Here is a 143,362-nt window from a genome sequence, read left to right on the forward strand (position 1 = left end):
CAACTCCTTACGGACTCAATATAATATATATTATAATATAAACAATATAAGGAGCGTGCCTACCGTGCTGTCCTAATGTTTCCCTCTTACTAGTATCATGTATATAAACATTGTTATATCTTTGTATTTATTTTATTTATTTATTTTGTCCAAAATACAATGAAGGATATACTCGTAGTAGAATATATCTATGAAAGAATAGAAGAAGATACATAGGAATAGAAGAAAAGATATAGGAGAGACTAGGACAGGAGACTACCAATACGTACTTGACTGACTAAAATAAAAGGACTGATATCTTAAAAGCATGAGAGAACGAGAGAGGCTGCGCCACAGAACGCCACGTGCATAAAGCTCGTGCTTTGTAACCGAGGAGCTTTTCTGAACTTTACGGTAAGGGGCTCCTTGGCCCCTCCCCGCTTGGCCACTGAACTGCTAGGCCAATGTGGCGGTGCGCGCCGCCAATTCCCTCCTTTGGGCCCGGCGCTTCGGGCGGCGAGCGACCGAGCGGCTTGAAAATGTCAAAGCTGGATCCAATTTGCCAGCGCGGAAGCGAGAGGCTGAAGGGGCCGTCTCTTCGCCGGGGCTGAGGCAGCCTTGCCTGCCTGCCTGCCGGACGATGAGGCTCTCTTGCAAAGTGGTGGCCCTGGCGCTCTGCCTGGCGGTCGTGCTGCTCCTCTACCTCTTGGTGGGCAACGCCGACGAGCCGCCTTTGCGAGCGGCGGGGGAAAGTCCCTCGAGACCCGTGGCCGCCGGGAACGACGTCGCTCCGCCGCTCCAGACTCGCCTGAGACCCGTCCAGCCGGCGGAGCCAGAGAAGGAAAAGGCAGCTCCCATGCGGGACACACGTACACACCGAAAAGCAGGCAAACGCAGCGCGAGTCGAGCCAGAGGAAAGTCAACGAGCTTTCGGTAAAAACCCTTTGGAGTCGATCCCTTTCTGGCGGGCTGAGCCTCGGTGGATCTTGTCTTGAAACAAAATGGGTGGGTCGGTCGGTCGGTCGGTCGGTAGGGATTTGGGAAAGATGGGGCCTTCTATCATCCTCCAATCGACTCTTAGGATGGGGGACCGAGTTTTTCCGAGAGATACGCCCTGAGCCACGCTGGTAAACTCCGTAGGTTTTGCTTTGTAAAGCGGGGGAGTCATTGAAACTTTATCCGATTGCGATTGGAATTCTTAATTTGAGGGATTTTACTCCAAAAAACATGCCTTCCGTATATTCTCAAACATTATGAAAGATGCATGGCACGAGTATATTCGCACGGATATTAAGCCAGCATGCAATTTGCATTTAGTAGGGTAGAGTCCAACAACCATGTTTAATGTGTCATTTAATAGTCAGGTGGTGGTGGTGGTGAGGAATGTGTATTTTTATGCATAATTTGTAAAACTGCTGATTGTATATGTTAGAACTACTTCCTATTTTGATGTATTTAAATGGCCAGACGCCAATTACAAATGTTTTACATACTTTCATAATAGCCTTTCTGGAAAAAAACTTGTGGAGAAGATATCACCCATTAAAAATAAATAAATAAATTTGTTTATTTGTTTGTTTGCCATGTCTTCTCTGTGACTTTTTTCTAGTCTCCCTTCATTTTCATTATCAGCAAAAATATGTTTATATATACACACACACCCCTACATACACACACATACAGGTGTGTGTGTGTATGTATGAATTTATGTATATGTATGGAGTGAAGGGGCACACCTTCTCTCTTTTTATGGAGGAAAGATTGCTCTCCTCCAGAAAAAGGAGAGCAATCTTCTCATAAATGTAGTGTTTTGTGACATGGACTCACAGCTGTATGCAGGATGTTAAGCAGCCTTTGGAGATCCATTCAATCCCAATATAGTTTTAAATCGATTAGTTAGTAGGTGGAAAAAATAATCAGTTGCCCAAACTGATTTCCTGAAAATGTTTCTGTATCAGGAACAGGAGTCCTCTATCCTTAATCCTTTGTTTCTGGAATGTTTATACTCTTCTCTGCTTACTATTGTTTCACTCTTAATGGTTTTCCTCTATAGAGATTAAAAAGTTTTGAATTACTTGGAAAAGATCTCATGCATTGGCTTCCTGTCCTGCATATCTGTTCCAATTAAATGCTTATATAGTAATGTTCATAACTGCTAGTTTACATGTTGCTGAAAGCTATCTGGGAATTTGTCAGCAGTTCCACATTGGAGTTTTCTTATGTCTTAACACAATATACAAACTAATGATTAAGGCACCAGGGTAGAAACTAGGAGACTGAGTTTTAGTCCTTAGACATGAAAGCTAATAGGGTGACATTGGTTCAGTCACTTAGCTCAGCTCACATCACTGAGTTGTTTTTGTTGTGGAGAAAGAAGAGGAAGGAGGAACAATCTTATTATTTATTAGATTTATATGCTGCCCCTCTCCGGCATACCATTAGGTATGTTCACTGTCTTTAGTTATTCATAAAAAATAATAAAGGCGGTATATAAATAAAATTAATAATGTCCCTATCCCAGGTCCTTGGGAAGGACTTCATAGGTGGGTAAAAATGCTAAATCCAGTTTAAACATCTGGGTGACTGCAACAAATTATAATATTAAAAATTAATGCTTAATTCCTCAGAGAGGGGCAGCATATAAGTCCAATAAATAAATAAGTTCTAAATTTTATTACATGCAAGGAAAAACGGGAGAGAAGAGCAATAGAGATGATAAGACACTTGGATGTTAAATCTTCAGGATAGGGTTATTTGGGCTGATATCACTTTACGTGATTGTAAGAGGCCTTGTTGGGGCATCCCCCCACCACTTCTGTATTGTAATTGCTGATTGCTGTTTGTTTGAGGTCTGACTAAAGTACATGTATGTATATGTTCTTTGTAGATAAAACCACCAAATACAAACCTCTATTTACTGTATTTGCTTCTGGATTGTTTCATATAATCACACTGTGCGTACTATTGACAGGTTGGTTAGGCATTTCTCCAGGATGATGTGAGGATTCCTGTAATGGGTGGACCCAACCACCATGGTCCCTCCCAACAATGATTTGAATCACGATATTGGTGCCAAAGCAATTTTTATTTTATTTTATTTTTAATTTTTATTTAGTTATTATATTTGTATGCTACCCATCTCATTATCAAGTGACTCTGGGCAGCTTCGAGTACTATAAATAACAAAATAAAACAATTACAAGGGCAATATGGGGGATTAAAAGTTAAACTAATACTAAAGTAAACAAAAAGAAGCAATGCATATTTGGGTAAAAGTTGGACCTTCTGTCAATCTACTAGCCACCTCTAAAATGGGAACTCCCCCATCAGGGTCCCAAGCCAGATTTTCTGGCTCTTTTGGAAGATCACGAGGGTAGGGGCAGATCTCACCTTGAGAGTCATGATATTCCAAACGACAGGAGCCACAGCAAAGAAGGCTCTTCTCCTGGTCGCTTGTCAACCACAATTCTTTGGCCAATGGGATCTAAAGTATACTCCTTCTCCCAGAGTGAATGGGATGGGCCAATCCTTTGGGTTGAGATGATTCCTTGAGTGACCTGGGCCCAGGTAATAACCAACACCTTGAATTAAACCTGGAAGCAAACTGTGTAAAGCAATAACTTATTTTCCCCATGGAAATAATGCTAACCAAAAAAAAATGCCATTACTTTATCCAACTTAAAAATCTAATTTTTTTTCATCCAGACATGGAGCGAGCCTTTTACAGTATTAAAGATCAGTTTTTAAAAACAGCTCTTGCTTTGTTCATTCTAAATGGTAGCACTGATTACCAAATGTCTCGACAGGTGTATGGTTTTACTGATGCTTGTATGATAATATGAGGTTGAATAATTAACCAAACAGTCAACATGCCTTTAATTTAGACATTAATTACAGCTTTTTATATAATAGCAATTAGAAAGATATACTGCAATTTATGCCTGTTTTGCTACTTAAGAAAAATAGGGTGAGAATGAAATTGCTAGAAAATAATAGGCTTTTAATTTGGTAAAGTACAAATAATAGCTGCGTGCTTTCTCTAGGTTGAAATAAATTGCTCTCTCACCCCCTTTCTAAATCAGGGTGACCTCATCTATCAAACAAAACCAGTCTGCCTTTGATTCATTGGTTGCACAGAAATATTCTAAATGAAAGAATGCCCCATTTTCTGAGATCTTATTCTTTATCCTATTAATGCTCCAGGTTCCTAGCTAGCTTTGTATCTGATTGAGAAAAAAGAATGTTTACTGTGACCATTAGTGAATCATGGATGGAATTCAAATGGCTGTATTAAAGCAGGATCATTTTCTGTTAGCTGCTGTGCCTCCTGAAGTCATTTTTCTTCAGAGCATATCTTAGATAATCAAGAACATTTCACCCAGTAGCAAATGAATAACATTACTGTGGGGAGGGGAAAAAAACACCACTGGTGAAAAGGACAAGTAAGGATCCCACCTTACACTATAGTTAAGTTGACTTGAGGGTGGTGGAAGAACAGGATATAGTGCAGCAATAGCGAACCTATGGCACGAGTGCTACAGGTGGCACGCGGAGCCATATCTGCTGGCACACGAGCCATTGTCCTAGTTCAGCTCCAGTGTGCATGTGTGTGCCAGCCAGCTGATTTTTGGCTCCCACAGAGGCTCTGGGAGGGTGTTTTTGGCTACCAGAGAGCCTCTGGGGGGAATGTGGGAGGACGTTTTTACCCTCCTCCGGCTCCAGGAAAACCTTTGGAGCTTGGGGAGTACATGACCCTACTGGGCCCACCAGAAGTTGGGAAACAGGTTATTTCTGGCCTCCAGGGGGCTTCTGTTGGGTGGGGAGAGCTGTTTTTTCTCTCCCCAGGCATTGAATTATGGGTGTGGGTACTCGTGCACAATAGCGTGCACTCACGCACTTTTGGCACCCAAGGAAAAAAAGGTTCACCATCACTGATGTAGTGGAAGCTCTTTACATGTGAAAAAAATAAAGGCTCTGCTTCAGCTAAGATGCTGGAGACTTGGACAAGTTTTCTTGAAAGAAGTTAGAAATGGTTTCCCTTCCCTTCTTTCCAGTCACTGAACTTTCCTACTGTGCTCCCATCCAGCACTCATCAGTTCTGGTCCTGCTCAAGGTTTTTGATCTGAGCCCAAATAAACTAGTTGCTCTCATATTTTATTTATTTATTATTTGGATTACCAGGTGGGAACAAAACAAAAAAGACGTGAGAAATCCAAGATTAAAAATAATCTAAAATTTATTTCAAACCCCAATTATTAAAAAACTCATTCACTTTCATTCCGTTTACTCTCATATATATATGAGTATATACAGTGATACCTTGTCTTACGAACCCCTCGTCATACGAACTTTTCAAGATACGAACCCGGGGTTTAAGATTTCTTTGCCTCGTCTTAAAAACCCTTTCCGTTTTACGAACCTGAGCCCGGGTCTGTGGGCTCTCTTACTGTGCCTGCGCTCTCCTACTGCGCATGAGCTATCTGACTGCGGAAGGGATTCCCCTGCCTTGTGAATGTCACCGCCGGGATTTCCCATTTGCTTTGCCGGAGCTGCCCCATTTCCCTGCCACTTTCCCCTCTAGCACTCCGCTTCCTCTGCTCCCCGCAACCGCCCCATCCTGCTGCCAAAATCCCCCCTAGCCTGCCGCTTCCTTCACCCCATCTCTCCAAAAATCGCTCGCCCAAGAGCTTCCTACGCCACCCCAAATCACTTCCAAAGTCTTCCAAACTCACCTCTCCGTTCAAAATGCCTTGTTTCTCCTTGCTGCCTTTCTTCACTCCATCTGCGTTCGTTAGGACCTCGATTTGGCTGGCATAGGAAGCTTTTGTGGGTGCAATTTTTGGAAAGATTTGGGGCAAGATAGGAAGCTTTTGGGAGAGCGATTTTTGGACAGATTTGGGGCAAGATACGAAGCTTTTGGGGAAGCTTTTAGGATAATTTTCTGCCTTACAAGGCAAAGGTTGCAGGTTCAAGTCCCAGTGGGTATGGCTAGCTGATGAGGCCAAAATAAGGCCGAAATAGATCTAACCTAGCCTCCCTTAATTTTCAAATTCAGCAAAAAAACATGTATTATAATGGGTTTTTACAATTGTTTTTAATATTAGATTTGTGCTTTGTATTTTATTGTGAGCCGCTCTGAGTCTCCGGAGAAGGGCAGCATACAAGTCTAATAAATAATAATAATAATAATAATAATAATAATAATAATAATAATTATTATTATTATTATTATTATTATTATTATTATTATTATATGGCCGGAGCAGAATACCAGTGTTCAACAGCACCAAGCCTACCGGAAGAGATGAGTTTTTAAAGACTTATGAAAGGTCAGGAGGGTAGGGGCGGTACGAATCTTTGGAGGGAGTTGATTCCAAAGGATTCCAAAGGGCCCGAGCTGCCACAGAGAAGGTTCTAGCCGGCCTTGCTTAGCTGACGGGACTGGGGAAGGCCAACTCTGTGGGACCTGACCGATTGCTGGGATTCATGAGTCAGAAGATGTTCCTGTAAGTAACCTGGTCCTAAGCCATGTAGGGCTTTATAGGTCATGACCAACACTTTAATTGTGTCTGGAGACCTAATCGGTAGCCAATGCAGCTCACGGAATGGGTTTACCTTGAAAGTCCCATGATGGCTTGCACGGCTGCATTTTGCACTAACTGCAGTCTCCGAAAGTTCTTTAAAGGTAGCCCCATGTAGAGGGCATTGCAGTAATCGAGCCTCAAGGTAATGAGGGCATGAGTGACTGTGAGAAGCAACTCCCTGTCCAGGACTGCCTGAACCCAGACAGAACTCTTTACCTTACATGAACAGAATGTTAACTATGCCGCTGTTATCAGAAAGATATTGGGGAAAAAATGGTAGGGATTCAGCAGTATATCTGTGCTGGTCGAGCAGTTAGAGCAAAGACCAAGTCTGAATAGAAGGACACTACCTTTTGCTTGCTGAACATAGCATAACTGGGGGTGTGGTGTCTGTCACAGAATTGGTGTGAGAGAAAGCCTCCCATTTAGCTGAATAGAAAAGAAAAAGCAATGTAATTAAGAATCACTGCTTTCAGTAGAAGGCATTCCATGTGCCATGATGGAATGTAACCTATGATGCAAATCAGCACTGGATTTTAGCAATTCCAACTCAAAAAGTTTACAAGCCATGGAAAGATTTGATAGATTATGGTTGAATTACTTTTTTTTTTGCTTAATCTCTGAATCATTTCTTTGAAAGTTTTTGTGCTTTAAATTGGACTCTACATTTTGTTGCATAATCATCTTGGGAGATACCTAACATTTCACTCCAATCTAGTTGAATTTTAGTTCTTCAGGCTGAGAATATTTAGAGTTCTGTGCAACCTCTCCTTTAAATCCTTCTCCATTGAAGCTACTAGGTAATTGCAATGTCCTGCTTACTTGCCAGAAACCCTACTATGCAAATTATCTCAGCATATTAGTAGTTAGGGCTTCTGAAGAAGAAATGCTTGCATTTGATAGTTGTATTGTATAACTCTTGTACTAAGATTTGTAATAACCTGATACTTTACTTAAAAGTCTAAAAGTTTTATATTAGAAGAAATCATTTAGGGAAATAAAAGTTTTGATAACGATATAAAAATAATTGCTTGGCTATTAAGTTGCTGCTTAATATTAGGTGTACCTGCTCTACATCTCAGCTTTTCCACAATCTGTGAATGAGAAAGCATTCTTTGTGTGACTCAGTCTTAGACCTAGACCCACCCCATTAAGATGGGGTGTTTCTGTCTCATAAACATCCTGGGGTTTGGTGTGGCAGCAGCCACAAGCTCAGATGGTGCAGGTGAGATGTTTGCTGCAATACCTGATGCCCTTTAGAAGTTGGAAGATATCTGTGTGGAGGCCAGAAACAGGTATGAGGACTGCTCCTGTTATATCTTCTTCCAGTGCAGAATAGCAACCTTTGAGAGTGTTTGATCTCCCTACAATAATGGGAATTAGAGGCATGGTGGTTTAATGACTTAATTGATCCTGGAGGTCTCAATTTTGGTGGTTTGAGCCCAAGCACTGCGTGGCAGAGTGAACTTTTGTCATCTGCTTAACAGTTCAAAAGCATGTTCTATGTAAGTACACCTTTGGTCGGGAGATGAGCTGGTGCTCTGTGCAGATAGTCAGATTTCTGATGTCTCCGAACCTTCCCAATTGTGGTGCCCAATTGTGAAACAGCTCCAGAATGGAGGGTCCTTGGGTGATGCTACAGGACGAACTACATGTATTTCTCTTTGATGTGAAGCCAGTTTGACCTTCTGTAGCACACCTTGGAAAACATGCCTAAAACATTTCCTATAGCAGGGATGGTACCTTGATATGTCAAACTACTACTCTGCAATAGGATTGTAGTCTCCTGGCTACTGTAACAATGCCATACGCTAATAATAATGATAGTAGTAGTAATAATAATAATAATAATAATAATAATAATAATAATAATAATAATAATAATAGAGTGCCACAGATTCATGCCGTTATACTTCTGTCAGCCACTCCTGTTGTTGAGCTTATAAAGCGACTTGGAAATTTATCCCCATTGTAACAACCATGAGTTTGTCCCATGCCATCATGGTCACAATGCATATGGGTAGTCACACATTAAGCCAGTGATGGCGAACCTAAGGCACACATGCCACAGGTGGCACACAGAGTCATATATCAGGGCACGCAAAATGTTGCCCGCTCAAGCAGTCGTGTAGGCTAGGCAACTGTTTTTGGCTGTTTTCGCTCTCCAGAGGCTCCAGGAAAGCCTCCTGAAGCCTGGGGACAGCAAAAAACGGTCCAACAGGTCAGCCAGCAGTTCGTTTCTGAACTTCCTGTCAGACCATTTTTTGCTCTCCCCAGGTTTTCTGAACCCTGGGGACAGTGAAAAAAGGCTCAGTGGGGGCCTACCAGAAGTCTGGAGGCTTCAGAGGCCTTAACGCATCCACAGGGGGCAGTGCGGGGATGCGCACATGTGTGTGTGTGGGAGGGTATTGCATTATGGGTATGAGCATGTGCGCTCATGCTGTTGCTCACACACGCACACTTTCCACAAAAAGGGTTCACCATCACTGCATTAGGCCTTGTTTTTGTTTCAGAACAGATGACACCCTTTGTTTGGAGGATGGTGGAAGTTAACACCTGCCTTTTGTCATGGGCAGATGTTCTTTGACTGTTGCTGGGATGAGTAGGGCTATGGATCTCTACAGGAAAAATATACCTATTTGTCTGCTAAGGGGAATACAGTGATCCCCCGCTTGTTGCGAGGGTTCCGTTCCAGGACCCCCCGCAACGAGCGGGTTTTCGCGAAGTAGCGCTGCGGAAGTAAAAACACCATCTGCGCATGTGCAGATGGTGTTTTAAACTTCCGCAGCACTAGCGAGGAGCCGAAGATTGGGGGGCGGCGCGGCTCTTTTAAAACATCGCCACCGACATGGGGGGCTCGCTAGCACCCCCCCGAACCCCCAACCCGGGTTTGGGGGGGTGCTAGCAAGCCCCCCATGTCGGCGGCGATGTTTTAAAAGAGCCGCGCCGCCCCCCAATCTTCGGCTCCTCAGCGGCGAGCGAAGCCAAGCCGGCAGCAATGTCGCCGCCGCTGCAGCCAATGCGCGCTACGATCTTCCGGGCCAGCCAGGCTCAGTCACGGAAGGCAGCCGCTTGGCCCGGGATGCTGGGCCGAGAGGAGCCGGGCTTGATCCGCTGAGCCTGGCTGGCCCGGAAGATCGTAGCGCGCGTTGGCTGCAGCGGCGAGCGAAGCCAAGCCGGCAGCAATGTCGCCGCCGCTGCAGCCAACGCGCGCTACGATCTTCCGGGCCAGCCAGGCTCAGCGGATCAAGCCCGGCTCCTCTCGGCCCAGCATCCCGGGCCAAGCGGCTGCCTTCCGTGACTGAGCCTGGCTGGCCCGGAAGATCGTAGCGCGCGTTGGCTGCAGCGGCGAGCGAAGCCAAGCCGGCAGCAATGTCGCCGCCGCTGCAGCCAACGCGCGCTACGATCTTCCGGGCCAGCCAGGCTCAGCGGATCAAGCCCGGCTCCTCTCGGCCCAGCATCCCGGGCCAAGCGGCTGCCTTCCGTGACTGAGCCTGGCTGGCCCGGAAGATCGTAGCGCGCGTTGGCTGCAGCGGCGGCGACATTGCTGCCGGCTTGGCTTCGCTCGCCGCTGCAGCCAACGCGCGCTACGATCTTCCGGGCCAGCCAGGCTCAGTCACGGAAGGCAGCTGCTTGGCCCGGGATGCTGGGCAGAAAGGAGCCGGGCTTGAAGATCGCAGCGCGCGTTGGCTGCGGTGGCGAGGGCTTGCGATGGAGGGTGGAGGAAGCGGCCCTGGGAGGGCGAGCTGCCTCAGGGAGGAGGATCAGGCGGGACCAGGTGGGGGCTGGAATTTCTCCGCTGGGAAGAAGCAGCCAGGGCGAAGGGCGGGCGAGCGGCGAAGGGCGGGCGAGCGGGTGCTGGGGAGGGCTTCTCGCCCTCCCGCCAGCAAGAGGGGGAGCGAACGGCGTGGGCAGGCGAAGGGCGGGCGAGCGGCAGCGAGGAGTTTGCGTGGGCGGTGGGGAAACTCCTCGCTGATGCCAGCAAGAGGGGGAAGACCCAGGGAAGCCGCCCAGCAGCTGATCTCCCGGTTGCCATCTACGCATGCGTGCCCATAGAAAAAAAGGGCACGCATGCGTAGATGGTATTTTGACTTCCGGGTTGAAAAATCGCAAATTACCCTGTTCGCAATGGTCGGGGACGCAATAACCGGGGGATCACTGTATAAGCCTGTTGGACTGGCATATAAGTGTCAGTATTGAAAGGAATAAAACAAATGCATTTAAATGAGAGATGTAGAAATATTTCATAGTTCAGTTTTCTTGTATTTTCAAAGATAAAAAATGGAGACCCTTAGGGAATAAAAAAAGGTTTTCTCTTGATTTTTTTTTTCAGGCTCTTTCTCTCCCTACCTCCTCCCCTTCCCATCCCAGGAGAGTAGTTTCTTCTGAGTGAACATAAATTGAATTTTGTTATGCCTATGCTTAGGATTGTAGTTTCAATTACGTGAAACAAAAACATTGCAAAATTGCAAATATATTTTCATGCTGCGATTGGCATTGGTTTCAAAATAAGCATGATTAACATAGACTAGAAGATATCTGCGGCTGCTTTTAGCAGATAAATGCTGCTTTGTCAGGCTTCGAAGTGATTGAAACTTGATAGGAATCAAGCTGAGGATGACTGATATTCTTCTAAGCTTCCGGAAAAGGAAAACTATTAAGTTAAAGTTGATCTTTTGCCAGAGAGTCCATAAGAGATCCTGACAGCAGCGCAGGAATGGTTACCTCCTGGTTTGGACTGGTTCTCCTGAACCAGTAGCTGCCTGCTGGTGATGTCACAATGACGTCATAGGATCAGTCGGTGCTGGTCTGTGAGTGCCGCCATTTTTTTTGAAATTTTTAAACTTTTTTAAAAAAAATCCTTCTGAGCATGCGCAGAAGCCAAGTTCCGGCACTGTACATGCAGTTGCCATCTGTTTTTTGGCTTTGTTTTTTTTTGCCATGCAGCACAGGAGGAAGTGAATCAGCAGCGAGGTAAGTTAGAACCTACCCCTGCCCCACCCCCCATCGTGTCCCTTTTGGCTCCCAAGGGGCCGTAGGGAGCTTGCATGGCCCAAAAGGTATGCTGAGCCGGCCTTCAAGGGAGAAAAAAAGAAAGAATCCCTCACTGTTTGGGGATCTCCATTTGCATGGAGTTTGAGTTGAGAGTTTATTGTAAGTGGCTGCTAAGCTATCCTCACACTAAGGTAATCGACAGTGGACCTCTAAGAATGCCAGATGATCAATGGGCATGTTCTCAGTTTCAAAACCTCTGGCTTTTCTTCCTGCTACCAAAGATCTTCTGGGGTCTCTATACTGCTCAAAAAAAAAACAAAGGGAACACTTAAACAACAGATATAACTCCAAATAAATCAAACTTCTGTGAAATCAAACAGTCCACTTAGGAAGCAACACTGACAATTTCATTTTGTTGTCAGCACATTCAACTTTGTACAGAAACAAAGCATTCAATGAGAATATTTCATTCATTCAGATCTAGGATGTGTTACTATATTTGAGTGTTCCCTTTATTTTTTTGAGCAGTGTATTTTTCTACTTATCTGAATATATTCCCTCTACTATCTTCAAAGACTGAGGTGGGTAACAAGAACACTCAAACGTACATTTGAAATACTTCATGAATTCAGTTTAGAAGTTGAATTTAAAAATCTAAAACCACATCTGATCTGACTTTCCAAGTGTATCAATACTTTATGCTGCAATTTATAATTGTTAGGAGCCTTTATAACATTGAAATTATATTAAATTACTATTAAACAAACCACTAACTATGTTGGAAAATGTGGACAAATTTAAAAAAAAAAAAAAGTCTTTGCTTGGAATGAAGAATGATCTAAAAGAGTTATTCTGGAATAAAGGCCCAGAAACAAGGTGGTACAAAGAAAGTCCTCTCCCTGATATTCAGATAGCTGAATTTGCAAGATCTTATGGCTTGGTGACTGGACTTGGGAATCTGGGAGTGTAGCAGAGTCTGTGCAATGGTTACATTGCATTGATGGGGTTTTTGTTTTATTTTATTCATTTATTTAATTTTGACTTCTATGCCGCACAATCCCGAAGGACTCAGGGCGTACACAGTTTTGTTTTTGTTAATTACACATATATTATTGTTTTACTATCATATTTTTAATATGGTGTTTTTTACTGTTGATAGCTGCCCAGACTCTTGAATGGGAAGCTACTGTATATTCATTAAACTAAATACTTCCAGAGTTACACAGATAAAATGTGGACAATTGGGAAAGCTAAGTTTTTGTTCTGTTTTGAATAACTGGACTGAGCAGTAATTGAGCTGGTGAGCTGGTGGCAATTTTTAACGTTATATTCATTCATTGATTGATTCATTCAATTTCTATAGGTGGCCATTCTGAGTGACTTATAATTCTAAAATTATAAACCAGTTAAAATACATTTAGACCTCTTCTTACAACCATTCTGTTAGTGACCATTCAAAGTTATAGTGGTGCTAAAAAAATGACTTATGACTGCTTTTCATACATTGCCATAGTAGCAATAGCAATAACACTTAGACTTATACACTACTTTACAGCTCTCTTTAAGCGGTCTACAGTCAGCATATTGCCCCCAATATCTGGGTCCTCATTTTACCAACTTCGGAAGGATAGAAGGCTGACACACCCTTGAGCAAGTCAGAATCGAGCTGCCGAATTGCTGGTAGCCTGGAGTCAGCAGAAGTAGACTGCAGTACTGCATTCTAACCACTGCGCCAGCATGGCTCTTTGTAACTTTCCAAGCTGGTTTCCAACAAGCAAATTAAAGGGTGAAAGACAGATTTGCTTAACAATCGCATGATTGAGTTAATTGCAGTGATTCACTTAACAACAGTGGCAGAAAAGGTTGTAAAGCGGGACCAAACTTAATGCATCCTGATTTAGCAACAGAAATTTTGAGCTCAATTATGGTCATAAGTTGAGGCTCATCTTCTTCGTAGCTTTCTTTCTCTCTCTTTGGCAGGGTCCATTTGTTGGCAAAGCTATCTCCACTTGGCTCGATTCAGAGCATCTTCAGGGGTGAGCTCCCCCTACATTTCATGTCTTCCTTGATGCAATCTATCCACCATGTGGATTGGGTCTGCTGTGGGACCACCAACCTTCAGGGTCCAGATGCATGGCCATGAGTTGAGGACTACTTATAATTAATAAAGCAGTACAAACGTCCAAGAAATACAGCCAAAATAATTTAAAGTAACAGTAAAGCCAATTTCCGTATATTTAAGATTAGTGTAACCGAGCTTCTGTTCTTCTGCTACTGTTCATCACTTAGGATTGGGTCACATCCAAGACACCCTGATGTTTCCAAGAATCCAAGACTAGGCGCCATCTTCCGCATAAAATTAATATTCCTGGTTAAAGGGTCATTGGTACACTACACTTTTAGGGGTTTTCATACTTTAACGGGAATGCAACAGCCACCTCAGTGTTGCATTTTTGGTATAGAGCTTGATTTACTGACACAATTAAGAAGCCTAAAAGAGGTGGGCAAAAGACATAATAGTCAGAAGGGGGAAAGAAAGAGCACACAAACTAGAAGCAACCAATTATACACTTTAATAATTCAGTAGGCTTTTCACTAATTGGGTGGAAAGTAAATACTATTTGCATAAATGCTTGTACCATTATTTATCCATTGCAAAAATAGAGGTTTAATTAAGACAAAAGCCTATGGACTTTTAAGCAATTAATTAAATATATTGCATTGCTGAACTAATGAGGTGCTGAAATCTAATGTCCCTTAAGGCACTAGTAGATTTATGCTGCAATATGGAACAGCAGTTATTACTAGACATTTTAGTTTCTTGGTGAAAAAATATGGGCATTTTTTACAGATGAAATAATCTCAAGACCATTGGCATTTTACACCCCAGGAGCCAGGATTCTGTGCTGAGAGCGATGTTTTCAGATTAATAACATTATTCTAATAAACCATTTCTATCTGCATGTCAATTCTGGGTATTTAAGAACACCACTGAATTTGTGGTCAACATGGTGTTAAACAGGGAGCTACAGTTAATGCTAAGTGGTTATATCAGTAATTCAGGCTTATAAGAAAAAGTAGAATGATTAAAAGCTTAAATAAATAAATAAAATTATTTAACTAACTGCCTGTAGAACAGTGAGACTTTTGATATGTTTGCAAATGTATCTCCATAATCAGCAAGGTTACTGGTCTGATACTACAGCCATTTTTATGTCTCACTTGTGATTGTTTTCTGAAAACAGCTGAAAGTACCCAGTTTTACTTGATAACAGTAAATACATTTTTGTTGCCTCTGTGGAATTCCATCTATATAAAAACACCCAAAGTTAATTTTGATAGAAAGCAATTGAGGAAGATGTTATCTTAACCACATGTTGGTTCAGTAACCTAATGAAAATAAGCTGTGGCAATGTCTTCTAATATGTATTTCTTTAATCATGGTACCTCTAAAATGTTGATTATGATCCATGTACATTTTTAAACAATTACTTTTAGGAGACCAAAGGACCAAAAGCACCCTGCAGCCCAGCTTTCTTCAGTGCAATGGATGCATCTTGCGGTTGTAGCATGTGGTGACCGGCTGCTAGAAACTCTCAACATGTTGAAATCAGCAGTTCTGTTTAGCAACAAGAAGCTCAAATTTCATATTTTTGCTGAGGATTCCCTGAAGCCACAGTTTGAGAAGAAAGTGAGTCTCTTTCAGTGATTTCTTTGTTTAAAAACAACCGCTAAGCCTCAGATTTGTTTAAAAGGCTAGATTCACTTAAAAAGCTCCGTCAGCCGTGAGTTAATGGTGGCTGAACTTCTGCTCCTAAGCTCTCAGTAAAGCTCAGCCTTAGTTAGTACATGGCTTGAAGATGTTTGAATAGCATTTCTGCTCCCCTAAAGGCATCCACCCTATAATGCTAATTCTCCCTTTCTTTCTTGTGCTTTGCAGTTAGAGGAATGGCCTACCTCTTTCTCAAAGAAGTTTGAATACAATGTCTACCCAATCTCCTTCTCAGTTGGAAATGCTGAAGAGTGGAGAAAATTATTCAAGCCGTGTGCTGCCCAACGCCTCTTTCTTCCGGTAAGGTACTCAAAATGTCATACGTGAAGCTCAAAAGACGTAAGACGCTTTGTTGGTCTTAAAAGTTAGAAACCTGGATGCAAAATTGTATTATGGTCCTTTTGCCCACAGTTCTTTTATTGCCCTGTTGTATCTTTTCAGAACAAGGAAACCAAGATCATTGTTCCATATCTTTGTTCAACTGAATACAGTACAGTAACAAAGAGATGTAACACATAACATCTAATTTGTGTCAGCCAACAAGAAAAAGATGGGGATTGATTGGTTTCATGCTTCATTGGTTTTATTTCAAGATTTGCATTATGATATAGGTCAGAAGGGTATCAAGCAGATTAAAATGTCATTTACTGACTTAGTGGCTGATTGCAGACTAAATTGCCTGGTTTGGTAACCACATAATTCTTGACAAATGTATCTTTTTCTTTTATGCACGCTGAGAGCATATGCACCAAGACAAATTCCTTATATGTCCAATCACACTTGGCCAATAAAATTCTATTCTATTATTCTATTCTATTCTATTCTATTCTATTCTGAAGATCCAATGTTTTCTGGATATAGGTCCCCAGTGTCCATCATTCTCATGCCTTCTGGGAAAGAGGGACTAACACATATTGTGATTATTGGGAATATTAACTATATGTATTCCGCTCCCATACATAGCTAACAAATCTTGTAACCAAGATACAAGATCCAGGGATAGCAATAGAATGCAAAAGAAGCTAATAGAGTGTGGACAGCAGTGTTCCCTCTAATTTTTTTGGGGGGTGGGCGGAAAAGTATAGTGTCTGAGCGGCAGTCCCTTCGGGACTGGGCGGCACAGAAATAATTAATTAAGAAATAAATAAATAAATAAACAAACAAACAAACAAACAAATAAAAAACCCACCCTGTTTTGCCTTAGAGAATTTCAAAATAAAATACTGTACTGTGTGTCTATAACAGTGAGCTCATAATAGGGCAACTCTATCAATATCAAAATGCCACTTAAATAGTTGAGCTAGTTTCAAACTAGATTTTGATTTTCTTTCTCTCTTCCTTACTCCCATTCTTTTTCTTTCTCTTTTCCTTCCTCTCTTTTTTCTATCTGTTTCTCTCTCTTCCTCTCTCTCTCCTTCCCTCTCACTCTTTCCCTCTCGGCTTCTGGGCAGGTTTGGAAAACTGAGTTGATGATGATTTTTAAGTGAGCGATTGCTCACTGCTCAGCTTAGAGGGAACTATGGTGGACAGTACATGTGTATTGAACTGGTTCTCATTCTGGTTCAAATTACTTATGATTAATTATGGCTGAAAGATTGTACTGTAAGTAGCACCCAATTAGAGAAGGGATTTGGTAGTACAGTGATCCCCCGCTCGTTGCGAGGGTTCCGTTCCAGGACCCCCCGCAACGAGCGGGTTTTCGCGAAGTAGCGCTGCGGAAGTAAAAACACCATCTGCGCATGCGCGCCCTTTTTTCATGGCCGCACATGTGTAGATGGTGTTTTTTACTTCCACACCTGGGAAGACCGCCGCCCAACAGCTGAGGAGCCGCCTGCCCGCCCGCCTGCCCGCCGCTCGTGCCGCCGCCGCTCGTGCCGCCGCTGCTGGTGCGGCCGAGCTTCCCTCGGCCCCCTTTGGCCCCGTCGCTCGTGCCGCCGCTGCTGGTGCGGCCGCCGCTCGTCCGGCCGCCGCTCGTGCCGCCGCTGCTGGTGCGGCCGCCGCTCGTCCGGCCGCCGCTCGTGCCGCTGCCGCTCGTGCCGCCGCTGCTGGTGCGGCCTCCGCTCGTCCGGCCGCCGCTCATGCTTTCGGAGCTCCTCCGGCGTCACCCGGCTTCTGGTAGAAGCCTTCTCTCTTTTTTTTCTTGCGGCGAGCCCAAGCCGTTCCTCTCTCGACCGCAGCCGAGCTTCCCTTCGCCTCCTCCCCGCCTGCTTTTCCTCGCCAAGCGCACGAAAAAAAAGAGAGAAGGCTTCTGCCAGAAGCCGGGTGACAGCGGAGGAGCTCCGAAAGCCGGAGAAGAGTCTCGCAGGTGGGGAGGAGGCGACGGGGCCAAAGGGGGCCGAGGGAAACTCGGCTGCGGTCGAGAGAGGAACGGCTCGGGCTCGCCGCAAGAAAAAAAAGAGAGAAGGCGCGTCTCCTGAGGGGAAGCCAGCGCTGCCCGCCCTTCGCCCGCCCACGCCGTTGCTCGCGCCACTCAGCTGGGAAGCGGGGCTGGGGTTTCCCCGCCGCCCACGCAAAGGGGAAACCCCGGCAAGAGGGGAAGACCCAGGGAAGCCGCCCAGCAGCTGATCTGCCCGGCAAACTCCACCATCTACGCATGCGTGGCCATAGAAAGAAAAAGGGCGCGCATGCGCAGATGGTGTTGTTTACTTCCGGGTTGAAAAATCGCAAATTACCCTGTTCGCAATGGTCGGGGACGCAATAACCGGGGGATCATTGTATTTGGGATTGTGGTAAGGAGAAATTTAGCTTACTCCTCCATAGATTCACATCTGAAGACAATCCATTCTCTGCAGATGCTGCTGCTTCTTGAGCAAATTCTCCAGAGATGCTAGGGGGGAGATTTCCTTTCTATATATATCAAGCTGCAAGAAGGGTTTTTCCATCAAGTCTCAGCAGGAAGAAATTAATTCACCTTTGTGCTTTCTGCTATTTTGGTAATCCATTGAAATTATGAGCATTTATAATAGATGAAGGCACATAGTGTCTTCTTTGGGGTATTCTTTGGCTTTTTCAGTTATCCAGTGTGCATCAGAAATAATTATTTATATTTCTTGGCTTTTTCTAAACACAGCTTGAACATCTGGTGTCTCTTTTTCCATGCAGAGCTCTAATCTGCATTGGATGATCCCAAGTATTATTTAGCTAGCGTGTGAGATTAAGGCTATTGTATGGTAGTTTAGTTCAGAGGTCGGTTCCTCCAGGTTCGCCTGAACCAGTAGTGAGTTGCTGGTGATGTCACAATGACATTACAGAACCGTTTTTGTTTGTGCTGGTTTGTGGACGTCACCATTATTTTTTTTTGGAATTATTTTATTTTATTTTACTTAATTTTTCTTCTGAGCATGCGCGTCAGGAAGCGAATGGGCAGCGAGCTACGTTAGAAGCCACCCCTGATTTAGTTACACAATCTGTCAAGTCAATCTTAGTCTCTCTCTCTCTCCCTCCCTCCCCTCTCCCCTCCATCTGATTGACCTCTTTCAGTCTCTCAGCACCACTGTGTCATTCTCCAAATTGTGTGGATTTAATTACATCTTCTGTACTAGAGGTTCTCATATGTAGAAAATATCATCCAAATTACTGTTGTACAGTATTTCAGTATATTCCTCCCATTTTGGTTTATTCTCCATTTAATCACTATTTGCAGGGTGTCCAGCAAACCTGGAAAACAGGGAAATCAGGGAATTATCAGGGAAATCGGCTGTTCGGGAAATATCAGGGATTCGTGAAAAAAAAAAGGAATAAATCAGGGGGGGGAAACAAACTGTATTAAAATGTTTAAAAGTCAGGGAAAAATCATGTTTAAAAATCCCGGATCGTGTTGCATGGCAGAGTCAAGCAAAAATGAGCATAACTGTGGCAACAACTTGCTTCCTCAGATATCCATATTTCTCCACAGCTTAGTCATTTGGTATTATGTCATCTATGACCGCCTTAACTAGATCGCAAGTTACAGGGAAATGTCAGGGAAATATCAGGGAATTTCAAAATACTTTCCCCCTGGATACCCTGTTTCTGTCATTTGGTCTCTTTTGATGTATCATTTCCAAGGTTCGAAGCTGCTTCTGGATTCACAGATTTTTAAACATTTTTTCCTTCTTTTTCCATGTCTGCTTCCACCTTAAATGTATTTACTGATGTTGTTGTAATACTGTTTCTTGTCTTTTCTAACAGCTCCCCTTGTTAACATTCTCAAATGTTTAATTTTCTTGGCTTTGACTACTCTTCTTAGCAATTTCAATGGTTTGTTCTGATGTTTACTCTACTTTATGTTTCCCAATTTTGGGCAATTCATATTCATCTTTGACAACTTTTTTTTAAAAGTTTTTATTATACAAACATTAAAAAGCAGATATATAAGGCAGTACATAATCTATCATTTTAAAATATGGTTATTGTTTGTTTAAATATTGTACTTACATTCTAAAATATAAACTACAAGACTGCCAGTATATCCCCCTCCCTCCCAGTTGAACTGTTAATCACACAGTTCTTTCTTTTTTTTTTATTTCATTATACGGTCTATGACATCAGTGGTTACCAAATGTTTGTTCTGTAACTCAATTAATCTAAAGTCAGATTAGTTTGATCTTAATTTTATCTATCCTTCTGGTTTCTCTTCAGATCGTATAAATCTTTCACCTTTTGACAACTTTTTTAAGTTCACTCCATACTTCCTCTGGTTCTGTTAAGGGCAAGCCACTTCTGAAAAAAGTTGCCATAAAAACTGCAGGGATTTGTCCAGGCAGTTTCCAAGAACTGGACAATTGCAGAACAGGCCAAAGTATCACACTAAATAATGTTTATTCCTATTAGGTAGAACATTGCTCACATTCAAAATAGTGTGGCTCTTAGGGTTCCATGGCCCAAACATTTTCATCTGTTTTGTACAATAGAATATATATGTTTATGAAATTGTCCACTTTAAGAATGAATTTGTTTCCTTTAGTTACATCAGTCTGTTAGTCTCATATGCCTATTTCAAGGCAAACTAAGATTGAATAAGATGGAACACTCAGCTTCATATTACAGCTATTTTCACTGTTGCATCCAGAATCAAAACCAGAATAAAGCTGGAAAGGACGTTGGAGATCTTCTAGTCCAGTCCCCTGCTCAAGCAGGAGACTTTATACAGTGTCTGTCCAGTCTTTTCTTAAAAATCTCCAGTGATAAAGAGATCTGTCCTGTCCACATTTACCCCTCTGATAATTTTTTTCAGTACAGTGATACCTCGTCTTACGAATCCCTCGTCATACAAACGTTTCGAGATACGAACCCAGGATTTAAAAAAATTTTGCCTCTTCTTCTGAACTATTTTCAACTTACGAACCCGCCGCCGCCGTTGGGATGCCCCACCTCTGGACTTCCGTTGCCAGCCGAAGCGCTCGTTTTTGCACTGGTGGGATTCCCCTGAGGCTCCCCTCCATGGGAAAACCCACCTCCAGATTTTGCAATTGGAATCCCACCAGCGTGAAAACGGGCGCTTCGGCTGGCAACGGAAGTCTAGAGGTGGGGTTTTTAAACATTTGCGATGCTGCAATTTTGCTGAGGCTTCTCTCGCTGGGAAACCCCACCTTCGGACTTCCGTTGCCAGCCGAAGTACCCATTTTCGCGCTGGTGGGATTCCCCTACTAGGATTCCCCTGCAGCATTGCAAAATCCGGAGGTGGGGTTTTCCCATGGAGGGGAGCCTCAGGGGAATCCCACCAGTGTGAAAACGGGGCAAAAGGGGCTTGCACGCATTAATCGCTTTTCCATTGTTTCGTCTTACGAACTTTTCACCTTACGAACCTCGTCCTGGAACCAATTAAGTTCGCAAGACACGGTATCACTGTATTTTTACTTTTAGAAAAAGAACACAGACCAAACCTACTTTTATAGACATGTGTATTCTGTGTCAAGTTTACTCATCTTTCCTAACTTTTCAGATATAATACTTCGGTGAAATTGCACTAGCTCTTCCTAGAGTTATCTTGAGAGAATAATAGAAGTGTTTATGCAATAAGATTAGAAAGTGACAACTGTCATTCTCAGCAGGAGATATATTCTCCAAGAATTGTAGCATCCAGTTGCTGTTTCATTTTTTTTGTCATTATACTGTTTAGGGGTTTGCCACTTTTTATTTCAGTGTACTGCTCCTTTTCAGTTAATAAGACTCACAGTTCATGCTGTCACCCCTGTATAGACTCTAATAAAGTGCTGTTCATATTCTGACACAGATAATATGTTAGTTTCTTGCTGACTTGCAACACAATCTGCTTTTTGTTTTGGAACTCTTCAGCACTTCTGCTTATTTATTAGTGGCAGTTTTATAATGTACTTTAGCCAAAAAATGCTGCTAGAGTGACTAATGTATAATCACTAATACAAGACTGTCTGTATCTTGGTTTCATTCCCATCTCCCTTTTTAATTTCTTTGTAATGTGAAATAGAAAGAAAAGGAGGATGGGAGAGAAACAAAATTAATGTATGTTTCATGTTATGGGGCAGACAAGCTTTGGTGACCACATTTCAGAGAAAAGGTGTGTGGGATGGGGGCTTTTGATTTGGATTTTGCCTTAGATTTTTAAGGCAAAATAGGAATTTGAAGTTCAATAGAGGCTTCACATACTTTCTAGAAAGAATGGAAAAAACTCAATATGGGTAGTCCTCGACTTACAACAGTTCATTTAGTGACCACTCAGAGTTATAAGGACCATGAAAAAAGTGATTACCGTTACAGCATTACTATGGTCATGTGATCAAAACGCAGATGCTGGACAACTGACTTACATTTATGATGGTTGCAGTGTCCTGGGATCATGTGATCACCTTTTGCAACCTTCTGAAAAGCAAAGTCAGTGGGGAAACCAGATTCATTTAACAACCACATTACTAATTTAACAACTGTGGTGATTCACTTAATAACTGTTGCAAGAAAGTCGTAAAATGAGACAAAATATATTTAACAAGTGTTTCACTTAACAACAAAAATTTTGGGCTCAGTTATGGTCATAAATTGAGGATTATCTGTAGATGGCACATTAAGCTAGTGAATACTTATGTTAAAGACATAAAAGGTTTACATTTTGATTAAGTGAGAGAAATCTGAAGAAGTCCTGGAATTATTTATTTATTTATTTATTTAGTTGTTTTGTCACGTACATAATGGTGTTACACAAAGATACAGTATAATATTTATATACATGACATTAGTAAAAGAGAAACATTAGGACAGGGGATGGAAGGCACTCTGATGCACTTATGCACACCCCTTACTGACCTCTTAGGAATCGGGAGAGGTCAACAGTGGATAATCTAAGGTAACATTTTGGGGGTTAGGTGATGATACTCTTGTAAACATCTTGTGTAAATTAATCGCTTTATGCAAACCAGTTCAGTTTACTTTGATTATTTAAGCCTGAAATTTGATTATTTAACCCTGAAATTTGTTATTAAGAGTATACTCACGTAACTACTCAAGAAAGCAAATGTATTTTTAAAAATGGGATGTTGATACTTCAAGGCTTATGCAAAGGATGTTTGTTTGTTTATTTGTTCAATTTCTGTGGATGCCCATCTTTGTCTCTGACTCTGAAAGCAGAGGTGCTATTCTGCCAGTTCGTACCAAGTTGGGCAAACCGATAGTAGTGACCTAGCTCTATGCTGTCCTATTTCTGAATGTTTTGAAGCTGCGCACATGCATGTAAGCCACCCGTTCTAGCAAAGTGCATGTATGGAAGGTCACCCGCATGAGCAAAGCATGTGCACACGCTCACATTTGCAAACCATTAGGGAAGCTAAGTGAATACCACCTGCGCCTGAGAGGCTTACAATTCAGTTGATTCAGGCTTAGTTTTTAGGAGTTTTCTTTATTGCCTATATTCCATGTCATTCAGTCAGAGTTGGGCAGTTTCTAAATTAGATAACTAAAACAGATAAATAAAATGTATTTTAAAAAACAGGGCAGCTAAGCTTTTACATCTGAATGCATTCCATTATTGCTAGCCTGGTTATGTGTTATATTTTAGCTTATTCATGCTACAAAAACAAAACAGAACATAGATGGGGTTCTACCCCCAACCTTCTATTGGCAAGTTAGAATAGCAATATTTAGGAGGTTTTTCCAAACATGGGTTCGCAAAGGTGGAACTTCACTATGGTGGTCCATTCATGGTATAGTGTCAGCAAATTTAATCAGATATAATTTTGGGGGAATGAAGACAATTAAAAGGAGTTTTTAAAATAAAATTAGAGGAGAGATAAACTAAGGAAGAGACACTACGCAAAGCCTCAAATCTACTCTGCTATGTTGTGTAAAATTATTGAAATTAGGGATAGATTTATAAAGAACATGATGGCCACAAGAGGGCATATGGCAAACAAAAATTAACAGCCTTATTATCATCCATGCATTTGATACACTGTTATCAATGGTGAGCCAGTGTTTTCCATGATAATTCTTTCCAGCAGTTCAAACTGGCCAAGAGCTACAGCTCAATCACAGAATACCATACATGCATGCTGAAAGTTTGGAATTCAGTTCCTGACCTCTCATTTGTTATAGGAAGATATCTGCAACAACATCATATTCTAATAAATCCACTTTCCCCAACCTGATGCCTTCAGGTGGGCCAAACATGAGCTATCACCATCTCCAGATGATGTAATTCATCAGGCCTGGAGAGCACTAGGTTGGTGAAAGTTATGATTTAGCAACATACGGATAAGGGAGTTTAATAGTTAAATGTGGTCATTGTAGGATATCAAAAGGAAAAAAAAATTGAGAAAGACAGAAATTGAGTCCAGATATACAATGGTCCATCTACTGAAGAACTTAATTCGTCCCATGACCAGGTTCTTAAGTAGAAACGTTCTTATGTAGAAGCAATTTTTCCCATAGGAATCAATGTAAAAGCAAATAATGCGTGCAAACCCATTAGGAAAGAAATAAAAGCTCGGAATTTGGGTGGGAGGAGGAGGAGGAAGAGGAGGAGGAGGAGGAAAGTCGCTGCCGAAGGAAGAAGGTGAGAGGAGGGGAATCAAAAAAATTAAAAACTTTAAGGCTTAAAAAGAAAAAGAGGGACTCTGAGGCGGCGAGGAGGAGCATGCGCTTCCCATACACCCGGCGTGAGGTTGCCTCCCATACATTGCCTCCCATACATTGGCTGCTGCTGCTACCTGCTGCCTCTTCCTTCCCTTACTGAAGGGCTCCCTTCTCCGCTCGCTTTGTAGCCAGCGCCTTACCTTTGCTGTGGTGACTCCACGGCTGCCCAGAGCGAAGGGAGTGTTTCTTTTGTCTGGGCGCTGGCAGAGGTTTATTCCCTGTCCAAGCGCCCAGTGAAAGGAAAATGCTTCGTTCGCTCTGGACTGCCAAACCGTCACCAGAAGGCTCCTCTGGCAGCCCAGATGGCTGGGATTAAAGGGGGAATGGCAGGAAACTGGCCGGGCCTTTGTGCCGCCCTCAAATTTCCTGGGAAATTTTTCCGGGCTTGGGTTCTTAAGTAGAAAATGATTCTTAAGAAGAGGCAAAAAAATCTTGAACACCTGGTTCTTATCTAGAAAAGTTCTTAAGTAGAGGTGTTCTTAAGTAGAGGTACCACTGTAATTGCTTTTGTCTGAACAAGGGGACATAATAGGATCTTTAAGTTTGTCTAGCACTGTTTGCTGAATGGAAAGCATAGGTTGTTCCATTATAAAACTAACCCTGGGTGAATTGACCATGATTAGTTCTCTTCCATTCCTGATGGAGTGGAATGCTTTGTACGGAAAAGTTTGTAGGCTCTGTGCCTTTATAATCCCTCTACTGCCCGATGTGGCTTAAAACTTGAACAGATAAAAGTTGGTTCATCTCTGAGCCCTCTAAACAAGGCAAAAATAGGAGGGCTGGCAATTACTGCTTGCCATTCAAAAGAAAATGGATTTTTCTTTGAAGCAAGCAATGGATTCCTCTTACAGGTTAATAACTACCCATTCTAAATCTATTTTCTTTGTAACTCTTCCTTGCAACTGTTGGGAAATAACTTCCTTAACACTAAAAAGAAAAGAAAGTTGATGTATTTGACTTTTTTTGTGTGGGGTGAAGTGCTAAATACCTAGTAGCATCTGACCTTTCTCCTCTTTCCCTCTCCCATTCCTTTTGCCTTTATTCTTGTCTACCTGACCCTGAAGTATTATGTCAGAACCTCTTTATTTGGACAGAAAGGCAGGCCAGGGGTATTGCCTTGTGATTGGTATTTATCCGTTTGTGAGTCTTTAATATATTTATTTTTGTTGTGGCTTACTCAACCATCTGCGCTTTTTCCAAAGATGATTTTGAAGGATGTGGATTCCCTTCTGTATGTGGACACAGATGTCTTATTCCTGAGACCCATTGATGACATTTGGGACTTTCTGAGAACTTTTAATGCCACCCAGCTGGCTGCCATGGCACCAGAACACGAAATTCCAAAGATTGGCTGGTACAGTCGTTTTGCTCGCCACCCATATTATGGAACCACTGGGGTGAATTCTGGTGTCATGCTAATGAATTTAACCCGAATAAGAAATACCCAATTCAAGGTAAGGAGATGATTTATTTATTTGGGAAGAATATCTTTGTTGGGGTAGAGTTGTTTTTTACTCTGTTTCCTGTTTGTTGTGCAAAACTTTGACATATTACTTTAGTTTCTTTCTATACAAATTACATTGACATAATGAAAATGTAACATAGACTCTCTTTTTTTTTTTTTGGAGAAATATACACCACATAGATCAATAAGTATTCAAACTGTCTTTAAGACATAGAGTGAAATAATAGTTATTTTGGCAGAAGACTTTATATATTTAGAATAACGAGTCTACGGAGAGGGGCAGCATACAAATCTAATAAATAAAAAAATAAAAAACAAACTTTGTTGTCACTTTGAATGTACACTAATTGGCATGCATTTAAATGATATTTTGTTGCATACAGCTCTCAAAGGGTCACCACCTCCAACATACACTACATAAATATGACTGACTGACTGACTGAATGAATGAATGAATAAATAAACAAAAAAACAAAGAAATAAAGAAATAAATAAGCAAGCAAGCAAGCATATACCCACATATATAACACAGAGAAACAATAGTCTAGTTCGGATGTATATGTACATGGTGAGAAAAACAAATCTTACAAGTTTACCAAACAAATGGCATAGGAAACAAAGCTGTTACAAAATCTGAGAGTCCTGCTTGAAATACTTTGAAATCTCCTCCCAGAGGGGAGCAACAGAAACAAACTGTAAAGTGGGCGTGTAGGATCTCTAACAATGCTTTGAGCTCTAAGCACCTAGGGCTTATAAGCAGTACCCTGAATAACAGAAAACAAGCTTTCTATAATCTTCTCGGCTGTCCTTACTCTCTGTATGGACTTTCTATCTGAGGCAATGCCACCAAACCAAACAGTGATGCAGTTTGTGAAAACGCTCTCAGTTGTGCCTCTGTAAAAGCGCATGAACTGTAGGCCTTCAAATGCTTCTACACAAAGGATTGCCACACTAAGGATACTATCAGTGTAGCCAGTTTTTCTGGTACCCTTTGGATATGTTAGACTTCAGTTCTCATAATCCTTAATCATCACATCCAGTGGGGAAGAATGATTGATTATTTGTCAGGCAGAATACTAAAGTAGATTTCTTGTTTGACATATTTAGGAGAAATGACTTCTCATTCCCATCTTGTAAAAAGCAACTTTTTTCCAACTTGTTTGGTCACTGAACCCAGCTAGAAGGTGCACCATGGCAATAGCTTCCTCCTGCTATGATTGTAAATTTTTGGTTATAATTACTTTAACAAATCATTTTTTTCTCTATTTCAGAACAACTTGATACCAACAGGCTTGAAATGGGAAGAGTTGTTGTACCCTTTATACCAAAAGTATAAAAATTACATTACGTGGGGAGACCAGGACTTGCTAAATATTATTTTTTACTTTAATCCAGGTGCATACTTTATAAGTATATAGGATAATTTAGAATAAGGATAGCATACTTTAACTTTGAGTATATAATAATAATTTTTAAAAATTGAGACTCTTCAAATATGAGTGTTGCATAATTGTTCCTTTATGCCATAATATATTTTTACATCTTTTTCCAATCATTGGACACCTTTACCTTTCTACCAACTTGCTTTTCTCAAAAACCATAATGCTGATTGGAGCAACCAGGAAAAAAAACCAGAATTATAAATATAGTGGTACCTCTACCTAAGAATGCCTCTACTTTTCTTTTACAAACTTTTCTAGATAAGAACCAGGTGTTCAAGAGTTTTTTGCCTCTTCTCAAGAACCATTTTCCACTTACAAACCCAAGCCTCCGAAACTGTAACCGGAAAAGGCAGGGAGAAGCCTCCATGGGGCCTCTCTAAGAATCTCCTGGGAGGAACCAGGGCTGGAAGAGGCAGAAAGAAGCCGCCTTGGGGCTTCTCTAGGAATCTCCTGGCAGGAAACAGGTATGGAAAAGGCGGGAAGAAGCCTCCTTGGGGCCTCTCTAGGAATCTCCTGGAAGGAAACAGGGCCTCCACCCTCCCTGTGGTTTCCCCAATCGCACACATTATTTGCTTTTACATTGATTCCTGTTGTGATTCAGCCTGAGGCTGCTCAGGGACCAGCTGTGTCCCTGCTGGCTCCATGCCCGGAGGAGGATGACAGCGCAGAGGAGGGGGCTGAACAGTCGGACGGGGGAGAGGAGGGTCAGGAATGAGATGAAGGAGAACAGCATGAGAGCCCCAGGGGGGGGGGGGGGGGCTCTCCCCAGCCAGTAGCTTGGAGTCATTAGGTGATGACGCACAAGCTGTCATTGACATGAGAGAGACGTTCAGAGCAACGAAAGGAGCAGTTAAAGAAATATCACCATTGAATTAGAAACAGCTGGGTTTGGGTGTGGTCCTCATCAGCAGGGTTTAAAAGGCAGGCAAGGCCTTGAAGCCATGTGGAGTGTTATCAATTGGAGTTGCGGTGACCTGTTTTGATTCTCAGCGTCTCTGATCTTCGCTTGTGGCCTCGCAGTCTGGAAGACTCGTGGGAGGCGTCTGTTTGGTATCTACAGCTTCGTCTTGGCAGCAAGAATCTGGTATTGCTTCATGGACTATTCCCTTTGTGTATATATTTGAAGTTCCAGCGTTTTTCCTGTTTGTAAGGACATTTTCTGTTACCTGTGTTTTCCTTGAATTATATAAACTGCCTTTGCCTTTTACCAGTGTGTCTGGCTTCTCTTTTTGGGTTGGTATTGGCTTCTGGAGTGACCCAGACAGAACAATTCCTATGAAAAATTCCTTCTTACACTCTTTCCTACTTAAGAACCTGTTCACAGAACGAATTAAGTTAGTAAGTAGAGGTACCACTGTATTTGTATTTATCATTTATATGATATTATAAAAATATTTTTTCTGATTTCTTTCCAAGTCTTGTATTTAAAGCTGATTCATAGACATCATTTTATTCTTGGATAATAGAGTAGTGTGGTGCCCAGGGGTGAAGACGCTTGCCTGCCACTTGGAAGGCTGAGAGTTCAATTCTATGTAGCAGCAGGTGTCTCTCTTCTAGGGCACAAAGGAAAAATATCTGCTGCCAACTCCAGTTGGCATTAGGAAGGGCATCTGGCCACTAAACTCTCAGCTCCATCGCCTGCCCCTCCTAAAAAAAATTAGATAATTACAGGTTGTAAAAAAAAAAGAGTCATTCTACTCTTGGCTAATATTTTTTTCTCTATTTTATGTATTTTTATTTTCTTTCCTTTTAGAATGCCTCTACCTCTTTCCCTGTCAGTGGAATTATCGACCAGATCACTGCATGTATGGCAGTAACTGCAAAGGAGCAGAAGAAGAAGGCATTTCAATTCTGCATGGGAATCGAGGTGTCTATCATGATGATAAACAACCTACTTTCAAAGCACTCTATGAAGTGATACGTGATGTAAGTGATTTTTTTTGCCAAATCACAAATTCTTACATAAAATAAGGCTGCAATATATAGTGTCCAGTAATGGGTCTTATTGTTACAAGAATCTCAGATGGTAGAGCAGGCTAAGGAATATTAACTCAGTCAATTTCCAGTCAATGTTATACTTCCAGTCAATGGATGCTTGAAATTAAGTCCTCATTGCCCCTATTATAGAACACCATCCATGCATGATACCATATTTGTCCTCAGAGTCTTTGGTAATGTTCTTGCTGCAATAGAGTGCAATACAAGACATATAAAACACAACTTCTTTAGCTTGATTCAGAATGAAGAGTCCCAATCCAATTTATCCCATTGTTCAAGTCAAAAAAACTGATACTTAAATAGCAAAAAAAGACAAAGAGTTGGATGATAATGATATCCAATAGACAGATTTCAGGAATATAAGAGAAGCGAAAGATGAGGATAAGGAGATGTAATAAATAGGGATCAAACTATGTATTTTGTATAGGGGCTAAGTAGGAGAAGCTGACACATATATCAGTATAAACCATGAACCAACTATTTAAGGTTGCTGATTACATTTTTGTATCTTTTTCCTCTGTAGTTTTCCTTTGAAGACAATCTCTTCCAATCAATGTACTATCCTCTCCAGTCCAAGTTCCTCAATACTGTACACACTTTATGTGGGCGAATTCCACAAGTTTTTCTGAAACAAATTGAGAGAACCATGAAGAAGGTCTATGAAAAACATGTGATTGTTAATATCGGAGATAATATTAGCTTATAATTGTAACAGTATATTTTGATGGAGCTATCGGACCCATCACATCCCACCCTGTGAACTGAAATTTCTGTGGTGTTTTTTTTACTACAGTTCTGTAAACCCGGGAATAAAGTTCATGAAGCTTAGTAAGACATTTCTGACTAGACATGTATAGGATTGCATTGAGTCAGTTATTGCTTAAGCAAAATGTGAAGGCTTTAATTATAATAAAGACCATGCCATTATTTCGCTTGGCGGTAACTATGGCAATGGTTTAAATGCTGGAAAAAAGAAAATTACTGTTGCAGGTAAGACGAGGAACATAAATATTTGGAAACTGTTAAGACACAGATACAAGGAGACTTTCTCTGTAATTATGTGAGAAAGTTCTTACAGATATTTTTTATGCTGGAAAATAACTGCTCATGATACCTAATGATATAACTTAGCTTAGATTTTGGCATTCCATACTATCAACTCTCTTCAAATCTAGAGTAGAAGATGCCTTTGGCTTTTCTTGTCCCGCTTTTTTCACCAATCCAGAGAGTATCCACTTTTGATACCATATAGTTGCCTTTGACATGAACCTAGTCCAGTGGTGGTGAACCTTTTCCCCCCCTGGTGCCCAAAGTGTGTGCGCACGCGCTATCACACATGTATGAGTGCCCACACCCATAATTCAATACCTAGGGTCTCCCTCAGCCCGCAGAGGCCCTCTGGAGGCTAGAAATGGCCTATTTCCAGCACGCACATGCATGCTGGAGCTGAGCTAGGGTAACGACTCACATGCCAGAAGAGAGGGCTCCGCGTCCCACCTGTGGCATGCATGCCATAGGTTTGCCATCACTTACCTAGTCCATTCAGCGGTTTCAGCAAGGAAATTAGCCTTCCTCTCTGCTTCCATTCATGGCATTTGATTCACCAACATGTTACTCATCTTAAAACCATTCCCTTTAGGACACCATTGAAAATGTCTTTGTCCAGCCTCTATAGCTTCTGCAGGTTAACTTTCTTGTTGCATCATGGTATTGATTGCCAAAATGACATCAAGACCATAATTTGAACCTCGTACTCTTAGATGGTTTCCAGCAGATTGCAGTTGGTCAGAGTTCATGTATCATTTCACTGAGGAACATCTATCTCTTTGGTATTTTAGGGACCATTATTATTATTACACCATATGGGGAAATCTGTTTCAACAAATCTAACTGTGCTCCAACTATTTTAACCAGGACTGTCAACTTTGCTACCTCAACACCTGAGGATAGTGAGGGGAAGGTTAATTTCTTCTCTTTGCTAAAGTTTACACAATGAAAACAGCAACTATTGCTGGTATTATTTCTTTACAGTTTGGTGGAAAGACTGTAAGTAATAAACCAAGTAGATTCCTACCTGAAACATTTTTTAACTAGTTATTAAGGTGATATTTTCTGCTTTGCATGATATATGATAAGAGTTTTCTTTATTATCTTGCCAGGTTTTAATATATCAATTTTATACTTTGCTATCTTTGCTACACCTGATTAAGATAGCTATTCTTTATCCATTCCTGAGTTAAAATGCAGAACAATTTACATTGTTCTGAACAATTTACATAAAATTTCTGTCATTTTACATATAGAATTTGAAGAACAGACTTTTCACATAGAGTTGTACAATATGTTCTAGATAGCTTTTTTTTGGTCTCAAATACTTATGTAGTGAGAACGTAAGGGACAATGGTATTTTTTATTATAATCCTCTCTGAATCAGCTTTTGAACTGTTTCCTTTACATTTTTGCAAATGGCAGTTGAAATGTAGGACAGAATTTACTACATATTGAACAAAATCTCACTTTGGTAATAACATGGTTTACATGGGTGAATTTGATGTGGCCTGTTATGACTGCAAACTCGCCTGTAGAATGGAAGCATATGAGACGGAGAATTAAGGAATCAATCAGAGGGCAAAAGAAAATCCGGTTGGATTTGTAAGTGTCACCCTGTGAATTAGAAACTGCTACTATACTAATGCCAAAATAGTTGGTCTGATGCTAGTGCTTCTTAAAGAGTAACAGCAAAATCAAAGGGGTAACACCATGCCACACACCCCTTTGTGGATCTGTGTTTTTTGTCTATCACAAAAAAAGTCTTTCCTTTTGCAAAATGAAAGCTCACTTGAATATAACTTAAATGCAGAAAAATTCAGAATGCCTTGCCTAGCAATTATTAAAACGAAAAGTAAATTTCCATAAAAAGTATTAGAAAATCAAACTTGTGGAAGAGAAAGAAGAGCTAAATGCTTGTTTTATAGCAGATATAATATTCAAAGGGATGAAAGTATCTAATATTATCCATTGAAAAGATGGAATCTTGAAAAATCTCTTTAATGGAAAATTGATATTTGGAAGAGTAAGTTTGGCCATTTTTCACTTGGTAAAATATAGCACTGGATTAGTTGCTGTCTGTTAAATCTCCATTCATGTGCAGGATCTCAGATGCCCTCTAAGATATTTCAAAATCCAGTGTTATAACATTTTTTGAAAGGGTTTTTAAAAGTGGTATTTGATACAGTATTTGATTCTAGGACAGATTTAGAATTTGTCCAGTTCAATTTCTCAGAGTGACTTTATATCTTCTGTATGATACTCAAAAGCATATACAATCTCAAAAAAGATTGAAAATACTTGGATATGCATCACAAAAAACTCTTTGAGATTTGCTGTATATTGAAGCAACATTGCTGTTGCAGTTTTATTTGAGGGGAATATAACATAAAGTCTATAGTAGGAATTCTGCTCCACTTGGACCTTTGTTTTGAGTTTGTTTTGAATTTTATTAGATGTATTGATATTTGAATTCAAATCCTAGAGATGAGGATTATTAGCTCAAAGTCAAAAAGGAATTCTCGTGTGCTATCAAAGTACTTAAAAAGACATTTTTTGTGAATTCAGATTCGTTTTCAGAAATTGAGTTCGTTATACTTTTATAATAAACTAAATAGTGTGATTTTAATCACAAAAAAAGAAGGAAACAGTAAAGTATAATCTCCACCATATTTTGATATGTTTACAAAAGTTGTAGTAATGTATTATATTTTGGTTCATTTAAAAAAAACCAAGCAAACGTAAAAATACTTTTTATATTTTCGCTTGATTTATAAAGGATTTAGTTTTCTAATAGTGAATTAACACTAACAGTTCTGCACAGTATTAGTAGACTTGTGCAAAGAAAAATATCAGTTTGCATTCTGTTCTTGGGGCATTGTTGGGGGACTATATTACAAATCTCTTAAGAAAAAAAAATTAATTATATAAAGATATTTACTGGATAAATTCTTAGCTTGTTTAAACAAATAGCTTGTAATTTTCACATTTCATTTTTTAATTTTAATATTTTTTCAATATGTTAATATATGCAAATACTAATTACTGATTTTTTTTAAAAAAACAACCATTACATATAGGGCACATATAAATATTAATTTTAACTTCCTCATTTACATGTTGTATTATTTTTTATATTAGGATATGAGATGAGGATTTCTGCCTACTGTGATTCAACCATCAAAAAATAATTGTAAATCAAAGTAAATTAAGGTTACAGGACTGGAAAAACAAGGGTGAATTTATAATCTCGTTTTAATAGTTTTGTGGTAAAACTATAATCTCTAACTGACGCATAGTTGCTTAACTATTTCTGCTTGATGGCTCAGTGTATATTATATTCTGCCAGTAACTGAATGGCAAACATTCAAATAATGAACTATAGGGCTGTAATAAATTATGTACATCTACAATTAAAAGGAGAATAGAATTCTTTTAGTGCCAACTCCATGTGTACTTGCTTCCAATAGCTGCCAGATTACTATCTCAAAGACTTGATTAGTCACAATTCAAGATAGCCTGTCAGGATAGATATACTTCTTCACATGTGTCTACAGAAATTCTCAGTCATCCAGGTCGTCATTGTCCCAGGGGTGCTTTTTAAAATGTGATGTGGTATGAATTTAACCTTGATTTGGAAAGAATGTGTCCTATTGCCAAATTGCTTTAAGGGGTCCTTGGTGGTCTTTGAGCTTGGTTTTTTTTCTTGCAGACTTTTAATTGCCCCAAACTTGTGTAATGACTGCAATAATCACTAAATAGGACAAGCAGGTAGAAGACTGATAAAATGCATCCATGAACAGCAACCAGGAGTCAGAAGATATAAAGACACCTTAATTGCACAACGTAGACTTAAGTATAATTTCAACAGGGAAACTAACCATCCTAGACCAAGCCAAATTCAAAAATGCTAGGGAATTTCTAGAAATCTGGCACTCTGACAAATTAGCCATGAATACAATAGACATAAACAATATCTACATACATACTATGCAAAAGAAACAATCAACAAGTCAAAAAAAGAACAAAAAGACACACAACACCACTACCATCACCAGCAGTAATTAGCACCAGATGAATGTAGATTTAACTCCAAAATTAACATAAGACCAACAATCAAGAAGTAACCTATCCCAATCAAGGAATTCCCAAACAAGCTAACAGTAAGCAGCCCAACTAAGTGACCTGTAAAATCACTCCCACCAACACTGACAGGGCAAGTCACTAGACTAGAACATAAACTGAGATCAAACCTCACTCCTTGCTAGCACTGATAATATTACCTGGTTTGTGTAATAAAACATCTTCAAAAAACACTAACCCCCCACCCTCCCAAGCTCAGAGGGCATGAAGGACCCCTGAGTTACAAATATTCTCCTTTATTGTCAAACTGCTTTTTTAAAGAATAGTACTGTACCTTTATAATTTTCAAAATTCCAGGGAGTCTCCAGAATGTTGACACAAATTAAAAATTTATTCTCACTTTTTTTTTGTTCTGAATCCTTTAAGAAAAAATATTTTTAACACTAAGAAACTTCTTGATGAAGTTAGTTGATAATTGTGTACCAATAGGTTTTCTACATGGAAAATGAAAAATGGAATTTGCATTATTTGTCTCTGTAAAATTGCAGTCATTGTCATGTCACTTTACTAACTTGTATATTTCTGTTTGATGAAGTGCACTGAATATTTATGGCTCCTAAGGAGACAATTATAGTGTATTTAAAATCATTTATAATTTTAGACCTTTCAGGTTAATAAACCAACTTTCAGCAAATATGAGCCTCTGTTTTTCTAGAACAAATTAATAGTTGTGTTCAATCTTGTATACAGGCACAGAAAATACATTTGTTCCAGCTGTGAATAATTTATATGATAAAGTTATGGTTGGTTTTGCATGAAAATATTAAGGGTGCTTTCTGATGTTGATATCTAACCAAGCTTGATATTTGACAATCTAAACAAGAGAATCACAAAAAAGGACTAAAAAAGAAATAGGTATAATTGGGACAAGTTTCTGTTACTCTGAATAAAGAGTAGATTAGATTAGATTTATTGGATTTATATGCCACCCCTCTCCGCAGACTTGTACGGATAATGTCAAATGTATCTGGCATTGCACATAGTTGGGTCTTTAAAGGGAAAAATAACAACATAAAATAGAGCTCTTGAAATTAGTGGATAAAGCTGTCTTCTTGCTCGCACTATCTTCTATATCAGGTAGATTTTAATTACCGGTATCAGTTTTATCAAGTCAAAATCTCCTTTCCTTCATTTTTATTTTTGCTTCCTAATTTATTAATAGCATTTTTATTTCTCCTATTAATAATTCAAATTATTTTAGCTCTAAATAGTTTTGTTCTTAATCCTCAAAGATAAGTGACTCGATGAATAGAATCAGGTACAAAATTGACATCATAAGTCAAAGCTTGGCAATGCATATTTGTCTAGCTCCAAGATTTTCTCCAAACTTTTTCTTTGAAATTATTCCCAAATAGATTATTATTAATAATCTATTTAAGACACCCAATCATAGGCCATATGTCCTCAGAACCTGATTACCATAATCCATCCATTCATGTCTTGGCTAAGGATTTGATTATAGCTTGAATAGTTATTATTATTATTATTTATTGGATTTGTATGCCGCCCCTCCCCGCAGACTCGGGGCGGCTAACAACAATGATAAAAAACAACATGTAACAATCCAATTTAATAAAACAACTAAAAACCCTTATTATAAAAACCAAACATACACACAAACATACCATATATAACTTGTAATGGCCTAGGGGAAGGAATATCCAACTCCTCCATGCCTGGTGACAAAGGTGGGTCTTGAGTAATTTGCGAAAGACAAGGAGGGTGGGGGCTGTTCTAATCTCTTGGGGGAGTTGATTCCAGAAGGCTGGGGCTGCCACAGAGAAGGCTCTTCCCTTGGGGCCCGCCAAACGACATTGTTTGGTCCACGGGACCCGGAGAAGGCCAACTCTGGAACCTTATCGGCTGCTGGGATTCGTTACAGGTTTTGATGGAAGATATCTTAAATGAGTGATGCACTTTGATATAAATTGGTAACCATTGTTCATAAAACTATTATTTGTTAACCATTCTTTTTTAAATCAAACCTATTTTTCTGGATTTGCACAATGTTTCAATTATGAAGGATAGTTTTGCAACTTATGTTTGGGTTAATTTGGAGACTTTATCAGGCCTGATCATAGAATATTGTTAATCATTATTTAAGTCTTAGTATAATCATGATATGTGAATCCATTTAAATTTAGCCTATTCAATTTTAGTAATTTTTATTAAATTGTATTAAAAAGTATAACCAAAAACGTATGTACATTTGCAATATTTGCAATACACAAAAAAAGAAAGAAAAAATACAAACCAAAACAAACAGAAAACATCAACAACAAAATCAAAACAAGAAAAATACAAAAATATACAATGGACAATTACAACAATACAATTAACATAAAAAATGTAGCCTATTCAATAACCATTCTGTGTAAGGTTAGTTGTAATAAGAAAATTTTAAAAACTGCACTCTTGAAAGATGATTGAATACATCCAATAAATAGTGATTGTTGCAGTGTATCAGTAAGTTATTAGATGGTTTCCAAAACGTGGGAGTATGATGTCTGGAGAATTTAGTGAATTGAAATTCCTAACTTCATAACTGCAAGTCATCTTAAAAATACAAAATATAGAAAGGGATACGGTAAAAGTTTTAATAATAGCTATTGTAATAGCTGTTTCAACCCAAAGTTCCCCAGGAGAGGCTAGAACTCACACACTCCCAGTTTAACTATTGTTTAACTTTTCCACCAAATTGGCTCCCTACTTTATCTTTAAAATATGGATCAAGGAAAATAACAATCTGAAAAAGTGTCTGTTTCATTTTTTAATTATTTATGCCTAGATGGATTCTGTAGTTTGTATTGCTCAATCTTGCTACTAGTTTTGGTATTGGATTGCTGTTCATTTAATCTTGTTTTCATCTGATCCTACTGTCATTGTGTTATTATTAATTTACATTTCAGGTTTTTAATGCAGAGACTTGCAAATGCAAGACTATTTATAGTCACAATAAATAATTAAATAAAGTTCCTGAAAGTATTTTAGAAAACACAAGTTACATGGGGAAATACAGAAAATAGTTTTCACTTCACTGCCCTATCCAATTTATGCTACCTCTTTCTTCCCTCAAAACTTCAAATATGAGAAGCATTCAGTTTTAATAGCAATATTAAGATTCCCTTTGTGCACTAAAGAAGCCTAGATGGTTTAGTTTTGGTTTAATTGGTTTTATAGACCCAGACAGTGTCATTTATAATCCATAGTTATATTTTAGTTTATTGTGCAAATTAAGCCATCTGATATTTTTTAATATATATTTTGGTGTAATATAGCAATAGCATTTAGACTTACTGTATATACAGCTTCACAAGGCTTTACAGCCTTAAGTGGTATACAGAGTCAGTATATATTCCCAACAATCTAAGTTCTCATTTTTCCACCTCGGAAGGATAGAAAACTGAGTCAACCTTGAGCTTGGTGAGATTCAATCTGCCAAACTGCTGGCAGTTGGTGATCAGCAGAAGTAGCCTGCAGTACTGCACTCTAACCACTGCGCCACCAAGGCTCTTGTCTACTTAGTCATAAAGTGTCCCTTATTTAAGATTGAAAAACTAGTTAGTATTTAAAATATTGGTAGGATATTATGTCTCTTGTTTACATAGGCCTTTGGATTTATAATCGAAAGAAGGCACTTGCATGAAATCAGAGTGAACTTTAAAAAAAATAACAATTTCCACCATTGCATTGCACAACCTACTTATCTTTGTTTTTTTAAAATAATAATAATGATGATGATGATGATGATTTGAAGATGTCTATGATGCTGTAGCTGTACTAAATTCTCATCCAAGCTACTGCAGATCTTTGTTTTATTAATGTTCTACAATTCTGGTGTGTGTGTGTGTTCGTCCTAGAGGTCAATTGTTTCCTCTTCTTATTGGACAATGAGACATAGTGTGCAAAACTACCAGGAAGAACTGTTAAAGATGGATGAGTGCTGTCATTTCTTACATGGAATGACAAATTGGCTCTGCCACTCTGAAAATTGCAAAGAAAAAGGAGAAAAAAATCTATTATGAACCCTGAGGTTGTTTTAAAAGTGATTTTCTTTTAAATGTTATGATATTAATGAATAATATTCAGTAGATGATGGGTATCTCCTTAAGAGGTTCTTTCTAACTTTATCGAGACACATTCTGAAGTATAGAGTATTAACACTGCAAAGGCAATTCAGGAATGTTTCCTCCCTTTATTTTAGTAGTACTATTTCTGCAGGAAACTAAAGGAAGAATGGATAATGTTGAACAGTGGAAGAGCAAAGTAATATTTCTCAAGCTGATGTTCTAAAAGGATTTAAACTTTCAAAATGGTACAACATTTAGCTTTTTAGAAAGGCTATTGGACAAAAGAAAGTGTACAATCTTTATATAATAAATCTTCCATGGATCTTTCTAGTATATTTTTTGTCAATCTGATACCCTCTTAGATGTTAAACCACCTGACTCATATTTATGACATTGTAGTGTCATCTTTTGCGGCCTTATGTAAAGTCAATGGAGAAACTAGAATTGCTTAATGACCACATTACTAATTTAACTATATTGATTTACTTAACAATTGTGACAAGAAAGGTCATAAAATGAGGCAAATTTCAAATGTCTCGCTTAGCAACTTTTGGGCTCAATTGTCATAAGTCAAGGACTACTTGGAGTAGGAATGAGACACAAGCCTTACATTTTCTACTCATCAATCAATTATATTCTGTGCATATATTAAATGGATTAATAAATGGTAAATGATTATTTGAAAATTAACTTACACTCATAACTGATCCCCATTCTATAAAAAGCCATATAATGGGCCCAAGTATATTGTCCTTAAATATCTGCCTAGCTTCCAATCTATTATCTGTCTAAAAGTCTAAAGGTTAGATAAACCTGTTTGCTTGTTTGCTTGCTTGTTTGTTTGTTTGTTTTCTAAGCCACCCAACTCCTTCCAGACTCTCATCATCTGAAAAATTTGTTCAAGTTTTTAAAAAACTGATGACTAAAATTTTAACAATATTTTCAGATGACTAGAACTCATTATTATTCTGTTACTTTTAATTATTTGGGCTGATTCCTACAGCAAGTGTTAAAACATTCTTCCCACATGGCAATAAAAATAAAAATTTAAGCGCTGTGAAAAATCTGTGTTTTTCTTCATTCTCTTGTCCCTTCTGTGGAATAATTTCACAATGAATAGAAGAAGCCAATACATAAACAGAATAGATCAGCAGTGAAATCTACTTACCTTATCACTGCTGCATACACTTTTACACCCTCTACCTACGCATGCGGAAAAGGCTTTGCACATGCGTAGAGGGTTAAAAACAAAATGGTGACATCTGGATGGGTGGGCAGAGCCTTGCATTGCCATCGCTACCGGTTCTCCGAACCGAGGCATACTGATAGAATTTCACCACTCAAATAGATATATCTAGCAAATCTTAAGGTAGTCCTTCAGATGGTTCCAGCAAACATCCTTAAAAGCGAGTAGGTCTTTAAATTTAAACTTAAAATTATTTGAAACTGATTGAAATAACATAAAATAGAATGGCATGCCGGTTCTGCGTTTATTCAACATCTTCCACTTATGTCATATTTTAGCAACTTATGGAAAACAACTGGACTGCAAATCCCCCAGATTATAATAATAATTTATTAGATTTGTATGCCGCCCCTCTCCGAAGACTAGGGGCTGCTAGATATGTAATTTTGACTCTCAGAACTCTGTCAACTACCCCCATAAAGGCTGGGAGTTCCGAGTATTATAGGGCTGGCAAATTAAGTTTCCAGAAGAGCATAACTAAATACATTAAATAAATAACCTGAAATAAATAACTGCTCCGTTGAAGCTGACACATTGAAAATGAATGAAACTTTATCTCCCATACTTCCTTGTCTGCGTTTGTGAGAGGTGAACGTCAATTATTATATCTAACGCCATTATTATATCTAATGTTTCTTTTTTTTCTTGTTACTAGTATCATGTATTACTATATTACTATATCTTTACATACCTCCAATATGTACTTGACAAAACAAACAAATAAATAAATAAACCTTTGAAAGGCACCAGGTTAAATGAAAGCTCCAGAGTTACTTGGTTGACTTGGGCAGCTATAGAAATTGAATGAATTATAGAATGACTGACTGATTGAACAAACGAATGAATGAATAAATAAATAATAGTCGGCCCCTCTTATTTGCTCTTTCAAAGGCAGCGCATCTCTTCTAGTAAAACCCTTCTATACCACATAGTGCTGGATGAAAAATCCAGATCCACTTCCAGTTCCAAGCTGGGAATAAAATGGAGGTTGTTTAAGAAAATTTATTTATGAACAGAACCATCTCCCACACACCATTCCTATGATTCCTATGAGGTCATGACTGGCTATAGGGGGGAAATGCAAATCCGAGGTGTTTGAGCTAATCTTGACAACTTTGGTTTGCCTAATTGTGTTGCTTATCTGGAGTTTCCATCTGACTCAGTCTTTCTGAATGAATTACCAAATCTGCATTTCTAAAAACTGGCCTGTTTCTGCTTGGGGGAGGTGGACTGGGGCTGATTTCTGCCTCAAGATTCCCCCCCCCCCCATTTCTCTTTACGGGGAAATATTCTACCCTGGTCGTTATCCAAAACAATTTTCCCCACAGGAAATAATGGAAATGGATTTAATTGGTTCCCAGTCTTTATTTCCTATGGAGAAAATTGAGGATTTTTTTCTCTCCCCCCCACACCCATTGTCCCTCCCTCCCTTCCCTCTTTACCTTTTCCCTCTCTGCCTTCATCCCCTCACCAGGGGAGCAGGTTGTTATCAGAAAAGTACGCTAACCAATGTGTTCGTTAACCGAGGTACCACTGTATATAGATATTATTATCTTTGTATACCACCAATAGTTACTTGACAAAACAAATATAATAAATAAATAAATGAGTAATTTCTGTCTAAAACAGAGGGAACAAAAGGATCAAGTGAAAATAAAACAGATGCATCTCAGCTAGATAAATACTTTGACTTAAAAAGCAACTTTTTAAAAGATTTGCGGACTTCAATTCCCAGCATCCCTAGGGAAGCATGGCTAGGGAATTCTGGGAATTAAAAAGTCGGCCAACCTCAAAAAGTTTGCTAACGTCGAGAAACACACTACAGTACTTTAAACACTCGTCTGAAAATATTTACGTGCGGGATCCTGCCGCCCCCTTCCCCGCCCCAACCTTCTCTGCAAGAAAGGCGGGGGAGGGGTGAAACCCAACTCCGAGGTGAATCAGCGCTCGGCGAGTTTTCGGCACCGAAGCGGTCTGTCGCCGAAGCCACGGTGACGTCATCCCCGGCGACCCCGCCCTCTCCTCGTCTCCACACCGCCTCTCCGAGCGCGCCCCTGAGCCGGCGGGAAGAGGAGAGGCTGAAATCGGTGTGTTGCTTGCGAGGAGGATCGGGAGCGCGCACGGCGACGGCTTAGGCGCCATGTTGGAAGGCTGCTGAGCCCGGCCGCCGGGGAAATCGCTTGTTACTTTCCTTCTCTCTCTCTTTCTCTCTCCTTTCCCCCCTCTCTTTCTTTCTCCCTCTCTCTTTCTCCTCCCTTCCCTCCCTGTCTCTCTCTCACCGTTGGAGCAGGCGCACCTGAACTCCCTTCGCCTGCTGCCTGTTTCCTGCGAGAGCCCCGGGAGGCAGGAGGAGGAAGGGGAGCAGCGGCGGCGGCGGAGGATCATGGATGTCGAGAGGCTCCAGGAGGCATTGAAAGGTTTGCGGGCTTGGGGTTGGATTGCCATAGACTGGAGGGGGAGGCTCACCTCGAGGTCGCCGGAAGAGTGGGGGAAAGAGAGAGGCGAGCTCCCGACCTTGGGAGGCGGAAGAGGAGGCCTGGCCCTTAACGTGGCTTGGGAAGGGAAATGCCAAATTCTCTCGGAGAAGCGGCGGTTGGAGAGACCCCAGTTCTACTCCCGCCACAGTCTTCTTTGGGGAGGGGGACCCTGCATTGGGCTTCCCCCAAATGTGTGCTGACGGGGGGCAGCACCGGGCCATCGTCACCCCACTCCCTCCACCTCTCCCGATTCTCTCCTTTTCCCCTTAAAAGGGCCCTTGGAAGTTCCCTCTTCGAGATTATTTGCAATAATAATCATTTGATACTTTGGGTTTCCTTTTTAAACCCCTGCCCCGTTCCATTTTATCCCACTTCCTCATACTTTTATTCCTTTCCCTTCCTTTCCCTTTCGCTTCCCCCCAAAATGATCCAAGAGTGTATGAACTCTCTTTCTCCTTGATGGCAACTTTGAGGCCAGGTATCTATTGCAGACGCTGAAGGAAATAGGAAAAAAATAAGCTTCCAAATTCATGTTTTAAATGTCTTCTGAAGTTTGAATGATGTGCGAGTTTGGGAGCTGGGGGAAAAGTTGCTACTTAGGGAGGTGGATGATACAGAATTCACAAGGTATGTTTTACATTTTTTCCTCCCACTCTTCTATTTCTCCTCACATTTCTTACAGATTTTGAAAAAAGAGGAAAGAAGGAAGTCTGTCCAGTATTGGATCAATTTCTTTGTCATGTCGCCAAAACTGGGGAGACAATGTAAGTGATTTTAATTTGACTGATAGTCTTATCTGTGTCGTTGAAAAATCCAAAAGATATCCCAGATTAAGAACCAAGAGTTCCCTGTGTTTTACTATTCAAATAACTTTGTTTCAGAATTAAAAGTTGCTGTACTTTTAATAGTTGGCTTGTGAAAGCTGCTGTATTTGTTTATAGTATAAATCTTTCAAGAGTTGCTTTTATCGCATCCAAACCTGATTTAAAACAATAAATTTAATGTTTTCCCCATGCATTCCCTATAATATTTTCAAAATATTTTTAAAACTTTATGTGGCAATTAGTTTTCAGAGTTGAGAATGAACTCTAAGTTCAGATACTGATTTAGCCTATTGCTACCTTTCATAGCTGCTTGTGTGAAAATTTATAATAATGTGATATTGGACAAAGATTAGATTTTGATTTCCTAGTTAATTAAAAAAATGTTTTCTTACATAAAGGTAAGAAAAGAGTACAACAGAAGTTTTATGTAAATTTTGGTTTGATAGCATCATATAAATGTGTCCAACTGAGTCCAAAGTTTGTGTTGCTGGGCTTTTTATCTTCAATATGAAAAACTCATTTTGATCTTCCCACCTTCACAGAATCATTTTAATGATTATTTATTATGTTACACATCATGGTTATTTTATAATGGATTCTGTTCGGTTATTGCAAAATTCTATGGCATACTGTGCAATGATTTATATCTTTTTAACTTGGTGCCATACTTACCACATTAGTTTTGTGACTGAGACTATGGGTGGCTCCCATTTTATAATATATGGATGAAGAATGACAGAGAAAAATGACTAAAAAAACATAGCTTCAGTCTGGGTTCTTTGGCTGTAGACTGGGGTGAGGGCAAGAGGCAACCTGGCTCACAAAATTGCCCATTTTTATTGGGAGGTGTGTGTGTGGTGGGGAATGAAATTCAGTGGATTATACAGTTTGTGTCAGACATTAGAAAATGATTACTTTAGAGCAGTTTTATTGGTACATATACTTTTAATAGGATGTTATCATTTTATAAAGCATTTTACAAAATATTAAGCAAGCTGTAATGGGGAATCCTTTGAAAAGAAAGTGATATGGGGTGGAGAATTAGTTGCAGTTTCTCATACTACTGTTTAATAGGAAATGGAGAGTAATATGCTAAATGCTTCATGGAAAATTCAAGTATATATTTAAACTGAAGATATAAGAGATGACACAAATAGGAATGTAGTATATATAAGAACAGAAGTATGTGAAGGCATAGATATGGCATATTTTGAAGGTAACAATAGGAAGTATATGCTAGATCCAGGAACAAACAGAAAGTAAGCATAGGGATTTGTTGAGCAGTTCAGAATAATAAGAAAGGTGTGATTCTGTGGGTTCATCTAAGTCAATCAGGTTTACTATCTGGTCTGATTGTGAATTTCCAGGATTTACAATAGTATATTAATATAATACACTTTTTTTTCCTGGTGAATCTATGATTTTTAACTTTCCCAATTTACTGTAAGATCCAACCTTGGAGAATTACTGTATACCAGGGCTGGTGGCAGTCGGCTCTCTTTCTCTCTCTAACACAGTGTTTCCCAACTTTGGCAACTTGAAGATGTCTGGACTTCAACTCCCAGAATTCCCCAGCCAGCATTTGCTGCCTGGGGAATTCTGGGAGTTGAAGTCCAGATATCTTCAAGTTGCCAAGGTTGGGAAACACTGCTCTAACAAACACACAGAGAGACTTGCAGGATCTCTTTGCTCTCCTGGTAGCGCTGCTGTCGGCCACCCTGCTGGGCTGTTCCTGCCTGGTGCGGGATGAGTCCGCTGAGATCTATGACCTCTGAATTGCCCCTTCCCCTGGCTGCTGGCCACTGGTGGAGCCAAGCTGTTTCATCTGCTGCCGCCTGCTGAGTGCTTTCCTGGCGGTCTACTCGATGCTGCAGGCTCCGATAACAAGCTGAGCCCAGCGCCCTTCAGGTCCTTGCCTGGTGGGCACTAACTCATGCTCGCGCCGCAGACAGAGCAGCTTCACTTGCAGTGGGGGGCAGGGGCTCCAGAGATCATAGTTCTGGGACAACTCATCTTGCACCAGGAAGGAGCAACCCAGCAGGACGCCCAAAAGCCCAGCAAGCAGGGCAAGTGGCAGCCAGGGCACACAGAGAATTCCAGTCATTGCGACCACAGGCAAGCGGATGGTTAGTTGGAGCGGGCGGGGGCGGTGGGCTTGCTGCGTTCTGCACCTCAAAAATAATAAGATCTCCCCAAAAATAAATCCAAGCCCTTATTTGGGGGGTGGGGGTTGTAAAAAAATAAATAAGCTCCTGTCTTATTTTCGGGAAAACACAGTATATTAAAACTAAATCAGTAGATGGCATATAACTATTGTTTACTGGCTGTATTAGCCTAAACATGTACTTTTTTTGTTCCTGTCAACCTTTTAATGCGGAATTTGAAAATGTAGGGCCTATGGTCAAGTTATTGCAGTATCCATAGCAGTTTTTCTTGATATAATTGTTGTAATAAGTTGTATATTGCTGTTCTGTGGCTTGATTACATAGCAGATACATGATTTAATGAGAAATATTCTTTACTTTAGTTTGTTTGTCTTAGGACTTTTATTGATACATAACTATTTTGGATTTTGAGAAGCCATTTCTATTATTTTATTTTTATTTATAGATTTTATTTAGATGAAATTTTAGGGATTTATTTTCAGAACTACTGCAAGTAACTAAACAAATATTAAAAATAAGCAATATGAATGAAACATATAAAATTTGTGTTTGTCTTGAATGTAAAATAACTGTCTCCAAATGAAGTTTTAATCTTGTATTTGAAATAGTATGTAGCAATGTATTGGACAGGAGAAAATATTTTGAATGCTTATATAAATATTAATCAAAAGTGATATTTTATAATTGTAAAGGAATGTAAAATATAGAAATTAGCAGTGATTCTTTGTTACAATAATGTGAACAAACTTTTCAGAGGTAGCTCTCTGTCCTGAATGTTTTCTTAAAATTATTTTTAAAAATATGTGTGCAGTTTTCTTTAAAATGTCTGTGTTCTTTTATTATGTACTTCTGATAGCATATACAGTAGTGCCTTGGTATTCATCATCAATTGGTTCTGGGAGGTGCAGTGAGCACCCAAAGCAATGAGTATTAAACAAAAATTTTCCCATAAGAAATAATATGAGTCACAAAGCAGACAAGTTCTAGCTTGTATGTGAAGTACCAAACAAATGCTAAATATCAAGACAAAAAAATCCACATCTAAATGTGTTGAGTACCAAATTCAATGAGTTTTAAAGTAGTTGAGTACCGCGGTACCACTGTATATTAGCAACAATATTCATTATTACCCATGGGCTGAAATATCTAGATGATTTCTTGTTTGAAAAATGGTTTGATAACATTTGGTCAGTAGCCTCACTTCAAAATGCCTTTTGTTTTTGCTCCAAATATCAAAGGAGGAAATAATTATTTTTAGAGGCAGTATTGCATCTATTAAAATGGATAAACTAAAAGGCTTGTTGCTGAATTGTTTAATGTAGAATTGGTCTAATTATTTGGCAGACACATAAACTATTCTGTATGTTATTTAACCAGCATCCCTTTATCTGTAAAGACAGTTTATAAGAAACTTATATCACATTATAAGTTTTAGCACTAACAGGGTTCACAAAATTTGCCTCATTAATACATTGTCTTAGTAAATTGAAAAGTGTGTCTGGATTGTATACTACTTTGATGCTGCTATATGGTTGTATTGCATGGCACTGTACATAAAATTTTCCATAAACATCATGAAGTAGTTAAGGATAAAGCTGAAATACAACATTTTTTTTTAAAAAAACCCTAGATCTTTGTCTGGGAAGCTCTGGAAAAATACTATGTCTGCACAAAATTTTACATGTAATCTCAAATAAAATAGGGCCAGACCTTCAATTTTATTAGACTAGATTTCTATTTGGGAATTATTTGGCTTAAGATACATAATTATCTGTTAATTTGAAAAGACATCTGGAATATGTTGTGGAATTTTGAGTTGATGAATTGGTATGCATTCACAGTAGGAGCCTGAAAACCTACAGTCCCATTTATTAGTTTCTTAGGTTAATCAGTTGGGAAATATGATTGCTTTTATTGAATATCACTCTGAAATACACAGTAAGCTGAAAATTATTCTTATTTGTTTTATAAATTGAGCAGACTTTGAGAGTTATTCATAAAGGCCGTTAGCATTTTACATAAAAGGCTTATGAATTTAATATTTCAACAGTAATAGTAATGTACTAACAGCATTTGTTGGTTTTGGGGATGGTTCTAAACATGTTCAGACAAGTTTCAGAAAGCCTATTTGACAATATATTATAATATTAAAGTATCAATTCCTAATAAACTACAAGGACCATCTCAGAATGAGATACATGAAAATTCTGGTATATTCCTGAAGAAGGCTTAACATAGTTCTAAAAATAGAGAACATTCCTTTCTCAAAAGTGATGAAAATTCCCAATCTTATTACAGACCTCAGTAATATTCTGTCTGAAAGGTAAATAGAACCAGTATGCAGGTAATTGACTTACAACTGGTCACTTAGTGACTATTTGAAATTACAGCAGATTCTCTCAGAAACTACTTATGACTGGTTTCGAAGCTCCAGTCTCACTCTCCCATGACCAATTTTGGGAGCTTGGCAAAAGTACGCCCCACAATCATATGACTGCTATTTATGATGCCTTTGGAGGGAGCCATCATTCACTTCTAGTTTTCAGCAACATTCAGCCCATAGTGAACAGTGGGTTTGTTTAAGAACTGTGGTATTTGCTTTACAACTGCTGCCTTTAATTCACAACCATTGCAAAAATGGGTCCGATCACATCACCTGCTTTATGATCATAATTCGCATGCTCACTTATGGTCATAAGTTGAGAACTACTTCCAATTATCTTAGATTGGTGCAGGCATTCAAGATTGAGTCTGTTAAATGATTGTAATGAAATGGGGCCACAAGTGATGTTTATTACTAGTTTCTGCTATGCAGTTAAGTTGATGTACATGATTTTTGTAAAGTTTGCATGAAAAACTAATTCACATACTGTATTTTTTGGAGTATAAGACGCACCTTTACCCTCCTAAAAGAGGGTGAAAACTTGGGTCCATCTTATATACTGAATGTAGCCCCACCCAGCCACCCCCACTTTTTGGCTTCTGCCTCCCAGGAATTTGCTTCCTTGCAGCAAACATCACAGAGCCTGATTAGCACAAGTAACAGGCTTTCCGGCCGTCAGCTGACAATTCCTGCAGTCTATGGCAATCCCTGCAGTCTGAAACTTAGCTGCTTCTGCTAAAACTGAAAGTGAAACTAAAATTGGAAGGAGGCAAATTGCTGGAAGGCAGAGGCAACAACTGGCTGTTGTTTGCTGCAAGGAGGTAAGTCAGTAACTATTGTTAAGGAAAAGTAATCAGAGTTATCCCTGAATTATCATGGACATGCGTTTAGGAATGTGGGATTGCAGAAGATACCCAGTAAATAATGAGTAATGATCCAGTCACAAACAGATTTGTTAAAATGTATAAAAGTTTACTTTTAGATAAATAGCACAGTCCAATTAAACAGTCAAGGTCATTCACATTTAGTCAGTCAATATCAAGAAGTACTATAACCTTCTTACTAGACTGACTTTCCTGTATTTTATCTTAGAATGGATATATGTTTATCCCAGGCATGAAGTTAAACATGCCTGGGATAAACATATATCCATTCTAAGATAAAATACAGGAAATAGTATAAGGACAGACTAGATGGACCATGAGGTCATTTTCTGCCATCAGTCTTCTATGTTTCTATGTCTTAAACATCAAACAAAGATTACAGCTAATGAACACTTCAATACTTTGACAAGAGTAACAGAGTTTCAGACAGAGCTCCTTATGAGACATATAGCCAATCACAGAATGAATCAGCATTCTGGAGAACATCAGCCTCCAACTAGGATCTCTGGCTCCCTCTTATGGCAGATTTAAAACACCATAACCAATCATTATACAGCAGTACACTTAAAGTTACAATACTCAAATATATACAAACATAGATGGATGGCTTGTTTATATATTAACAAACCAACCGTTTGGACATAGTCCTAACAACTATAAATGCCTATAGAATATTCAAATTATTAGAGTTATTTTTTAAAGACTGCTTTTTCATTTTTCTAGCCAACTTATAAAAATGAAGATTTTTTTAAATAAATGCTTGATCCAAAGAGGACAATACTATTGTATTTTCTTTTAAATAGCAGAGATTAACAATACTTCCAGAAAGCCACATCAATTTTAACAGCATGTGTACAAATATAGTCTGAAAAGTAAGAATGCCAAGTTGTAGTATTAAGATAAGGCTGCTGAGTTAAAACGTTGACTTAGTCATGTTTAGAGTAGATCTATTTAAATAATTGGGAGGAGTTGGTGTAACTACATTTAAGAAAACTTTATGGCGTTAAAATACTGCCATAAAGTGCATTTCTCCAATTTGTTGCTATTTCTAGGGGTACACATGCACCGAAATATGCAGCAAACAGTGTATATCATCTGTGCTGTTTGCTGGGAGGAAGAGGCAGATTTTCTTCCCTTTGTTTTCCTCCCCCAAAACTAAGGTGTGTCTTATATTCCCCCAAAATACAGTAGTTTGTCTTGTACTGAAAGAAAATAAGTGAAACAGAATTAATAATACATTAATTGTAATTCCAGTTATTTTATCCAATCATCATTCTTTGTCACCCTTCTTTTTCTTATATTTGTTTTTTAGGTTTTATTTCTGTAGTTAGCACCTATATTCCAGCTTGGCTTCTAGTTCCAAAAAAAGTGATGTCTTTTTGATAGCACATTTAGTGGTGTGTGTTTTTTTCAGAACAGAAATTTCTTTTAATGAAATTTGGTTTTCCAATAAAATATTTGTAGTGGTCACTAGTGGCAATTGAAGTTTGATCTGTTCAAATACAATACTGTGGCAGGCATTATATATATTATCATTTAGCCATCTAAACCAACCAGTATTGTGAAAGTTAAATTAACTAGATTTGAGCAAAAAACAGTATCCATTTAATCAGACCAAGAGCAAATATGTATTAATGCATTGTGTCCCAGAACTCTGGATGCTGTAATTGTGAGATTGGTTCTTCTCCGTTAACCAATCTTGCAATAAGCAGGATAAGCAATAACTTTTAAACTGATTAATATCAATTTTAAAACATATTACTTGTGAGCTAATTATATTGTTATTTAGAAAGAGTTGCTTCTTTGATCACATTGTTTCTTTCCTGCTCCATATGCCAATCTTTAAGTACAATTTGACCTGGAGACTCTGGGGTTTAATCACAATTTTAAAAAAAGGCTTTGAAGAAATACTTAGTTTACAGATAGTTAACCGCTGTAACAGCATTCATTCACTTTCCCATCAGTCTCATGATCGTGATTCAAATACTTGACAGCCAATTCATAATTAGGATGGTTGCAGTGTCTTACAGTCATGTGATTACCTTTTGCAACTTTCCCTGCCAGCTTCTCACAAGCAAAGTCAATGGAGAAGCCAGCAGGAAATCACAAGTTATTCGCTTCCCTACTGATTGTTCTCATGCCTACCTGCAGCACTCTTTCCCCATCTCAGTATAACTTTTGTGTGTTAGCCTGTTTTCCTGGGACTTCAGCCTCTTCCCAAGTCACAATCATATGATGCCGTCACTTAATGACCCACATAGTCCTGACGTAATGGCAGCAACAGAAACTGCCGGGATTGCCATTGCTGAGTGATGCAGTCATGTATCATAGCACTTTATGATCACATCACTTAGCAACAAATTTGGGTTCCAATTGCAACTGCAACACAAAGACTACCTGCAACAATAGCACTTAGATATATATGCTGCTTCATGGTACTTTACAGCCCTCTCTAAGTGATTTACAGAGTCAGCATATTGCCCCCAAAATCTGGGCCCTCAGTTTACTGATCTCAGAAGAATAGAAGATGGAGTCAATCTTGAGCTGGTGAGAATTGAACTGCTGACAGTTGGCAGAATTAGCCCACAATATTGTATTCCAATCACTGTGCTACTACAGCTTATGTAACATTTGAACTTGGGTGAACATTCAAGAGAATGTCTAACTTCTTCCCTCATATAACATTCTTAGTTTAGAATAATCACTAAGCTAGATAGCTTGTTGGGTTAGTTTATAAAGTTGGTTAAATAATATAAATGCATTAGCTATAAATGTGTTAGAAGAAGATAATGTACAATTTTAAACATACTCTATGTCTGCTTGAAAAAGTAGTTGAGGAAATCTTTGCTCGGGCGCAATTCTTTCTTTTAATAGATTGTGTGTGTGTGTAAAGCTTTTACTAAAATGAATGAGAAGACTTCAATTAAATTTGTTTATGATAAATCTTCTGAATTGGGTTGTTCACCCACTTAGCTTTATTAGTACATTAGGAGATTAAGATGAGGCTGTATATTTGATTTCATCAATCACTTTGTAGTCTTGGATTAATTCCATTTCTGACATGAAATATTGACCATGTACTTCTAGATCAGGAATTCTGATTAAATCGTTGCTTGTATGTTGAGGCAGCTGAGTCTAGTGAGTGTACATGATACCATATCATAAATTTACACCAAAGTGAATACATCCATTTTGCTTACTCATCAATAGTACTTGATAGCTGATCAATGAATTAATGAACTATACATAACAAAAATATCCTTGTATAAGATTGTTTTATTAGTATGTAACAGCCTTTCTCGCTTTTTAAAAGTTGTAAATTCTTGTTATAGTGTCAGACATACAAATGAGACGAAAGTGTGACTTTTAAAAAGCTTTTCAGGGACCAAGTAAATTATATTCAGTTGAGGTTTTCTAGATTCAAGTTGCTATGCACTGAGCCACTCTTTGTTTAAAGATATATTGATAACAGTAAATAATTTCCTATGAATGCAGAATGTACTCATTTACCAAGCTGTAAGCACTGTGAGTTAATTTCCTTTCTTAGTTAGAATGTAAACTAAAAAAAACCCTGAATTATGTTTTTTTCCCTGCAATATTACACCGAGGAAGTTAAATTATTAGTGCAAATTATTTCATTTTTACCAAGATTGTGATTATGCAACTTTTTCTGATTCAAATTACAGTAGTCTAAAAATATAGAAAAGTAGGATGTACGAAAGTAGGACTTCCTGTGACACATGAATATCTAATTGGAGAAAGGTTTTGTTTTAAATTGCGCAATTTATTTTGAGAACCAACTTGGCAGAAGCCATCAATATCCTTTATTTTTTTATTTTTTTAATCATTTACCTAAGCATTGGTAGAGGTACACTGCTCATTCTAAGAAAACTAAACTTTAATATTCTGTATGACTAATATGAGGAACTTAGAGATACCTTGAAAAAATAAATTTGCTATACAGATATCTGACCTTGTATGAATAAAAACCCCAGTTGCTAAAGAAACGACTGTACTGTATTCTGTACATTCCTTTGAGAATCTTGTTGCAGCACTGTTGTGATGAAGCCATGGTAACACAAAGAATAAAAACATCAATAGGCAGAATCAAGTTTTTGTGAAAATAGCCACAAGAAAAATAGTTTTGCAATCAAATTACTAAAACTGGTTAGAGCTAATGTAGATGGTGAAGTCTGCTAATAGTTTTTTGTTAATTTTTTATCCTGTGAATTCGCAACTGTGACTTTAACATGACCACATATGTTGAAACCAGTTGCTATTTTTGTTGTCTGCCTTACATACTTTCCACAGATTATTGGGGGCGGGGGGGGAGATGTTTTTGTTTTTTGTAGTTTAGTTTTGCCTCTGAGCTTTTTTCAGTATTAGGTACAAACATGGACACACTCCAGAGCACATTTTTTACATTTACAAAATCCTAGGGCACACCAACAACCAAAATAACATTTATCTCCAGTCCTGACCAGGATTAGAAATCGGGACCATGGGGAGGAGTAGCAGCTTCAACTACTCGCCGTGGCCACGCAATGACAAGTGCACGGCAGCCCGAGCGGGGGCCTTCCTGGGTGTGGATGAGAGGCGGCCTGCTATTGGTTCATCGCTAGTGGTCGGGATGAATCCTAGAAGGTGATTGGTCAGTGAGCGTTCCCTGTGCCTCCACTCTTCCTGTCGCTGATAGCTGGAGGGATTATGAGGGGAATGTTTATGTTCGGATGGAGGCGGCTGGCGGCAGGCCAGATAAATGGCCTTTGCGGGCCGTATCCGGCACGCGCACCATAGTTTGAGGACCCATGTTTAATTTCCCACTGCACACCTGACCATGTCTCATAGCACACTAGTTGAAAAACACTGCTCTAGAGCAGTGATGACAAACCTTTTTTGGTTCGCGTGCCAAAAGAGGGCTTGTGGATGTGCTAGCATGCATTAATGTGCTCACACCCCTTTCCCCCTGCATGTGCACCACCCCCAATGCGCTGCCTCGCGCATGCAGACAGGCCTTTCTGAAGCCTGATAGGCAGTGATGGGTTCCTACTGATGTGGTCCAGAGAGTTGCACCAGCATGAACCCGCTGGTTCTCAGCGATTTTTTTTAATGGCGCCTCTGTGTGGAAGAAGCCCTCCTGCCTGCCCTTGTCTTAATATTGGCTTTTATTCTTTGTCCGAAGTATAGCTGAGAGCTTTTTCCACATAAAGACGCTGGGGGGGGAAATCACCGGAAATCAGAGGGTTTGTACTGGTGTGCCTCTATTGCTGGTAGGTGAAATAAAAATGACCAACCGGGAGAGCCGGAAGTGCATGTTCCCGAACTTCTGGTTTGTCCGTTGGGGGATTTCTTTTTAATTTTTAATTTTTTTGCCTCTGGGGCTTTAGGGAAGCTTCCCTGAAGCGTCTGGAGGATAAAACTGCCTTTCCAAAGGCTGAAAATTATGTGTGTCCTAGAGCTGACACAGGACAAAATCTCGCGGGCCTTCCCATATGACTCCGCGTGTAGTATCATTTGTTGACTGCTGAATGTCCCACAAAGAATCATTTTAAATGTTTGTATAAAAAGCTGAAATAAGTACCAATGTTGCCAGTGTATTAAAGAAGCATGAATGTCAAATACCAAGAGATATAACTAGATATTTTTTCATCTACTCAACTTTGAAGAGGATAGAGAGCAATGTCTATCTTCTAGATCAGGGGTGTCAAAGTCACTTCATCCTGGCATCTTCATGTGATGTATCAGGACTTTCCCCCTTCGCTAAACTGGAGGTGAGGGTGGCTACCACATGATGCATCTGGTCCATGGGTTTGACACCCCTGTTCAGATAAAAGTGTTATAGTTTCCTGCTTTGAGCAAGAGGTTGGAGTGGAAGACCTCCAAGATCCCTTCTAATTCTGTTACTCTGTTAGTTTTTAAAGAACCAGTACGTATGCGTCCATGGCTCAACTTTTCTCCTTGCATTTCTTATCAGGCTTGGTTGTCAAAGAGACAAAGCATGGGTAAGGGAAATCGGAAGGGGAGAGGAAGTCAGGATGGGCAGCCATTGTATTGTTGTCTTTTACTAACAAAGCAAGATATTATGGAAGTAGTAAAAAGGATCAGTTCCGTTTTTCAATTTTATAGGGTTTATAGCTGTTCAGGGCATGTCTAGGTGCTATCAGTTTAGTATAGTGGTTAAAGCATCAGGCTAGAAAACTGGGAACTCATGAGTTCTGTTCTGCCTTGGGCACAAAGCCAACTGGGTGCCTTTGAACCTATCATTTTCTCTCAGCCCTAGGATGGAGGCAATAGTAAACTACTTCTGAAAACATTGCAGAGAAAAACGGCAGAGACTTGTCTGGACAGTTTATGAGAATTGGTAAAACGGGAGAGGAGGGGGGAGAAGTGAGATGTAGTCTGATGTTGCTGAACTGTAACTCCAATTGGCTTCAGCCAACGTCACCAGTAGTGAAGTGTGTTGGAACTTATAACTTAAGAACTTCTGGTGGACTGTATTTTGCTCTCCTTAAGGCCAGAAATGAGAATGGCCATTTGCTCCATCAAAGGACAATAGACATCTTAACACAGTTCTAGCTCTTAGTATGTGATAAAGCTCTTAAAAAGAGTTTGTGCGTTTCAACAATGCAATCTCTCTGTCTGATTGTGTATTATTTTTTTTTCTAAGGAACCAGGTCATAGGTTAATAGTACGACTGGTCGAATGCTCCATTTATTTTATGAAACACACTTACGTAACAGCTATAATCACCTTTCTTCCTGTTCTTCAGCATTCTTTTGAAATGAATAACCTATAAAATGAATCTTGTTGATGAAACAACTAAATCATTGCTCTCTTCAAACTGCCAAAGGGTTAGATTTTAATGTAAGGTTTACTTAAAATATACCCTATTGATTTCTGTTGACATTATTAAGTCTGGATGCAAATAAAAATACTTTATTATAAAAACCAAGAACTCAAATATTTGTCCACCTAATCAGAAGGAAAGACTCACTGGAGAATAGTCTAATGCTGAGAACGATTGAGGGCAAAAGAAGGGACCGACTGAGAATGAAGTGGCTGGATGAAGTCACTGAAACAGTTGGCGTGAGATTAAACGAATATGGATATGACTTTGTGACTAACAACAATAAAAATACAGAATGTATGCTTTTCTAATAGAGTGGTACCTCTACCCGGAAGTTCGGCAAAAGTTTGGGGTTCGGGAGGCTGCTGGGAAGCCCCCCAGCCCGGCTGTGACCTTTTAAAACAGCCGGGCGGCTTCCCAGCAGCCTCCCGAAGCCGAACGCCAAACCCGAACTTCCGCATTCGGCGTTCGGAGGCTGCTGGGAAGCCCCCCAGCTGTTTTAAAAGGTGACAGCCGGGCTGGGGGGCTTCCCAGCAGCCTCCCGGAGCCCGGAAGTTCGGCAAAAGTTCAGCGTTCGGGAGGCTGCTGGGAAGCCCCCCAGCCTGGCTGTGACCTTTTAAAACAGCCGGGCGGCTTCCCAGCAGCCTCCCGAAGCCGAACGCCAAACCCGAACTTTCGCGTTCGGCATTCAGAGGCTGCTGGGAAGCCCCCCGGCTGTTTTAAAAGGTGACAGCCGGGCTGGGGGGCTTCCCAGCAGCCTCCCGAAGCCGAACGCCAAACCCGAACTTTCGCGTTCGGCATTCAGAGGCTGCTGGGAAGCCCCCCGGCTGTTTTAAAAGGTGACAGCCGGGCTGGGGGGCTTCCCAGCAGCCTCCCGAAGCCGAACGCCAAACCCGAACTTCCGCGTTCGGAGGCTGCTGGGAAGCCCCGCCGCCCAGCTGTCACCTTTTAAAACAGCCGGGGGGGCTTCCCAGCAGCCTCCCGAACGCCGAACCTGGAAGTTCGGGTTTGGCGTTCGTAACACGAAAAAAGTTCATAAGAAGAGGCAAATTTTTTCTGAACTCCGGGTTCGTATCTCGAGTTGTTCGTAAGACGAGGGGTTCGTATCTTGAGGTACCACTATACTTACAAACTTTTCTACTTAAGAACCTGGTCACGGAACGAATTAAGTTCTTAAATAGAGGTACTACTGTATTGCCATTTTGATTAGTACAGTGATCCCTCTATTATCGCGAGGGTTCCGTTCCAAGACCCCTCGCGATAATCGATTTTTCGCGATTCGGCTCCTCGCTGCTGCTGCGCTACCGAGCAGATCAGCTGCTGGGCGGCCGAAGGAACCTTCCCTGGGTCTTCCCGGCCGGCCACGCAAAGGGGAAACCCCGGCTCCTCGCTGATGCCCGCCGCTCGCCCGCCCGCCAGCAAGAGGGGGAAGACCCAGGGAAGGTTCCTTCGGCCGCCCAGCAGCTGATCTGCTCGGTGCAGCAGCAGCGACCAGACGAAGATCGGGGTTTCCCAGCCGCCCACGCAAAGGGGAAACCCTGGCTCCTCGCTGATGCCCCCGCTCGCCCGCCCGCCGCCCGCCAGCAAGAGGGGGAGAGATAGACAAAGAGAGAGAAGGAAAGAAAGAGATGAGAGAGGGAGGAAGAGAGTGTGAGAGAGGAAGAAGCAAGAGAGAGAAAGAGAGAGAGAAAGAAAGATGAGAAAGGAAGGAAGAGAGTGACGTCATCGGTGGAAAAATCGCAATATAGCGTTTCGCGAAGCTCGAGATCGCGAAGCTCGGGGGATCACTGTATTTCAAAACAGGGAAAATAAGTACATTGAAAGCAAATACAGTGGGTATATCAATTTGTGTTAAATTGCTGATATTTACAAAATTATTAACATTAAAGTAATCTAAATCATTAATCAAATGTTACATCTGGGACTATACGATCATTAAACCCATCACCACATGATTCTTGACAAATGTATCTTTTTCTTTTATGTACGCTGAGAGCATATGTGTGTCCAATCACACTTGGCCAATAAAATTCTATTCTTTTCTAACTTACAACCTTCCCTGCTTTTCCATTCATTTTCTGAAAAAACCAGCAGGGAAGGCTTCAACATGGTGATCATAAATCCAAATTAGTAAACAAGCACTCAGATTTTGATCACATGGGTATAGAAATGCTTGACAGCCAGAACACTTGAAGAGCAGTTATAACCACCAATTCATGGCCATTATAATTTTGAATGGTAATCAAACCAATGGTCATAGTTCAAGGACTGCTCACTTTGGTTTTAAAGAACAGCATATTTTGCATTTACTCAGTTTTTTTCCTGTTTTCCTGAAAAATTGAAAATGCTAAATTTGTTTTACTGTTTTAATATATGTTTAACACTTTATTTTTAATATTAAGTACGTATTGTATATTTCTTTTTTTAGGATACAGTGGTCACAATTCAAAGGATATTTTATTTTCAAACTGGAGAAAGTGATGGATGACTTCAGAACTTCTGCTCCTGAGCCAAGAAGTCCTTCTAACCCTAATGTGGAATATATTCCCTTTGAGGAGATGAAAGAACGGATTCTGAAAATAGTTACTGGCTTTAATGGGTATGCAGAATTATATCAGTTATTTTGTTATTGAAATCACTTGATTTGTCATCAAATTCAGGATACTGTTCTGTTCTGATCATTATATTGTATTGGTTTTCTGTCATCTCTGCAACATGAATAATATGTGTAAATAAATGTTACTGGCAAAGTTCTAACTCTTAATGCAAATATTTTGAATTGTACTTTTATGAAATTCCCTTGCTTGTCTTCTCTTAGCTCAGATTATACATGAAGCTACTGTACTTCAAATTCTAGTGGACATGTATCTACAGATATTTCAAGCTTCTATTTATATCAGATATAAAAGTGTAGATCCAGACCCTGGAACTTTTTAGTTGTTCTTTAAAAACTTGGCGTTTCTCCATAGTGGGTGGAGCTAACCTTCAGAATGGGATGACATCATCCCTTCAGCCAATGAGGACTGAGTTTGACAAATTGTATATCTTCATCCTCCTGCCTCAATTCCCCCTCTTTGACTCAGTCCTTGGCCTGAGCAGTATGTGTGATTTTCTGCCATTGTTCGATGTTCTACTCCAGTGTTTCCCAACCTTTTTTGAGCCACGGCACATTTTTTACATTTACAAAATCCTGGGGCACACCACCAACCCAAATGACACAAAATGACACCCCAAGACATTCTCCTCTCTTTTTCCAATCCTGTCTCCTCCCCACCCTTGTGTGTGTGTGTGTGTGTACACTCTTGAACCATTTCCAAAAACAGGTGAGGGCTGGGTTTTTTCTCTCTTATTCTTTGGCTTTTTATCATATGCTTTAAATCAAGAGTCACTTCTCTCTCTCTTTTGTTTCCCTCTCTTTCTTCTCATTCTCTGTCTCAATCATTTTCTCATTTCTCTTTTTTCCTCCCCTTTTTGTTCATTTCTCTCTCTCTCTCTGCCTTCTTCTCCTTTTCTCTCTCTCTCTCTCTTGCTTTCTTTCTCTCTCTTGCTTTCTCTCTCTTTCTCTTTTCTTTCTCTCGCTTTCTCTCACACACTCTCTCTCTCTCTTGCTTTCTTTCTCTCTTTTTCTTTCTCTCTCTGTCTCTCACTCTCTCTCTCAGCAAAACCTGAGCTTCCTTCTTCGCGGCACACCTGACCATGTCTCGCAGCACACTAGTGTGCCACGGCACACTGGTTGAAAAACACTGTTCTACTCAGTTGACTGAATTGACATCAGAGTCGCTGGGTCGAGCGCGGTGAAAGTTTCAGCTCTCTCTGTCTGTCGAGCCAAGGGCCATTACATTCAAGGGGGAGTTTCCCCTCATTTCGGCCTCAGGAGCTTTGCTCCACCCTTTATTAACTCGCTATCAGTTTATTGACTGTCACTGGAGCTATTATTATTACTAATTATTAGATTTATATGCCGCCTCTCTCCGTGGCACTCACATGACCAACAGCCAGAAGAACTTTTGCGCTCCGTTACTGGTCAGCAAGGAGGTGAACTGCGAGATTCTACCTGTCTCCCCGACATGTAGTTGGAAGGCTCTATCTGGGCTGCAGCGTCTGCCTTGTCACTAAGCTACTCAGTGGAGAAGTGGCCATCTTTTCACAGTGGAGGTGGCTCTGTGCACCAGTAGCCATTTTGGCAGCAACGTGGCCATCTGTTTTTAGTGGCGGCCATTTTGGAGACCCGGCGGCAATTTTGCTCTTGGAACCTGGCAGTTGACCATTGTGAGTGCCTCGGCAGCCATTTTAAGCCTCTTTTCAGTTCTCATAGCGGCAGCTATTTTAAAGCACAGCAGGTATTTTTTACCACCTAGCTATGGTGGAAGTAGGCAAGAGCAATCATAAAAGCTGCTCTAACAAGTGTTAGCTGTCTTAATCTTAGAGACCGCCCCCTGCCTGCATTCCTCTACATCCACAGGCCCAGATAAGATCTCCAGGGCCACACAAAGAATGAGGGTCGCAGAGCCAAAGCATTAGACAGGGTCTGCACCAGGTCCTGTTGCGACAAGCAAGCCCGTAGTCAGGGTCGCTCAGAGGGGCCCATCTCTGCAGCCAGGAATGAACTGGAAGGTGGCCAGGCTGAGGGGGCATCTATTCATACATTGGAAACCATGTCCTTGGACAATCCAGATCTGAACATTGCTGATAAAGACATTTTGGGAGGCTCTGCCCCATCGTGAGATTTCTGGGGCTTCGGCTTCACAAACTACTGCAACCTCTACTCTGACGGGCTCTGGGCTTGCTGTCCCATTGCCTATACCAGTGATGGCGAACCTTTTTTTCCTTGGGTGCCGAAAGAGCATGTGTGTGCGCTATGGTACATATGTGAGTGCCCACACCCATAATTCAATACCCGGGGAGGGCGAAAACAGCTTTTCCTGCCCCCCAGAGGCCCTCTGGAGGCTGGAAATAGCCTGTATCCCAATTTATGGTAGGCCCAGTAGGCTCATGTTTCTCCCTCCCCAAGCTCCAAATATTTCCCTGGAGCTGGAAGGTTGGATTCAGGGGTTTGTTGTTGACGTACCTGCCATCAGACTTCTATGTCTATGTTTCTATGTAATTCAAGGTCTTGGTCATTACCTTTAGAGCCGTACGTGGCAATCTTCGAGATTGCCTTCTACCACATACCAGCGACCAGTAAGGGCCCACAGAGTTGGTCTTATCCAGGTCCCATCAGCTAAACAGTGTTGGCTGGTGGGTCCACAGGGGAGGGTCTTCTCTGTGGCTGCCCCAACTCCCTAGAACCAGCTACTCTTGAGATCCGGACCACCCCCACGCTATTGGCCTTCTGGAAAGTTGTAAAGGCTTGGCTTTTCCAACAAGCCTGCGGCCATGGATCTTATGAGCCAGTGAGATCCGGCCATGAATGGTATGCAGGGTTTTAATTGTAAATAGTTTTAAAACAGTTTTAGAGGTTTTGTATTACTATTGTTGTTTTATATTCTTGTTGTGAGCCACCTAGAATCCCTAGGGAGTTGGGTGGCATAGAAATCAATCAATCAATCAATCAAATAAAATAAATAAATGTTGATGTTCGGAGGATGCTAAAGATCTACCTCAAACGCACTTCCACCTTGCACAAAACGGAGGTGCTGCCAATCTCCTTTCAACCCACTTCCTTGGGACAAAAGGCCTCCTACTCCACAGTGGGGTGCTGGCTGCGTAATGTAATAGCAAAGGCATATGACCTGCAGTCTTTGCCATGACCTACCAGGGTGACTGTACACTCAACATGTAACGCTGCAATGACGGCTGTGTGGTCCACTCAAGGCTCCTTCGAGGAGGTCTGCTGGGCGGCAACTTGGGCCACACCAACTCCCTTTATCCGCTACTTCAAAATAGATGTTTTTGACGGGTTCTTCAGCACGTGGTGAGATAGACTGTGGAAGCCAGCCAGACTTAAACCTTCCAAAGGACAGACTGCTTTTGTATGTCCCATTCTTGGAGGTTAGCTCCACCCACTATGGAGAAGGGGTATTGGTCTTACCTCATACACCTCTTCTCATAGGATGAAGCTAACCTCCAATTGTGCTCAAAGTTATTCTCATCTGGCCTTCGGGACAACAAATTATCATCTTCTAGTTTGTTGACTTTGGGAGCTACACGCCAAGTCTGACTATCGCCTTTGTCAAAGAGAGGGAATTGAGGCAGGAGGACAAAGATACACAGTTTGTCAGACTCAGTCCTCCTTGGCTGAAGGGACGGTGTCATCCCATTCTTGAAGGTTAAGGTTAGCTCCATTCTACGATAAGAGGTAAGACCAGCGCCACTTCTCAGAGCTGTGGAATAGATTAATGGTGTGCCCATTAATAGTTTTCATTGTGATTTTCTTTTGTTTCAAACTCTATTTTTAACAGAATTCTTTAACATTTACTTAGATATATTATGTGGATGGCATAACATTGGCCTATATTAACTGTTTCAGTCATACATCTTGTTTTCTTGACTGTTTTTTCCAAAATTATTTAAATTTCAAAAAACTATACAAAAAAGCAAAGACAAAAAAGAATTTTAAAAAGGGAGGCAAGGAAGAACCAAAAAGGGGGAGTTCCGATAAGAAGGGAGAAAAGGTTTTTTTGTTTTAAATTTTCAACTTTCTTTGATACAATAATTGACTAATTGCTTGTGGTTAACTCTGCAAGCTGCTTTTTAAATGAAACAGGATGTTTTGCATTATTTGAAATCATATTTACAATGTATACTTTGATCCTATTTAGAATTACAATTGGAATAATGAATAACCTGATTATTATGGACGTGCAACAAGGGAAATATTGTGATGTAGTGGTTTTCAACCTGTGGTCTACAGACCCCGGAGTGGCTGCAATGTCACAGGTGGTCCGTGAAGGCTTGAAGAAATATTATGATTTAAAGCTTGAGTTAAGTCGTGATGGTCCATGACACAGATGTCAAATTCGCCATTTCACGATATTTTTCCCATTTGCAGAGCTGGGGTAGGCGTGATCTGCATGATGCATCTGGCCCGCAGACCGCCAGTTTGACACCTCTGATCCGTGGCCACAAAATATATTGGAAGGAGGGGGTCTTTAATGAAGGAAAGGTTGAAAACTACTGTTGTAATGAATTTCCAAAGTTGGTTCCTGAAAAAGGCATTAGGAAATTAATTTAGAAAACCAAAGCTTTATCAGAATAAAACTTTGACTTCTTAATTCTCTAATAGTTTGCAGAATCAGAATCTCTTCCAATCAATGAATGATCATAACACAAGAACTACTTCTATTAATTCAGAACATGTGAGGAATTATTCTGTGTAGAAATTATATGTATGTATGTTATATATTTACAGTTTTCTCTTCCAGAGAGCAGAATCTGTCTGTTATATTATTTGGTAGGGATAGAATTTATACTTATGAACAATTGACACTTGGTGAAGATATTTTAAGCATTGAAACACTATAAAGAATTTTTAAAAGGTTGAGTAGATAAGAGATGCCTCTGCTGAACTGAACAAGAAATGAATAAGGAGGCTGTTTAAAATGACAACTTATTTTGGTTTAATCAACATTTAAACTCACATAGTTCTGACATTTGCAGTATGCAGCCTACCATGATGCTTTGTAGTCATCAAACTGCCTACTCTGCTCTATTATTAGTATATTAATCATCCACTGAAAATAGCTATAGTTGATGTCCTAATTTTTAAATAGATGAGGATTCATTTACATTTGAAAAAGAAGCAGTGGTTTTATATTATTGTTTTGTATGAAAGCATATTTTCAATGAGCGAGTTTGTATCGTTTCCTATGAAAGAATTCAGAATCCTTTATAGCTGAGTGTATCTCTCAGCACACATATCTGAAAGCAAGAGATTCTTCACCCCTTATTAATTTTTTTGTACTACCCAATGAATGATAATAAGTGAATGTTTGGGGACTCTCTAGCCATCATAGGAGGCAAGCACATATTTCCGTGATCTTGCAGCTCCACCTACTGTTTGCTTAATATAATACAGTTTCAGAAGTAATAAATGAACAAGTGGTACATGTTCGGGTTATAGATTTAAAAATGTAGTAGTTGAACAGGTTTATTCATTCTCTCATCCAATATGCATTTAAAGTGAAAATTAGCTTGTTTCAATTTGTTTCAGTATCCCATTTACTATTCAGCGACTTTGTGAGCTGCTAACAGATCCTAGGCGGAATTACACAGGAATAGACAAATTTCTCAGAGGAGTAGAAAAGGTAATAGTGAATTGTTGTTGTTCTTGAACTAAAATTGTAACATTTTTAATTGGTTTAATATTAATATCTGTTAATAGAATTAACATAATTTTGTTTTTTAATTAATTTTTAGAATTGTTAAATGGTATAAACAGCCATTCTACTTCAATTATATTTCAGCATTGTCTTCAGTTGCTTAATGAGCTTACATTCATATTTATATATATTATATTTTAATTTGACTTTTTGATGAAACACATTTATGGATGCCAATCATTCCCATGCACATAGTACTATGGGAGATTGATCTGGCATCTTTTATTCATTGATTGATTTGATTTCTATAGCTGTCCATCTCAACAAAGGTAGTGTATATCATAAACAAAGAAATATTAAAATGGTGCAAAATAAATACAGTGATCCCCCGGTTATTGCGTTCCCGACCATTGCGAACAGGCTAATTTGCGATTTTTGAACCCGGAAGTCAAAACACCATCTGCGCATGCGTGCCCTTTTTTTCTATGGGCACGCATGCGTAGATGGCGCCGGGCAGATCAGCTGCTGGGCGGCTTCCCTAGGTCTTCCCCCTCTTGGCGGGCATCAGCGAGGAGTTTCCCCACCGCCCACGCAAACTCCTCGCTGCTGCCGCTTCGCTCGGGCCGCTTCCCAGCTGAGTACTCAGCTGGGAAGCAGCCCGAGCGAACGGCTTGTCCGCAGCCTGCCTGCCCGCGCGGCCGCCGCTCGCGCGCCCTTCTCCTGCCCACGCCGTTCGCTCGGGCCGCTTCCCAGCTGAGTACTCAGCTGGGAAGCGGCCCGAGCGAACGGCTTGTCCGCAGCCTGCCTGCCCGCGCGCCCTTCTCCCGCCCACGCCATTCGCTCGGGCCGCTTCCCAGCTGAGTACTCAGCTGGGAAGCGGCCCGAGCGAACGGCTTGTCCACAGCCTGCCCACGCCGTTCGCTCCCCCTCTTGCTGGCGGGAGGGCGAGAAGCCCTCCCCAGCACCCGCTCGCCCGCCCTTCGCCGCTCGCCCACCCTTCGCCCGGCCACCCGCCGTTCGCTCGCTGCTCACCCGGGTTCGGGGGGGTGCTGGCAAGCCGCCCATGCCGGCGGCGACGTTTTAAAACAGCCGCGCGGCTTTCCAATGAGTCCCGAAGACAAACGCGGAAGTTTGACGTTTGTCTTCGGGACTCATTGGAAAGCCGCGCGGCTGTTTTAAAACGTCGCCGCCGGCATGGGCGGCTTCCTAGCAGCCCCCCAAACCCGGGTTGGGGGTCCGGGGGGGTGCTGGCAAGCCGCCCATGCCGGCGGCGACGTTTTAAAACAGCCGCGTGGCTTTCCAATGAGTCCCGAAGACAAACGCGGAAGTTTGACGTTTGTCTTCGGGACTCATTGGAAAGCCGCGCGGCTGTTTTAAAACGTCGCCGCCGGCATGGGCGGCTTCCTAGCAGCCCCCCAAACCCGGGTTGGGGGTCCGGGGGGTGCTGGCAAGCCCCCCATGCCGGCGGCGACATTTTAAAACAGCCGCGCGGCCCCCAATCTTTGGCTCCTCGCTAGCGCTGCGGAAGTAAAAACACCATCTGCGCATGCGCAGATGGTGTTTTTACTTCCGCAGCGCTACTTCGCTAAAACCCGCTCGTTGCGGGGGGTCCTGGAACGGAACCCTCGCAATGATCGGGGGATCACTGTATATGGCACCAAGTTAAAAGGTTCTTATGGATGTTAATGCAATCAGGAAAGGGGACTCTGAACATGTTTAGGAGCCCAGGCCCTGGCACATAACCAAGTCTCCATGGCCTTATGGAACAGCCAACAGGGTCAGGGTTATCCTGATATTTGAAGGGAGACTATTCCAGAGGGCAGAGCCTACAGCTGACAGACAGGACCTGCAACATGTCCAACCTGCCTGACAGAGCTAGTAGAAGCAGTTGGGAGAAGATAGCCTTTAGATAACTTGGCCCTCGAGCCATGAAGGGCTTTAAAGGAAATAACCAGCATCTTGAATTGCATCTAGAAGCATACTGGTAATCAGTGCAGCTCACGCAACAGTGATGCTACATGTGTTGAATACCTGACACCCATTACTACCTATGCCACTGCAATTCTGCACCAACTGAACTTTTCCAAATGCTCTTAGTGGTAGCCCCACATAGACTGCATCTGAATCTGGAGGTAATATTGCATAGGTTTGGGAGGCAGAAGTTTATCTTAGATATAGACAAAGAACTTGAAAAGCTGGTGAATCAGATGCTAATAAGGACCAACCAAACAAGATGCATTGTTGACTTGTAAAATTTGCTTTAAATTTTTCCATGAGTCTTGATGTTTTATTTTCCCCCTATTTTACAGAACGTTATGGTTGTCAGCTGTGTGTATCCTTCTTCAGAGTGAGTATGACTGTTAACCTTTATTTAAAAACTTGAGACTGTTCATTGTCAAGATTACAATACATTTACTGATGGTGTACTTGGGTTTGAGGGGAGCAGCATAGAAAATTTCCTGTTGACAGGTAGTCTGGGGTCAGCTTTATTTATTAGAAAAAAGAATAACAACAAATAAGCTTTTTAAAAAAACTGGTGGACATATAAGCGGCAAACGGGCTTGCTTTTGGGTGATTGTTTTGTGTTAGCATACGGGTGATTCTGTTTTTTTTAATATTGGACTTATGGGAGAAAAGGTTTGCAGAGACGGCAGATGTTGTAGCCTGCCTGATCTGCACTGGGCTACTTTTGTGGAAAGAGATTTAACCTTCAACATTTGCTTATAAACCAGCACAGCTTGGGCTATTAGCTGTGGAAGGAGAGAGCTATGCTAGGCATCTGTTCTTGCTTTGTCTCCCATAGTGTTATCAAGAGTAGGAGCTGTGTTGAGACTGCCTTGGGTGTGTGCCAGTTTCCGACAGCTGGCACACAGCTGTTTTGTTTTGGAGGCATTATTTGTGCTTTGCCTCGGAGGTGAAGGTGGCAAGAGGTGCTGTATTTGGCAGCAATGCTGGTTTTTCAGTGGCCAGGAGCAAGATGCATGGGTAAAAAGGGAGCTGCTGCTGCGGGCTAGAACTGGTCTCTTGCAGGTAGGCTGCAGCACTTGGATCGCCAAACAGCAGAGTTGTTCAATGTATGTTGCTGAGGACTCTTGACAGCATGGCGCCCTGCCTAGGAGCTGTTTAATTCAGATGTAACATTTTGGATGATGGGAGGCATCTCTGATATTTGGTGGTTGTGTGGTAAGGGGCTAGAAGAGAACTTTTCCCTCAGTATTGCTGCTGATCTGTTTGGTAGACTTCTCATCTTCCTTTTCACCTATGCTGGAAAAGAGTCTTGGATGAAATGGATTATCTTTCAGTTGCATTTTAGGGACTGAGACAGTATCAGTTATAGCAGGGGTCTCCAGCCTTGGCAACTTTAAAACTTGTGGGCTTCAACTCCTAGATTTCCTCAGCCAGCAATGTTAGCTGAGGAATTCTGAGAGTTGAAGTCCACAAGTTTTAAAGTTGCCAAGATTGGAGACCCCTGGGTTTATAGTTACTGAATCATATCATCGTGATTTTCAACTTTTACTTTCTGGTTCAATTTAAAAATAAACTCATTCAGGTTTGCTTAATATTGTGTGATCTGCTTGATGACCATAATAAAACATGTCAAAAAAATGGGTTCATTCATTTCTGGGATTTCCTGTCCCAATTGAGGTCCCAAGTCAAGGTGTATCTTGATAAAATCTGCGATATTTCATCTCTGATATAAGACATACTTGTTTCAAAGTAAATTGACAAGGAATTTGTAGAGAGCTAACAAACGAAAAGAGTTTATAGGTAGTCTTTTTCTAGTGACTATAATTGTTATTGGCAACTCTGTCATTAAGCAAAACAGTCACTGAGGTTGTAAGTGCAAGGATTGCTCACATAATTTATTTTTCACCACTATTGCAACTCTGGACAGTTGCTGTTGTCACTGAACAAGAACTACATGTATCCATGGTCTTTAATATAATATTTTCAGGAAGGGAAGGCGGAACTAGAGGCAAGAAGGTATATTTAGATAGTAAAAAATTAAAGATATTTTCTCCAGTACACAGTTGTGTTTTTGTATAATTGAATAGTTTTTCAATACTGTTGGGAAAAAATAAACATAGCAGGTTCTCTTTAATAATTGATTAGAATTATACAACTTTTAGTGAAAAACAAAAACAAAACTTCTAGAAATCTGGAGGTGTTTGTTGTTAGCATTTTTTTTTAAAAAAAAACCCTATATATTGTAGAAATTTCAAAACATGTTTATTTCTTATAGGAAAAATAATTCCAACAGTTTAAACAGAATGAATGGTGTAATGTTTCCAGGAAACTCACCGGTTTATTCAGACAGGTAAGAGAGATTATTTAAAATGATCACATTCTAAGTTTATAAGATAATAGATTAGTATTTAGTTTCTAAATATTTGTTTTTTAAAACATTTGGATTTTTAACTATAACTTAAAGTCTGTGCATCGGGTCATTTCTTGTTCTAAAATTATAGTTTATTTGGGAGATCAAATGCTTTTCCAAAGAGATATACACTGCTCAAAAATAAATAAATAAAGGGAACACTTAAACAACACAGTATAACGCCAAGTAAATCAAACTTCTATGAAATCAAACTGTCCACTTAGGAAGCAACACTGATTGGCAATCCATTTCACATGCTGTTGTGCACATTCAACTTTGTACAGAACAAAGTATTAATTGAGAATATTTCATTCATTGAGATCTAGGATGTGTTATTTGAGTGTTCCCTTTATTTTTTGAGCAATATATGTAAAATAGATTATCTAAGTTATACCTTGTTATACTAGTGTTATACCATATTTTGATTACAGTAGAACCTTGACATACGAGCTGCTCTATATACGAGCATTTCGAGATGCGAGCTAGGAGGGGAGAGATATTTCTGTTCTACTTACGAGCCCAAATTCGGGATACGAGCGCTCACCGCCTGTCCCTGTCAGCGGCCCAGCCACCTTCACCCGCCCGGACAACCGCCAGAGGGGCTCCTCCGGAGGGGCGCACGGGGAAGGGCTTGAGCCGCTGCCTTCTCCTTTCCCCGTGGGAGCGCCACACCTCTTGTCTGCCCGGCCTGAGAGGCACGAAACCAGTGCTCATGCCGGGCGGCCCGCCTGGAACGCCAGCAATGCCGCCGGGCCGATTGCCGAGCGGGGGCGGGGCGTGGGAGGAGGCGAAGGCGCCGCCGCACCGGCCCCCTAAGGCCGCTCTGCCCGGGATGGGGCTCCTCTGGAGCCCCCGTGCGTCCCTCCGGAGGAGCCCCATCCCGGACGGAGCAGCCTGAGGGGGCCGGTGCGGCGGCGCCTCCGCCTCCTTCCGCGCCCCGCCCCCGCTCGGCAATCGGCCCAGCGGCATTGCTGGCATTCCAGGTGGGCCGCCCGGCATGAGCACCGGTTTCGTGCCTCTCAGGCCGGGCAGACAAGAGGTGCAGCGCTCCCACGGGGAAAGGAGAAGGCGGCGGCTCAAGCCCTTCCCCGTGCGCCCCTCCGGAAGAGCCCCTCTGGAGGAGCCCCTCTGACAGTTGTCTGGGCGGGTGAAGGTGGCTGGGCCGCTGACAGGGACAGGCGGTGAGTGCTCGGAGGGGGCACAGCCCGGAGCGAGACTTGGCCTCCGCTGCGGCTGCTGCCCGTCTGCTTCTCTCTCCCTCCTTCCCCGCCGTGCTTCAATTAAATTCGTAAGTCGAGGTTCTACTGTATATGAAAGTATTTTGTATGATCAAATAGTTTTTCAGTATATAACTGATGGGAGTCCATTTATAATTAGAATAAATTGATACATATTTTGGGATCCAAGAGAAATTTGACTAATGAAATTTCCAAATTTGACTAATGAAACATTTTCTTTGCAGATCTAATATAAATGGCCCTGGGACACCCCGGCCTGTGACTCGACCAAAAGTTTCTTTGTCACCTCCTATGACTACAAATGGTTTACCAGACAGTTCCGAAAGTAAGGAGCTGGGCCTCCTGGAAACTGAAGAGAAAATTAACAGGTTTGTAAGAGAAATATATTTTCAGACGCACTGGTTAGACTCTTGAGATTAACATTTTATTTTTTAAAATCCCATTCTCTCTTGGTTTGTATCATTTTATTTCTATTAAAATATGCCTTATTTAGAAAAAACACAGAAAGTTCTCAATCTGAAACCATTTCTTCAGTGACTGTCCAATCTGAACAGTGGCATTGAACCAACGAATTTACAACCTGTAAACCAAAGGATTTGCAACCTTAGATCCAAAGTTACGGCTGTTATGGCCGGTGGTTGCATGATCAAAATTTGAGTGATTGGTAGCCTACCAGCACTTATGACACCAGAGGCACTTCAACCCCAGCACCATTGTTCAAAGCCGCAGTTCCCCTGTAACCCTATGTTCGCTACTGATGAAGCGTGCTCGCAGCAAGACTTTTTCTCAATGGCCACTCACATTCTCCCAAGTCATGCATGCCATTTATGCTTCAAACAGCACTCCATTCTTGCAATGCTTTGGAAAGTCTTCTGAAAGCTTTTGAGGAATTATGAAGCAGCACGGAAAAGAGGTGTGTCCTCCCTTCTTCAGATAGCAAGCCCGTTCTCACGGGGCCTAGGGAAGACCTTAGAAGTTTTCCGAAAGCTTTCCGAAGCATTGCAAAGCTGGGGTGTGCTACTTGGAGAATGAATTATGCGTGTAATTTTGGAGAACAGCACAAGCGACTTTGTAAGAAGGCCTGGCACGGCCAGCACCTGTCTTATAGATAAAGTTGTCAAGCTGGGGACATCTCAGCAGGAAAACTGCAAAGATCAGCTGAGCATAGCAGGGCCTGTGGAACACAAGAGTGGTCAAGATTTCCTGGGATGCAGTGGTTTTGCGTCACGCTTCTGGCCAGGCTGGATTTACTGTAGGTATGACTTTGCTGTGGTTCTGGGGCTTCTTTTGGGCCAAGAAACATCCTAAGCTGTAGTGTATTACTTTTCTGGTCTACCTGTGCTTATTCCGCATTGCCCTCCCCCCAATGACCCACTTATTTAGAGTTATAACAGCAACCAGGAATGCCAGAATTACAGTTGCTAAGCAATAAAGTCACACAATGATTCACTTTATGACTGCATCACTTAGCAATGGAAATTCCAATCCTAATTGTGGTTGTGAATCAAGGACTATCGGTATTTTTTGGTAATGCTTGAAATACAATGTTTTTCAAAATGAAAATAAGCACAACCTTTCTTCAGGCAGATTTCTTATGGGCACGAACTATTCCTTCCTTATTTTAAAAGTCTTAATACATAATACTCACTATATTATGATACTATAGGATTTATACTGTTTATAAATAATGTATCCCAGAGTACCTCGGTTGTTGATCTTTAAAATCGGTGGGAATCTTTTGTGAGAAATTAAACGTTGATGGCATTTTAAAATCTCCCCCCCCCCCCCCCCCCCACTAAGGGAATTTGTTCTGCCTATGGAATTGAGAAGTAATAGTTGGTTATATATCCCCTTTTGTTCTTAAAAATTCAATAGGAATTTGACAGGCCTCAGAGGGAAGAAACGGGAACAATTTTATTGTGCAAGCAAAAAAATGTGTTTGCATCAATACTGGATTGTATCCATTGATTATAAAGGACTAGATTCTTGTACATTATCAACACAATTTTAATAAATTAAATAAACAAACAAACAAATAAATAAATAATAAATAAATACAATTTTGCTTAAAACAAGATATATATTTTTTAAACAAGATTTCCCAGTTGAATTGGAATATTGATTCTGGCGCAATTGCTTTGTATCCGAGTCCTCGGAGAGGGGCGGCATACAAATCTAATAAATAAATAAATAATTTTTTTAAAAAAATTCTGTGCATCATTGCAAGTTGGTGTATATCAAAATATTTTATAAAGTTATATTTAGGCAAAGCGGTAGAGTTATCCAAATCAATAGGATTGATCCCTTAAGATGCAATATCCCTGCTTTATCACTTCATATGAAAATATGATCCTTTGTGTTTCCATTATTTTTCTGTCTTTTAGTGAATCGGCAGCATCTGAGCCTGACAGAGTCCAAAACTGTCCTGTAAAAAATAAACACCCTGGAGAAGATCCATCAGAAATGGATGGCTATGAAGTAAAAAGACTTAAATTTGACAAAGAGGAGGAAGCTGAAGAAACCTCCAACCAGACTGATTCCCATGAAACTTGCTCAGCGATGGTAGAAGAGACCGAGACAACTTCTGCATCTCAGGATAAAGAAAAAGAAGCCATTGTAGAGAGACAGCATTGTAAAGACGAAGTTGAGGAGGAGGAAGAAGAAGGTATATACCATATCAGTAGAAAATGTATTCTCTGAATATGTTTAAAAACATGGGTTAAATTTGCATTTATCATTTATTTTAAATTCCGTGAGTTGAAATCAGACTTAATTGTAAATAATAATTTAATTATAATATGTCCCATTCATTTCTATATAGTATAAGATCTGCATCCAACCCAATTTTGTTTGAAGTTATGCTAGTTTGTTTGAAGTATCCTAGTTACGAGAATGAGAAAGACCTGGGAGTGGTCTTTCTAATAAGTCCCTATAAACATACTGTACTATGTTTTGATAGTACAGTGACATTGTGTAGATTGTGTATTAAATTCAGACTGAACTCCTATTGTTTGTCAATGGTCAGATTTGAATGTGTGTTGTTTTGTAAATCAACATTGCAAATAGCTGGTTTTGTGCAGTGACATTTCCACAAACTTTAATTCATAAAAGGTCACTAAATGACTTTTAATCTTCTGCCTTCATGCCAGTGTAACTGCAACATCTAGCAAATTATGGGGTTGTTGGTGATTTGGTTATTTCCTTGCTGATGTTTATTACTCAGCATCAGTGCTAATAGAGAATGAGGTTTTCTTTCATTTTATATATGTATATAAGTACATTTATATATAGTTATATATTTGTTTTATCAATGTTGGTGGGATTTAGTTTGTCACAATAAAAAATGACCAACTAAAGATCATCAACATCTTCAAATGTATAAATTTCACAACATGCTACTCTTTCTGGATATTCTCATCAGCAGAGGCAATGGTGGCAAACTAGAAACACAAGTCTAACGTAAAACCATCCACACCAACCAAGTGCTCCACTATCAAAGTAACAACACAACCTCCCATAAGCGGTGTGTAAGCACACTATGTAGATGAGCACAAACACACTGCAGCCTCCCTGAACATCAGAAAAAGGAAACTATACATCATCTATACAACATCTTCCAACCAGATATCCATGCAATTTCATCAAGCTGCTACAAGTTGCAGTTAGTTGTAATAAACTAACTGAACTTCATCAAAAAGTGCCTGACCAATCTATACAATATAGCACAAACAATACAAGCTGTGAAACTATTAACATTGCCATACAACTAGTGAAGGGCTGCCAAAATTTTTACAATCACCCAGAGAAATGAGAAAATGATTGAGGCAGAGAATGAGAGGAAAGAGAGAAACAAGAGAGAAGTGACTCTTGATTTAAAGCATATGATAAAAGCACCCAAAGAATAAGAGAGAAACCCCCCCCCAGCCCTCACCTGTTGTTGGAAATGGTTCAAGAGTTTGTATACACACACACACACAAAGGGGGGAGGAGACAGGGATGGAAAAAGAGAGGAGAGTGTCTTAGGGTGTCATTTTGGTTGGTGGTGTGCCCCAGGATTTTGTAAATGTAAAAAATGTGCCACGGCTCAAAAAAGGTTGAAAATCACTGCTCTACAACATACAATATAAGGACCTCAGTAATCATTATGTAGGACAAGCGGGCAGAAGAGTAGCAGATTGCATTCATGAACACCAGCTAGCAGTCAAGAAACATAATACCAACTCCTTAATTCCACAACACATGGAAAGACTTAACCAGTTTCAATTGACCATTCTAAATGAAACCAAGTTGAAAAATGTCAGCGAATTCCTGGATGGCATTCAGACAAATCAGTCATCAGCAAGCACATAACATCTACATACCATTCAAATCAGACACCCAAAAGGGAAACAAAAAGGCCCAGACAACTCATTAGCAATGAACATCTAGAACAGCAGAGATTAACATCAAGATTAACATTGGACCAACAATCAAGAAGTAAAAAAATCTGCCAAACAAATCTAACAGTGAATAACCCAATGAAGGAACTAACAAGACCACTCCCACCAACATGGACAAGCCAAGCCACCAATATATACAATGAGAGAAAACCCCACTCTCTATTAGAACTGATGATGATAATGTCATGTCTAGTTTGGTAATGAAATGTCTGCAAAAATAACAAGCTACAACAGCACCAGGGTTTGCACAGTTCAATCTTGAGCTATGAATAAAGTGTGGGATCGGAATTGGTCTCCTGAAACTGGAGATTGATTGTTAAATTGGTTAGTTGAACTTATCTCATGTGATTGTCTTATAATATTAAAGCATAGGAAATTAGCAAGGCTTTGGTGTTACATCGTCATGGGGTGAATAGGATGTTCTTGTTGGAGCAGCAGAATATAACGATCCATTTCTGGCTGCCAAGCTTCATGCCTGTAAATATATTCTTCTAATAGTTATGCTTGTTACTCAAAATGAGAAATTTAAATACACAGAGAACTACAGTATGTCTTGTGGCTGCCACATGCAGTGCCCGATCCCTGCTATCTCTAATTGATATTGTACTTCCCCATATAAATAAAGGCTTCCCTCAAATCTTAACTCTTTCTGGCTGCATCATATAGTTTCCTTGGTAATATGGGATTGGTTTGCCATTGCTACCCTACAGGGTTCCCCTCTCCTCCAATTTTCCAATCTAGGCAATAGACTTGAAGTTCCCAAGGGTTTCCTTATTCAAGAACTAACCAAAATCTTTTAGCATTTTTAAGTTTTCCACTAAGCAAGGCCAGCTAAATGCTGCAACCTACCAAGGCATAAAGCACAAGAAGGGGATGTATTTTGCATGATTGTTTCCTGTATAAAGTATTATAGTATTGCTTTGTGTTTCCTACATCCATATAACATATTCTAACTTTATTCCAGAATCTCTCACAATGTCAAGCGAAGTGTTTCCAGAAAGAAAAGTTTTAGACAAAGACAATGCCTCCTTAATTGAGAAAGAAGATATTTCTGAGGAGAATAATCAAATTGGAGAATCTGACCAGACTGAAGCAATGAAAGCAGACTCACCTTCTCCAAATAGTGACAACAGTGGATCTTTTAGTTGCAAAGCTGACATCAGTGACAAAGAAGAATTGTGCTCAAATGTTAGTGAAACTCCTGAAATTGCATCAGAGACCCCAGCGGAAAACAGCAATGAAGCCACAGAAGCTGCAGATGAACCTATGGAACAAGACTAATAATTTGAATACACTTAGAGGCAGTATTTTCCACGAGGCTCTGGTTTTACACTGTATAAATAATTTTATGTAATAAAAGTGGACTGTTAGTTTTCCAAGAGAAAGCAGGCTGTAAATTGAACTTCTCAGTGCGTTAAATCCTGAAGGACTTGTACTTGTTACTGTGAAATATTGGCTCCTTCAGGTCCTGCTTGCCACTGAAATTTCAGTATGGTCAAATCTGGTCTGTGTATAGTTTTTTATTATTTAGAATTAAAAATTTTAAACTGGAAGGCAGTTCTAATTCTGACGATTTTTTGGCGATTCTACATTTAATTACTTCTCTCTCTTTCCTTTAATTCCTCTGAATGCTGTAGCAGTTAATTTTTGGTTTGGTTTTTAGCCCTTGGATTTCATATTGGTTTATAGATTTTTCATTTGACTGCATTTTGTGCTTGAAAAAGCTATACATTGGCATATAATAAATACTTGATAATATACAAATCTAAAGAAAATCTATGTTTGCACTTTAGATGCATTTTCTGTTCCAGACAGAAGCAACCAAGTTCTTTCATACAAAACAAAACAAAAACCACCCATTTTTACCCCCGAATAAACCAAATAAAATTAGGCCCATCTGATAGCCTACAAGATCCAAATGTTGAAAGTACCAGGTTAAATACATTCCAAGAGTTCTGTTGTAACAACACTTTTTGTACATTTCTGAGGTGCCTGGAATATAGGTTTCCATTTTACTGTTGAAAAACTGTGTTGAGAACAGATTTCAAAATAATATCTTCAGCTTTTTTTTGTAGCAGAAATGTTTGCAAACCTGACGAGATAGTTTCTGTGAACTGAGGAAATGTCTGGCATTACATAATGGTTTTATAGTAGGAGATCAGACTGATATGAAATGCTGCAGCATTCCATGTCTTAGTTATGTATCAGAACTGAATGGCTACCATTTGTACATTATTTTGAAAGTGAAGTAAATATTTTTGAACATGCCACTTTGACAGCCAGTGTTAACACTTCCTTTCCAAAACCAGCTCAAAGCACAATTACTGCTTTAAATACGTCACATTATATTTTTCAGACATCGGTGTGTAAAAATGCTCAAAATATAACCTCCCAGTCACATTTACTGGCTGCCAAATTTATACCTGTTTCTTCAACTGTACCTTTTTGATATTTAGAATTTTTAAATTTCTGTAAAGTAGATTTTTGTAGATTGTAAAGAGTGCTCACTGCCATTGTGAAACGGTATATAATTGTATAATTTGTGTGTAAACTGGATGCTTGGGCTTTCAATACAGTATTCATATAAAGCAATAAATATTAATGTCATAAAATGTTTGAGTACATTTTAATCAAACCATAATGGGAGTCCCTTTGTTGGCAGAGAAGACACATACCATGGAGTACAAAAATAATCACCAAAGTGCATGCTAACAATTGTACTGCATGGTGGGTTTCATTCTGGAGAACAGTTGGTTTTGAATTCAATGTATTCCAAAATAACTTGAATGAATTTGCAAAAGTGCTATCAGGTTAATAGTTGAAAAGGTATTGCTTGGGAAAAATATCTAGTGCCCTTCTACATACTTACAAGTGAAAAATCAATTTATGTTCAATTATTTTCTCTTGGCAAGAGAAGAGGGTTGAATATGTACTGTAAGCATTAAAGAGGGGCTTGTTCAAACCAAAACAGGAATTGAAAAACGTCCCAAATATAAATCTATAAGATATACTTTTTTCTCCTTGCTTTTTTTAAGGAATACTTTGCAAATGAGAACAAATTTTAAGTTTAGAGACTTCTGAAATTTTCTTTAGAATGTTTGTGAAAATACTGTTAATAAATTATTATTTAATCATCTGTGATCTTTTGACATGTTTATTTTAACACGGTTGCCCTATATGGTAAGCAGTGGGGTTTTATGAAGTGTAAAAGCTCAAAGGCAATAGACTAAATTACTTTGAATAGTCCATGTACAGGTAGCCCTTGTTTAGCGACTGTCTTGGACAGTGGCCATTTGCAATTAGGGCGGTGAAAAAGTAATTTTGCAATCAGTGCCTGCATTTATAACCTTTTCACCAATTCAATTTCAGTGTATTCATTTGGCATTATAGCTAGTATGTATTCTCTGGCCCATTCACCCCCCACCCCCCATCCCCATCTGAAAGGGCCTAAAGCTATCTCTTCCTAAGGTTTCTCCTTTCTCCTCCCTAGTGCATGCATGTCTAAAAATTGCCAACTGCAGGTTAATAGATTCAGTTCTGTAATCTTAATTAGAATCGTCTGGGGCTGCTGCTTGTCACTGACAAGACTCTAATCAGTTTCACACTGATGGCTTTTGTGTGCTCCCAAGCAGCTTATATGGTGTGTAAGCAAACAGCTCATGTCAGTGCATTCCTTTTGACATGTATTCCATGTTGTGTGCTTGCCTTACTCTCTTGTAATCCCTTCCTCTCCAATGAATGTAAATATAAAATATCCAATATCTCAACAATTAATCCAGTGTCAGGATGAGCGCTTCAAAGGCCAGTGGAGTGTGGGGGGAGGGCAATAAGATTTGTCCGTTTACCTATCTTTATGTGTGTCCAGAAACCTAATTGGGGTCACCTGTTTCTTTGGGAGTCATTTTCTGATGCTGTAAACAAAAAGAAAAGCTGAACTAATCATAAGCACAGTCATGGTTATATCTCCCCCCCCCCCAATAGAAATTGCTTTGCTTAAAGACCAAGATGCTGGTCCCAATTGCAGTTGCTAAACAACTACTGTATAATCTTTTGGCATTACCGCTGATCTGTTTTCTATATAAGTGTCATTTTGGGTGTGTGGGGTTTTTTAAAAAACAAACACCCCACTGATGCCTCTTTTTGTACTCAGTTGTGTCTCCTTATAGAATTCCCTTCCTTTTGACAAAAGGAAAAAATTCAATAACCCAGGTTTTGGCTGCCTTATTTGGCCATCCTTATTCAGGTTTGTACACAATTTGCACAGTTTGTAAATTTGTAGCCTGTTTTGTTAACCTCTTTTAAGCTTTTTCCTGATTAGGATTCAGTGTTGTTTTAGCTCTTATTTTTAGTGTGGAGGTAACATAAGGTTATAACTAATAATGGTTAATAGAAATAGTCATTAAAAGCAGAGAAGGGGTTGTTCCAGATCACTTTTTTCTATACAACTTTCCACACAGCTTCCTGTGTTTGCTTCCATGCCTTAGTGCAGGACAATCAAGAAGATACCTTCCATCTAAGCTCAGAATAAAAATGATGGAGCTGAATGGGAAAACGAACTGAGATTACATTTTAATTTGCTTATTATATTTTGCTAGCCATTTCAAACAAAAACTGAAACTAAATCCAGAAGGGGTTGTTCATTACTGGAGAGAGAAAAAACTTTTGCTGATAAGTCCACTTTTTTACATACCCTTTTGTAAACCAATACTAATAAAAATCCAAGATGATAACAGTATTATTGCAAGCTGCTTTTATGGTGACCCAATGTTTACTCTGGCTAGGCAGGCAAAAGTCCTACAGTTGCATGGACATGCACTGACCCCTATTGGCAATAATGGAAATGCCTTCTTTTGCTCGCTATATTTGGGACTGCAGACAGTTTTATGCTGGCAGCAAGTTTTGAAATCTTGACAGTTCAGTGAAAATAATAGATTTCAAAGGACATGAAAGTAACCACAACAGACAAACCAGCCAGTTGGCTCAAGTTTTCAGTGCAAACGCCTGATTATTAAAGGGGCCAAAATGTTTAGAAAAAATAAGGAAAAAAACACAAAAGGAAAGCTAAATTAAGAAAGAAACTGACAGCATGGTTATGTTGGTTATAGAAGACAGCAAAGAATATGAAATTACAGGCAAAAAACAAAAAAGTATAAATATTTTAGCAAGCGGGCAAAGAAAGTGTTGACAGTTTTACTTGTAAGGTTAAAAACCTCTCATGCCATCATCATCTAAAAAAGCAGTAAACTTTAAAAGGAAATAAAAGTGTAGTTGCTACTTCATATTTATCCATGACAAAATGAAGCAACCATCTGGTTATTTGCATGTTACACTGGAATTGTAAGTCTATGTTGTCGTCCCACATGTTATTGTTTGTCGTTAATGAACAAGTGTATCTTTTCTTACGATGATAGAAACATAGAAACATAGAAGATTGATGGCAGAAAAAGACTGCAGTTTAAGAATAATCTCGAACAACAATCCTAGGAAGAGCAAATTTCAGTAGTTTGATCTAGAGGTCATAAGGGCATGGATAAAGGTCAACAGGGCTTCTGCACCAATTGAAGTAAGCAAAGATCTCTTATCTCCATCCTCCAAATATTTTGTAGCAGCCATGAATGTAGGATTACGTTCCCCTTGCCACAAATCATAAACATCATCCTTCAGGGAAAATAATATTTCCCCCAAAAACCTATAAGTGAAGTCAGAAGAGAATTACATAATTTCTGGACAAATTATAGTTCAATCTTGCAGCAGTTCAATTTGAGCTTATTTGTTTTTATATGGTTCCTCCCAGCCTCCAGACATCAGGTCAAGCCTTCCACAGCATTTTTAACTATTGTTGGGATGGTGAAGCATAACTGATTATTATCAGCATACTGATATATTACCCTGAACTGACTGATGAGTTCCTACAGTGATTTTATGAATAAGAATACAGATGAGAAATTAACTCTATCAAACCACATAGAAATATAGAAACATAGAAGATTGATGGCAGAAAAAGACCTCATGGTCCATCTAGTCTGCCCTTATACTATTTCCTGTATTTTATCTTAGGATGGATATATGTTTATCCCAGGCATGTTTAAATTCAGTTACTGTGGATTTACCAACCACGTCTGCTGGAAGTTTGTTCCAAGCATCTGCTACTCTTTCAGTAAAATAATATTTTCTCACATTACTTCTAATCTTTCCCCCAACTAACCTCAGATTGTGCCCCCTTGCTCTTGTGCTCTATTAAAAACACTTCTCTCCTGAACCTTATTTAACCCTTTAACATATTTAAATGTTTTGATCATGTTCCCCCTTTCCCTTCTGTCCTCCAGACTATACAGATTGAGTTCATTAAGTCTTTTCTGATACGTTTTATGCTTAAGACCTTCCACCATTTTTGTAGCCTGTCTTTGACCCTTTCAATTTTATCAATATCTTTTTGTAGATGAGGTCTCCAGAACTGAACACAGTATTCCAAATGTTGTCTCCCCAGAGCTCTATACAGTGGGATCACAATCTCCCTCTTCCTGCTTGTTATACCTCTAGCTATGCAGCCAAGCATTCTACTTGCTTTCCCTACTGCCTGACTGCACTGTTCACCCATTTTGAGACTGTCAGAAATCACTATCCCTAAATCCTTCTGTTCTGAAGTTTTTGCTAGCCCAGAACTGTCAATACAATACTCAGATTGAGGATTCCTTTTCCCCAAGTGCATTATTTTACACTTGGAAACATTAAACTGCAGTTTCCATTGCTTTGACCACTTATCTAGTAAAGTTAAATCATTTACCATATTACAGACCCCCCCAGGAATATCAACCCTATTGCACACTTTAGAGTCATCGGCAAATAGGCAAACCTTCCCTACCAAATCTTTCCCTATGTCACTCTCAAACATATTAAAAAGAATAGGACCCAGAACAGACCCTTGTGGCACACTGCAAGGGTCTGTTGAATGATGACATTCAACTTTTATAGGTAGTCCTCAAACTTACAACAGTTCATTTAATGACCATTTAAAGCTACAACTGCATCAGTGATGAAATTCTCCCGGTTCTCTTGTGCCTGCCAGTCGTCGGAAAGCTGGCTACGAAGGGAGTGCAAGGTTCCGTCCATTTGCCGGACACCGCCATTTTGGTTCTTTGTCCCTCTGTGTATGTGCAGAGGGTAAAAGAACCCAAATGGCAGCATCTTGATGGGTGGGCGGAACCTCGTGTTCCCTTTGCGACCGGCTCTCCGACGATTGACAGGCACGAACGAACCAGGAGCATTTCACCCCTGAACCGCACTGGAAAATCTTTTTCACACCATTTCCAACTGTTTCTGCATCTCCATGATCACATGATCAAAGTTCAGACGCTTGGCAACCAATTCATATTTATGACGGTTGTAGTGAACCTGGAAGGGGGATGTAATGTGAGCACCTTTTGTGACCTTCTGGCAAGCAAAGTCCATGGGGAAGCCAGATTCGCTTAACAACCATCTTAGTCATTTAACGACTCAGTGATTCACTTAACAACTATGGCAAGAAGGGTCATAAAATGGGGCAAAACTCACTTAACAAATGTCTCAAAGAAATTGTGATCATAAGTCAAGGGCTGGCTTTATATAATATGTTTTTGTTTTTTTATTTGGGGGTCGAGGGGGAATTGATTGGTGTTGCAGCCCGAACCGTTAGCAATTCTCTGGTGACGTGAAGTTTGCATCATGGATATGATTCAGTCTGTGCCAGTCCGTGCATGGCATCTTTTTTTTTTAATTTTTTCAGTGTTTGGGTGACTTCCCCTCATCTTCTGCTTTGAAAAAAAGCCCTCCTGCCCACCCCCGGGCTAATATCGACCTTTTTTTCTTCACTTGAAACACAGCTGAGCACAACTCAGCTTGTGTTTCAGGCTGAAACCACCTTCTGAGCATGTGCGGAAGTGAATTTTCATGAAGGGAGGCACCTGCATGCGCAAGCAGAGCAACCCCAGTGCGCGTGAAATGTCACGATGTGAACCGGTGGTGAAGGTAAGTAGAACCCACTCCTGTGTTGCAGGTCTTGTACCTTGGATGGTCCCGGGTCAGTGATGGCGAACCTATGGCATGAGTGTTACAGGTGGCACGCAGAGCCTTATCTGCTGGTATGCGAGCCATTTATTTTATTTATTTATTTTTATTTATTTTATTTTATTTGTTTTGTCACATACGTATTGGTGGCATACAAAATTTATTTATTTATTCTGCTCTGGCAATCTCACACTACCCACAAGAGCCTACAAAACTTTTGCCAGACCTATCCTAGAATACAGCTCAGCTGTCTGGAACCCATACCACATCTCGGACATCAACACCCTTGAAAACATCCAAAAATATTTCACCAGAAAACCCCTTCATTCCTCCACTAGAAACAGAATACCCTACAAAAATAGACTAACAATCCTGGGTCTAGAAAGCTTAGAACTACGACGCCTAAAACACGATTTAAGTATTGCCCACAAGATCATATGCTGCAATGTCCTACCTGTCAATGACTACTTCAGCTTCAACTGCAACAACACGAGAGCACGCAACAGATTCAAACAATATTAACCGCTACAAACTTGACTGTAAAAAATATGACTTTAACAATCGAGTTGTTGAAGCGTGGAACTCATTACCAGACTCAATAGTGTCAACCCCTAACCCCAACATTTCTCCCTTAGACTATCCACAATTGACCTTTCCAGATTCCTAAGAGGCCAGTAAGGGGTGTACATAAGCGCACCAGTGTGCCTTTCGTCCCTTGTCCAATTGTCTTTCCTTTATCTCATATATCATATATATTTTCTTCCTTTTATATATCTTCTCCTATATTTTATATTTTTCTTTATATATATTACCTCATGTCTATTCTCTTCTATGTATTGTGTATTGGAATAAATAAATAAATAAATAAATAAATAAATAAATAAATAAAGTACATGATACTACGTAGTAAAAGAGAAACATTAGGACAGGGGATGGAAGGCACTCTGGTGCACTTATGCACGCCCCTTACTGACCTCTTAGGAATCGGGAGAGGTCAACAGTGGATAGTCTAAGGGTAAAGTTTTGGGGGTTAGGTGATGATACTGCAGAGTCAGGTAGTGAGTTTCATGCATTAACTACTTGGTTACTAAAGTCGTATTTCCTGCAGTCAAGTTTAGAACGGTTTACTTCAAGTTTGTTATGTACTTGTGTGATGTGGTTGAAGTTGAAGTAGTCATTGACAGGAAGAACGTTGCAGCAGATGATCAGGTAACTCAGCTCCAACATGCATGTGTGCACCGGCCAGCTGATTTTCGGCTCACACAGAGGCTCTGGGAGGGCATTTTCAGCTTCCAGAGGGCCTATGGGGGGATGGAGGAGGGCATTTTTTCCTTCCCAGGCTCCAGGGAAGCCTCTGGCTGTGCGGAGAATGTGGAGGTCTGTGTTTTGCATGCAGTTGCAGGCTTCTGTGAAAAGGTGAGGTTCATTTATTTGACTTCTATGCCGCCCAATCCCATGGGACTCAGGATCTTCTTTTCCCACAGATAGACCACCATTGCACATCAATTTGCTGGAAGAACCATGTCCACCATCTCCCCAGTTGAGTTGAACAGCTACTGTTTAAGACTATTTAAGATGGTGCTAATTAGACTAATCGAAAAATATTTTATTATTATTATTATTATTATTATTATTATTATTATTATATTTGTATGCCGCTCCTCTCCGTAGACTCAGGGCAGCTTACAACAGTGATTAAAACAATATATAATGACAAATCTAATAACAATAATACATTTAAAAAGTCTAAAAAACAAGGAACCCCAATATATAAAAACATACATACAGTCATATCATGCACAAAAACTACATAGGCAGGGGGAGATGTTTCGGTTCCCCCACGCTTGATGACAGAGGTGGGTTTTAAGGAGTTTACGATTATATCCAAGAATAATTCCTCAGACTGCAAGGCAATCAAACCAGCCAGTCCTAGAGCAGATCAACCCTGACTGCTCTTTAGAAGGCCAGATCCTGAAGATGAAACTCAAATATTTTGGCCACCTAATGAGAAGAAAGGACTCACTGGAGAAGAAGCTAATGCTGGGAACAATTGAAGGCAAAAGAAGAATGGGATGACAGAGAATGAGGTGGCTGGATGGAGTCACTGAATCAGTCGGTGTGAGTTTAAATGGACTCTGGAGGAGGATGGTAGAGGACAGAAAGGCCTGGAGGAACATTGTCCATGGGATCGCAATGGGTCAGACACGACTTCGCAACTCACAACAACAACAAATATTCTGCGTAATATCATTTTCTTTGCTGCAGTAGCCAACTAACCTCAGATGATCTAAAAAGGTCCAAGCAATGTCATAGCTATCTATGTCTTTGATGGCAGAGAGACCATCTGAAATGTCATGAGAGAACGGCCACTGGAGAAATTCCCTGAAGGCTGCCTTGGCCAATTATTTTAAACCAAAACCAAAACAGCTTGGAGAGATTCTCCATAAAGAAAGCTGGGAAGTGTCTGCAATACATTTGTTTAGATGTGTGACAACTTTCCTGTGAATTTTTTTAAAAAAATTAAAGGCATCAACATCATACAGTCAAAACAAAAAATTGCTCACTCTTTCTTAGGAGTGTCTTTCTCTAAAAGGCTGACTTCACTTACAGCACTGCAACCTTGCCTACTGCAGCTTGTTATGAGACTCCCTGAAAAATAATTTTCTTCCATGTAGAAACAATGAAACAAATCCCCTGCTACACATTCATTTCTAAGGAAGTAGGTAGCAAAGAGGCAAAAATGGTATCATTGAAAAAGACACAGAGAGAGGCGGGGAAGGAGAGAGAGAGAGAGATAAAGCGACTCCTCCACCAACAAATGTCTTTTGTGTATGCTTGGTTTTATAATAGGGGTTTGTAGTTGTTTTTATTATTGGATTGTACATGTTGTGTTTACTATTGTTGTTAGCCGCCCCGAGTCTACGGAGAGGGGCGGCATACAAATCCAATTAAAATAATAATAATAATAATAATAATAATAATAATAATAATAATAATAATAATAATAATATTATTATTATTATTATTATTATTATTATTATTATTATTATTATTATTATTATTTTCTTCTGTGGCACTTGACTCCCCCGGGCCTATACAATTTATGTATGGTATGTTTGTATGTATGTCTGATTAATAATGGGGTTTTTAAAATGTTTTTAAACTATTAGATTTGTTATGAATTGTTCTATTGCTGTTGTGAGCCGCCCCGAGTCTACGGAGAGGGGCGGCATTCAAATCAAATCAAATCAAATAAAATAAATTTAACCAAGACAATGACAGGTTACATTAAACTGCCTGCACCTCAAAAGCCTCCTTCTGGTTTTTTTTATTTTGGGGGTAATAAATAGTCTGTCTGATGCCTGCCTTGTGGGCATTGCCATTGGGCAGTTGAAAGATTTAGAAGGAGCTAATTATTAACCACTTTCACTGGAAAGGAAGCTTGATCTCTAGCCTTGCCTGATGGCATCAGGCTGGCATTTGAGGTCTCCTGGGAAGGAGCCATCTGGCAGCATAACAAAAGGAGGAGTAATTTTGGTTACCCAGTTAATGGGAAGAGATGCTGGCACTGCTTGAGCAAGCAAAGAACCGAACTGGGGTTACTATGAGTTGTCAAAACTAGTTATAATAATTAATAATAACGGGTTTATCCAATGGTCTCTTGGTAGGGCCACATCTGCCGGGAGAATGGATCCAGTCTTAATCTGTATTCCACCACCATCCTGCCCATATATGAATGGCAAGGACTTCCTGGAATCAGTGTAGAGTCATGATGGCAAACTTATAGCATGCATGCCACAAGTGGCATGTGGAGCTATATCAGTGGACACATGAGCTTAGGTCTGGCACACATGTGTGAATTTTTGATCTTTTTTGCTTCCTGTGCAATCACAGAAGCAAAATCTTGCAAGTGGACATGCAGGTGTGCAGGTTTCAGTGTTTTTTTTCCCTGCTGTGCACGCACAGAAGCAAAAAAAATGCCGAAATCTCTCTCACACACGCATCCCGTCATGAGATTTCAGCGCAAAATCATGCTGGGTTTGTGTGCGCGTACGCGAGAATCTTCATGCTGTACACGCAGCACACCAGTATCAGCTGTGTGCTGCATCCCTGTCTGTCCCTGTCATGCACACATGCACAGAATTATGGGTGTGGGCACATATGTGCAACCCCCCTCCTTTTGGCACGCAAACCAAAAAAGGTTCGCCATCCCCATTCTCCATTCCTTGTATATCAAATCACACTTGGCCAAATAAAGTTCAATTCAACTCAATTCATGTTTTGCCCTATTGATTATAAATCACCTTAGGCATGAAAGATGGGTGGTTGACTTTCATCTAGTTTTTCTTTCCCTCTCTTCCCTCCTCTCTCTGACAAGCTTATTTCACAAGATTGTTGTGCGGAAAATAGGCGGAGGAAAGCGCATTAGGTACACTCACTGCTTTGAGTTACTTATGAAAATAATAATAATAATAATAATAATAATAATAATAATAATAATAATAAAATCAACAGACGATCCAAAGTGCAGACTCTGTAAAGAAACAGATGAAACAATCGATCACATACCCAGCTGCTGCAAAAAGATCGTACAGACTGACTATAAGCATAGACATGATGCTGTGGCACAGATGATCCACTGGAACTTGTGCCGGAACTACCATTTACCAGTGGCAAAGAACTGGTGGAATCATAAGCCCGAAAAAGTGATCGAAAATGAGCAAGCAAAACTACTGTGGGACTTCCGACTTCCGACTGACCGAATTCTGAAGCATAACACACCAGACATTGTGATCGTGGAGAAAAAGAAAGTATGTGTTGTGTCCGTAATGGCTACCTTGTTTCAACTGTAAATAGTTTCTTCCTGTTTAAAGCGCTGTCTGAGCCTGAGTCAGGAAGTCGCTCCTGATTGGCTCAGACGCGGCTGCTCCTTGCTTTGGCGGGAACCGCAAAAGTATAAAAGAAGCGGTTTCTCCCAGGCAAAGCAGATCGGTACTCGCAAAAGTCACTTGCCTTGCTGAGTTGTCACTTCTCTCTCTCTGAGCTGAATAAAAGTACCGTTCTGAAATACCTGTGTCTGGATTCACTTCACTGGCGACGACGGAAGAAAGAAACCACGCTTGCACCATGAGCAACATATAAATCGGCCGGGCTCCCGAATTCTTCGATCCCGAAAAGACTTCCTGGGACGACTACGTGGCCAACTTCGAGATCTTCCTCGAAGCTGCGGGCATACAGGACACCGACGCCGACCGAAGAAGGGCCATTTTTCTAAACTACTGCGGCCCAGAGATCCGAAACCTCGCCCAGACTCTCACCGACCCACAGCCAGCAAGAACCGTCGCTTGGGACGTCCTACAAGCCAAGCTTGCGGGCCATTTCAAGCCCACGAAGCCAGCTATGGTTTTCCGGCACCAATTCTCGAGAATGGCCCAGACAGAGATGGAATTGATCAACCAGTTCGCAACGCGGCTTCGAACGGTGCTTGCCAAATGCAAGTTTGACAACCCGGAAGCTCGCCTCACCGATGCCCTAGTTTTCGGCATGAAAAACGCCTCAGTGAGGAACAAACTCCTCACCGAAGACGAACCAACGCTACAAACCGTGATCAAATTAGCTCAAACCGCAGAGGTCGCCGACGCCGCGGCCAAAGAGCTGAAGGAAAACGAATGGCGAGAAGTCATCACCAAGATCGACTCCGCTTTTCACCGCGCCAAGGGATCAGACGACCTCAGCCCGCCAGCCCACAACGAGGACAACTGCCTCCTGCTGCAAGACCAGCCGAGACAGCACAGAGCTCCTCACCACACAGCCCCTTGCGCCGGCTGCCGGGGAAACCACCAGCGCCAACGATGCCCCTTCCGGGATGCCATTTGCCGCTGCTGCAACTGACGAGGCCACATCGCCGAAGCCTGCAGAGCATCGGCGCCAGAAGAAACCTTCTCCACGCCGCGCCATCAACGAGGCCAACACCAGGCGCCCCAGCTGCGAGAAAACCGACCTTCCCGTTTTTCAAACCGAAGGAACTACTCAGCCGCTAACCGCGACTACTCAAAAGGTAACACTAGATTTTCCGTGAATAACACGGCAACGAAAAATGGGGGCAAAATTGTAATTTCACTACTGCTTAACAGCAAACCATGCTCCATGGAACTGGACACGGGGTCTAAATACACCATCATGCCATGGGAGAAGCTCAAATTATACATGCCTAACCTATCTAAAGATGACCTGTTGCAAACCTCATTGGTGATTAGAGATTTTCAAGGGGGGGTAATCTCTGTGTTGGGCAAAGTGAATGTACTATTGTGTTTAAGGATGTTAAATGTACCCTTCCTATGATTGTTGTTACAGGGGCTAAGCATTCTCTCCTGGGGTTAGCATGGATGGAACCTTTAGGAATTGAAATTTCTGGAGTTTGTACTATTAGCTCGAATAGCATGCCTGATTTCCTACAAGAGTTCCCCGAAGTGTTTAGCCCCACTCTGGGGACTTACAAAGGGCCCCCCATCTCGTTCTCTATTGACCCAAAGATTCCGCCTATTCGACTCAAACCCCGCAGGGTACCCCTTCCGCTCCTTCCCAAACTGGATCTGCAGCTAGACAAGCTCATAAGCCAGGGCATTTTGGTTCCAGTGGAGCAGGGTCCCTGGGAAACACCCATAGTCATGCCTTTAAAGCCAGATGGCTCCTTAAGAGTCTGCGCTGACTACAAATCTACTTTAAATAAGGCCCTCCAACATCACCCTTACCCCATTCCAGTTGTACAACAACTCCTGCACTCCCTGGGGGAAGGGAAAAGGTTTGCAAAGATTGACCTCGCCCAGGCTTACCAACAGCTAACAGTCGATGAACAAACAGCAAAAGCGCAAACGATTGTAACCCACAGGGGTGCCTTTAAATGTACCAGACTACAGTTTGGAGTGAGCATAGCCCCAGGGATATTTCAAAGTATAATGGAACGCCTATTAGCAGGGATAAAAGGGGCCATTCCCTATTTTGATGATATCTTAATTGCAGGGGAAAACCAAGAACAGCTAAACAAAAGGATAAGGGAAGTACTTAAGAGGCTGCAGGACAAAGGCCTAAGAATTAAACCAGACAAATGTGTGTGGGGGACAAACAGTGTTGAATTCCTAGGGTATAAAATTGATGGAGAAGGTATCCACCCCACAACCGAGAAACTGAGAGCCATCAGAGAAGCCCCAGAGCCACAAAATAAGACAGAATTGCAGGCGTTCCTAGGCCTTCTTAACTTCTATTCCGTTTTCTTAAAACAGAAGGCAACAGTAGCAGAGCCTCTACACCGTTTGCTCCAGAAAGAAGCCCTTTGGACATGGGGGAAAACTGAACACGAAGCCTTTATTCAAATAAAACAGCTGTTGACTTCTAAGAGTGTGGTAGTCCAGTATAGCACCTCATTACCCATCAGGCTTACGTGCGACGCCTCACCGTACGGCGTGGGAGGGGTGTTGGCTCACATCTTGCCAAATAATACAGAGGCTCCAATTGCTTTCTTCTCCAAAACAATGACAAATACCGAAAGGAACTATAGCCAGCTAGATAAGGAGGCTCTAGCTTTAGTAGCAGGGGTGAAGAAATTTCATAACTACCTTTTTGGGAGGAGTTTTGAATTGGTTACAGACCACAAGCCCTTACTGGGACTTTTAGCCCCCGACAAGCCTACACCCCCATTTATGTCCCCAAGACTAATAAGGTGGGCCCTTTTCCTCTCAGGATACCAATACAAGCTCATCCATAAAGGGGGTAAAACCATCAACCACGCAGATGGTCTCAGTAGGTGCCCTATGGCAGAATTAGTAGTAGACCCTGCCCCATCTGCAGATGTATTAATGATAGAACTAGATGACAAACCGCTAGTCACTGCAACGGAGGTGGCTACACACACACAGCAAGACCCCCTCCTAAAACAAGTAGTAAATTGTGTACTTAAAGGTTGGCAAAATGACTCATTGAAACCTGAATTGTGTGACTTCAAGACTAAACGTTTAGAATTGTCATATGTAAAGGGTTGTTTGTTGTGGGGGGATAGAGTGATCATCCCTAAAACCCTAAGGGTAAAGGTACTCAAAATGTTACATATGGGCCATCCTGGGATTGTCAGGATGAAAGGCCTAGCCAGGGGACATTTATGGTGGCCAGGTTTAGATGCAGACATTGAGAACTGGGTAGCCAAATGTGACCCATGCCAAGAGTCACGGCCAAACCCCCCCAAGACAACCCCAGCAGAGTGGGAGCAACCTGCAGGACCATGGTCCAGGATTCATATCGATTTTGCAGGGCCAGTGGGGTCACAATACTTCTTAATAGTAGTCGATGCATTTTCAAAATGGGTAGAAATCATTACAATGAGCAACATAACCACGTGCGCCACCATCAAGGTATTGAGCAGACTGTTTGCTACCCATGGTTGCCCAGATATCCTAGTGTCTGACAATGGGCCACAACTAACAGCCAGACAGTTTGAATTGTTCTTAGACAACCTAGGAGTCAGACATGCACTCATCTCAGTTTACTCACCCTGGGCTAATGGATTGGCAGAACGTTACGTTCGAGTGGCTAAGGAAGCCTTACGTAGGTCAGGCCCTGGGGATGTACAACAAAATCTGGACCAATTTCTGTTAACCCAACACATCACCCCAAACTCGCACACGCACATAAACCCTGCTGAGTTGCTAATGGGTAGGAAAATAAGGTCACCACTAGATAGATTACACCCAAGGTTCTGTGAAAATAACCAAATGTATGTAAAACCTGAAAGAGAAATGTATTTGGGACAAAATGTATTTGTTAAGAATTTTGATGGGGGTGTAAACTGGAAAAAAGGAATTATTGTTAAACAAATTCCTCCAAAGACATATGTTGTAAAAATGGAGGATGGTCGAATGTGGAAGCGGCACATTGACCACATACGTAAACGCGCAGAAAATTCTCTACAACAAACCGCTAACACGGCCTCTCCCAACTCAACAGACGATAACACGCTACCCGAATTAAATAACACGCAATTGGACTTATCGGGACGAGGGGAGTCCTCCAGCGACGCCGAGCCATCGTCCTCCTTCGAAATCAGCAGCCAGCAGGCCGGCGCACAAGCAAGGCCACAGCCGCGCCGGGAGAGCAACAGCGAGCCAACATCCACCGTCGAGAGTGAGGACATAACTGAACTGCGCAGGTCCGAGCGATCCTCGCGAAGACCAAGCAGATTGGACGATTTTGTCACATGGCTTTCCTAATGGATGTATCCAAACTAAGGAGGGAGGGGTGTTGTGTCCGTAATGGCTACCTTGTTTCAACTGTAAATAGTTTCTTCCTGTTTAAAGCGCTGTCTGAGCCTGAGTCAGGAAGTCGCTCCTGATTGGCTCAGACGCGGCTGCTTCTTGCTTTGGCGGGAACCGCAAAAGTATAAAAGAAGCGGTTTCTCCCAGGCAAAGCAGATCGGTACTCGCAAAAGTCACTTGCCTTGCTGAGTTGTCACTTCTCTCTCTCTGAGCTGAATAAAAGTACCGTTCTGAAATACCTGTGTCTGGATTCACTTCAGTATGGATCATCAACATCACAATCCCAGAAGACAGCAGAATTGAGGAGAAGCAGCTAGAGAAATTAGTGAAATATGAAGATCTAAAAATCGAGCTGCAACGACTCTGGCATAAGCCAGTGAAAGTTGTCCCAGTGGTACTTGGCACGGTGGGCGCAGTGCCAAAGGATCTCAGCGGACATTTGAAAACCATCGGAATTAACAAAATCCCCATCTGTCAAATGCAAAAGGCCGCTTTACTGGGATCGGCAAACATAATTTGCCGCTATATCACGCAGTCCTAGGTGCTTGGGAAGCGCCCGACTGGTGATGAAATACGAAATCCAGCATAGTGATCTTGTTTGCTGTGTTGTACTGACATAATAATAATAAATAATAATAATAATAATAATAATAATAATAATAATAATAATAATAATAAATAATAATATTTATTAGATTTGTATGCTGCCCCTCTCCGAGGACTCGGAGTGGCTCACAACAAGCAATACAAAATAAAAATCCAACATTAAAAACAATTTTAAAACCCTTATTAAAAAAAACAATCATACAACCCAAACAAATTATACATAAAACGGAACAGCCGAGGGGTATATCAATTTCTCCATGCCTGGCAACATAGGTGGGTTTTCAGGAATTTGCAAAAGGCAAGGAGGATGGGGCAGTCCTAATCTCCAGGGGGAGTTGATTCCAGAAGGCTCTTCTCCTGCGTCCCACCAGACATTGATTGGTGACGGAACCCAGAGAAGGCCAACTCTGTGGGACCTAATCGGTCACTGGGATTCATGAGGCAGAAGGCAGTCCCAAAGGTAAATCTGGTCCGATGCCCTGTAGGGCTTTATAGGTCATAACCAACACTTTGAATTGTGACCAGAAACTAATCGGCAGCCAGTGCAGGCTGTGGAGTGTTGACAAGACATGGGCATATCTAGGAAAGCCTATGATAGCTCTCGCAGCCGCATTCTGCACAATCTGAAGTTTCCGAACACTTAAAGGGAAAATGGAAATAGACATATGGAATTCTGAGTTGAATTATTAAACTGATCCTGGCTGATTGTGAAAATCTTAACAGAGATTACCAGGAAATACAAAGTTGTAGCCAGGACAGGAAAGTTACAGAAACATTCCAGAAAAAGCAAGGAGCAAACCACTGCTACAGATGTTCTCCAGTTGTGCATCACTACTTTTACTTATTTATTTAGCATATGGCATATACAGGGATCATAAAAACCACTGATACACAATACTAATAAATACATTAAAGAGAGGGGGGGGGAGGCGAAACTCAAAAAATTAAAATAGCGTGCAAACCTTCATTTATTTCAGTAATGCAACTTAAAATGTGAAATCTAATATATGAGAGACTCATTACATGCAAGGCAAGATAGTTCAAGCCATGATTTGTCATAATTGTGATGATTATGGGATACAGCTCATGAAAAATCCCAATTCGCCACTTCAGAAAATTAGAATATTACATGCGATCAATAAAACAAGGATTGTACATAGAACAATATCAGGCCTCTGAAAAGTATAAGCATGCATATGTACTCAGAACTTGGTTTGGGCCCCTTCTGCAGCAATTACTGCCTCAATGTGGTGTAGCATGAAAGCTATCAGCCTGTGATACTGCTGAGGCATTATGGAAGACCAGATGCTTCAATAGCTGTCTTCAGCTCTTCTGCATTGTTCGATCTCATGTCTCTCATTTTTCTCTTGGCAATGCCCCATAGATTGCTGGCCAATCAAGCACAGTAATCCTACAGTCATTGAACCAGGTTTTGGTGCTTTTGGCAGTGTGGGCAGGTGACAAGTCCTGCTGGAAAATTGAAGTCAGCATCCTCATAAAGCTCAGCTGTGGAAGGAAGCATGAAGTGCTCCAAAATTTCCCAGTAGACAGCTGCGTTGACCCTGGACTCAATGAAGCACAGTGGACCAATTCTAGCAGATGACATGGCTCCCCAAATCAACACAGACTGTGGAAAGTTCACACTAGACTTCAAACATCTTGCTGTGTGTGCTTGTCCATTCTTCCTCCATACTCTGGGTCCTTGGTTTCCAAATGAGATGCAAAATTTTCCACAATCTGTGTTGATTTGGAGAGCCATGTTATCTGCTGGCCCACTGTGCTTCATTTAAGTTGCATTACTGAAATAAATTGCATTACTGAAATAAATGAACTTTTGCATGATATTCTAATTGAAAAATACTGACACTGGAGTCAGATTAAAGCAAGGTTTATTCACCGCATAGCAGAAACAGAGTTGCTATACGGAATGTATCCAGGCGCGAATTGCAACAGTAACGGCTTCCCAGCTTTTTATACATTGTTTCTTCCCGCTCAAAATAACTGACGCTCATTTGAATTTCCTGGGCCATTTTAAACCAATCACCATTCAGCTGTCTTGTGAGGCAACTATTTACATGAGGTAATGAATATTCAACACTAATTTTTTGAGTTTCATCTGTAAAGATAAAGATAGACAGATAGACAGACAGATATAGACAGACACAAATATAAGTTGTTAAAATAAATTAAAAATCAGTTAAATAGAATAATTGGTTAAAAATCATGATCTAAAATAAATATGTGATTTCCCCCTCATAAATAAAACTAATAATTTCTCTAAGGATTGGGTTAGTCAAGAAATAAACCTACAGTCTAAGACCTTTCACTATGATTATCATAGATTTATTATTATCAACATTGCTAGCAAATTGGACAACTAGCTTTTCTCAACTCAATAGCAGTATGAAAATAACTATTTTGAAAGGTCAGGAATAGAAACAAATGGATAAAAGTACTGACCTTTACTAACACATACCCTTCTACAGCACTCTAAAGACTATTGATATACTACCACCCACCGAATTGAAAGTTATCCTCTAGTCTAGTGGGATACTCTTTCCCATAACACTGAGTTGTACCATTTCCCAAGTCCCTCTCTAGGCTTTGCTCTCTGTTTTCCAAGGCACCAAAGAAGCAAGTTTTGACACTATGAAAAATTAATTGGATTAAAAAGCTGGTCCTCAAGGGCTTTCACTTACCCGGATTACAGTCTAGAGGAGAAAGGTTGGTGACCCCTTATCTACAGTTTAAGAAGCTTTATATAACTGTATTTGTCATAAGCCATGATTCAAAGTCTGACTCTGACCTGGAATCTGACAAGGTTGCTGCAGCTGAACCTGTGCCTCAGGAACCAGGAAACCAGGACTAAATGGAGGTTGATCAGCCAGAGTAATCTCCTCCTCCTCTAGTCAACAACCTCCTTCTCCTCATTTGGAACAGCCAGATGACCAGGTCCAGCCCTTAAGCCCCAGATCAAGGGAAATCAGGTAAGCAGAACAATGCCCCTGAATGAGACTTCTCACTAAACAAAGGACAAAATATGTTTAATTGCAGTCAGCTGGCTACTAAGTTTTGGTTAGCACCTTTGCCTGCAGTCTTTGTTGGAGACAATTGTTTGACTTCTTAACTCTTGCATCTTGTTTCTGCTTCTTGTTTGTGACTATCGGTTGACCTCTCCAGATTCCTAAGAGGTCAGTAAGGGGCATACATAAGCGCACTAGAGTGCCTTCTGTCCCCTGTCCTATAGTATCTCCAATATCTCATATATCTTCTCTATTATATCCTCTATAACCTCCATTGTGTATTATTGTGCATTGCGGCGCAGGCGGAGTAACAGTCGGACACAAGGTATGGGTATAAATAGGGTCACTTTTATTAACTCAACTTGGATTAACTATTTAACCAAATAAGCCCACGTGACCTGCAGTGGTGCATAAATAAAATGGGGGTGGAGTTAACTTTCCAACCAAACTCAACTGAGCAACTTCTGGGCGAAAGCTCCTTGCCTGGGTGCAGGGTCATGGTAAAATTACACCTGCGCCCTGCCCCATGCCACGCCCCCACGGCGTGTGGGATGGCTCGCCACTGGTCTCTGATAATCTCCATGCAGCGAGCCACAGGAGCAACCCCCCTCACCGAACCCAGGCCGGTCGAGCCCTGTAATCCGAGAGGGAGATCACCCCTCACCTCAGTAGAGGTGCCCTTAAAGGAGATCACACGTTGCTGCTTACGCCCAATTCCGCCCCCTATCGGCCAACCCCCCCCAGTGACCTTGAGGGGGGGGCACTAGTTGGTGAGACCACCCCCTAACCGCGCTCCCACGTACAGAGTAGAGCAGGCGAAAAAACAACCAGAGCTCGGCCAATTTGCTGTGGTTGCAAAAAATTCCTACTCGGCCCCACCGAGGGCGACCCATCATATGTACCCTGCAGCAGAGGGAGGGCGGGCGGGTGTCTCCGACTGCCGGGCGAGGGAAACTGCGCCACGAGGCAGCCCCTTTTATAGGGCTGCCTCACCCTCGCCCAGCCAATGGGTGGCCAGCGCCACCATACACGTCACTGCGGCCCCTGGGGATGACGAGGGGCCGCAGGCTCCGCCCCCACAATGGCGGCCTCCTTCCCCGACCCACGCCGCAACCCCGCGCCGGCAGGTAAGTCGCCGGCGGCATTGGAACAAATAATAAATAAATAAATAAATAAATAAATAAATAAATAAATAAATAGGTAAATATTGAATTGGCTAACCACCTATGACTCTTTGAACTGTACTATTGATTCTTAGACTGTATTCTGTTCTCTTCTCCATTGCTGGTCATTTGACTTTCATCGCTGTCTGCTGTCATCTCTCTAAAAGAAGTGTAAAAAACCCCTCCACATCATTCAGCTTTGAAATACCATTTGTGTGTATATATATATACTATATATCAGCAGTCTCCAAACAGAACAATATTGTTGCCAAGAAATCTGCCTGGATGTCCTTGAAATCGCCCAGAGTGAAGTTCTACTCAAAATAAATTCTAGGTAATAGAAATGGATTAAGATCTGTTAAACTGGAACAAAACATGTGAGAAATATTGCTTTTGCTCCTTATTCTTTTATTTTTTTCTTTCTTCCCCCCCTTTTTTTCCCTTTCTTCTTTTTTTATTTCTGGAAAACAATAAAGATACTTTAAAAAAAAAACCAAAATAAATTCTACTTCAAATTTATTTCATAGAGTTTGCAGGGACTTTGTTCCAAACAGCCCCTGAAAAATCTTCACCCCACAAATGTGGAGGCACATGCATTCACATATATTGAAAGACCTGATGAAGTTAATTACCATTTCACTTGCAATTCTAACAATGATCAGTAGAGGGCAGACTCTGTTTGAAGGACTGTAGATGTCAGCCCTTTTACTCAAGGAACAAGATTTAAAATTGTTGGAAATGAGAAAAGAGATTTGATATCAAAAACACAAGTGCGAAAATGTATTTCATTCAGTTACCTGGCATCATATTTGCCTACTCTGTTATTTATTGCTGGGTAGAACATATTAGTCCAAGAAAGTCAGCCTGAATTATATAGCTGTTAGCTTTCCAGGCTACTGTGGATGGGGATTATATTCCCACAATAAACTCTCTAGAGTTTCTCCTTGATTTCCGATCTTTCTCAACTTTGGAGTTTTTGATGCTATGTTTATTTAGTGATCTCTGCGAAACAGATGAGTAAAATTGTGGGGTCAATTATGGTCCTAAATTGACACTTATGTGTAAGAACGATGCTTGAAATTGGGATTTTCCCCTGAAGCATCCTGGCTTGCCACTGATTTTTTAAAGCTAAAATTAACTAGGGCAGTGATGGCGAACCTTTTTTTTCTTGAGTGCTGAAGGAGCAAGCACACACACTGTTGTGCATACACAAGTGACCATGCCCATAATTCAATGCCTGGGGAAGATGGAAATAGCTTCCTCCACCCCAGCCCTCTGGAGGCCGGAAACAGACTGTTTCCCAACTTCTGGTGGGCCCAGTAGGCTCGTGTTTCACCCTTCCCAGGCTCCAAAGGCTTCCATGAAACCAGGGGAGGGTAAAAACGTCATCTCTATCTTACCCAGAGGCTCTCTGGAAGCCAAAAATACTCTCCCAGAGTTTTTGTTCAAGCCAAAAATCAGCTGGCCAGCACACACATGCATGTTGGAGCTGAGCTAGGCCAATGGCTTGCATGCTAGCAGATATGTCTCTGTGTGCCACCTGGTTCGCCATCAGAGATACCAGAGATACCTGGAAACATGTTGAGGCTCCTTGCTTCTTCGTTGGGAACAGGGATGTTACTGGAACCTGCAGCTTCGCAGAACTTTAATTTCTTCATCCGTGTAGCTTAAACCTTTTATATTTGGAATTACTTGCCTCACCTGAAATGCCCATGAAATATCTTTAAAAAAGAACACACAAGCGCCCCAACTCCTTGAATAATGTAAAAGCTGTACTTAGTCACCGATGCTGCCTGTGCAGAGTAATTAATGAGATAAACCTTAAGGGTTTGTCTCCAGCAGTTTGGAGAATTTTAAGCACAAACATAACCCATGTGCATACATTAACTTCTTTGAATAATTAATAGGCTGAGGGCTACTCTTATGACTAAGGCAAGGGTCTTAATTGTACAATGTGGTGACGCATACTTATCATTTAATGACTAAAGAACTCTCCTGATTCACCTGTCTTGGGGTTATTAATATGTGAAAAACATTGTAAACAAATACCAACTAATAACAGTTTAATGTGTGGTATTTCAATATGGGTATAAGTCTCATGGATTTTTCATGGCCATTCAGGGAGTAGTATACAATTCGTAGTTAAGAGATACAACCTATTAAGTTTATTTGTTTGTTTATTATAGCCTCTCTGGGCAGCAAGCAGCAAGACAATAACTACACCACAAATACAGTTAATGCAATAAGATTCTTATATAAACAATTAAAAACCCATTGTGGCAACCCTATTTAGCTAGGGCCAAGGCCACATCAGAATAAGCCTGTTTTCACTTGTATGCAAAAAGCTAGGAGGCTTAGAGTAGATTAAGAATCAGGCCCCGGAGTAAACTCCAACAGGATGTGTATAACAAGGAAGAAAATCTTCAGAAATGGAAAAACAGTAATGACAGACTAACTGAGTTCATGCCTTGGGCTGGATCATGACTTGTTTTAAGCGTGCTTTGCTAAATTCACAAAGACAGTGTTCACTTACAATAGAATGGAATGGAATAGAATGGAATGTAATAGAATTCTCTATTGGCCAAGTGTGATTGGACACACAAAGAATCATGATCATCATAATAAAATACAATCATCATAAATCATAAGATACAACTCAGTGGTAGCTCTAGGTTCTGTCCCAGCATTGAGCCCCCCCAAATAAGATGCAGACCATCGGATTTAGTGCTAAAAGTTTACTACTAATAAAAGTCTTAGCAGTTTTGAGTCTCTTCTAAAATAAAGTAAAATCTAATAAAGTTTTCACCAAGCTGCTAATAATGTCTTAGCAGCTGGCCAGAGTCCCAGGAATAGGCAAACACAGCAGTAGTTACTAAATTGTAGCAGAGTTCCTTATCATAGACTTACAGAGGTTGGCTGGAAGCCCTGAGCTAATGAATGCAGATATGGTTCTTTTAAAATCACAAGGCTAAGAAAAGAGATGCAGCAAGAGTCGGGAATGAAACAGCTTTGTCCTCTGCACCGAAGTGTCGTGTGACACAGCCTTAAATAACCCAAGAGCGTGGTCCACTAGCCAGCAGTGCTACTCACGAGGAAGCTTCCTTTTGAGTAACCACTCTTGCCTCCTACAGGCCCTGCGAGTCCTAGCATCAAGAAGAGGCTCCTCCTCTTCTCCTGAATCACTCATCTCAGGAGATGCAGAAGGCACTAGTTGCTCTTCAACCTCTGACACCATGTCCTCTTCGCTCTCAGGCTCAGGTACCAGGAACACAGGCCACTTGTACTGTGCCATCACTGCCTCTGGGTCCTCTGGATCCATTGCTAGTTGCGCAGGATGCAAATGGGCCATAATGGATAATAAATAGGCAAACAAAACAAATCATAATAGGATACTAAATAAAGGGGATCAACATAAATCACAAGATACAAAAGTTATAGTCATAGGAAGTTCAGGAAATAGGTAATAGGAAAGATGAAAAGATGAGAAGGATGACAGATAATACAGCCCTACTAGGTGGTTTGACATCATAGGGCAGGGGTGTCAAACTCATGTCATCATGGTGATGTCACGTGACATGTGGGAATTAATTGTTTAGCTGAGTGATAGTATGGGGGGGAGATTGTCTTTGTGTCTGGTTGCTTTGGCCTTAGTGCCCTAAAGTATTGTCTTGAGATGAAGTTAAAATAGCTTATTTCCAGGATGTGACGGTCTGTAAATATTTTCAGAACTCTCTTTCTGGCTGGTGCAGTATACAGGTACGTTGGCAGCAATTGTTTTATCTGCAGTTCTGATTATCCTCTGAAGTCTGTGCCTGTCTTGTTTGGTTACTGTGCCGAACCAGACAGTTATAGAAGTACAAATGACAGACCCAATAATTCCTTTATGGTACTATTGGTTGGTTTCACAACTGGACTAAATCATGGCTTGTTTTAACCATTGATTAGTAAAACCACAGTAGCTGAGTCAACACATTACATTAATCTAAGCCAGGGATGTCAAACTCACATAATCACAGCATTGTCAAGTGACATATCATGACTCCCCTCCCCTTTTTGCTAAACCAGGTGTGACTGTGGCCAGTGTGTGATGCCTATGGCCATGGGCTGTGAATTTGACAGCCCTGATTTAAACCTAAGCATTTATTTTTTCCCCCAAAGACAAAGAAGCATATGAAAGTGTATGGATGTAATGGTAGCAAGGGTCAAGGGGTATGGAGGATTAGATTGAATGGTTTTAGTGTAAAATAGTTTCAGCAATTTCCTTTTATTTTACCTTATGCCTGTAGTGCCTTTGACTTATTGCATGCTACCTTCTGTGCATTGCATATTGCAACCAATCATTAAAAGAAATTATATGAAATTGTATATATGCACAGGTGATCCTCATTTAGCCATCACTTCTTCAGAGACTGTTCAAACTTATAATTGCTTCTTTTCTTAGTTACTATGGATGCCTTATGGCTAATACAGCATCCCCATAGTCATGAGTTTGCTACTTTCCCTGCTAGATGGGGCAAGAAGTCAGGAGTCATAGTCATGTGACGTCTTCACATAATGACAAACATGGTCCTTGTCCAATGACTGATGGAACTGCCATTACTAAGTAGAATTTTGCTAAGCTAAGAGTGCAGAAAAGAGGAACAAAGTTGATTGGGGAGCTGGAGACTAAAACATACAAAGAACAGTTGCAGGTATTGGGGTTTGTCTAGTCTAGTGAAAAGAAGGACAAGGGGTGATATGACAGCAGTATTCCAATATTTGAAGAGTTGCCACCAGGGTGGGTTCTAATTTACTCACTGCTGGTGCGCAGCAGGTGACTGTACCTCATGGGGGTGCATGCTTTGCATGTGTGCGCACGCAGATTGCCAAAACAAGATGCCAACACATGTGCAGTGCCAGAAACCTGGCTTCTGCACATGCGCAGAAGGAAAAAAACCAGAAAAAAAAATCCCCCCCAACACATTTTTTTAAAAGAAATCCTCAAAATAAAGCCAATTCATGTGCAGAACTGAAAACTCAGCTTCTGTGCATGCGCAGAAGGAAAAAACCCTTTTAAAAAAAAGATGGTGGTGCCCACAAACTGACACTAACCAAACCATTTCCATGATGGTTCTGTGACATCACCAACGGTTTGCTACTGGTTTGAGCAAACCAGTCCAAACTGGGAGGAACCCACGGCTGGTTGCCACAAAAAAAGGAGGTAAACCTATGTTCCAAAGCACCAAAAGGCAAGACAAGAAACAATGGATGGAAATTAATTAAGGACAGAACCAACCTAAAACTAAAGAAAAAAATTCATGACAGAATAATTAATCACTCTGCAGTTGTGGGTGCTGAAAGGTTTTAAGAAGAGACTGGACAGTCACTTGTCTGGAATGGTATGGTATCCTGCAGGGGGTTGGACTAGAAGACCTTCAAGGTCTCTTCCAACTCTGTTACTCTGTTAATGGTCACATGATTTTTCAGCTTATTTATTTATTTATTTATTTATTTGTTTGTTTGTTTGTTTGTTTATTTATTTATTCAATTTTTATGCCGCCCTTCTCCTTAGGCTCAGGGCGGCTTACAACATGTTAGCAATAGCACTTTTTAACAGCCTATTGCCCCCACAATCCAGGTCCTCATTTTACCCACCTCTTATTGCCCCCACAATCCAGGTCCTATTGCCCCTACAATCCAGGTCCTCATTTTACCCACCTCAGAAGGATGGAAGGCTGAGTCAACGTTGAGCCGGTGATGAGATTTGAACTGCTGACCTTCAGATCTACAAGTCAGCTTCAGTGGCCTGCAGTACAGCACTCTACCTGCTGCGCCACCCCGGCCCATTTGCAACCATATCACTTAATGATGGAGTTTTCAGTCCAAGTTACTCAGTAGTGAGTTCTAAAACTCGTTGCTACCAGTTTATGTACGTACTTGCACATGTTCACAACGTACATAAGCATCCCCAGCAGATGGGCAGAACCTCCTGCTACCGTCACTACTGGTTCACAGAAACCAGGAACAACCCTCTGCCGAAGTTTCTGTTGTTAAATAAGGACTATCTGTATGTGAGTGTATATTTTGATATTTAACTTTCTCCCACAAGATGGAGATACCAGCAGAGAATAAGCTATACATGTGTTTGTGAGGCAAGCAGCAGTTTCTCAGATCATGGCACAAAGGCAGATTTCTGTGTTGGCCTTCTGAGATGAAAGGTTAGATTTCCTCATGAAAGTTAGCCGTCTGCCTTTTCATTTTCTGCACTTAACCTTATATCAAGGGTTTGGCTGACTGTTGCCTTGAAATAACACTCTAGTTATTGTGGAACTGAAATTATATTCAGAGACTCTGCTGGACTGTGTCGGTACGATGCGCTATTGCTGGATGAAAAGAGTTGGCAACATTCTCCTAAAAAGCTCAGAATCACAGTCATGCTTATGAGTTGGCTAAGGTAATCTCAGGAGCAACTGCTGTGAGTTGATCTGACAATTTATCTTGTTTTCAGAAATGAGATATATTATAAGTGGTCATTAAAATCTTTCAATGCTCCAAAACCATGAAAAAATATTACTCTTTAGACTAGGCTTTTCGCATTTTTCACATGTATTCTGCACTTGGTGGAGTATTTGAGGGCTGCTGTTCTTATATGTTGTAAGCCATCCTGAGTCCTCGGAGAGGGGTGGCATATCAATCAATCAATCAATCAAACTGTTGTAGTTAGCTCTGGCCCAGCTCCTGCCCCAAGGACTGTGGATGTGGGGGAGACATCCACATGCTGCAGGCCTGTTTTGCTCCCAGTGGAATCTGCTGATGAAGGCTCCTCTGACCAAGAAGACATGAGTGACAGGGAGGAGGAGAGTGTGGCAGACAGCTCAGAAGGAAATCAATTATCTAGCTCCTCCTTGGATTCGGAACAAGAGTTAATGATACAGCCACGCATGCGGAGAGTGATGCATAGGCAGCAACAACTGAGAGATTATTATCAAAGAAAATGAGGCCACCTGTGGTTGGGTGGGTTGGCCATTGTGGAGGATTATCTGATCGTTGTGTTTCGTGCCTGCCTTGCTGACTTCGACCTTTGTGTACTGATTTTTCCCCACTTTGAAACTAAACCAGAGCAAAGTGTGTTTCACTTTGTGAAAGAAGAAGGACTGTGAATTGCCTCACAGCTGCAAGCTAAATATCTCAGAACTGATAAGGGACTTGTACAAATTACCAGTTTGTTTGGAGACGAGTGCTCTTTGCTATAGAAAAAGAGTGTTTAGTTTATTTGGATTTTCAGTATAAAGAACATGGTTTTGAATTTTCAAACGTGTGTGTGTCTGAAATTTGTATCTGTGAATTTTTGAGAGGATTCTACCAGAGACCTCGACAGAACACAAACAAACAAACAAACAAACTTCTCATAATTTCAAGCTAGCACAGTCAATGTTAGCTGGGACTTTGGGAGTGACATTCCCACAAAGCTCTCATTGCCTTCTTGCAACTCCTGGTTCCAGGTAATCCTATTGCTAATGATCTTCATTTGGACTGTGAGCTCCATTCATAACATGCTTAAATTTATCCATAACATACAGTGAATGAAGCAATCATGTCATGTACTACACAAATATGGTTATGTGAAATAAGGGATTCATGTAATCTAATGGAAATACGTCCTTCCAGTTTTTGCTCGTCCATCAGTCTCAATTTCGAGACAGAAAAGGGGGTTAATGATGATCATATGGGAAATTTCTGACCTCTAAACCTGAGACTGAGTTGTAAGGGATCGTACTTATCTGTTGCTTGAGGTTGCTTGAGTAATTTTCCAACAATCTGACAGGGAATTCCATCATGTGCCTAGTGAAACATGGAGATGATAACTTGATATCTTTCTAGACTACCTACAAGGGCTGAGAGAGATACAAAGCAGTATGCTTCAGTAGTTCTGCTACTTCCTAATTAGGTATCTCCAATTGGAGAGTGTGGTGGTCAATCCAGCAGTTGCTTCTACATGTTTCGATCATGTCCCCCCTTTCCCTTCTGTATAATCTGGAGGACAAAAGGGAAAGGGGGGACGTGATTGAAACATTTAAACATGTTAAAGGGTTAAATAAGGTTCAGGAGAGAAGTGGTTTTAAGAGGAAAGTGAACACAAGTACAAGGGGGCACAATCTGAGGTTAGTTGGGGGAAAGATCAGAAGCAACGTGAGAAAATATTATTTTACTGAAAGAGTAGTAGATCCTTGGAACAAACTTCCAGCAGACGTAGTTGGTAAATTCACAGTAACTGAATTTAAAAATGCCTGGGATAAACATATATCCATCCTAAGATAAAATACAGAAAATAGTATAAGGGAAGACTAGATGGACCATGAGGTCTTTTTCTGCCATCAATCTTCTATGTTTCTATATTTCTATGTGGTTTGATAGAGTTAATTTCTCATCTGTATTCTTATTCATAAAATCACTGTAGGAACTCATCAGTCAGTTCAGGGTAATATATCAGTATGCTGATAATAATCAGTTATGCTTCACCATCCCAACAATAGTTAAAAATGCTGTGGAAGGCTTGACCTGATGTCTGGAGGCTGGGAGGAACCATATAAAAACAAATAAGCTCAAATTGAACTGCTGCAAGATTGAACTATAATTTGTCCAGAAATTATGTAATTCTCTTCTGACTTCACTTATAGGTTTTTGGGGGAAATATTATTTTCCCTGAAGGATGATGTCTATGATTTGTGGCAAGGGGAACGTAATCCTACATTCATGGCTGCTACAAAATATTTGGAGGATGGAGATAAGAGATCTTTGCTTACTTCAATTGGTGCAGAAGCCCTGTTGACATTTATCCATGCCCTTATGACCTCTAGATCAAACTACTGAAATTTGTTCTTCCTAGGATTGTTGTTCGAGATTATTCTTAAACTGCAGTAGAAACAGAATTACCAACCTACCTTATGACAATGGATAGCTCTGCCAGCATCATAAAACATTGCTACTGTGAGCAATAGTTTCCAAGAAGCACTCAGTGGTGGGATTGCCCACTGGAAGGATATTATAAAATCTCCATTGCCTCCTCACTTCCGGGGAAAGGATACTGCAAAATCTGCATTTCCTCTGGATCAGCTGTGACTCGGGTGGCAAAGAATAGATGGGGTGGGGCCAGTCAGAGGAGATATTTACCAGTTCTCCAAACTACTCAAAATTTATTCTACCGATTCTCCAGAATTGGTCAGAACCTGCTGAAACCCACCTCTGTTACTGTTCTGCCTGATGTGGCTCAGGCGGTAATTAAGGGTCCAGGAAAGAAGGTCAGACACACACGGGCAGTGATAAACAGCACAATTGTATTAAACACAAAAGGAAAAACTAAACAAAATGTCCTTATTCTTCAGGAGTAAAACACGGTTCTAAGCGAAAGTTCAGATAGATACAAAGTGCATGTGGAGAGAAAAAACAACCAAATCCAAAGTTCATGTAGCAGGAAAGTTCCAGGAGTTCTTCGAATTCACGAGGCCATAGTTCCCTCTAAGCTGAGCAGTGAGCAATCGCTCACTTAAAAGTCATCATCAACTCAGAGTTTTCCAAACCTGCCCAGAAGCCGAGAGGGAAATTTTATTATTATTTCTGTGCCGCCCAGTCCCAAAGGGACTGCCGCTCAGACACTATACTTTTCCGCTCACCCCCAAAAAAATTTAGAGAGAACACTGCACGAGGCGCGATAGAAGCAGTGATTTACAGGTGTCCCAACGCCCACTTGCCTGAAAATGCTGGGTTGAATCCAAAAGCACAGAGCAAAGATCTCAAAGCAGGGAACAGCAAAGCCACCCAAACCACACAGAGAAACGTCCATGGTTTGCCTTTGCCTCTGTTCCCTTTTGTAACTGTAGCCCTCATTATGGGGACCACACCCAGCCCTCACTATGGGGACCACACCCAAACACAGGTGACACCATAATCACCGTTGATAATCCCGTAATTGAGCCCTATGTTGCATTGCTCTACGGCTACGCATATTGATTATCTGTTCGGCATTTGAATCCAGAGAAGAGAGGCTATCTGATGGGCTGCCTGCCAAGTCCCCTGGGCTGTCTGCCAGTTCCTCTGGGCTGTCTGCCAACTCCTCTGAGCTATCTGCCAAATCCTCTGGGCTGTTGGCCAAGTTTTCCTGGCTGTCAGCCAGGCTTTCACAATCGCTCTGTGACGCATCTCTCACATACGTGGAAGCAGCAGCCGGCCCAGGCCCAAACACAACAGTTACCACTTCAAAACTCTTGCATGCCCTAGAGCTGTCTGTCTGAAGGATCTCATTTATATCTGCCCCTTCCGAAAATCAAGCAAAGTGGATACTCCAGGTCACATTAATCAGTGTCACCTTGCAGGATCCAGGAAGCATGCCTACTCTGTTGTGGTACCTCCCTTCCGGAATGATATCCTCGTCCCAAGAGATTCAGGCAACTCCCACTCTTATGATCTGGAAATTATTCTTGGAAAGAGTGATTATAACGCCCTCTTAGTTGCTTTTGGGTTTGATGTGTATCTTTCTTTCAGTAGACCATGATTTATTTTTGCATATACTGTTTTCCTTTACCTACAACCTGCCCATAATCTTGAAAGAGTCTAGCATCGTGTCTACGGAGAGGGGCGGCATGCAAATCTAATCAATCAATCAATCCTCAAAATTGGATAAATATTTATACTAAACCAGCAGTCCTTAGTTATTGTAAAAAAAGTTTAAGTTACTCCACATCAGCTATGCCCAGACTGCCTGAAGCTTAATCAAAGGATGGAGGTCTATATATCATCAGATGATCACCTTGATTTAGATTTAGTTGTTGTCAAGTAGCTTTGATCACAGACATTGCATTCAGGGGAGATGCTTTTCATGACAGATTCATTCTTCTCATTTGACATTTGAGCACAAACAATATACAGTCCCTTGCTAAAAAAGCACAGGTCTGTGTTGGCAACTGAACAGCTGTGTGTATTCATGCACAGAAAAAGGTGGAATATATTTCTGAAATGAGTACTCATTTAATCAAGAGTAATTCATATCATTAAGGAGGAGGAAGATTTGTTTATATTCAGTGACAGCTTTGAGGGAGTTTAAAAAAGAAAAGGACAACAAAACACCTGCACATTTTATTTGTACTTTGGAGATGTGGGGAAAATATAGTTTCATCCTCGGTTAAACTTCAAGAACAGATTAAGAAGCATAAAGTAAGCACACTCCACTTGAATAAGTGAATTGCTACATTTTTTTACCTGCTTGTTGGCCCTTATCAACTCTTCCTCAGCACCATCTCCACTTGTTGTAATGAGGAGACTTTCACATCTGCCCAAAGACAAAAGGTAAGAAAGAAGGCAAAAGACACAGCAAAATAGAGCACATGGGGAAAACATTCTTGCTTCACTCAAACCAGATTATTAAAGAGTAAGTTTTATTTAGTACCAAAAGCTAACCTGTCTATTTAACAGAGGCCCAAGAGCTTATGGCCTGAGGGTTACTTCTGGCTCTCTTCCTCCATTTTGTGGTCCTTCATGGATTCACTGTCAAATGAGAGCAAATTGCCAATTTTTAGTGGCACAGCTTTTGTTCACTAAAATAGGGGAAGTATAGTAACCACCACATATCCCATCTCACAGGAAATTTATTTATTTATTTATTAGATTTGTATGCTGCCCCTCTCCGTAGACTTGGGGCGGCTCACAATACAATAAAACAGTTCATGACAAATCTAATAATTAACAATTTAAAATATTTAAAAAACCCATTATTAAGCAGACATACATACAAACATACCATACATAAATTATATAGACCCGGGGGAAATATCTCAGTTCCCCCATGCCTGATGACAAAGGTGGGTTTTGAAAAGTTTACGAAAGGCAAGGAGGGTAGAGGCAGTTCTAATCTCTGGGGGGAGCTGGTTCCAGAGAGTCGGGGCCGCCACAAAGAAGGCTCTTCCCCTGGGGCCCACCAAACGACATTGTTTAGTTGACGGGACCCGGAGAAGGCCCACTCTGTGGGACCTAATCGGTCGCTGGGATTTGTGCAGCAGAAGGTGGTCTCAGAGATATTCTGGTCCGAAATGCCCATAGATTCTCTCTGAGATAAAAATAAATTGCTATCAAGTTGGTTTAGTCCTTTTAAATTGCATTATTTAATTGCAAAGATGAATATATCACAAAATCATAGGGTTGGAAGGGATTACGCAGCTCTTCTAGACCAGAGGTGTCAAACTCAATTTCATTGAAGACCCCCATCAGGGTTGTGTTTGATCTCAAGGGCCCAGGATGAGTGTGGCCAGGGTGGGCATGGCCAGCTCAACGTCACTCGTGTCGGGGTGCCTGTGGTGGCCCAAGTGCTCTGCCAGTGAAAACAGGCTCCTGAGCTCCAATTCTGACTGTGAAGCAGAGGTGGCATTCCTCATGGTTCGGACCAATGCACCCAAACTGGTAGCAATCTGCTGGTGATGTCAGGATGATGTCATGAAACTGATTTTGTCGGTGCCAATCTGTCAACGCTATCATCTTTATGTAAGATTTACCTGTTTCTTTACAAATACCTTTCCTTAGGTTACATCAATGAGGTTTCTCTGCAACATTTCAAGAACTGGACTCCAGTCATGATCTAGCCAAGCATAAAAACGTAGAACATAAGCAATACTTTGTTGTTTTGGACTCCTGGTTTGATCTCATATTGGTCAATCAAAGTCATTAGGAAACCCCTTATTTTTCTAGTTGATGGAGTACTCATACTGCCATGTTGGCTAAAAGCCCTTGATACCATGACTTCCATGATTTAACCCTTTTTACAGCCAATCCAGCAGGTGGTAGCATTTTCATGTGGTAGTAAATTCCAAAGTTTAGTTAAGTTTTGTACAAAAATGTACTTCCTTTGGTATATCTTGATTCTTCCAAAATTCAATTTCATTGGATAATCTTTGATTCTAGTATTCTGTAAAGGGGAAAATAACTTCTCCTTGTCCCCTTTTCCTACACCAGGCATGATTAGGGGACTAGAGACTAAAATATATGAAGAATGGTTGCAAGAACTGGGCATGGCTAGTTTAATGAAAAGAAGGACCAGGGGAGACATGATAGCAGTGTTCCAATATCTCAGGGATTGTCACAAAGAAGGAGGAGTCAACCTATTCTCCAAAGCACCTGAGGTTAGAACAAGAACCAATGAGTGGAAACTAAAAAAGGAGAGAAGTAACTTAGAACTAAGGAAAAATTTCCTGACAGTTAGAACAATTAATTAGTGGAACAGCTTGCCTCCAGAAGTTGTGAATGCTCTAACACTGGAAGTTTTTAAGAAGACGTTGGATAACCATTTGTCTGAAGTAATGTAGGGTTTCCTGCCTAAGCAGGGGGTTGGACTAGAAGACCTCCAAATTCCCTTCCAACTCGTTGCTGTTGTTCTTATTGTCTCCATCATTTCCTCTCCTTGTTTAATTTAATTTAATTTATTTTAATTCTATGCTGCCCAATCCCATGTTCTTTCTAGACTCAAAACCCCCAGGTTTTTAGGTGGAACAACCAGAATTCTACACAATATTTGTGATTCAGTTGCACCATTAATTTATAAAAGGGCATTAGGATATTGGCATCTCTATTTTCAATACCATTTCTTATTTTCTCTAACATATTGTTGGCCTTTTCTTCAGTGAATGTGCATTGAACGATTTACATTTACACCGAGATCTCTTTCCTCACCAGCCATTGCTAGCTGTGATCCAATCAGTTTGTATGATTATTTGAGATTTTTGACACCAATGTTTATTTAAACACACAGCATTCTCCTTTAATCTGCCAATTCTTTCTTTCTTTTTAATTGTTTGAAAGATACTACAGATAATGTCCCATGTAGTTTGCATTCAGCAGAGATCAGAACAAGCTATATACTAATCAATTGAATTAATATAAATGTAGCTTGATGAGTGTTCTGGATTCTGGTAGAACTTTGGTTACATTAAAAATAACGCTTACTGAATGCAAGATTTCATAAACAAAAAACCCTCCATTTTTATTCTCCTCTCCTCCATATTCAAAATACAATGTAGACTGTCACATTCCTCTCTCTTTATCTTTAGCAATTAGAGCCCACAAACATTCCTCCATGCCTCCTCCCTTATTTTAAGATTTATGTCTATACAGTGTAGTTCAACAGCACCAGAAATAGCTGTGAAATAACAAAGAATAAGCTAACTCACTCCGGAGCCAAAACGACACACATCCCATGATAGATTTACAAAATTGAAAACTCTGCCCTTCTTCCCCACTGGCACCCTGGCATGATGAATACATCACTCCAGTAATTAACCTATTCCTCCTTTTAATGTCTTTTTCCTAACACTTGCTCCCTGCGTCTTTGAACTCTTCTGAAGTGAGGATTTAACCAGCGATTGTCTGTCCCTTCTTCACTGGAATCTGGACTCATAGCAACATCCTGTGGCTGGCCTCCCACCTGTTCTGATACCTGTAACCCAGGACCTGCCACTAATTCATAAACACTATCTGTATCAGAGTCATCAAGCTCTTCATCATCCTCCAACTGACCAGGAGTATGTACAACAATGAGCATTTACTAACATCAGCAAACTTCAAAAATGGTTAAGTGACAAACTGGAGCCTTCTTGGAACTGCTGAAAACACTGTGTCGTGGAGCTTTGCTTTCTTGTAGGATGTTTTCTGACCTTTGTCCCTTTGCTGTTCCAAAGAAAAACAAAAAAGTCCAGTTGCCTCTTGAAAAAGCACCTCTGGGGCAACCATGACCTGGATGACTGAGAATCTTCATATTCATTTAGCTATGTACACCGTTTGAATGGTGCAGGAGTATGAACATATTTCCAGAAAGATTGCAGGCTATTTGCACTTCAGTTTGAGATGCAGAGAACATAGACTCCAGGCAGAGGTTGCTACTCATCACCACTACTGGAATGATACGTTCACAGCTCTGTGTTACTGGTATGCACACACATGCTCGTGAGAGGATGCGTGTGCAAGAGAGATTTTGGCATTTTTTTTGCTTTCGCGCATGCATACTAGTGAAGCAAAACTCCAGTTTTGCTACCGGTACACAGTGTGGCCCGTACCGGCTAGCAAACCAATAATGTTAGACTCATTCCCAACAGTCTGTGCCTGTGTTCAACAGTGAAGGGCCACAGAGCAGAAAACACAGATCCATAACACAGTCCTTTCAGCAGTTCCAAGAAGGCTCCACACCCATTTTCACTACTCAGGTGACCTGAGGACACAGACAAACCTTCAAGTGGCCTCAACAACTCTCTAAAATAATGCAAATGACCAATTGCAAGGACTATAAATCCTTCCATTCACCACCAGCCAGTCAGAGCAGAAGAAGCTTCTTGGATGGGAAGCGAAACATCTTCAAAGAAAAACAAGTCCAGTCGCCTCTTGAAAAAACACCTTTGGGACAACTATGACCTGGATGACTGAGAATCTCCATAAGTGACAAAACCATAAGTGGAAAAAAACACATGAAAAAGATGGGATAGGGAAAGATGCTTAACAACAGATAAGAATCTATATCTATAATTAACAATATTTAAAAGGCAAGGAACTTTTCTCAGCGCCTGGAAACAATACGAATCCCAGCGACCGATTAGGTCCCACAGAGTGGGACAGATTAGGTCCCACAGAGTGGGCCTCCTCTGGGTCCCGTCAACTAAACAATGTCGGTTGGCGGGCCCCAGGGGGAGAGCCTTCTCTGTGGCGGCACCGACTCTCTGGAACCAACTCCCCCCGGAGATCAGAACTGCCCCTACTCTTCCTGCCTTCCGTAAACTCCTCAAAACCCACCTTTGCCGTCAGGCATGGGGAAACTAAACATCTCCCCCTGGGCACGTTGAATTTATACATGGTATGCTTGTGTGTGTGTATGTTAGTATAGGGGGTTTTCTTAAATTTATAAATATTTTAATTAATTGGATTATGTATTGGATTGTTTTTCACTTGTTGTGAGCCGCCCCGAGTCTTCGGAGAGGGGCGGCATACAAATCCAAATAATAAATAAATAAAATAAATACTCAGGATACTTCCCAAGGAAGTGATATTTGGTTATCCAACTGTTCAACCTTTTATGCATAAAGCAGAATAGACTAAAGATGGAAAGATATCAGGTAATCTCCATTCAGCACCATCAAGAAATAATTTGGTGAATGTGATGATGTATCCAACATTCACCCAATGTCATGGAAACATGCCATGCCAACCCATTTCAAACTGCATTTCTGATGACCAGCACAAATAATGTTGATGAAGCAAAGATGCTGCAGGTTTCATGAATGCTTTGCTCTGATTATCCAAACTCTTTGGGCTTGCTATTAAATTACCTCTACTCTAACTTTTTAAACTTCTATTTTTTATTTTGATACAATAACATACTATGATTTATTTTTCTGCAGAAAAGACTTAACGAGGATGAGCAATTTGCAATGCATTGAATACACAACTCAGGTAGTAGAGCTCCAAAACCACAGTATTGAATTTTGACAGCAAATTGCCAGAAAATGGTGGAGAAATCTTTGCATAACATGCAGAGCCAGGAAACCCGATTTGTATGCCTCCCCGAGTCTACGGACAGGGGCAGCATACAAATCTAATAAATAATAATAATAATAATAATAATAATAATAATAATACCCCAATCAAATGAAGTGCTAATCACAGTGATATCTTATGCAAAAGCCTTTGCTTGGTCTTTTTCTGATGTTGCCTGCTTTTTTATGTACCTAACGTTGCCTGTTAGAGAAATGTGTATCCATGGAGGATCTCTTTCAACACACCTGATTTTTGGGGGGGAGGGTGGGGGAACCACTTTCCCTTTCCAGTTGAAAGGTTGGGAGCAATTCACAGCTTTGCACAATACAGCTTTGCACTTTTGTTTCATTGTTGAAATACAATGATTTTTAATAGAGTTTTTAATAACTCTAAAAGCAAAAAGATACAAAAATAGTTAAACATAATAAAAAATAGAAAGCATTTTAAAGCAGGAGGCTGGACCTCTGAGGTCCCTTCCAATTTTATGGTTCTTCTTTTGTTATTGTTGTTAGTATTAGTTGTTATTATTATTATTACAATCAGCCAGATGGTTGGAATGTGTTTGACATTTTTGTCTACCTATCAAGTCCTTAACAAAGACATGAGATAGGCAAATCTACATGTTTGATGGTGTTACAGATGTCATCACAGAATGGATGTTGTTGTTTTTATTATTTTTATCATCCTCATCATCACCATCATCCTCATCACCACCATCACCACCACCACTACCACCATCATTTTTTATTCATTAAACATTAAACACTGTGAACTGAACATTTTAAAAAGTATCACAAAAATCATTGCCTGGCTCTGATAGTTGATATGTGTTACTGCCAGGACCCTAGATATTGACCAAGTTGTTGTTGCTGCTGCTGCTGTTGCTGTTGTTGCTGTTGTTGTTCTTGTTCTTGTTCTTGTTCTTGTTATTATTATTATTACTATTACTATTACTATTACTATTACTATTACTACTACTTGTTACATAATCAGCCAGAAGTTTAGAATGGATTTGGTATTTTTATCCACCTATTGAGTCATTTCCAAGTACATGGGATAGACATTATTATTATTATTATTATTATTATTATTATTATTATTATTATTATTATTATTATTATTATTATTATTAATTGGATTTGTATGCCGCCCCTCTCTGCAGACTCGGGGTGGCTAACAACAGTGGTAAAACGACATGAACAATCCAATTAATAAAAACAACTAAAAAACCCTTATTATAAAAAAACCAAACATACACACAAACATACCATGCATAACTTGTAATAGCCTAGGGGGAAAGGATAACTTAACTCCCCCATGCCTGGTGACAAAGGTGGGTCTTAAGTAATTTGTGAAAGACAAGGAGGGTGGGGGCTGTTCTAATCTCTGGGGGGAGTTGGTTCCAGAGGGCCGGGGCCACCACAGAGAAGGCTCTTCCCCTGGGGCCCGCCAAATGACATTGTTTGGTCAACGGGACCTGGAGAAGGCCAACTCTGTGGGACCTTATCGGCCGCTGGGATTCGTGCGGTAGAAGGCGGTTCCGGATGTATTCTGGCCCAATGCCATGTGGGGCTTTAAAGGTCATTACCAACACTTTGAATTGTGACCGGAAACCGATCGGCAGCCAGTGCAGGCCGTGGAGTGTTGCAGAAACGTGGGCGAATCTAGGAAGCTCCACGATGGCTCTTGCGGCCGCATTCTGCACGATCTGAAGTTTCCGAACACTTTTCAAAGGTAGCCCCATGTAGAGAGCGTTGCAGTAATCGAACCTCGAGGTGATGAGGGCATGAGTGACTGTGAGCAATGACTCCCTGTCCAAATAGGGCCGCAACTGGTGCACCAGGTGAACCTGGGCAAATGCCCCCCTCGCCACAGCCGAAAGATGATGTTCCAATGTCAGCTGTGGATCGAGGAGGACGCCCAAGTTGCGGACCCTCTCTGAGGGGGTCAATAGTTCCCCCCCCCCAGGGTAATGGACGGACAGATGGAATTGTCCTTGGGAGGCAAGACCCACAGCCACTCCATCTTGTCTGGGTTGAGTTTGAGTTTGCTGACACCCATATACAGTATATAGTTGTTTCAATGGTGTTCATTGTGTTGTCATAGGATGTATGTTATTCCAGTTAAAACTACCTTTTTTCCAATAATGAATTTGGCAATGCTGATGAAATTTAATGTGTTCCAGGTGTTGTTGTTGTTGTTGTTACTGTTGTTGTTGCCCAGGGAGATTCTCAGACATCCAGTCATGGTTGTTTCAAATGTGCTTTTTCAAGAGACAACTGGGCTTTCAAATTTTTATTTGAAGACGTTTCAGCTAAAGAAGCTTCTTGGATAAGAAGCAAAACATCTTCAAAGAAAAACAAAGAAAGTCTAATTTCCTCTTGCAAAGACACCTTCGGGACTGTTGCTGTTTTCCTCAGCCTCTTCGTATCATGGATAGTTGCTATTTTCGGTTGTGGAAACAACAATGCTGCTGTAATTTGATCCCACAGCTGTTTCTCCTTTCTATGGTGGTCCTCTTTTTACGGTCTTATCTGTTTGATTTTATGACAACTCTAAAAAGTATATGTTTGGAGGGTGTCTGTAATCTACAGCCTTTTTTGCTGTTCGAACTTGTTAGGTTTTTGTGATCATTTGTAAATGAGTTAAAAGGCATCTATTGGTCTAAATATTACTAATGCCGGCAGTAATTGGAGGTGAAATGGTCAAATGCATGTACCAAGCAGTTTTAGAAAGTAATCATTTATGAACATGACTCTATTAATTTGTTTAGTCAGATGCAGGGAAGCAATAAAAAGTGATTGACTAAAAACAATTAAAACAGTAAAAGTAAATTGTGTCCATTAAAACCTGCTGAGCCTGTCAGATGGAAATTGTGGGTTTAAATGTGAAAATTAAAGCTATTGATTTTATCCAGTTTGTTTGCAAATATCTGAGTTCTAATTTGTTTTACTTCTTTCTGCCAAAAAGCCCTTGAGGTCAGAATGAAGGTGTCCCCTAAATTAGCTTCAGCAGATGCTGCTTGTAAACCTGCTGAAAGTCACACATAATAAATAATGTCTTTTTTTTTTTTGACAGGAGAGAGTTATGTTTCTTATCTGTATCTCTTCTTTCCAGTCTGACTGCAATTGGTTACCCATAGTGAAAATTTATTGCACTTTAAAAAAATAATAATAATAATAATACCAACCAACAAAGAAGTTTATGTGCACAGTTTTATTGTTGCTTTCTTTTTATGTTTTACACTAAATCTGTAGGATGTTAATATTCAATTAAATAACATAAATGGACTTTCAGATGAAAGGTGTTTGAAAATTGCCCAAGATGATAAGGGGACAGTTTCCAAAGTTAGATGGATCAGGAAATGGTCCATATTTTTTCCAATTACGGACCGGCTATTTCAAAAGCTTTAACAGTTCATTTAGGACAGTAGTCATGCAGAGTCTCAACTGATAAAAGAAGGTTTTTTTCTTTTGTAGTTTACAAAAACAACTACAATTTGCTATCAGTTATAAAGAAAATAATATTTAGTCAACTACAATATTTAATGTAATCCGGATATAACTTCTGGTACTTGATCTGAATGCAAATGACTGAGTTCCTAGAAAAATAATTACAGTATAATGGCTGGAAATGAGGAAAATCAAGGACACTTTGTTAAAGTATATGGATATCTGAATGGTTAAACTTCTGGCAACTCCAAATCTCAACAAAAAATGCTCTGTCCTACACTGACAAAAAGAATCAGAACACCAAATACAAGCTGAAGAAACAAGACCTTACAGACAACCCTCACTTCGTAAAAGACCTTGGAATACTCATGTCAAATGACCAAAGTGCCAATGCTCGCTGCAACAATATTGCCAAAAAGGCTTCAAGAGTTGTTAACCTAATCCTATGTAGCTTCTGCCATAATCTCACACTACTAACCAGAGCATACAAAACTTTTGCTAGACCAATCCTTGAATACAACTCATCTGTCTGGAACGCACATCGCATTTTGAACATAAACACTCTAGAAGAGCTCTCCATTCCTCCACTCACAACAGAATACCCTACATTACTACACTTACTATCCTAGGTTTAGAAATCTTAAAACTATGTCACCTTAAAAACGACCTAAGCATAGCCCATAAAATCATCTGCTACCTCATCCTCCCTGTCAATGACTACTTCAGCTTTAATCACAACAACACACAAGCACACAACAGTTACAAATTTAAAGTAAACCACTCCAAATTCAACTGGAGGGAATACAACTTTAGTAACCAAGTAGTTGATGCATGGAACTCACTACTTGACTCTGTAGTATCATCACCAAACCCCCAAAACTTTGCCCTTAGAATATCCACTATTGACGCAATGCATAAGTGCCCCAGTGTGCCTTCCGTCCCCTGTCCTAATGTTTCTCTCTTACTAGCATCATGTATATAAACATTGTTGTATCTTTGTATACTACCAATATGTATTTGACAAAACAAACAAACAAACATAAATAAATAAATATCTTATTATATATCTATTATGCCAATGTATGATCATAAGAAAGGGAACAATGGAAGGGACACAGTAAAAGTGGAATGGCTTGGAACAAAATCTTCAGGAAATGTTGCATTGAAAGCTACTTTCTGCTGAGGCAGATCCACTAAACTTTATCACTGGCAATGTCTCTCCAAAACGTCCAGGTGTTGGCATGAAAACCCCTGGCATGGAAATCATATGTACTATTTTTGAGCTAAGGCATTTTTCTAGTGAGTGCTTCATTCAACTGTTTGGCCTAATTGGATTATGGAATCCAAAATAAAGACAAGTCTATCATTCACACATATAGGGACAGGGTGAGCTGAATTAACAGACGTAAAGGTTAATTTGTGAAACGAAGATGAAGACAAGGAGTTTTGTCCCATATAGGAACAGTAAGGCAAGACAATTCCTGCATTTAAAGACATCAGATGAGAAAATCAAAAGACTTACAACATTTTACCCAAGGGAGGGTTCCTCTTACCTTCCTACCAGTGTGCTGCATGCACATCGTGATGTTTTCCTTCTGTGCATGCTTAGAGAGCAAAACAATCGGTGAAAATTAGGGGAAAAAAGATAACACTGCGTGTGGACTGGCAAAAATAGCACCAGAGCCATCACACACAAATTACGCGAGTCACTTCTGGTGTGACGCACTGGCCTGCACTGGTTTTAACATGCCTCTGGTTTTACCTGTTTAAAAGGTAATAATAAGGTTATAGTGTGCTCTTTTGTGAGCGATGAATGAGTTTGTATGTGTTTATAAAGAAATATTCTCAGATAGGATGAATTCTAAGAGGTTTATTTTATTTTATTTTATTGATTTGATTTGATTTGATTTGATTTGATTTGATTTGTATGCCGCCCCTCTCCGTAGACTTGGGGTGGCTAACAACAATAATGAAACAATATGTAACAAATCTAACATTTAAATTAATTTAAAAGACACTTATTTAAGAAACCAAACATACACAGAGACATACCATGCATAAAATTTATAGGCCTAGGGGGAAGGGAATATCTCAATTCCCCCATGCCTGATGACAGAGGTGGGTTTTAAGGAGCTTACGAAAGGCGAGAAGGGTGGGGGCAACTCTGATCTCTGGGGGGAGGTGGTTCCAGAGGGTCAGTTGTATAACAGCTCCCAGAATGCATGTCCACTACTGGCTTCAATTTATGCTGAACATTGGGGTTGTTTTTTTCAGACAGTAAGCTTCAAATGCAATGTTACGTTTTATAATTCTAAGTTTGTGGAAATAGATGATCAAATTGCTAAGCTTACATCTTCTCAATATCAACTACGGTACCTCATTCCTAGCAGATCTCTCCCTGCTCCTGTCTATCCAGTGGTGAGATTAAGAAACTTTTACTACCGGTTCTGTCAGCTTGGCTTGGTGGGCATGGCAGGGGAAGGATACTGTTTCATTCTTAAAGAATATACAGTAAAAACATATAAATGTGATTGACTCAAAATACACACATGATCCTTTTTGCGTTCTGAAGCCCAATGAGCTTCAGATTAATTAAACAAACAAATGAAACCAGAGTAAATGGACCTTAAGAAGTACTTTTGTTTAGTTACCGCCCTCCCCATTCCACTTTTACAAAAACCAATTTAAAAAAAGGAAACTGGCATATTGCAATGCATCATATAATGCAAATCTTCATTTTCAGAAATGGCTTTTGGGCTAACAAAAGTCTCATTGAAGTGGTTCAAAGCCTCTAATGAACTACTTCACCTTTTCCTAAATAAAGGAATCCATATTTCTGGATGATTTTCCTGATGGAATTCAAAAGGTCAGCCGTAGAAGTGTTTCCAAGTAACCATGGATTCCCATTTAACAGTCTAAATCAGTGATGGTGAATCTTTTTATTCTCAGGGGCCAAAAGTGCATGCACACATGCTATTGAGTACTCAAGTACTCACACCCATAATTCAATGCCCAACTGGGGTCCCCTGAAGGTCGGAAATGTACCATTTCCCAACTTCTGGCAGGTCCGGTAGGCCCAGGGAAGCCTGGGGGGAAATGGTAGGCTCTCCCCAGGCTTCCCTGGAGCCTGGATAGGGCAAAAATGTCCTCCCCATTCCCCTAAAGGCTCTTCGGGGTATAATTTTTTATTGTTTTTCACACCTTACAGAGATTCCAATTTACATACCTCAAATTAAAATATAGTACAATACAATATCAAATGCCAAATTCTTAGTCAAATTAATCAATTTTTTCTAATTATTTATCCAACTATTTCTGGTACATATCATTCATCCTGTGCTACCTCCTTTCCAAATGCTATCATTTGGATTTTAGATAATGTTCTTCGCTTTCATTTATATTTAAAGTGCTATAGCTCTCTGAATTTCTCTTGGCTATTTGCTATTTTTCCTAACTATGCCATCGTGTTTCAGCCCCTTTCTAGCGTTCTTAGGAAACACATTCCTACAACCCTCATTTTATCCTAACTGCCCTTAACAATAGAAAATATCCAAATTTACATCTCTTTAAAAGCCCAGGAAGGAAAGAGGGAAAAAAATTAGGAAAGTATAAAAGAAAAAAAGAAAAGAAAAAAGAAGAGTGGAAAAGAAAAAAAAAGAAAAAAGGAAAACCTCTATTCATACCATATCTTAATCTACATAGAGGAGGAAGGGTTGTTGTTAAAGGCTCTTTGGAAGCCAAAAATGCCCTCACAGAGCCTCCATGCTGTTCTGTCGAGCTCTCTGGTAGAATCCTCCCGAAAATTCACAGATACAAATTTCAGACACACACACGTTTGAAAATTCAAAACAATGTTCTTTATACCAAAAATTCACTTAAACTAAGCCCTCTTTTTGTATAGCAAAGAGCACTCATCTCCAAATAAACTGGTAATTTGTACAAGTCCCTTATCAGTTCTGAGATACTTAGCTTACAGCTTTGAGGCAATTCACAGTCCTTCTTCTTTCACAAAGTGAAACACACTTTGCTCTGGTTTAGTTTCAAAGCAGGGAAAAATCAGCACACAAAGGTCGAAGTCAGCAAGGCAGGCACGAAACACAATGATCAGGTAATCCTCAACAATGGCGAAACCCACAGGCTGCTATTTATAGCAGCCTCACTAATTACCACAGCCCCACCCAACCACAGGTGGCCTCATTTTCTTTGATAATAATCTCTCAGTTGTTGCTGCCTATGCATCGCTCTCCGCATGCGTGGCTGTATCATTAACTCTTGTTCCGAATCCAAGGAGGAGCTAGATAATTGATCTCCTTCTGAGCTGTCTGCCACACTCTCCTCCTTCCTGTCACTCATGTCTTCTTGGTCAGAGGAGCCTTCATCAGCAGATTCCATCGGGAGCAAAACAGGCCTGCGGCATGTGGATGTCTCCCCCACATCCACAGTCCTTGGGGCAGGAGCTGGGCCAGAGCTAACCAGAACACATGCGAGTTGAAAAAATCAGCTGGCCGGTGCATGCATGCACAGTGGAGTAGAGCTAGGGCAACAGTTTGCATGCCAGCAGATGTGGCTCTGTGTGCCACCTGTGGCATGCATGCCATAGGTTCGTCATCACTCGTCTAAATGTTGATAATCTGAAAATAAACATGATCACAATCATAAGCCATGTTTTGTCAAGGAGTGTCAAGGAGCTACTGGGTGAAGAATGATGACATTTTAACAAATAAATAAGGCATCATATTCCGCGTATAGCTTACCAGTAGAAATTTGGACATGGTGAAAGGGTTAAGTTTCCCATGTCTTATTGCACAGATGTTCTGAGTGTGTTTTAAAAATAAACAATAATTTATCCATACAGGTTTTATTTTTTCAGTCTTAAAATTCAATGTGTTTTATGCTCTGCATTATCACAGGAGGGAACTATTCCCTTGGTGACCAAACCATAGTGATTTTTTACATTAGTGCCATCCCAGCATATCCTTCATTGGAAAGACTGCGACATTCAGCATTTCCAATTCTGCTGGGAACCATAAAGCAGTGCCATTATAGCAAATAATTTGAGCAGTTATGTTCCTAAGTAATTTTACTAGCAATGCCACGCTGAGCATTTCAGGCAAAAAGCAGGTGTGATTCTTATTCCTAATATAAGAAAAAGGGTGTTAGGCTTCCTCTCAACCCATGGCCCCCTCTATTTTCTTAAATATGCCTCTCAAGGTGAAATTTAAAAAACCGTCCAATTGGAAGCTTTCAGAATAACATCAGAATAATACACCAGGGCAGGAAAACATGCAATGATTCTGGAGTCCAATCCCTATTTTAATCTTCCTAGCCGTAAATGTCAGCTACTTTTACTGGAGATTAACTCTGCTAGGTAGTACTTACGTTTGTCTCAAAGACAATCTGCTACAAGACTGGTAAACCAAACTAGAATTTTTAATCCATTTAATGTCACTGTCATCCTCCTACTTTTGGGGGGGGAAGTTTAGTCTTCATTATTTGATCAACCTCTAGTTACATGTAAGTAAAATTTTATAAAGAAAGTAGTAAATAATAGTAAAAAAAAGTCTCTTAATTAAAAAAAGGGTTGCTGGTTCAATCAAAGTCCTTTCCAATACTACATTTGTTGCTGAGAATGGAGATCCAGATCACTGGGAAATAATGAGGGTCACCCGGGGACCAGAGTACTATCCTGACATCTTTCTCAGGCTATAAGACATAGCAATCATAATTAGTAGACACTAATGAGCCACTGATTGGCCAGATGCAATTATTGGTCCCTCATTTAAAAAACAAAACAAAACTAACTCCCTCTCCCAATAACATAAGAAAAACTATAGTTTTCCAAGATGGTTGGGTTTTGTGGTTGTTGTTGATCAATTTGTCTCATCAGGAAATTATGTCTAATATTTATCTGAAATCCCTTTATAAATTTCTAAGAGTTTTGGCCTCATCTCTAACTACCAATCGCTTCAGGTCCAATCCCCAAATCCAGCAAAATCTAACTGAGTTTCATTCTTATTTGCTTACACCTAATAGACAGAATCTTGCCAAAGTAAAGCTATAATCTTTGGACCTACTAGATATATCCAGGAAGATTCTAGGGTGTGGCTAACCTGCTAAACTTCTTCCCTTCCCCATTCAGCTGGGGACTGTGCAGTCTCTTAAATTGGGCCTCCCTCTGGTGAGATTTACTGTCTCTTCCCTGGGAAGGTTCTGTGTTTCCAAAAATCCCATCTACTGATTTTCCAGGTGCACATTTCATAACACTTTCTTTGCGCAGAAGACAAGAAGAATCATCTACTTTCCATCTCTCTTTTGCTAATGTTAAGTTATATAGAAGGATTAAAGATAGAAAAACCAAGGCCATTCCCAGTGGAATGATACATATTCTCCATATCATATACCACTGTTTTCAGTGGCTCTATAAATTCAATGCCTTCTTGATATATAACTAGATAAATATTACATGTATGTGTTGTTGATGGTAAGTCCTCTGCATTTACTGTATTCCTTACTGATGTTTCATGCCTTTCTTTCCTGTTTATTCTGCCTTTTCTTCTGTTTTGCCAGTTAATTATTTTTATTTTCACTTCTGTTTAATGAGTAATCATCAAACTACACTTTTTTTTTTGCTAGCTGAACTAAGTAGTGCATGCACTTGTACTGTTATGGATGTAGAGATTGACTGGTAGTGTGCCAAGTCCAATCTAAACTGGAAATTACCTACAGCAATTTTCTAATGAAAGGATTATGGGCTCAGGAGGGAGCCAGAACTAAACTCTGAGCTCTCGGGAGCATCTCAACGCTCCACAATCACAAAAAAACACACATTTTCTATTTGTAGGCATGCAGCTGAACCAGAATTCACAACCTATAATTATGGATACTGATTAGGACTTAATGCATCCTAATTAAGGGGTGTGTTGTTTTTTCCCTTCATGCCTTCGGAGAGAGCATAACATTTTGAAAATGGCATTGACATCAAAACTGAGAAAACCCATTTGTAGAAAAGAAAGAATATAACATCTAAAGCATGAAGATAGAACTTGACCTCTCAGATGTTTTGTAGAGACTATGTCCAGAAGCAACCCAAGCCAAAATAGCTTCAGTAAAAAAAAGACTAAGTTACTTGAATGAAATAATTCTGAGATTGAACTCAACACACTATCAGCTAATTTTAATTTGTCTTCAGGAAAAGAGATCTTATACAAACATGCATGCATGTTCGGGAATAAGCAATAGCATTTGCATGTTCTGAAAACTGATAAATAAACTGGTAAATCACAAGTCATCAGGAAATATGAGTTTAATGGAATATGTATCAGAGTATCTGTTCAGAAGACATTAAAAGAAAACAGTGTTAAACTTTATGATGATTTCATCAAGGAGCTTGTTATTAAGTTTGTTACCAGAAAATTATAAATCTACGGTAAAGTTAATCAAACTTCACGAGAAAATTTCCCTTGAGAATGTAATTACCACACTGCAGGCATGCCAGCATGATTTGAATGAGGCAACTGAAGGGAATTCTTTAAGCAAGATAAAAGTGAGAAATGTAGTTTGCCATTACTGTAACAGAAAAGGACGCATTAAAAGAAAGCACAAACTTTACAGAGCTAAGACTCAAGTTTCAAGTTTAAGTTTTATTGGATTTATATGCCGCCCCTCTCCGAAAACTCCGGGCGGCTAACAGCAATCATAGACAATATACAATAATAATCCAATATTAAAAGCAAATTAAAACCCCTTAATATAGAAAACTAAATACACATACAAACATACCATGCATACCATTGTAACGGCCTAGGGGGAGAAGAAATCTTAATTCCCCCATGCCTGGCGGCAGAGGTGGGTTTTAAGTAGTTTACGAAGGGCAAGGAGGGTGGGGGCAATTCTAATCTCTGGGGGGAGTTGGTTCCAGAGGGACGGGGCTGCCACAGAGAAGGCTCTTCCCCTGGGTCCCGCCAAGCGACATTGTTTAGTTGATGGGACCCGGAGAAGGCCCACTCTGTGGGACCTAACTGGTCGCTGGGACTCATACAATAGAGATGAGGAAATGAGATCAAATGTTCTTTAAAAAAATGAAGCCTGGATAAAACTAAAATTGGGGGTGGGGGGGGACACACATGCAACATTCTCATGTTATATAAAAAAAGAACCACAGATGAATGGCACCAGGATCTACCTTGCAAGTCCACAAAGCAAAGCAACCATAATAAGAAGAGAGCATAAAGTATTCACAGAAATAGAATCTAAACCTTTTAATATTTTTCCCAAAGATGCTTTTTTCAAAAGGCAACTGGATTTTGTTTTTCCTTGATGCACTCTTTCTGAGAGTCATTATTATTTTTATTATTTATTGCATTTATATGCTACTCACTCTGAAATGGACTCATTGAAGCCACTTGGTGCCCTTATATATACTGTACAATCCTTGTATCTACATAATGTTATCTGTGCAATTAAACCTTCAAGTGGCTTCAATGACTTCCAGAAAGCTAATGATCAGATGATTGAAAAGAACTGAAGAAGCTTCCTGAATGAGAAGCAAAGCAGATTCAAGAAAAACCAGAAAGTACACTTCAGAGGTGGGTTCCTCCTGGTTCAGACTGGTTCTATGAAACTCGTAATAAGTTGGCAGCCTGGGTCACTAAATCCGGCAGCGACCCCACTAACTAGGTCTCTTGGCAGTACCATAGGCACCATGAATTTTTTTGCTACTGGATATATGCAGAATATCAGAATTTGTTGGAAAAATCAAAACCAGAAGTACACACAGATAAATGCATCACCGGCTGAATAGACGGCCAGTGGAAGGTTGTGCCAGGGACAAAAGTAAACAGCCTGGCAGTTCCACCCCTTCCGGGATGGTAGTCTCACGAGAAAATGTGAGATCACTGTCCCCAGCCTTGCACGTCATCGTGCAAGCACTTCCGGGTCTGGGGTGCGTGGCCGGTGAGCCCTATTTATAGGGTTGTACCACACAACCTCCTCCTTTCCTCCTGGGCCCCTGTCAGCATGAACACCTGCCCACCCTCTCTATCTTTCCGTGTGCCTGCAGGGGTTGCCCTCTGGGGCCAAATAGGATTTTTTTGCGGTCTCTGCATCTTAGCGGCAGCCGTTTTTTGCCTATTCCACATTGCGGAGGAGGACAGACTAGTTAGGGGGTGTCTCACATTTAGTTCTAATTTGGTTAACTGATTTTCCCTTTGGTCACTGCGGTTGGCAGGTTAGGGGCGGAAATGAGCAGTGATAGCAACTCCATATTCTTTCAAAGATGATGGGCAGCCTCTTGCCAGGAACTCAAGGTACCTTGAGGCCAGGGCAACTGGAGGGGGGATGCCCTTGGGACTTACCTAACCCAATAACCAGATGTGTGAGCGTTTGTTGCAAAAATAAAAAGCAGAAGCACACACAGATAACTGATTCAGTTGGATTCATTAACTTCTTTATAAACCTAATATATTTACAATATCACAAGTAGATTATTTCTCCAAGCAGTTACAGGCAGCAGAGAACTGTTAGTTTCATTTCCAGCAGCAGACAAGGTTTCAGTTCAGAGAGAGAGTGCAGAGTGGACAGAGAGCAGAGTGGACCTGGAACCATGCCCAGCCTTAAGCTTAAGTTTTCAATTTTGATTCTCTGTACAAACTCAGAAGTGTTTAGCTCTCATTGGCTGACTTAGTTGCTATGCATATGCATTGGCCAACCTTGTTAACATGGCTCTCCCAGTTCATAAATATCTTAACCCTCAGTCCTACGAGATTGGGTCGCATAGAAGTCAAATTAAGGGCCGTGAAAATAAATAAATAAATAAATAAATAAATAAATAAATAAATAAATAAATAAATAAATAAATAAATAAATAAATAAATAAATAAAGAAAGAAAGAAAGAAAGAAAGAAAGAAAGAAAGTAACACAGAGGCTGTGTTTTGCTTCTCCACATGTATAGAAGTTGGGTTTTTAGCACTGTGTATGCATGCACGCATCGCGTCAGGAAGTGAACTTGCAGCAAAAAAAATCAGAACCTAATCAATAAAAGTATCTTATTTGTAATTTGATTCTCCATTTTTCCTGGAAAAAAGCAAACGCCATATGTATAGCAGTATTTAAATGTTTCCTGCCATTTAAAAACATTGCAGATTTTCTTGTTGCTATTATAAAATATCTTTAGCTCTTTATATAAATTTGGGTTTTATATTTTTAAATAAATATTTTCCATCTGTAGTTTTGAGAAAAGCCACTTTGTTAGCCTTAATGAAGTTGTGTTTATGGATCCATATAACATCAGCAGTTTAATTACTCCGAATGGATAATAAACCCTTTCTCATATATGAGAATGGGAGACTCACAGAGTGAATGTCATTAGGAACAATTGGTTTTTCACTTGATAATTTACTAAAAAAAAATGTAAATACTACAAGCAAATGCCTGAGGGGTCGCTTGGTAACTATACCACGAACCATAGAGCATAACTAATTTTTCTTTTTCATGAAAATTGTTCTTTTTATTGGCTGGATGCACTATATGAAAAGCTAAAGACCCACATTCATTCACAAAAATAAATGTTTGGGGAAAAATATTATGGTTTCTTTGACCATGGATTGGAAATTTTGATTATTCTTATTGACAAGAAAGAGATTAAGGTTATTTAGGATGCTTCTACACTGTCATACAACAAGCTTTCTTTATTCAGGAACATGTTCTATTTATACATTTCCCAAGAATTCCTATGATTTCTGTGTCTTTTTCCTATTAAAAAAACACCCTGTTAAATAGACACAATAGCTTGGGGTTTGGCAATGGTTTCTTGACCCCTGCACCTCTATAACTGTCTGGTTTGGTTCTGCAGCCCAACAAGACAGAAACAGACTTCAGAGGATAATCAGAACTGCAGAAAAAACAGTTACTGCCAACCTGCCTTCCATTGAGGACCTGTATACTGCACCAGTCAAAAAGAGGGCCCTGAAAATATTTATGGAACCCTCACATCCTGGACATAAATTGTTTCAACTCCTACCCTCAAATGTAGAGGGTAGAACTCTATAGAGCACTGCATACCCCGTTTCCCTGAAAATAAGTCACCCCCAAAAATAAGACATAGGAGAGATTTCGTAGAATTGCCTAATATAAGGCATTCCCCAAAAGTAAGACGTAGGAGACGTTTCGTTTCGCAGTATTCCCAAACAGAACATATATAACATATTTGAAGAAAGTATGGGCAGCGCCGGACTTACCCGGCAGGCAGGCTTTGCTGGAGGGACCGGGAGACACGGTCCCTCATGGCGGCCGCCATTTTGGATCCCGGGCGAAGTCTCGCGATGCGAGACTTCGCTCGGGAGATCAGGGCCTGATTGGCCAAGGCCCTGATTGGTCCGGGCGGGGCCTGCTTGCCCTATATAAGGGCGAGCAGGCCCGGGGCTCTTCCTTTTCGCCCGGACCGAGCTACTGAGCAGACGTGCGATCGTTCTGCTCCGGCGGCCATTTTGTTTGGCGACCTCGTGCGAGGCGCCATTTTGTGGCCTGTGGGGGGTGAAAAGCCTGCTTATTCATCAGCGGAGCCAGCATCGGCTGGGCTCCGCTCCGGTTTGGAGCCTCATTGTTCCTTGTTAAGGGGGAGGGAGGTTCTGCCTCCTGGTGGCCTCGCGGGCTCGCGGGGGTCGCTGGGGGATCGAGGCCTGGGATAAAGGCCTGGTGTTTGGGCCTTGTTGCCCTTGGGGATAGGGGGGAATTGGCTTCCCGGGTGGTTTCTGGGCACCCCTGAGGCCTGCTGTTAGGGCAGGCCTTGTTCAAGAGGTGCAGGGCCCGTTGGGGGAGGGCTTGGTCCCGCCCTATTCCTTCTTGTCAAAAAATAGATTTTAGTGGTATGGCCCCTAAAAAGCGGCCAGCTAAGGCCCTCCCGGCCCAACCTGTGGTGCGGCCTAGGAGGGCTGCCAGGCCGTCTGCCCGGGCTCGGGCGGCGGCAGAGGGGCCCCCGGGGGGGATCCCGGTGGGGGGGGTGGTAGGGTTTATGCCCACAGTCCCTCAACCCGAGGTGTCCCCTTCTCTCTCCTGGGCCAGGGTCCTGGAGCGGCTCGACGAGTTGGAGAGGTGGCGGTCGGGGGCAGGCCCGGAGGGGCTTTCCTCGGCTGCCACCGCAGCTTGGGGCGCAGACCCCGAAGAGGAGTCGGCCCCAGCTGGGCAAGTGGCCCACGAAGTACAGATGGCGGGAACCGGACAGGCGGGCAGCACCGGGCAGACGGGCCATGCTGGACAGATGGCCCAGCCTGGGCAATGGTCATCTTTCCAGGGCCCAACCAGGATGGGCCCACCGTGGATGGCTTCTACCCCTTACGGGGCAGGTGAGGTTGCACCACATGCAGGCACATCTCCGCTACTGCCCATCCAGGGTCCCGGGTTCATCCCGCCAGCTATGGGGGGTGGCAACAGCTTCACGGGGGCTGCTGCAGGCACCTGTGGTCAGGTTTGATCCCCGCCAGCTCCACCAGTGGGGGCGCTGGGGGTGCCTGTCCCACCTGGGGCGGGGGTGGGGGGTTGGATCCCTCCTCCACCGGCCATTATGCCACCGGTCCCTTTCATGTATCCACCGGGGCTTGGGGTGCTGGGCTCGGGGGCCACCACGGTGTGGGACCCGTTCGCCAGCATCAAGCCTGGGGCCATCCCTTGTGGGTTGCCCGCCACACCGTTAGGGTACCATCTGCACCCGTCAGTTAAGGAGGCAATCTGGCGGGGGGAGTACGTTGATTTGTTCTCCATCTTGAACAGGGAGGTCCCTAAACAGGATAAGGAGGTTGTCCCTGGGGAGAAGGTGAAAAAGACAAAGGTCACGAAATGCTTCAGCTCGTGGCTGTATGCCTTTCTGACCTTTGCGTCGGTGGTCATTCAGAGGCAGCCGGGGAGGGCCGCTGCCTTGCTGAAGTACATCGACCTGATAGCGAGGGCCCATTTTGAGTATGGGGGCACCATATGGAGGCACTACGACAAGGGTTTCCGTATGCGTATTGCCCATGACCCCTACTTGCCTTGGGATATGGTGGTTCCGGACCTGTGGTTCCAGGCCACTCATATGTCAGGGAAGGAGGGCTGTGATAGGACCGATAGCGGTCACTTTATGGAGGAGGAGCCTGCGACGCCCGCGCCGGCCAAGGCCGTGGCGGGTGCCGTTAGTAAAGGGGCCTCTTTAATATGTCACGAGTTCGCTGCAAAGGGGGCGTGTTTTCGCCCCATTTGCAGGTTTCGTCACGCCTGCGGAAGTTGTGGGGGAAACCATTCCGCAGCCGTGTGCCCCCGCCCCAAGAAGGGGATTGAAAAGAAAGGCTCGGGTCCCCCAAAGCCTCCCCCACCTGCTGGGGGAAAAGGGGCCCAGCCCAATTAATTTAGGGGTGCTTGAGGGTTGGTTGGGCGACTACCACCCTCGCTCGAGAGCGGCCGCTCTCTTGCTAGGTTTTTCAGAGGGATTTAGGATCCCTTATCAGGGTGTTAGGAAGGCCTTCATGTCTGACAACCTTAGGTCGGTTGTTGGTCATGAAGACATTGTTAGGGAGAAGATTGGGAAGGAGGTTGCCGAAGGCAGGGTCCTGGGGCCCTTCTCGGAGCCGCCCTTCCCGAATCTTCGTGTGTCTCCCTTAGGTGTGGTCCCCAAAAAGGCGAGTGGTGAATTTAGGTTGATTCACCATTTGTCTTTTCCAAAAGGGGAGTCAGTGAATGATTTCATTCCTGACGAGTTGTGTTCAGTCCGGTATGCCTCCTTTGATGCAGCCGTGACTATGGTTAGGAAGTGTGGGGTGGGAGCCCTTATGGGTAAATGCGACATTAAGTCTGCATTCCGGCTCCTCCCCATACACCCAGACGACTTTGAGCTGTTGGGCTTCCATTTCGAAGGGGGCTATTACGTGGACAGAGCTTTGCCCATGGGGTGCTCTGTCTCGTGCTCTCTTTTCGAGAGTTTTAGCACCTTCTTGGAGTGGGCGCTCAGGAGGCAAAGTGGCCTGGGTACGGTCGTTCACTACCTTGATGATTTCCTGTTGGCGGGGCCTGCGCATTCAGAGCAATGTTTTGCTTTGATGCGGGACTTCGAAGCCCTTTGTGCTCAATTAGGGGTGCCTTTAGCCTCTGAGAAGACCGAAGGCCCCGCCACCAGGATTACCTTTCTGGGTATTGAATTGGACTCAGAGGAGCAATCTTCCAGATTGCCCCTAGAGAAGTTGGTAAAGATTAAGCGGAAGCTTGATGAGGTCCTGGGCTGCCGGAAGGTGACCCTACGGCAGCTTCAGGAACTGGCAGGCATTCTTAATTTTGCCTGTCGGGTAGTTGTTCCGGGAAGGGCTTTTTCCAGGAGGTTGTATGATGCGATGAAGGGGCTCCGTTTGCCCCATCATCGTACCCGCCTTTGCGCTGGGGTCAGGGCTGTCCTCGGCGTGTGGCGGGATTTTTTGGATAGATTTAACGGGTTGTCTTTCTGGAGGCACGAGCTTCTGTTGGAAGCTGAGTTGCAGCTCTGCTCTGATGCCGCGGGGACTTGTGGTTTCGGGGTAGTGTTAGGTGACCAGTGGTGCTGGTCGGCATGGCCTCCGGAATGGAGTGCCTCTTCGTTGGTTAAGGACCTTACGTTCCTGGAGCTCTTCCCCTTGATAGTGGCCTTAGAGCTTTGGGGGGAGCAGTTTAGGGACAAGACTGTGCACTTTTGGTGTGACAACCTAGCGGTTGTCCATGTGGTGAATGCCCTGTCCTCAAAGAGCGACAGGGTCATGCGGCTTGTCCGCCATTTTGTGCACAGGTCCTTGTCTCTAAACGCATTGTTTTTGGCTAAGCATGTCCCCGGGTTAGATAACGGGGTTGCTGATGCCTTGTCCCGTGGTCAGTTGTCCAGGTTTCGGACCCTGGCCCCGTGGGCCCGAGAACTGCCAGAAGCGTTCCCCAGCCACCTCTGGAGTCTGGGAGGGATCCAGAGTGGTGGAGAGGCGAGGCATCCCGGGCAATCTCCTTGTCTGTAGCGCCCGGCACCCTCAGGGCATACCAGCGTGCAGGTAAGGAGTTTGGGGAGTTTAGGCAGGGCAGGGGTTACCAGCTTAGTTGGCCTGTCCCTGTAGAGCATTTGGCCGAGTTTTGCGTCCAACTTAGGCAGCGTGGCTTGTCAGTTAGGACGATCCGGTCCCGGCTAGCCGGCCTCGCCTTTCTGTCCAAGGCGGGGGGGTTTGCAGATCTTTCGGGTGACTTTCGCATCCGGAAGATGCTGGAGGGCTGGCTTAGGGAGCAAGCGGGGGCCCCAGGTGACACTCGTCAGCCCCTGACGGTGGAGCAGCTGTCATCTATCAACGTGGTTTTTGGCAGTCTGTGTTCCTCATTGTACGAGGCCCGTCTTTTCAGGGCAGCGGCTTGTGTCATGTTCTTTGGGGCCCTTCGGGTCAGCGAGGCCATGGCTTCGTCTCAGGCTGACACTTCGCTCCGGGCCTTCCAGTTCGCTGATCTGGCCTTTAGACAAGGGGGGGTGTCCCTTGTAGTGAGAAGGTCTAAAATGGATCAGCTGCACAGAGGGGTTGCCTTACAACTTAGTGCGGCCACCGACCAGTCGGTGTGTCCGGTGGCCGCCCTACGGCTTTATTGTGGTATGAGGGGGTCAGGTCAGGGGTACCTGTTTAGGCATTGTGATGGGACCCCTCTGACCCGTTTCCAATTCTGGGCTTTAGTATCTAGGGCGATGGCCCAGGTGGGCATGGATCCCGCCGGTTATGGAACGCATTCGTTCCGTATCGGCGCCGCCACTAGCGCGGCACTTTCTGGTTTCCCGGCCCATCGGATTCGGGAGATCGGCCGCTGGCGGTCAGCGGCATATTTGGGTTATGTTAGGCCCGCTGAGGATCCCAGGCAGGGCTTAGGCTAGGTAACCTCTCTGTGTCTGTGTCCTCTTGCAGGTCCCCAGGCTAACACGAAACCGACGGCGCTGCTGTGTGGCCACAGCATGATTTTCTGGGCCGGCCGCGCGGCAGCCAGGAGCGCCATCGGGACCCACCTGTCCCTGGGGCGGTGGGTCAACGTTACCTGGATGGGCCGGAGAGGTATGCGGTGGGAGGGTCTCCTACCGGCGTTGCTGGGCGGTCAGCATTCTGTGGCTGCGCCCGGCAATATGGGGGGCGGCTCCTGGAGTCGCGCCCAAAGGGGTCTGGGTGGGCAGCGTCCTGTGGCCGCACCCAGGTGGCTGGTATTGCACTTAGGTGGCAATGACCTGTGCATGCTGGGAGGCCTGGCGCTGCTCATCCAGGCACGCGAAGACCTGCGAAGGCTTCGTGAGGTCTGGCCCACCACGCAAGTGGTGTGGTCAGACATATTACCTAGGATTGTGTGGAGGGATGCCTCTTCCCTTAGGGCCATTCACCGGGCTAGGAGACGGGTGAATAGGGCTATGGGTAAAACGGTTAGAGAATTGGGTGGAGTGGTAATACCTCATCCCCTTATATCAATAGATAAGCCATGGCTCTATCGTAATGATGGCGTTCACCTGTCTGACCAGGGGAACGCCATCTTCTTACAGGACCTGCAGCGGTCTCTGCGTGAGCTGGCGCAGCTAGAGGGGGGAGTCGGGGGGCCAAGATAGAGATCTGACCCCCGCTCCTGTGGCAGGTTAGGGGCGGAAAATTGGGTGGTTTAGCAACCGCGCGTTCTCCCTTGGGCATCTTTGGGGATGATTGACAGGTTCTTCGCAAGCTCATGGAGGGAGTTTCTGCCTGAGCAGCTGGGGGGAACCTGTCTTTGGGTCCTACACCTTTAATTCCCCGATTCGGGTTAGCCGGTGGGACCCCCCTCATGCACAGCATGGCAGAAAAGGTCACAGGTGACGGCCTGGCCCTCACCTGGACCTTGCATCGAGATACGCCCATGAGTTGCCCAGGAATGTTTGCTGGCATACGTCATTTCCGCCCCGGAAGTATTTGTTTGACCCTGCAGGTCCAGTTCCGGGTCATAGTTGTTTATGCTAATTTATGCAAAAGTATTTGAATAAATTATGCAAATTTATGTTAATAAAAATGACCCAATTTTAAATCCAGCTCTGGTGTCCGTGTCGTTACTCCGTCTCTCCAGCAAGGGCAGCGCCGGACTTACCCGGCAGGCAGGCTTTGCTGGAGGGACCGGGAGACACGGTCCCTCATGGCGGCCGCCATTTTGGATCCCGGGCGAAGTCTCGCGATGCGAGACTTCGCTCGGGAGATCAGGGCCTGATTGGCCAAGGCCCTGATTGGTCCGGGCGGGGCCTGCTTGCCCTATATAAGGGCGAGCAGGCCCGGGGCTCTTCCTTTTCGCCCGGACCGAGCTACTGAGCAGACACCCGCCCGCCCTCCACTATTTTACAGTGTGCTTCGGGGTCGCCCTTAGGGGGCCGAATGGGAATTTTTTGCAGTTCTGCCTCTTAGCTGAACTGTTTTTTCGCCCATTCCACACTGGGGTGATGGATGTGCGGTTAGGGGGTGCTTGCATTAATTAGGTTAATTGGCTTACCTTTGGTCATTTGGGTAGGCAGGTTAGGGGCGGAAAATTGGGTGGTTTAGCAACCGCGCGTTCTCCCTTGGGCATCTTTGGGGATGATTGACAGGTTCTCCGCAAGCTCATGGAGGGAGTTTCTGCCTGAGCAGCTGGGGGGAACCTGTCTTTGGGTCCTACACCTTTAATTCCCCGATTCGGGTTAGCCGGTGGGACCCCCCTCATGCACAGCATGGCAGAAAAGGTCACAGGTGACGGCCTGGCCCTCACCTGGACCTTGCATCGAGATACGCCCATGAGTTGCCCAGGAATGTTTGCTGGCATACGTCATTTCCGCCCCGGAAGTATTTGTTTGACCCTGCAGGTCCAGTTCCGGGTCATAGTTGTTTATGCTAATTTATGCAAAAGTATTTGAATAAATTATGCAAATTTATGTTAATAAAAATGACCCAATTTTAAATCCAGCTCTGGTGTCCGTGTCGTTACTCCGTCTCTCCAGCAAAATTGTTGTACATGGAAATAATGGCACGGTAGTAGTAAGAAATTCTTGATAGGATTCACAGTTTGTCTGGTTATGCTGGTTTGTGATGACAACTACAGTATTAGTTGTCAGTACAATTATACAGTATATAATATTTTTTGTTGTTGTTGTTCAGCAATAAATGTGAATTCTTCTTCATTGAAAAAAAAAAAACATCCCCTGAAAATAAGACGTAACACATCTTTGGGATCAAAAATTAATATCAGACGCTGTCTTATTTTTGGGGAAACAGGGTACTAAGTCAACTAGACACAAGAACAGTTTTTTTCCTGAACACCATCAGTCAGCTAAACAAATAATTCCCTCACCACTGTCAAACTATTCGCTAAGGCTGCATTACTATTACTGTTAATTTTTCTCATCATTCCTATCACCCATCTCCTCCCACTTATGACTCTATGGCTATCACTTGTTGCTTTTATCGTTATGAATTATATTAATATTGATTGTTTCCTGCTTGCTTATTTGAACCATATTACATCATGTGCTGTACCACATGATTTTTGACAAATGTATATTTATTTTATGTACACTGAGAGCATATGCACCAAAGACAAATTCCTTGTGTATCCAATCATACTGGGCCAATAAAGAATTCCATTCCATTCCATTCCATTCTATATATAACTGTATATTGTACATTAATACAATTCAGCGGGTCCAGAGGTATTTCACTTGAACAGTCCTCCATTCCTCTGCTCACAATAGAATACCTTTTGCCACCAGGCTTGAAATTTTGGGCTCAACTACCAGAGCGTCAACTATCAGAGCCAACAATAACAGTTGGCTATCTTTGTTCCTCCCCTCTATTTTCCCTTCTTTCCCCCTCTTCCTTTTCTCTTTTTCTTTCTTGCTACTATTTAACTTATACTCATGTGTGACTATAAGTATGTTTATTGATGCTTTGTATTTTAATTGTTTGTATTTTAATTGTTCAAATAAAGTATTTTTTAAATTTAAAAAGAAAAAAGAAATTTTGGGCTTTGACAACCTTGAACTATGTTGCCTACAGTCTGACCGAAATACATCCATGACAGCTCTCACGGCTGCATTTTGGACTATTTGCAGTCTCTGAACACTTTTCAAAGGTAGCCCCATGTAGAGCGTGTTGCACATCCTACCTGTTAACAACTACATAAGTACATAAGTGCACTGGTGTGCCTTTCGTCCCCTATCCAATTGTCTTCCCTTTCTCTCACTTATCATATATATTTTCTTTCTTTCATATATCCTCTCCTCTAAGTTCACTTTACCCTTATATGTATTACTATATGTCTATTTTTCTTCCTATGTATTTGTGTATTGGGAAAATGAATAAATAAATAAAATAAATACTTCATCTTCAAACACAGGCAAACAATAGATACAAACTTAAGGTAAACTGCTCCAAACTCGATAGCAGAAAATATGACTTCAGCAATAGAGTAGTCGATACCTGGAATACTTTTTTTAAATTTAATTTTATTATATTTATCAAGTACGTATTTGCAATATACATGGATATAACATTATTTATATACATAAGCTGGGTACTGATAAGAGGGAACAATTTGACAGGGACAGTAGTCTTGCTGGTATGCTTATGCACACCCCTGAAAAGTATAGAACACTTCACGAATTTGTGTGTCATCCTTGTGCAGATTCTACATGATTCCATTATTACTTCCTTAAACCCCCATAGCTTCAACCTTAAACTGTCTACCCTGGAGTCTGGACCCTCACAGTATTCCTAAGAGGTCTGTAAGGGGGCATGCAAAAGTGCACCAGCGTGCCTACCATCCTTGTCCTACTGTCCCTATTTATTTATACTCATTTCACCTGCTCATGTCCATGTTTATACTTATATAGTACCTTTTATCTTGTACATGTTTGACAAACTAAATAAGCTAAATAAAATTAAATAAAATTAAAAATTAAAAAAAATATTTCTTGGCAACACAACAGATGTGATTTCTCCCCCAGAAGTGTCTAAGTGTCTATTGTTTTCTATTGCTGCTGTGAGCCGCCCCGTGTCTGTGAAGAGGGGCGGCATACAAATTTAAATAATAATAATAATAATAATAATAATAATAATAATAATAATACCCCTAAATTATTTCTAAAAAAAAAATTAAAAGTAGCCAAAAACAATACAAAATAGTTAAAGCTCATGCCATTTTAGTGTTCTCACCAAATGCAAACATTGCACCGTTAGGAAACTTTTTGCTGAGTATTATACAGCACCTATTGCTTTTAAGCTTAGCGTTCAACACTCCTTGCAAGAAATGAAATTTAGATATGCCTTAACAGGTTATGAACTTGTTTGATTTGTAAAATGGTATTACTACCACAGCTTAAGACATAGTATGCTCCCTTACAAACCACAGCTGTGAAAATAAAGCTTATATGGGTCAGATTTGAATATTGCAAAGTCTGCAGAAGAATTACTACCAAAATGAATCACTACCAAAAATACTCGCTAAAGAAAAAAAATGTGCAGAGATTATTTGATCACATTTGGTGCCCAGTCTGGAGCTCCAGAAGTGATGTAAATCACTTCTAGCTGCATTGGAGGTAATCCAAACTGGTGTTATGCCAAGATCCATAATGAAATTTGGGGGGAAAAAATAACACAGAGTTCAATTATCTTCTAGTCTACTGAAGGAAAACACATGGCCTAATTTCCATTTCTACTAAATATTCCAATTGCTTCCTTAACCATATTAGGATCTGATTTACTCTGAAATAATGAATTTTCCAATATGTCTTTAATGAAATAATCAAACTTATCTTTATATGAATGCTATAATATCTGCCCGGCATAGCAAATATCCATAGTTTATACATTGTTCCTCTAAAAAGTAGATGGTTTATGAAGGGAAACACCAGAGAAAATCTGAAAATACACTCCTAAAAAGTAAGCTTTTTGTTTATGCTATTCCCAGCATAAACAACATGATTTAAAGATATGTAAAAACTGTTAACTCCATTAGTTTAAAACATGTTTATATTAACCAATATTTGCAAATTGCTGTAAATAATAAAGGCACTAAAGTCCTTTGATAGTGATGATACTGAACTTTAAAGTTAGATCAGACTCTAGAAGTGAGATTAAGAATTGAAAATTGGCTGCCTTGGATTCAGAAAAAGAAAGGTGAGAAAAATAAAATAAAAACTACATAGAATACCACTTGAAATACAAACAGGAGGAGGGGTGTGGCCAGGCCCCACGGTGGTATGGAGTTTTCCTGAATTCTCACTGCCCGGGGGGTTTGCGGTTCTTTCAAAACTGACCCCAGAGCTGCCCTGGAGGGGCAGTAAAGAAGAGGACACTGTTTGGGACCTGTTTGGGGATGGCATTCCCCACAGGAACCTAAACAAGAGCCCTCGACCGATGATGGTGAAGATTGGCTCTGTGAGAGAGCTGTCCTAGCCGTGGAGGCTACATGTCGAAAGGATTGAGTATTTAACCAGTTGGAAGTCATCTGGGAAGAGGATATGAAGAATTGCGCAGGAGGACTTGAGAAGAGCAAAAAACCGAGGTTGGTGTAAGCCTTTTGTACCTACTGGAAAAAGACTTTTGAGAGTTGGAGGTAACTAGCGAGACCAGAAATGAAAGGAGCTGTTAATACGGCATTTGGAAATATTAGAATTACAACATAACATAAGCACTGTAACAAAAAGCCTAATGTGTGGATTTTACCTTAAAGACTGGATAGTGATGCATATGATTACTAAAACATCAAACTGAGGAGTCTCCTGATTTATTACTGAAGAGTGGGAGCAAGAAACAAAGCTGAGAGAACAAAATGAACATGCTTGAGATCAAGGCTGTGAAAAAGTTACTGAAAGATCCAAAAATGAAGGCTTATAATTTGATGACATCTCTCTTTACTGCTTTCATTTCTTTGCTATTGCTTATAAGTTAACCAAGCTTCCTGGCTGCCACTACCTTTGTCTTTGTAATACTTAACATAAATATATTTATTTATTCGACTTATATGCCGCCCAATCCTGAAGGATTAAGGGCGGCTTACTAAATAATATAAAACAATACAAAAAGATACAAGCAATAAGAAGAAGTCGAATATAATATCTAAATCTAAACCCCATAATAAAACCCATTTGTATAAAAACAGTCATAATCATATGCATACACACCATTCATACAGTTTGGCCATGAAAGATGTACAATTCATGGCCCCCAGGTCTGCCGGCAAAGCCAGGTCTTTGTGGCCTTATGGAAGGCCAGTAGAGTGGAGCAGTTGGTTCCATGAAACCAGGGGGGTATTTGGTTCCATAAAACCAGGGCAGCCAGAGAAGGGTCTCCCCTGCGGTCCCACCAACTTGCATTGCTTAATCGACAGGACCTGTAGGGGGCCAACTCTGTTTGCTCTTATTGGTCTCTGAGAGGTATGTGGCAAGAGGCGGTCCCATAGATAGTCTGGCCCTGAGCCATATAGGGCTTTATAGGTAATTACCAACACCTTGAATTGTCCCCGGAGACTAATAGGAAGCCAGTGCAGCTCATGGAGCATAGGTGTTATATGGGTAAACCGAGGTATACCCATGACAGCTTTCACAGACTATTTGCAGTCTCTGAACACTTTTCAAAGGTAGCCCCATGTAGAGCGTATTGCAATAATCGAGATGGGAGGTGATGAGGGCCTGAGTGACTCTGCATAGAGCCTCTTGGTCCAAATAGGGCCACATTGGTGAACCAGGCAAAGCTGGGCAAAGGTCCCCCTGGCCACAGCCGAAAGATTCTCCACCATTCTCAATTCCCCCCCCCCACCATAAAGTATAGTCTTCTAAATCTTGTGGATGTTTTTAAGAAGAGATTGGACAACCATTTGTCTGAAATGGTAGAGGGTTTCCCGTTTGTGGAGGGAGTTGGGCTAAAAGACTTCCAAGATCCTTTCCAACTCTATTGTTCAGTTTTTCTCTACTTTGAGCTAACAAAGTGTTGTTATTCAAAAATTTTACTGCTTCAGTTTCCAGTTTAAATTTGAGCTAACATCTCTTTGAAAGCTCCAATTCTTATAAAATATTCACTATACAGCTACTTAAGTTAAACAGAACGGGGACATATGCCTCTTTTTTCTTCTTTTCCTGAACCAGTCTGTGTCTCCAAAGTCAGGACTTAAAGCATCTGCTTGTCCCTTGTAAAGATTTCCAAGTAGAATAATGGCCTTTCTGGCATACAATGAACTTTAACACTTTCTATATTCTGCCATGATTTCCACAAAGGACTTGCTGTAGGCAAGGAAGCAAGATGTAAACCTCTCTCATGAATTCACTTGCTCTATTCAATTGTTTTTTTCTTTTTCATGGCCTTTTTAAAGCCTGCTTATTCATTTGGGAATCCGGTTTCCATTGATGGTTTCATTCTTCTTTGTGAGGGCGTAGAAGGGTTAAGGCACCAGGCTAGAAACCAGGAAACTGGAAGTTCTAGTCCTATCATAGGAATGAAGCTAGCTAGGTGACCTTGATTTAGCCACTCTCTCTCAACCCTAGGAAAGAGGCAATGGCAAACAATTTCTGCAAAATCTTGCCAAGAAAACTTGAGTCTTGTCCAGGCAGTTTCTGAGAATTGAGCAAAATTCAATGGAACAAAATGGAACAGCCAAAGTTTGGTGTTTGTGTGTGGTGGGGAATGCAACGGTCTCCCTCAACCAAGCACTTTCCAAGGCCATGAAAAATACAACTTTCAAAAATCTCAACAGCATGAGACAGCATTCAAATAAATTTTCCTCAGATGTATTGTCTTCAAGATGTCTAGTGAATTTTCAAAGCAATGTGACGTCTCTATGCGAAAAGGGAAATGGAAGAGATTTGAATCATTGCAGGTGATATCATTAGAATGTTGTTATATGTGACATTTTATTTATTTATTTATTTTGTCAGAACACATACAAGACTGCAGATATTGCTTTAAATGTAAACATGAACAAAGTAAATACAGATAAATGAGGGCAGTAGGACAGGAACGGTAGGCACGCTGGTGTGTGTTTTTTTTAATTATTATTTTTATTGATTTTTTACAATATTTTTTACAAGCCACCCCGAGTCCACGGAAAGGGGCGGCATACAAATCTAATAAATAAATGAATAAATAAATAAATAAATAAATAAATTAAAATATATATATATAAACACACACACAACATAAAACAAGTGTTTTGTGAATTGTGCCCAACACCAATCAAACATTCATACCCCACCACCAAATCGGAGGTGTTTCTTGAATAAACCATTTTAACCCAAGAGCAAAGTATCTATTTACATATTATAAAGTGATTCCAATTTGTTTCTTGTAGCTTGGTCTTGGATTCTACTCACCATGTGTCGTCTTACCTTGTCCCATCGTCCCATTAGTTGTTGCAAGTCAGTTTCATTAACCAAATTCATCCTTTTATCCATAATCTCAAATTGAATGTGGTCCACCATGTACTGGTACAAATTTTACATTGTCCATTTTGTCACCTTCTTCCAACCCAAGACTATTACCGCCTGAGCGCTTTCTATTGCTGCTTGTTTTATTTCTCTAAATTCTCCCATCGCATTACTTTTGACTAATACTGCCATTTCCTTAGTAATTATCCACCATATATTTAACATCCTATTAATATCCTCTTGCACTTTTTGCCAAAAATTCTGCACTACCGGGCATTCCCAAAACATATGCATAAACACTCCATTATCTTGGCACCCATGCCAACAAATACCCTTAACATTCTGCTAAAAGTATGCGAGTTGAAAGGGTGTGTAATACCACTTATGTAATATTTTCCTTCTCATTTCCTTAACTCTTGTATTCTTAGTTTTCCTACTATATTTCTCTACTATATTTTTCATCGGCACGCTGATGTGCTTATGCACACCCCTTACAGACCTCTTAGGAATGGGGTGAGGTCAACAGTAGACAATCTAAGATTAAAGTTTTGGGGATTTGGGAAAGAAACCACAGAGTGAGGTAGCGCATTCCAGGCATTGACCATTCTGTTGCTGAAGTTATATTTTCTGCAGTCAAGTTTCAAGCAGTTTACATTGAGTTTGAATCTGTTATGTGCTTGTGTATTGTTGCAGTTGAAGCTGAAGCTGAAGTAGGACATTGTGGTAGATCAGTGATGGCAAACCTATGGCGGGGGTGCCACTGATGGCATGCAGAGCCATATTTGCTGGCACGCAAGCTGTTGCCCTAGCTCTGTTCCAACATACACGTGTGTGCCGGCCAGCTGATTTTCAGCTTGCACAGAGGCTCTGGGAGGGCATTTTTGGCTTCCATGGAGTCTCCGAGGGGGATGGGTGAGGGAGTTTTTACCCTCCTCCGTCTCCAGGGATGCCTTTGGAGCCTGGGGAGGGTGAAACACGAGCCTATTGGGCCCACCAGAAGTTGGAAAACAGGCCGTTTTCAGCCTCCAAAAGAGGCTCCGGGGGGGTGGGTGGGGGTAGGGGGAAGCTGTTTTTGCCTTCCCCAGGTATTGAATTATGGGTATGCTTAATAGCGTGCTCCCACACTCTTTCAGCACCTGACAGAAAAAAGGTTCACCATCCCTGTGGTAGATGATGTTATGAACTATATTTAGATCAACTTGGGCTCTTACATTTATAACAACATACCTGAGCTTCTGAAAAATCCCTTCAATAAGGTAGTTTTCTATTCCTCATATGAACCTAGTCAGTATTTGGGGCGGAAGGGGAGAATCTTCAAATAGAAGTTTGCAAACAACATAAATAGGCAAACGTCCTTCAGGAAGCTCTTTGCGGGGGCATATCTCCGAGACCGCCTGCTGCCGCACGAATCCCAGCGACCGATTAGGTCCCATAGAGTGGGCCTTCTCCGGGTCCCGTCAACTAAACAATGTTGGTTGGTGGGCCCCAGGGGAAGAGCCTTCTCTGTGGCGGCCCCAACCCTCTGGAACCAACTCCCCCCAGAGATTAGAACTGCCCCTATTCTCCTTGCCTTTCGTAAGCTCCTTAAAACCCACCTTTGTCGTCAGGCATGGGGGGACTGAGACATCTCCCCCGGGCATATACAATTTATGAATGGTATGTCTGTATGTATGTTTGTTTAGAAAATGGGGTTTTTAAAATATTTTTAAACTGTAATTTAGATTTGTTGTAAATTGTTTCACTTTGTTGTGAGCTGCCCCGAGTCTGCGGAGAGGGGCGGCATACAAATCTAAATAATAAAATAATAATAAAAATTTTGCACACAGCATGCATCCTCAGGCATTGCACCCACAATCTTCAGGCAATTCCTACATTTCCCTATTGCTCCTTCAGATTCCCTGGAACAATTTAGCTGGCTTATGTTCCCTTCCCCCCCCCCCCCCACTATACAAACAGCTACATCTTTAAAAGCTAACTCTTGCTGCTATCATGAGGATGTCTCTTTCTCTCTAAAGTGGAAGACAATTCTATTCTTCCACAGAGGCTCAGCTAATAAGAACTTGAAAGTGGCAGTGATAACCCCCTGTAGGTGCCCATATCCTCCTTGATGCCATCTCTCTTTCCTGCCTATATGACAGAGACTTGTATCATTAGCCGACAGGCAAAAGCTTTAGATTGATGCACATTGATTTTTTCCCTCTGACAACTGCAGGGTGTTTTTTTTTAAGTGTCCTTTCCCCCAACCTCCTACGTTTCATCTTGGCCTTTCAGAAATCCACTTAACTTACTACGTAGCCTTTCATAGCAACTTCTTGTGTTTTCTCTCAAAGTAACATTTATTTCTTTTTTTTAAATCATAGACCTTTTATTGTAGACCTAAGCGTTCAGTCTCCCTTATTTAGCTGACACTTGCTCTAGTAAAAAAAAAATGCAGAGACCTCTGGGGAATGTAGGCTGAAAGAGAAAGATTGAATGAAAGAGGGAGAGAGGGAGGAAGAGAGAGAGAGAGAAAGGAGGAGGAGAGAGGGAGGGAAAGAGGGAGAGAGGGAGGGAGGAAAGGAGAGAGAGAGAGAGAGAGAATGAGAGAACAAACTTAGTGGAGTAGAATTTTGTCAGCCTGTTAAGACTGAAGGCAATTAAAACTCAGGGGACACAATTTTCAGATAAATATCCTTTTCCTTCTCCATTGATGCCCTTGGGTGATGCTGTTCGGGCTGAGGAATAACTCTAATGGGCAACTGCTAACTTGTAATTCTTTCTTCATTCAAAACTGACATACTTTTTTCCCAAATGAATATAAGATGTGAGTTACCTTTTCTTAGCAACCGCTGAAAATAAGAGACTTGTGTTTTGTCCAACTATCCCATTTTTTTTTATTTTTTTTTGCCTTGGGCAAAATCAGCTTCTTTAGATTTTCTGTTGTTTCTAATATCTTTCTGTTCAGAAACAACAGGGATACTTTGCACAATAAGGCCACCAAACTTTGGAGCTTGGGATACATTTGTTGACTTTGCCTGAGACTCTCAAACGTTGCCTGTTGGTCTACTGAATTTTGATTGAAAGCTGTTGAGAAATGGAGGCACCACTTTCTCCCCTTTTTTCCTGTCAGAAGAAAATGACGTAAGCCTTTAAA

The 143,362-nt window shown here is 41.2% G+C and overlaps 2 protein-coding genes across 5 annotated transcripts; both read left to right on the plus strand.

Moving 5' to 3' along the window:
- The first annotated feature begins 390 nt into the window (after positions 1-390).
- On the plus strand, positions 391-35,140 carry GXYLT2 (glucoside xylosyltransferase 2). Of its 2 annotated transcripts, none has more exons than XM_070738246.1 (7): positions 391-912; positions 15,057-15,249; positions 15,499-15,630; positions 25,614-25,865; positions 27,148-27,271; positions 29,072-29,244; positions 29,840-35,140. In XM_070738246.1, exons 1-7 carry the CDS (start codon positions 620-622, stop codon positions 30,020-30,022), a joined length of 1,350 nt encoding a protein of 449 aa, XP_070594347.1. In that variant the 5' UTR covers positions 391-619; the 3' UTR covers positions 30,023-35,140. The 2 variants fall into 2 exon arrangements, 1 of the variants encoding a protein (XP_070594347.1); XR_011557938.1 differs by lacking the exons at positions 29,072-29,244; positions 29,840-35,140 and adding exons at positions 27,577-27,782; positions 28,309-28,525 and having other exon boundaries at positions 422-912.
- Positions 35,141-41,697: 6,557 nt separating this feature from the next.
- Positions 41,698-76,854, plus strand: PPP4R2 (protein phosphatase 4 regulatory subunit 2). Of its 3 annotated transcripts, none has more exons than XM_070738247.1 (9): positions 41,698-42,239; positions 42,982-43,063; positions 57,831-58,001; positions 63,555-63,648; positions 65,973-66,010; positions 67,907-67,981; positions 69,504-69,647; positions 71,664-71,944; positions 74,683-76,854. In XM_070738247.1, exons 1-9 carry the CDS (start codon positions 42,206-42,208, stop codon positions 74,997-74,999), a joined length of 1,236 nt encoding a protein of 411 aa, XP_070594348.1. In that variant the 5' UTR covers positions 41,698-42,205; the 3' UTR covers positions 75,000-76,854. The 3 variants fall into 3 exon arrangements, with proteins under 3 accessions (XP_070594348.1, XP_070594349.1, XP_070594350.1); XM_070738248.1 differs by having other exon boundaries at positions 41,903-42,777; XM_070738249.1 differs by having other exon boundaries at positions 41,948-41,972.
- Positions 76,855-143,362: the final 66,508 nt, after the last annotated feature.

The sequence above is a fragment of the Erythrolamprus reginae genome, chromosome 2 (genome assembly GCF_031021105.1).
Source record: "Erythrolamprus reginae isolate rEryReg1 chromosome 2, rEryReg1.hap1, whole genome shotgun sequence".
Taxonomy (NCBI): domain Eukaryota; kingdom Metazoa; phylum Chordata; class Lepidosauria; order Squamata; family Dipsadidae; genus Erythrolamprus; species Erythrolamprus reginae.

Bases quoted from the DNA above. Each gene is read 5' to 3' on its own strand.
- GXYLT2 (XM_070738246.1), top strand. From the start codon at position 620: ATGAGGCTCTCTTGCAAAGTGGTGGCCCTGGCGCTCTGCCTGGCGGTC. The intron at 15,631-25,613 runs GTAAGGTACTCA...CTTTTTCCAAAG, and splicing joins CCCAACGCCTCTTTCTTCCG to ATGATTTTGAAGGATGTGGA. The intron at 27,272-29,071 runs GTGCATACTTTA...CTTTCCTTTTAG, and splicing joins TATTTTTTACTTTAATCCAG to AATGCCTCTACCTCTTTCCC.
- PPP4R2 (XM_070738247.1), top strand. From the start codon at position 42,206: ATGGATGTCGAGAGGCTCCAGGAGGCATTGAAAG. The intron at 43,064-57,830 runs GTAAGTGATTTT...TTCTTTTTTTAG, and splicing joins GCCAAAACTGGGGAGACAAT to GATACAGTGGTCACAATTCA. The intron at 71,945-74,682 runs GTATATACCATA...ACTTTATTCCAG, and splicing joins TGAGGAGGAGGAAGAAGAAG to AATCTCTCACAATGTCAAGC.